The sequence below is a fragment of the Notamacropus eugenii genome, chromosome 5 (genome assembly GCF_028372415.1).
Source record: "Notamacropus eugenii isolate mMacEug1 chromosome 5, mMacEug1.pri_v2, whole genome shotgun sequence".
Taxonomy (NCBI): Eukaryota; Metazoa; Chordata; class Mammalia; order Diprotodontia; family Macropodidae; genus Notamacropus; species Notamacropus eugenii.
In genome coordinates this window covers 334,975,478-335,080,231 of record NC_092876.1, presented here as the reverse complement: position 1 = coordinate 335,080,231, position 104,754 = coordinate 334,975,478, and the positions used below count along the sequence as shown (strand labels likewise).

Sequence of the window (104,754 nt, the reverse complement as noted above, 5' to 3'; positions counted from 1 at the left end):
GGTCTATAATTTTCTGCAGCCTCTTGCTGACTGATGAAGACATTGGTGGAATCTCATAGGGAGAAGTTGGTCCAGAGAGTACTCTGAACTTTGTGAGGGTAGCCTTATTTGAAAAACCCACTAAACAAATTGGAGAGTGCCCCCTAGAGGCATCTAGGTAGTACAGTGGATAAAATACTGGCCCCAGAATCAGAAAATCTCAAATTCAAATCTCACCTCAGATACTCAATAGCTGTGTGATGCTGGGAATGTTACTTAATCTCTACCTCAGTTTCCTGAACTCTAAAGTAAAGATCCTAAAACATCTGCCTCCCAGGAACACGGAAGATGTTTAATAAATCTTTGTTTCCTTCCCATTCTCGTTACTGCATCCCCACCCCACCACATCCCCTTCCCTGGGGTGGGGGTGGGGGGGTGCTACACTTATCAAATTTGCCAATGACACAAAACACACTGGATGACAAGACAGATTCAGAAAAGATCTTGACAGGATTGACCATCAGACCAAATAAAGTTAGATAAAATCAATAGGAAAGATGTAAAAATATTACATTTGGGTTCAAAAAACAACACATAGAAACAATGGCTTTTTTTTTTTAACAGACAATAGCAATAGGTAAGCGAAAAAAAGATCTGAAGTTTTATGGAACCCCAAACTCAATATGAATAAAAAAATGTGACCTGGCAGGTGAGAAAGATTATGCCATCTTGGGCAGCATCATTGCGAGAAAGGCATAGCACTGAAGAAGAAAAAGGTGATGGGTGGTCTCATGTATTCTACTCTGGTCCGACCACATCTGGAGGACTATGTATTTCTAAGTAACACATTTCAGAAGGATGTTAATAGGCTAAAAACTGTCCATGGAAAGGAACCAGGATCACAAGGATCCTTGAGTTCATGCCATATGAATGTCAAATGAAGAATGGATGAAGGAACTGAAGATGTTTAGGTTAGAAGAGAGAAAAGTTAGCAAAATTTTGACAGATATCTTAAAGTATAGAGGAAAAAGGAATTAGAGTTCTTCCACTTGGCTCCCAAAGGACAGAACTAGAAGCAATAAGTAGAAATTGCAAGGGTACTTAAGCCTGAAATTAGAAAAAATTACCTAACAATGAGAGTTGTCCAAAATTGGAACAGATAACCCCAGAAGGCCGTGGCTTCACTCACATGTGGCCTTTCAGTAAAGGCTGGACAATGTCTTGTTAGGCATGTTATAGAGGGAATCTTTTCAAAGGCATAGGTTAGTAGAGAGGATCCTTTTGGTTTTTCAGATACTGGTTAGACTAAATGGCCCCCAACGTTCCTTCCTTGTACGAAAATCTGTGTTTTTATAAAAACTCTGAAAAGCAGAACTTATTCTGGCAGTTGACTTGACCAGCTTCCAGCAAGTACTCTTGACCTGCTGGGTTCCATTCATTTCTATTAAGAGCTAGCATGTAAATGTCAATTTAAGGTTTGTAAAATACTTTACAAATATGATCTCACTATATCTTCACAATAGTCCTGAGAGGTAAGTGTTGTTATTATTCCTACTTTACAGACCAAGAAACTGAGGCAGATAGAGGTTTAACTAACTTGCCCAAGGTCATATAGCTGCTAGCCAGTGAATAAGATTGGATTTGAATTTGTCTTCCTGACTCCAGACCAAGCATTCTACTCACTGCATCACCTAGCTGCCAATATTAAATGTTAAATATTCATTGGTCTTTCCACTAAAGAAGATGAAATATAATTTTCAGTGGTAATAAATTACGTTTTATTGTCACAAGTATAATTAAAAATGAAGATATATATACAGAGAGAGAAAGAAAGAAAGAAAGAAAGAAAGAAAGAAAGAAAAAGAATAAGGCAAAGAAAAAAGATACAGAGAAAGAGAGAGGGGTATGGAAAGAAAATAACAAAACCTCATCATTACCCTCCCTCTATCCTTTCATGGAGTAATAATAGTTTCATGTTTTGGTTTTTCAGATAATTTTTGTTAAGTCAAAGAAAAATAAACACCACCAAAAAAATGTGCTGGCTACAATTTAACTTTTCTTTGATCGTTCAGTACGTTCATAAGCCTTGGTTGTCCCACTATAGAAGTATGAAAACACCGTTTAATAGAGATGTCTACAGGCAGAAAGACAGAAAACTGCTTACTGTAATCTGTATTTCTCAAGAGAAAATGACTCCATGAACAAGAAAACAATCATTTTTAAATGGGACAGGAATGTAAAGATTTTGAAAGTTTTCTCATCATTATAATTTCATAATCACTATTGTGCAAAGCTGAAAATTTTGATAGAAAACTCCAAGAATCAGATTTCTTCATTGTTCTTTCAAACACTGTCATAGTACAATCCAGAAAAAATACCCATAGCCTCTTGATTGACATTTGTGATGTTAACAAATATGAACAGAATTTAGAAGGAGTACTATGAAACTTCCCACAAATATTTCCTAAATAGGATCCCATGGGACCTTTTCTTTTAAATGTGTTTAAAGCTTCCTGACAGAAAAAAAAAGTGGTGATGCTAGACAGGTCTTTAGAACAACCCACAGCTTTGCTGTCCATCTCACCTAATTAATATAAATTCAGCAGATGTGGAGGATTTATAAATTCATTCTACAAGTATTTCTTTACTGAGTTCCTGTTATGTTCTAGTCCTTGTGCACTGAGGATTGTTATCGTTCAGTCATTTCAGTTGTGCCCAACTCTGTGTGACCCCATTTTAGGTTTTCTTGGCAGAGATAATGGAGTGATTTGCCATTTCCTTCTCCAGCTTATTTTACAGATGAGGAAACTGAGGCAAACAGGGTTAAGTGATTTGCCCAAGGTCACATAGCTCGTGACTGAGGCTGGATTTGAGATGAGATCTTCCTGACTCTAGTCCAATGCTTTATCCACTGAGCCACCCAACTGACCACGTTGATACAAACAAAAAGTGAAACAATCTTTACTCTCAAGAAACTTAGATTCTTCATGGGTAAAAATGCATAAAAGATAAATTAAAAATATTCCCACATAAACCAAGACATTTCAGGGAGGGAGAAAAGCACTAGCAACTAAGAAGATGAGGAAATGCCTTGTGGAGGAGATGGTACTTGACTGTACTTGATGGTACTTGAAAGAAGCTAGGGACTCTAGAGTTGGAGGTGAACAGGAAATGCACTCTAGGCATGGGAAACAGCCTTCAGCTTTTGGTCTTATCCTTATTTATTTATTTACTTATCCACTTATTTATTTATTTCATTATATTATTTGTTTTAAATTGTTTTTAAAAATCTTAAGTTCCAAATTCTCTCCCTCCCTCTCACTCCTCCCACACTCATTGAGAAGGCAAACAATGTGATATCAATTATACATGTGAAATCATGCAAAACGTATTTCTGTATTAAACATGTTGCTAAAAAGAAAAAGAAAAATTATATTTCAATTTGCACTCAGAGTTCATCAGCTCTTTCTCATCTGAGATCTTTTTCATCATGAGTCCTTTGGAATTATCTTGGACCATTAGATCAGAGTAGCTAAGTCATTCACATTATTACAGTATTACTATTATTATGTACAAGGATCTCCTGATTCTCTTCACTTCACTGTTTATCAATTCATTATGTCTTCCCTATATATGAAACTATCCCCCTCATTTTTTCTTACAGCACAATACTATTCCATCATGATCATATACCATGACTTGTTCAGCCACTCCTTAGTTGATGACCATCCCATCAATTTCCAATTCTTTATCACCACAAAAATAGATGCTATATTAAATATTTGTGTATATTAGGTCTTTTCCTTTTAGGATCATGGGACTTTAGGGTAACAAGGGAACTTAGAGCTTATCTAGTCCAAATAACGTTCATTTTATCGATGAGAAAAGTGATGAAATGACTGACAGATCTTGTACTCGGGCTTTTTCCATTCTGCTCTGGTTCATGTGGCTGTACACATTTTTAAAAAAGAAAGTACAACTAAGCCTCTGGCCCCCCCTTTCCCATACAATATTTAGAAGTATTCAATAGAAAAATAAGCAGCCCACTTCCACTACCCTCCAGTATTGGTAGATATCTTTCTAGAAGAATAACAGCTAGGGTGTGCTAGAATCAGCTCCAATAGACTAGAGAACCAATATATACATATATACAAACATACATACATACATACATACATACATACATATATATATATATATATATATATTAGTAGAAGTAATTTACACCTCAGAGTTGATAGACGCTATGATCAGGATGTGGCTTAAGAATAAGACACCACTGGGAGCCAAGATGGCGTAGTAGAAAGACGCACATACACATAGCTCCAAACCCACAACCCATAGAACATCTGTATAAAGTAACTCACGGCGAATGCTGGAGCAGTGAGGCCACAGAACAGTGGAGCCAAGGAGATTTCTGTTCCAGAGGGACCTGCAAACCTCTCACAAAAGGTCCATAGCACTGCAGATGCAGAGCCCAGCCCAGCCCTGCTGCGGCCGCGTCACCAAGAGGAACACATACGAGCAGGCTTCAGGGACAGGAGCTCCAGCAGCCGCGCAGGTCCCTCCACCCACAGGTGACAGGGGTCGGTGAGAGGGTCTCTTTGGCGGGTTGAGAGGGGAGTGGGGTGCCCCCATAACTCAGGCCCCCTTGGGAGGCAGAAGCTGAGGCAACAGCAGACCAGGGCTCCCCAAGCAGGCAGGAGCCTGGATCCATTGTTGAAGGTCTGTGCATAAACCCCCTGAGGGAACTGAGCCTGAGAGGCAGCCCTGCCCCGACCTGAGCACCTGAACTTAATCTCACACTGAATAGCAGCCCTGCCCCTGACGAAGCCCAGAGGCTGGGGAGCAGCATTTGAATCTCAGACCCCAAGCGCTGGCTGGCTGGGAGGATCAGGAGGTGAGGTGGGTGTGAGGAGAATATTCAGAGGTCAAGTCACTGGCTGGGAAAATGCCCAGAAAAGGGAAAAGAAATAAGACTATAGAAGGTTACTTTCTTGGTGAACAGGCATTTCCTCCCTTCCTTTCTGATGAGGAAGAACAATGCTTACCATCAGGCAAAGACACAGAAATCAAGGCTTCTGTGTCCCAGCCCACCCAATGGGCTCAGGCCATGGAAGAGCTCAAAAAGAATTTTGAAAATCAAGTTAGAGAGGTGGAGGAAAAGCTGGGAAGAGAAATGAGAGACATGAAGTCAAAGCATGAACAGCAGGTCAGCACCCTGCTAAAGGAGACCCAAAAAAAATGCTGAAGAAAATAACACCTTGAAAAATAGGCTAACTCAATTGGCAAAAGAGGTGCAAAAAGCCAATGAGGAGAAGAATGCTTTCAAAAGCAGAATTAGCCAAATGGAAAAGGGGATTCAAAAGCTCACTGAAGAAAATAGTTCTTTCAAAATTAGAATGGAACAGATGGAGGCTAATGACTTTATGAGAAAGCAAGAAATCACAAAACAAAACCAAAAGAATGGAAAAATGGAAGATAATGTGAAATATCTCATTGGAAAAACAACTGACCTGGAAAATAGATCCAGGAGAGACAATTTAAAAATTATGGGACTACTTGAAAGCCATGATCAAAAAAAGAGCCTAGACATCATCTTTCATGAAATTATCAAGGAAAACTCCCCTGAGATTCTAGAACCAGAGGGCAAAATAAATATTCAAGGAATCCACAGAATACCACTTGAAAGAGATCCAAAAAGAGAAACTCCTAGGAACATTGTGGCCAAATTCCAGAGTTCCCAGGTCAAGGAGAAAATATTGCAAGCAGCTAGAAAGAAACAATTCAAGTATTGTGGAAATACAATCAGGATAACACAAGATCTAGCAGCTTCTACAGTAAGGGATCGAAGGGCATGGAATAGGATATTCCAGAAGTCAAAGGAACTAGGACTAAAACCAAGAATCACCTACCCAGCAAAACTGAGTATAATACTTCAGGGGAAAAAATGGTCTTTCAATGAAATAGAGGATTTTCAAGCATTCTTGATGAAAAGACCAGAGCTGAAAAGAAAATTTGACTTTCAAACACAAGAATGAAGAGAAGCATGAAAAGGTGAACAGCAAAGAGAAGTCATAAGGGACTTACTAAAGTTGAACTGTTTACATTCCTACATGGAAAGACAATATTTGTAACTCTTGAAACTTTTCAGTATCTGGGTACTGGGTGGGATTACACATATACACATGCACACACACACACACACACACACACACACACACACACATAGAGACAGAGTGCACAGAGTGAATTGAAGAGGATGGGATCATATCTTAAAAAAATGAAATTAAGGGGTGAGAGAGAAATATATTGGGAGGAGAAAGGGAGAAATGGAATGGGGCAAATTATCTCTCATAAAAGAGGCAAGCAAAAGACTTATTAGTGGAGGGATAAAGAGGGGAGGTGAGAGAAAAACATGAAGTTTACTCTCATCACATTCCACTAAAGGAAAGAATAAAATGCACACTCATTTTGGTATGAAAACCTATTTTACAATACAGGAAAGTGGGGGATAAGGGGATAAGCAGGGTGGGGGGGATGATGTAAGGGAGGGCATGGGGAGGAGGGAGCAATTTGAGGTCGACACTCATGGGGAGGGACAGGATCAAAAGAGAATAGAAGTAATGGGGGACAGGATAGGATGGAGGGAAATATAGTTAGTCTTATACAACACAACTATTATGGAAGTCATTTGCAAAACTACACAGGTTTGGCCTATATTGAATTGCTTGCCTTCCAAAGGCAAGGGGTGGGGAGGGAGGGAGGTAAAGAAGTTGGAACTCAAAGTGTTAGGATCAACTGTTGAGTAATGTTCTTGCCACTAGGAAATAAGAAATACAGGTAAAGGGGTATAGAAAGTTATCTGGCCCTACAGGACAAAAGAGAAGATGGAGACAAGGGCAGAGAGGGATGATAGAAGAGAGAGCAGATGGGTCATAGGGGCAATTAGAATGCTTGGTGTTTGGGGGGGGGAGGGGATAAAAGGGGAGAAAATTTGTAACCCAAAATTTTGTTAAAATGAATGTTAAAAGTTAAATAAATAAATTTTAAAAAATAAAAAAAAAAAAGAATAAAACACCACTTAAATAAGACATAAGAAAGTGATGGAGAAAATAATAATAATGATGTAGATTAAATTCAAAAGTATGTTATTGTTGCTTAGTCATTTCAGGCTTATGCAACTCTCCATGACTCTATTTGGGGTTTTCTTGGAGTGGTTTGCCTTCTTCTTCAGTTCATTTTACAGATGAGGCAAATAGAGTTAAGTGACTTACCCAGGGTCACACAGCTAGAAAGTGTCTGAGGTTGGATTTGAACTCTCCAGAGCTCTATCCATTATGCCACCTAGCTTCCTTAAGTATGTTATACATGTATTTTATTTTTGGAGAGTCAGTTGTTACACTTTTGCCAGCATATCCCTGGTTACAGCCACTCTGCAGCTATGTCTGGTATTTTAAGCAACTAAGTCAGGGCACAGATCAGTGAATAAGAAGACAGCAGAAATTATTGAATTCAAGCAGAGGTCAAATGTCATTTATAAATTGGCAAAAAATATTCACTTAGAGCAGCTAGGTGGAGAAGTAGATGGAGCACTGGGCTTGGAGTTAAGAAGACTCACCTTCCTGAGTTTAAATCCAGATCAGACACTTACTAGCTGTGTCACCCTGGGTAAATCACTTAACCCTGTTTGTCTCTGTTTCCTCATCTATAAAATCAACTGGAGAAGGAAATGGCAAACCACTCTAGTATCTCTGCCAAGAAAACCCCAAATGGGGTCATGAAGAGTCAGACATGGCTGAAAAACTGAATATGCGTTTAACTTCTTAGCCTCCCTACCAGCAACATCTTTCCATAAGAAGGCAGTTCTCTGAACAAACTTTAGTAGTCTTTTGCCTCAAAACCTTTTCAGAAAGTTATTGTTAGTTCTGTAGAAAGAGGGAGAGAAAGGTTGAGTTAACATTTTCAAGGCATCAGCTAAGAGCTTTGCCTTCATCTGCCTCCAGGGCAGTATCAGAGAGAATCAGAAGATCTGAGAGAATCTCCTTTTGGATTATGTTTCTGAACTTAATAAAAAGCTGTAAAGATCCCTGGGTTTCTTTTCTGTTGACAATACTCGGGACACATGGAGATGTTGGCCACTCTGGAAAAGATCATAAATCTAGAGCCAGGAGAAGCTTTGGAGGCTACTTAGTATACCTTCTTCATTTCATAGATAAGGAAGCTGAGTCCACTAGGATAAGGGACTTCTTCAAAGTCACACAAGTAAGTCTCACAGAAGTAAGATTTCAACTTGGGTCCTTTGATTCCAAAGACAGTGCTTTCCCTGCTGTATCACATTGGGAAAAACCTTTGGAATCATGGTATAAAGCAGGAGGAAGTGGGGAAGGAGGTCGGGGGGGGGGGGGGTAGGGCAAAGAACACATATATAAAAATCCTACCTTTATATCTATCTCATTTTGTATCCATAGTCATTTAACTTCTTCATGCCTTGGCTTCCTCATCTATAAAATGGGAATAATAATTATTTTGCATATATTTTATATCATTGTACAGCATAAATATATGTATATGTGTTACTTGTTCTAAGAAAATATAAGCTTCTTGAGGATAGGGATTATTTTACTTTTTGTCTTTGCAACACAGAGGTGGCACAAACCCCTAGACCTTTGCTAGAGAAATCAGTTAAGAAGCAAAACACACACCAAAACGTAACCCTTCACTGATGCTGTGTGAATTGTGTGATCTGTGTAAGTCTGATGGTTTGGAAATGCTGGAAGGAAAGCACACTCCCTAGGGACTCTGAGCCACACAGCGTATGTCACTTTCTAGACAGAAAAAACTTCATAGGTACCTCTGAAACAGGAAAGATAGTTTTCCTGATAGCTGGGGGACCATAAATTTAGGGCTGAAAGAAACTTTAGAGGCCATAGAATCCAAACCCTTTACTGTACAGATGAAGAAACTGAGTCATCACTAGAGAAATTGTGACTTAACTAGTCACATGCTTGGCAAATGTCTGAGGTGGGGTCTGAACTCAGATATTCCTGACTCCAAGGCCAACATTCTGTCCCCTAAACCACCTAGTTACCCAATATAATCCAATTCTGCTCTTTGATCAAGGTAAATAAAAGCTATCCTTTATTTAATGTCTTGTTACCCTGGATGCTTGCAAGGGAGGGGTCCCTTTAGGAAGAGCAAAACCAGCAAGAAACTAATATCTCTAGAATTTTCCCTGGGGCACAAGGTAGAGAGACTGTATGTGAGAGGTCCTCCAAAATTGTATCCATGTCCTTATGTGAGGACTGGGGAATATCCTGACACCATTTTTGCATTAATATCAATCCTTCCTGCTTTGTAGGATAGTGGTAAAGGTCACATGAGATAATATATTACGGGATTTGGAAAATTAAAGATAATGTGAAAACATGATACTATTATTATTTCCTTTATCAAGATGGAGATGGAAACATGAGATAGTGGATAGAGAGCTGACCTCAGAAGACCTGGGTTCAAGTTCTGCCTCCAACACATACTATGTGACTTGAAGCAAGTTATTCAACCTCTCTGTGCCCTAAGCAACTCTCTAAAATTATATGTTGCCAAACAGATGCTGATCTGTGCTGATAGAGAAAAGTTCCCAATGGAGAGTTTACCAAAAAAAATTACAGGTCTTGTCTCCAACAAAAACAAATCTTCAGATGATATACTCAGAGAACTAGTTCATCCTATGTAGAAATAGCAAACATGGACATTCTGTCTTTCTCTTTTGTACTGTATGATAAACAGCCTTCATGGGTTCTTGTGCCCAGATGGTACCCAGAGTGGGTGGTAATATATTGGAAGTCTCTGTTGCTTTCTGTCCTAGGTGGAGCCAGTCTTATTCAGCAGCTGCTGACCTAGAGTTTCTATCCAGAATAGTAATGAGAGGGCATCCAAGCCAGGACAGGTTTTTACCACATAACCAAATATTTGGGCTTATTTTGCTTCAGGGGAGTGCCAGCCCCTATCCTAGTCTGACTGTGACCCAAAATGTCCTGTCCTAAGAAACCTCCAAGGGGAGTTGAAGGTCAGTTGCAGAGTATGAGAAAAAGGGAGGGGGAAAAAGAGAGGAAGACAGAGACAGAGAGACAGACAGAGACAGAGAGAGAGACAGAGAGAGAGACAGAGAGAGAGAGAGAGAAAATAGAAAGGCTGACTGTACATTCTCAGAAAAAGCCAAAGTCCAGGGTCCCTGGATTTTCTCTTGAAAGCAGCTTAAAACTCTTCCTGCAACATTTGCTGTTCAGTCATTTTAGTCATATCTGACTCTGTGACTCTGCTTGGGGTTTTCTTGGTAAAGATACTGGATACTCTCCAGCTCATTTTACAGATGAAGAAACTGAGGCAAACAGAGTTAAGCGTCTTGCCCAGGGTCACATAGCTAGTATCTGAGGCCAGCTTTGAACTCTATGGGTCTTCCCAACTCCAGCCCCAGTGCTCTATCCACTGCACCACCTAATTGACCCTCTTGCAACATGAAATTTAGAAATTCTAGATCCATCCCTTACCAAGTCTCACAAGACACTGATGAGGTCTGAGATCTTTGCTCTGTGGGGAGAAATTTGGATAGCTTTGTACTTAATATGTCCAGTGAGTCAGTCAACAAGCATTTAAGAATGAGAATCTTTACCTGCCTCCAAGATGGGAGGGGATCTAAAACGATTCTTCCTGTTGGACAATCTATAGTTCTAAAAAGAAGTCCTCAAAAATTTATAAAATCATAGTCCTTAGGGCCAGAAGGAGATTTAAAAATCATCTAGTCCCATCTCCCAAAGTTATAGGGGCACTTTGTTTAACTCTGTCACTTGTAGCATTAAGTGCAGTACTCTATATACAGTAGGCCTTTCATAAATAGTGTGGAGTTGTTGGACTTCCCTCATCCTTGTCTATGAGATATCATGGAATCATAGGATCACTGGTTTAGAGGCCATCTAATTCAGCCCCATCATTGTCCAGATGAGAAAAATGAGTCCCAAGGAAGTGTAGTGCTTTGATCAGAAGCAGAATTATACTAGTGAGAAATGGCAGAGCTGTGCCCAGACCCCCCTGATCTATTGTTTTTACCTCTTGGGTTGTCCAATTCATAAAAAAACAAAACCAAAAACAAACAAACAAAAAAACTGGAGCAAAAACATCAGGCAACAAAACTTCTAAACCACTAAATGAAACTCAAAAGATGCAGGAGCTTGTTGTACTGGCCAGGGGAGGCAGAAATTATATTCCCAGGTATAGAACAAACCCAGTGAGGTTCTGCTTAGTGAATTAGGTAGGAAAAGAAAATTGCTATGCATTCGGGGAAAAATGAGACCATTTCATTGACCATCTTTGCAAATAGAAAATCCCACTGTAGACTAAGAAAAGACTCTTACCTGGAGGTTAGAGTCAGCTAGGTGGCACAGCGCAAAGAGCACTGGGCTTAGAATCAGGAAGACTCATCTCTCTGAGTTCAAATCTGGCTTCAGACATTTACTGGCTGTGTGACCCTGGGTAAGTCACTTAACTCTGTTTGCCTCAGTTTCCTCACCTGTAAAATGATCTGGAAATGGCAAACTATTCCAGTATCTTTGCCAAGAAAACCCCAAATGGGGTCACAAAAAGTTGGACAAGACTGAAAAATGACTGAACAAGGAGGTTAGTGTGTAGCCTATCCTAAGGTACCAAGGGAGAGGGCATCCCCTTGCTTGTGTATATCTTGTCTGTGCCTAAATACTTACATACTGTCTCCCTGCATTGGAATGTGAGCTCCTTGAAGGCAGAGCCTGATTTTTCCTTTCTATCCCAACAATTAGCATAGTATCTCACATAGAATAATACCTTAATAAAAGCTTGTTCACTGACTGACCTCCACATCCCTGAATTCCTCCTTGTGCCTGCAGCCCCCTTCTTCTTGGGACTGCACATGATGCTAAAATGTAAAACAAGGTAATTCCATCTTCCTGAAACTGCAGGTAGACAGCTGAATTTGCGTTGCCACAAACCACAGCCTTCCTATTACTTGGCACTCTTTCTGCTTCCCACCACTTCCATTTAACATTTTTTTTTAATGTTGCATGAATTGTCCTTAAGTCTGGACTAGCTATTGCTAGTAAACAAGTGAGCACGGGATATAGACACAGGGAAAAACCAGGGGAGTTTGATTAAAAGAGATTTGTAGGAAGGCCCACACCTTTTGTTAATGAGGCACTGGTTCTCAAGGGTTGTGATGCTCTCTGGCTCTGAAAAGTGTATATATACTCCGAGGTGAGGTTTTACTTTGGGACTTACTCACTGGAAGTGTTTGTTTGGTCAGAGGAGACTCTGGGCAGCCACTAAGGAACCCACCCCCACTCTGAAAACCCACATATTGGCTCTTCTCTTTCTGGTAACTATGTATGTATGGTTAGACAGTTATCTGTCTGTTGATCTGTGAAGTGTGTATTGTTTACTGTCAGACAGTTGGAAGCCCTGTCTGTTGATTTTGATTTCTCTGTTATTTTCTCTGAAGTTCAGGGTGCTGATTTTTTCCCCTGAACTAAGTGAATGATATATGTGCTTGATTAAAGTGATTGTTGACCCTTCAAAAGTTGCCTTTCCTTTTAGAAAAGTAGATCAAAGAACCTGTGATAGCAGACCATCCTGAGTATGTCAGGTGCTTGTTTTTACACATGTATTTGATAATTCTGCAGATGACGTGTGTGTGTGTGTGTGTGTGTGTGTGTGTGTGTGTGTGTGTGGAGAGAAAGAGAGAAGGGAGAGAATAATAGGGAAGAGGGAGAGAATAATATGCTTCTGGTCATAGCAGGTACAACACTTATGCTGGAAAAATAATAATAGCTAATAATAGTTAACCATTATACACCACTTTCTATGTGCTAAATACTGTGTTAGGTGTGTTACAAATATCATCTCATTTGATCCTTACAACAACCCTGGGAGGTAAGTGCTAGTACTATTCCCATTTTTTCAGATGTGCAAATTAAGGCAAACAGATGTGACTTGCCCAGGGTCACACAGCTAGTAAGTGTCTGAGGTCAGATTTGAACTCAGAGGAAAAGAAGATACTGCTTAAAAAGAAGAAAAAAAAAGTTCTTATTAGCATAGCCATTCATATTAGACCAATGAAAACATTACTTTTTTTTTTAATCAGTTGGTCAGTCAATAAGCATTTGTTAAGTACTGATTACATGCTTTAGCAGATAGGTAGAAAGAAGGGGACAATTTCCTAGAAGTCCTCTTGACTCTGTACAATGATTAGAGGGAATGGAGATACAGTACTGAAGTTGATGTTTTGCTTTCAGCTGTCCCTGCAACAGGTGCTGAGACATCCTAGATCAAAAATGACAACTACAGAACAAAATCAAATTAGTTATGGCACCTCTACAGATCACTTCTAGCTCTTAAAAACCACTTCTTGCAACAAAAATAAAAATAAGAACAAAATAAAATCAACAACCCCCCCTCCCTCGCCAGAGTTCTATGAAAATTCTGTTATCAGACATTCTAACACACAGTTACTCTGAACATATGGGTATATAGATATGAAGGCTTCCCTGGGTGGAATGGGTAATGAGAACATTAGACTTGGATGACTATGAAAGAAAGAATGAGGTTACTGCCTCACTTAAATCCAATTGCACAAGTCAAGACATCACCCCATGATGTCATTGGTCTTCTTAGAAAATGAAAGATGAACAATACCAGCTTGTGCACAGTCTGCTCCAATTGCTTTCCATCTCAGAGGGCAGAAGCTCTGTCTTTGTTGGCAGGAAGTCAGTCTGAGGTGGAGAATTTGGAGGGACTGGGTGCTCTGGAGTAGGTAAGCTTTTCATTTGCTTCATGACATGTTCTTACCGTATAAGCTGACCTCTTCCTTAGTGGCATTAAGGGCAAACTTCAAGGACTGCAACACGCATAATGAGAGGCAGTCAGTGTAATGGGAAACATGCTTTATTTGTACAACCTAGGCTGTTCTGAGCACTCTTGGGGGGCTTTGCTGGGGCATGCCCAGATCTCCTAACATGGGGGGCCTCTTGGTCCCCTACTAAATGGGTGGGTATATGTAGTCTCCTTTGATTGGCTGCATAGCCGGAAAGGTTGTGTTTTTAAAACTGGTGAGACTGAGACAAGCCATCCTCTTTCTACCACTGACTCAGACTTCAAGCTCCTTCCTACTTTGTCCAGAGGATGAAGATCCTAGTTCACCCATATACCAACCCAGTAGCATGAACTGAACCAATGAGAAGGGAAGGACATTGAGCCCCTGTTTTTTTTCTCTTGCCCCACTTGGAGAAATGGGCCTGGGGGAGGGGGCTGTCTGTAGCCATTTGTCCTCAGTTTCTTCATTTCATGTGCTGGTTGTCGTCCCCACTTGATTCAGGAGTTTGAGCCATATTGACAAAATTATAGGCAACATGATGCAGCCAGCCTGGTAGGGAAGCCCAGAGACCCTCACACAAGGAAGGTTTTGAACTTGGAACTGTGTTGTTGTGGTTTGTCCTTGAACCTAATCCCCTTCTCTCCAGAGACTGAGGTGATGCAAGGGGTTTGGGGGAGGGGAAGGGGATTATGCCTCCCACAGGTTGGCTGGGGGAGGTGGGGTAAATTTATATATTTCTGGTCATATCTTCAAGTGAATATTTACTTGTAAAAGCGAATCTGACTGTTAAAGGTAAAATGAAACATGAATGCAAGGGACTTCCCCTACATTTGGGGGATTACCATTGGTTGGGGTTGTAGCCATTTGATAGTCATTTCCCTCTCATTTCCCCTAAAGGGTATAAGAGAATCTTGAGGATGGGGTAAAATATAACATATAATACATAATAATATTATACATAATATTATATATTATGTATCATGGATATGTAATATACTATATATTATAACAATACATAATAATAAAAGGTAACCTGGCCTTCAAGTGGTAGGGGCCAGGATAGTCAGTATTACCTTGAAATTCAGAAGTTCTGGGTTACCTGAGACAACAGAAATACAGGAAATAAAAACAAATATTGCACCCAGGGACATCAACAAAAGAAAAACAGAAAGGTAATTAAGAGATTTCTTTCTAAAAGTCCAAAAGAAAAACAGGTAGGGTATAAGAGGAAGTCAAATAGAAGAAGAAATGGTGGAAAAACAGGTCTGAAACAGGATAGACTAAAGCTCACAACACCCTGCGTACAGGTAAATCAGTGTTTGCATATGGATCAGGGGAATTAAATTGCAGAAATGTGATGGTACATCAAAGAGAAGAAAGAAAATGCCAGGCTGGTATGAGCCTGTCTTTCTTTGGCACCTCAGTATTCTGTCGGAGAATATGCTACCCTACAACTGGAATAATTAGGGCAGAACAGATTCTGCCCCCTTACAGAGGTGGCAAAGCCAGGCTTCAAATTTCAGGTTCTCTGCTTCCTAAGGAAGGGTGTTTCCCATCATACCATGCTCTCCATTAACAGATAGGGATTTAGAGGTGGAAGTGACTTCAGAAGCTAGCTAATACAACCCCTTCATTTTACTTTTTAAAGTTTATTTTACCTTTTTCAACTAACCAGCATTTATTCCCTTTTCCCTGCCCCAACACAATTGAGAAAAAAGTAAAAATAAAAAATGAAGTCTTCACAACAAATCTGTAAACTTGAAACAAATTCCCACAGAGACTATGTCCAAAAATGCAAGTCCTCTCTGCCAAGAGGTCCTTTGGAATCCTGGTCAGTCATTGCCCTGATAGAGTTCTGAAGTTTTTCAAAGTTGCTTTTCTTTCTAGTATTGTTGTTATTGCATGAACCGCCCTCCTGGTTCTGCTCTCTTCTCTCTGTATCAGATCATATGGATCTTCGTAGTTTTCTCTGAAACTGTCCATTTCATTATTTTTTGTGACACAATAATATTCCATTATATTCACATATCAGAATTTCTTTATGATATAAACAGGTACCCCTTAGTTTCCATTTTGTTGCTACTACAGAAAGACCAATTGTTAATATTTTTATACGTATTCAACCCCTTCATTTTACAGATGAGTGAACTAAAGCTTTAAGTGATTTACTCAAGGTCTTTTATAGATCTCCAACTTCAAATGTAGCATTCTTTCTACCCAGAAGGAGCAGACTTTCATGGCACTTGTATGCACTTGGACTTCTGTACACATCTGCTGCTTTTCTTTTATTCCTTTCCTCACCTGGCTCTCCAGGAATAAGCATTCCTTTCCACTTTTTCTACCCAAGCCTGCTATGTTAGGCACTATACTAGAGCCTGCACCTTACTGAAAATGGGCAGACTGAATGGGAGTGTGGAGTGAGAAGGGGTGTGGAGCAGGGCAGGGATGAAAAGGTTTAGAATGAGTATTAGACAACAAAGAAGAGCAAACAAACAAATTGCTGAATCTGATTTGATCCAAAGGGCAGGAGGCAGTTAAGAAGCTATTACAGAATTAAGAGCGTCATTGTCAGACTGATACTATACTGTCTCCCAGCTGTCCATCCAAGAACCTACAAAGAATTGGGACTCTCCTTTTCCTTGGTTTCTTCTCATCCCAGTCCCATTAATTCTCATTCCTTTCTTTCTGCTCCCCTTAAGCCTGTCCTCCAGGGCTGTGACAGACCCTAAGTCTTCCAGAAAATGGACTTATTAGTGTGTGCCTATATATGTGTGTCTATGTGTGCAAAGAGAGGAGGGGAAGGGATGAGTGAGAGGGTTGAGTAACTATTGAGCAACAAGGAAGGACAAACATAGTTAGGTCACTAATTCTGCTAAAAGTTCCTGTCTCTCTGTAACAGGGCCAGGAGAACAGCTAAGAGGCCATCCCAGAACCTAAGTGATAGACACCTTACCACTCCCTTGCTGCAAAACCCAGAATCAACGAGGAAATGCAACTCACCTTCCCTACCTTATTATCCTTTGGTTTACTAGGTAAGTGACCAGTGGCTAGATACTAATTTAGAGAAAGAATGCCAGCAATGTGAGGGGTGGAGCAGGAGGAATTGGTTTTGCATTAACTGATCTCTTATAGGCAGTAGACAAACAAGGTGTTCCAGCAGGGCCCAGATACACTCTAACATACCAGCAGTACTCATGACACGGTAAGGCTTCCTGGGATCTACAGATCAGTTTCTGGGAAACCTTCATTGCCCACAGCCACCATTGTTGTTACATTTCCTTCCTCCATTTACTGCTTTCTTCCTTTCCACAAAAGTGGTTTTTGCTCAGGGAAGAAAAGGTAGTCATATCTAGTAACCTGGTCTCCTGACAGACCACAGTCCCTCTTCCAGAACCTTTCCAGATTGGCCAGAACTATAAAGATTGTGCCTCGCTTGCCCTGATGGTACTTCTATTGTGGTCAGATAGACTGTTTGCCTTCCTTCCTCCTGTCCCCTGAAGCATCCTACTCACATCAGGGAGCTCCAGTGGGCTGCTTCCCAGTCAGGGTAAAAATCAACTGTTTTTTCCCCTTTGACTTCTCTGGTCAGTTTTAAAAGTTTCCAGCCTAGAACATGTGGCCCTGGGATTATGGTTGTGATGGGTAAGGAAAGTAAAAAAAAGTTACAAGTTTCAATTCTATTCCTCAGTTCCTAAGCTGCTCCTCCCTCCCCTCATGCAGAAGGGCTTAGTCCAAGAGGACAAGTTCCAATCAGAAACCTACCTTTTTGCCCCGAAAGATAAGGTTGAACATGTTGTTCTTTAATTTAAGATTAGGAGAAGAATTTTATTTAAAGAGACCAATTGCAAGATTTGTATTTTTAAAGTATAATTTGTTCATTAAAAAAAAGTTTAGTTAAGTTTTAGTTTCTATAGGTTGTCTGAGAAATACAGTGCTGCCCTTTATTATTGCTTTGGCTTTGGAGTCAGGGGCCCTGGGATCACACTCGGACTCTGACACTTAGTGACCTATGGCTGAGCAAATCATTTAACATGCCTGGACCCTCATTTTTAAAACGAGGTGCTTGGACTTTGAAGAGTCAGACTATTGCCCAAGCACCAAATCTGGCCTGCTGCCTGCCTGCTTTTGTACAACCTGGAAGTTAAGAATTTTTTTAAATTTTATGTTACTTTCAATTCAGGGAACAAAACAGGCATTTTCATAACATGTTACAATTTAAAAAAAGATGATTGCACATGAAACTGCAAATCTGCCATGTACAATTTGCTATTCCCTCCAAAAATTCAACAAAGTTATCATGTAAATTTTTTTCTTCCCTCCCCACACCCTAGCCTTGCCCTAGAGATGGCTACCATTAGATGCAAATATATACATATATGTAAAATTATACATACTGCTATTTATAATTTCTTTCTCTGGATGCAGATAGCATCTTTCTTCATTTGTGTTTTGTAGTTAATTTGGGTATTTATAATAGTCAAAATGATTTAGTTGCTCAGTCATTCTTAAAACAATATCGCTGTTACTATATACAGTGTTCTTTTGGATCTGCTCACTTCACTCCGCATCATTTTGAACAAGTTTTTCCATGCCTTTCTAAGATCATTGAGTTCATTATTTCCTATAGCACAGTTACATTCCATCACAATCGTACTCCACAACTTGTTCAGCAATTCCCCAATGGATGGCGATTCTTGAAATTTCCAGTTCTTCACCACAAAGAGAGCTGCCATAAACATCCCTTTGTCACATTCAGTTATAATCAATATTTGTGAATTCCCCTCCATTATTTTTACTCATTTCTTTCTTTTTAAATTTACTTTGGTTTTAAAGTATTTATTTAAAATATTTTGCCACAATCTGCTGACTCCTCAATCAGACGGTCTCTGAGGTCCTTTTCAGCTCTTGTTTCCTTGAGGGAAACCCATGTTTTCTCTCTAGTTTAGTCTAGTTACTTCTTTAGGGAGAGTTTGACATGTTCCTTGTAAGTAACATATTAATAATAATACCCTAACAAAATGTGCTACAAATTTGCACATTAGCTCCATTCATTCTCTTGAGTAACTTTGTCATAAACACCTAATAGATGTTACATTGGAGTTAGCTTTTGGAGGTTTTTTTGGGGGGGTGGGGGGCAGGAGGAAAATGAGGAGGCAAAGGAACCCTCAGCATTTCCCACTATATAAGTTTCCTCTGAAGCCACCAACAAGCATTTTGGAAGTGACTGTAGCTGAATTCTGAGCCCTGACTTTACCAAAGGAATCTGAAGGCAGCAGACCTCTACTCAGCACAAAAGAGAGAGTGGTCTCTGATTTAAATGGACAGTGAGGGCAGAATGGAGCTCTTGATCATTTGTGCTCTATTTTATGGGCAGATGGAGGATTGAGACGGGTGAGAGAAGGAAGGAAGAGATCAAATAAACAAAAATGCAGACTAATGTTTCTTAATGGCCTTAGGAAGATGTAGAGTAATATGCAACTTGGGGTATAGGCTATATTGGCTTATTTGCCAGTCATAAATAACAAGGGGTGCTTTGGCCCAAGATCTAATGTAGGGAGGCATGCTTCCTTCTTGACTGGAGGGTGGCATTATTTATGCTCCCCATAGTTACAAGTGTCCCCATACTTTGCCTCACTGGTACTTCTGTGTGGCACAGTGACATCTTAATCCTAAGATCCTGCCACCAAGGTGCTCCTCTTCCGGGCCCACCTTCCCTTTCTCTGAAACACCTCAGAGTCAAGGAGCAAACCACCCCCTCTCTGAACAGTAACTACTCTGCCTGTGTCTAGGCTGTCTTCTGAATTACTGCCCCTTTAACCACCTCTTCCCCCAGGCTCATTTACAACCATTATTGCTCCTTACCCCCATGAAAATGCCTAGCTATATCTCAGTCAGTCTCCATACCCCTATGCCTTATACTTTACCTTCCTGTGCTCTCTATTCATACTTTTGCTTCTGTCCAGCAACCCTGCAAAACTACTTCTAAAAATTCTGCCCTGTAAAGTCCAACTCAAATGCTACTTCATCCCTGATTTCCAAGTCAGAAGTGATCACTCTGTCCTTTGACTTTCCATACACCTATACCCTACTTGTAGGGAAGAGATTCTTTTTTTTTTTTTTTTTGGCATCATGTCATAGGTCAGTGAGACAACAAGTATTTTAAATTTTTTATTTATTTTTTAAATTTAATTTTTATTTTCAGCTCTAAATTTTCTTCTTTCTACACCCTTCCCCCCTCCGTGAGATGGAAAGAAATATAATACCATTACACACATGAAGTCATGCAAAATATACTTCCACATTGGTCATATTCCCCAAAATAAGCAAGAAAAATAAACAATGGAAACAAAATCCTCACTCTAAGTCCATCAGTTCTCAATTTGGAATTGGATAATATTTTCCATTATGAGTCCTTTGAAATTGTGGTGGATCATTGGATTGATCAGAGTTACCAACTCTTCTGCAATTATCTTTACAATATTACTGTTACCATATGCATTGTTCTCCTGGACATCTGGTTGCTCATTTTACTTTGTATCAGTTCATATAAATCTTCCCAGATTTTTCTGAAACCATCTCTTTCATCATTTCTTACAGCTCAATAGTATTCTATCATATTCATATACTTTAACTTTCAAAAAGCATGAATTAAGCTTTACACAGTTCCTACCTTCAAGGAGTTTACATTCTTTGGGCGAAGATAATATGTAAATCTCTAGGCATCAACACATGCAGAGCAGATGAGGGTAATCTGAAAGGGAAAGATATTAGCAACTAAGTGGGTGGGTAGGGAGGCACCTGAGAAGGGTCAGGAAAGGTAAGATCTTATATTAGACAAGGAGTGGAACTTTGGGGAAAAAAAGCAATATTGACAATGACGGGCTAGGATCCTCCTTCCCTTAAAGTCTTCCTTTTCATAGAGGTAATCCTTTATTTTCAAATTCTTTGACAGTAGAAAGACATCTTCCTTGATTATCTCCAATTTATCCTGTATATATCTTGTTTGTATTTAATTTTTTGCACATTATTTCCCCCATTAGACCATGAGCTCTTTGAGGGCAGGGGTTGTCTTTTGCTTTTTTTTTTTAATCACAGTGCCTCACAAGTAGTAAGCAATTGATGAATGTTTGTTGACTGACTGATTGACTGACTTAGGTACTACCAAACTTGAAAATTTTTAAAATAGGAGGCTAGTGTGTCTATCGTCTCTGGACCACCTGATCGATAGACTTTAGAGCCATAAGGGATCTTACAGATTTTCTAATGTAAGTTTCTGGGGTTTATAAAAGGAAAAACTGAGGCTACTTGACTTACCCAAGGCTACACAGTTACTAAATGGAAGATTCAAATCCAGGTTCCAAATCCAGTTCTGCCTTTACTATACCACCTTGCCTCTCAATCTAGCTGGGTTCAAAGAAATATCACCAGGTAAAGGCAAGAAGTGAGTAGAACCAGGAGAACAGTATACCCAGTGACTACAATAATGAAAATAAAAACAAGACTTAAAAGAACTTAACTCTGATTAGCTATGATGAATAATCTTGGTTCTAGGAAAACAGACAATGAAATATACCTCTTTTCTCTCAGTAGAGATGAAAGATTATCAATGTGGAAGACAGTAAACACTATTAAAAGTGGTTATTGTGTGAACTGACTTTACTTAAGTGTTTTACCTTATTACAAGGAAATTTTCAGTGGGAAAGTGGATCATTTAAGGCTGAGGTTCTTAACTTGGGGTCCACAGACTATTTTTAGGGTTAAGAAGTCAGAAGTTGTAGTAATGGTTAAAGAGGACTTTAGTTAAGTATATCTCACAGTTGATCAGATAATTATATCTTTGTTTTATTGCTTGTTGCCCTATATTATAAATAGATAGAAAGATAGATTGATTATGTAGCTTAGCATAATATTGCATAGCAAGGCATGGCATGATTTGGTATGGTATGGCATAGTATGTACCACAAAGAGTAGAGCCAAAATATGGATATATGTTTTGCATGACTTCACATGAATAATGGGTATCATATTCCTTGCCTTCTCAATGGGTAGAGAGGTTAGAAGACGGGAGGGAGGGAGAGAGAGAATTTTGGAACTCAAAATTTTAAAATGAATGTAAAAAAGAAAAAAATTAAATGTAATCAAAAAAGAAAATAGAAAGACAAAAAATGAAGCTATTTGAATTTTTTTAAGAAAAAGAGTATAGTCAATTGTTTGTATTAGGCCTAGGAGATTAAGAAGTTTTATATATGTAGAGAACTGAACAAATGCTAATGGGAAAATAAATCTTACTGATGCAGTTTGAGGGGGTTCAGGGACCCCTCAAGGACCAAAGTACAGAAAGGGGTCATTTGGAAGGAATTCACGGACTCAAACATTCTTTAAGTCAAGTTGGCAAAGATTTACTGTAACGCTAAACTCCTTAGGAAAAGTAGTGGGTTATGTGGCAAGTATGCCAATTAGGTGATAACATACAACCTTGGTCACAGACCTTCTTCACTACTGGAAACCTGGGGTGGGGGAGATTCCTAAGGGGTATATTTTTGGTCTGTTATGTTTGTAGCAAGATACCTTTGAGAGTTGATGTCTATAGCTTGACCTCTAGATCATATATGATAACTGTGGGAATCAATACATGATAATCCTATTGGTACAAGATATTTATATGCCTTTACAAGGAAAATTCTATGGAGGTCAGCTTGTTCTTGTAATAGGGAAAGACAGTCTGTTGTACTGGGCCCCACTCTTGAGTTATTGCTAAGCATAGTGTCCTTGGGCTGAGGAGAAAACTGTCAGGAATAGTGTTTTGAGTCTAGGGAGAAATGTGATCTCAGAAGTGGGGTCCAAGCACAAGTACCCAAGCACCCCATCATTACCGTTTCTAAAAATAAACAATATTTAATAAATAAACAATCTGGGCACCTGGAGATGATTACTAGGAAGAGATGCTGCATTTTTAGTAATTAATGTGAAAATATCAGAACACATTCCTTGATTTCTACGGCATCAGGAAGGAGGAGTAAGGAAAATGAGCTTGTGACAGGTTGAGAAAGAGGAAAGCACTCCACCTAGAATATACTTCCCTAAAACCTGTATCAGTTGCCAATGATTGTTAAAGATAAAGAAATAATTTTAATCCATAGTTAAATCAAGGTAAATCAAGGACTTTGTTATGTCTTCTCTAGTAAAAAGTAAGGTTTGTTAAAAAACTAAGCAATACAAAAAGCAAACTAATGAAGAACAAACTAATATGGGAGAAGCTGTTTTCTCTTATTCTCCTTGGCTTCTCCAGCCCCAGTAGAAATGCTAATGATAAAAAGAAAAAAAAAGGGTGGGGGTGGGGGTGGGACACAGCAGTGCAGTGGAGAAGGGGAAATATCAGAAGAATAAACTATCTGTTCTGGATAATCAAAAGTTGATGGTAAAACAAATTCTCCTCTCATCCATCTTTTCCCAGGGCCAACAGGAGCACAGCTACTTATCTTATATGTGATTATAAAGCATCAAAATTGAAATTTAACTGCTGTGCTTCTAAAAATGACTACAACAGGAGAGAGCTCCGACTTGCCTTTTTCTGTTACCAGCAAAAATCTCTTTCAACAAAGATTATGGGTTCGTTTACTTTCTCCCTCTCTCCCTCTGGCTTCTTTCCAGTAGGGCTGTGCCTAGCTACTACAGAGCAACAAGTGAGATGGTGTGTCCAATCAGAAAAGGAACAGGAGAAGTGTAATAGGCTTAAAGAGGTCCTGGCCAGTACCACGAGCCCAAGTTTGACCTGTGTAAAGAAAATTTCCTACAAGGATTGTTTCAGGGCTATCTGGGTAAGTATTGGGGGGCAGGGTGGGAAGAGGGTATCTTCTTCCACTTCCATCTATTTCAATATTCTGGTATCTCCTTACTTGGCTCATCTAGGCAGTGAGGTGGTGTGCTGGACAAAATGCTGGGCTTAAAGTCAGGTAGACCTGAATTCCATCTTAACTCCGATACTTAGTACATGCTTGATCTACATAAATCAATTAGTATCTCTCAGCCTTAGCTTCCACATTTCTAAAATGAGAGGATCGGACTCAAAATCCTTGAGTTTTCAAAAAAATTTCAAATAGCTTCATTTTGTGTCTATCTCCTTTTTTGATTAGATTTAAATTTTTTTCTTTTTTAAATTTTTAAATTTCGAGTTCCAAAATTCTCTCTCTCCCTTTGGCTTTCTACTTTCTCCATCCATTGAGAAGACAAACATCCTTTTAGCTCTAAATCTATGATCCTATTATCTTTAGAATTTTCCTGGTACTCAATAATTCTAGAAAATTATGCTCTTCACAGGAAGCCTAGACAATACATTAAGAAAATTCAATACTGAGACAGAAAATGAAAAATTTACAGTAGAGAAAAATGAGGAGGATAAAAATATCCAGAAATAATGTGAAGACAGCCATGTTACTTTTAAATGTAAATGCATATAGCATTTCCTCTGCTGCCTTACTGTGACATGCAGGTCTCATTAAGGTTCTGAAAATGGAAGGCAAGCTTTGGCAGGGAATGTCAAGTTGGAAAGCCTTTGAGTGTGGATTTCAATGTGGAACTTTAAATCATTTCTGATGAAAGGACCAGAGAAACTTTGAAACACAAATATAGGTGTCCAGAGAAATCTAGAAAAGTAAGTTTATTTGAATGATTGGATGGAGCTATATGATGATGTACTAATGGTTTAATAGAGGTAAAAGAAACAAACATCCCTTCAGAACCCTAATGTCTTCCAAGAGAACTGTGGGAGTTAAATAAGAAAAATAAGACTTAATTGGATCTGTTCTGAGGTTGTAAGAGAAGAAAGAGGAGGTAGGGTAAAAGGAGGACTACATTAGTGTAGAAAGGAGGAAGAATGGGGTGGAACATGCTTTTCTACTGGTTGGGGTATGATAAAAAGAATATACAAACACTCATGAAAGGGTGAGGGAGTTGACATCAGATAAAGCTCACTTATTTTAAATGAATAAAAGAGAGTTGAACTCAGTTTGGTGTAGAAATACATCAGACTCAACAGGGAAATAGATGGGAATCAGAAAAAGGTTAAGAGGGAAAATAATACTGGGGAGTGAATGATCACTAGCAAAACATACTTTTTGATCTGAAAAGGGAGATTAGAAGAGAAGAAAAATGCCTATTAGATGATTGAGAAGTGACCAAACAAATTATAATATGTGAATAAAAGAAAAACCATTTTACCATAAAACATGGCAAAAGAGAGACTTTCAGAGAGTCTTAGGTAGCATGGCCAATTATACAAGAGTAGCAACAACGTAAAGAAAAACAACTTAGCAAGATTTAAGAATTCTAATCGATGCAACGGCCAACCATGTCTCCAGAGGACTTACGATTGAGCATGTTATTCACCTCATGACAGGCATAAGGTACAGAGACAAACATTTATGGACACAGCAACTGTGTGGATATGTTTTACTTGACTATACTTATTTGTTGCAAGAGTTCTGTTGCTTTTTCTCACTTGGTTTTTAATTGAGGGGAGGGGATTGAGGTAAAGTTAGAATAGCAATAGCGATGATTTTAAAAAGTCATTAAAATTTTAAAAAAAAATACACATTACAGACAAAAGTGGGAGAGTTTTGAAAGTATGTACCTCCACACAATTGCCACAATGATAAGAGTATAGCTCTAATTCTATTGCTCCCTTGTTCAATACACTTCTGTGGGTCCCTGTTACTCGTATGATCAAATATTTGGTTTGGCATTCAAAGCCTTCACAACCTGACTTCAAGCTACCTTTCCAACTTTATTATACTCCACTCCCCTTCATACCCTCTATAACCCAGCCAAATTAATCTTCTTGCTATTCTCATTCAAAAGACACCAGCCCCTGATGGCATATCATTGTACAGGCTGTCTCCAATGTCTGCAATGTACTTCTTCATTACCTTCATTGCTTAGAATCCCTAGTTTTCCTCAAAACTTAGTTCTAATGTCACTTCTAATAGGATGAGCTTTCCTGAAATTTCCAGTTGCCAATGCCTCCCCACCAAACATACCTATTATTTTCTCTGTACTTACATATGGTTCCCAGGTGGTGCGGCAGGTAAGCCTTCTGGACCTGGAGTCAAGAAGACCTGAGTTCAAATCTAGCCTCAAGCACTTCATAATGGTGTGACTCTGGGCAAGTCACTTAACCTCTGTTTCCTTTGCTCCATCTGTCCTCCTGTGAGAGGGATTGTTGTAATGATCAACTGAGATAATATTTATAAAGCAATTTGGAAACTTTAAAGCACCATATAAATCGTAGCAAGGAGAAGGAGATGTTGTTTCAACAGAATGTAAGTTCCACATGGGCAGAGAACACCACATTTTCATCTTTACGCCCCCAGCATCCAGTATAGTACCCAGCACATAAGCACATAGCAAGTGCTGACTGAGTTTTAAGGGCTATGTTGATTATAAGTGGAGAATATAAGAAAGGACCTTGCTGCTTAGAGTAAAAAGGATGACGATAATGTCTGAAGAGAGAGGTGGCTGATCTATTCAGATGTTCCCTGGCTTACTTCAAGAACTAGTCCAGCCCTGGAGTCTCGAGGACCTGAGTGCAAATGTGGCCTCAGACATTACATTTCCTAGCTGTGTGATGCAGGGCAAGTCACTTAACTCGACTGCCTCAAAAATAAACAAAGAAAAGAAAAGATCCAACTTATATTTTCCTTTCTGGAGGAGCCCTCAGCTACTAGTGTGTTTACCTGTGAGATTACCCTCCATCTACTCTGTATAAATCTTGTATATACTTGCTTATTTAGATGTTACACTATTCAATCATGAGGTCTTTGAGGGCATGAAGCATGTTTTTTGCCTTTCTTTGTATCCTCAGCCCTTAAAACATTGTGTGAAACATAGTTAAATGCTTAATAAATGCTTCTTGGCTGACTGTTGGAAGGAAGGAAGGAAGGAAGGAAGGAAGGAAGGAAGGAAGGAAGGAAGGAAGGAAGGAAGGAAGGAAGGAAGAAAAAAAGCATAAAATTTGTTACAAATAGATTGGTAAAGAGATTGCTTTTTTTAAAGCAATTAAAATGAAATAGAAACAAAATTATAATAATTAAACTTGGCCTCAAAGAAAAAATATAAGAAGGCAACTTCTTACTTTGCAAAGGTGAGAGACTATGAATATGAAATAGTTCATTTAGAATTTTGTCAATAAATAATTGAAATTTTTTTGATGTGTTGATTGGTTTTGGAAAAGTCTTTTTTCCCTTTTTTATTTGTTATAAGAAATATTTTTTCTGTGAAAGGGAGAGAATATATAGTAGGAATTATAGCAGAAATATAAGCAAAAATTATTCATAAAAAATAGGTTAATAAAGAATCTTTCCCTAGCTTTGCATTCTCCTCTAGTTATATTTAAAATTTTTTTATGTTTAGGCTTTATAACCATTTGAAATTTATTATGGAATATGGTGTAGGATGTTAATCTAAGACTAATTTCTGCCAGGCTGCTTTCCAGTTTCTCTAGCAGTTTTTTTGAGTAGGGAGGGAGGTCTTTATTTTAGTGAAAGGCATTTCCCATTGGTAAAGTTCATGTGACACTGGAATGAGTTACTAAGAAAGATTATAGAGAAAGGTCACCTTTTTTTTCCTTTTAATGAAAGAGAACCACCATTCACCTTATTTATGTGCTTTGTGTCCAAAGGCAGAGCCATGGACTAGATGATCTCATGAAGATTTCTCTAGTTCTGATTGTCTATCAAATACAAACCCTACATGCATTCTAACTCTTCTTTTTTCAGAGGTAAAGGATTTCTTTGTTTTGTTTTATTTTGGCTTATCTCTTGCAGAATAATGAAGCTGATGCCATTTGTGTAGATGGTGGCTTAGTCTATGAAGCAGCTCTGGCCCCCTTTGATCTGAAGCCCATCATAATTGAAGACTATGGCTCTGAAAAAGGTGAATCTATTGACTCATATGCCAGGAGATCTCATGACTCTTGGAATGTTTATAGAAAAAATCAAGACTGTTCAGAAATTGAGGTTAGCTTTTAGTACCGGGAGAGATCTTTAGTAAGGAAAGGAATGGGGTTTCTGCCAAAGAGCTCCTCCTAAACTGCTGGAAATGTCCTAGGTGACAGAGGTCCTGAAGCAACCGATATGCCTTACCCAATTTCTACCTCTTCATTCTTCTCAGAGGCACACTTTTAGTGATGGTGAATCCAGACAAATGACAGAAATGTAAAACACACACACACACACACACACACACACACACACACACACACACACACACACACATCCCACCCTTCCCTTAGCTAATTAATTCCCTTTGGCATTAAGCTGGTTGGGTTCCAAAGGACAATTTACTACTCTCCTCCTCAGGGTTCTAGGGCTAACCTTTGGAAGCTGGATTTTCTCATTTAAGTTTATTAAAGTCTCATGAAAAATTTCCCATATATAAATCTTTTGGGGAGCACCTTATCTGGTATTGGTTATAGGCAGATAATGCTATGGTTGAATTTCCATATGGCATAGTTACCTACCTATAATCAACACAAGGTAAGATGCTCCCACATGTAAAGTATACACAGGAGACCAGTGGTGACTCACTGTTGCCTTAGGATTAGAAGTCCTTTTTTTTAACTTTGCAGAATCCTTATGAAGTTCCCCTTAGCTATTACTTTCTACTGGACTCCAATAGTAGGCTCCCTTGTGGAGTACTCAAGCTAGCCATCCCTGGCGCACTTAGTTAGTCCTCCATGTGCCCTTCCAATCTCAATGCAGACTATGTCATCAGCTACTGCTTCTTCAGGGACATTGCCCCTTCAAACTCAACTGTTCCAACCTTTCAAAGTTTCCATGATCATCCTCTAGTCAATACAGAGGAGGTGATTGTGAAGGCAGAAGAGAGAACTGAATCCTCCCCTACTCTTCCAAGGGCGATTCCTTTACCATCCCTAGACTGTCTTGTTGGATTCTCTTGCTGGAATGCTGGATTCCAGACTGGTCTTGCTATAAATACACATAGTCTCAGAAATATGTCTGATTCTTTCAAGTAATTCCAATGCCTTTTCTGCATGGCATTCAGGATTCATTTAATGATCCCAGTACTTCATGTTCACCAAACAGATTAAGACCTTGTTGGCCCCTAACTGACAGCTTTGATTGATTGATTGAATCAATCAAAAATTATAAAATTTCTGTGTTTGTTTGTAATGGACCCTTTGCCCCCTTCAGAAAAGGAACAGAGGAAAAGACAAAAATCCACCAGGGATATCCTTCAGGAGGAAGCAATAAAAATGTTCTAGTCAGAAAATTTCCTGCAATAGACTACAGAGATTATGCAACTGCCAGTTATGAGACTTCATAAGTTTTTCATTTACCCAAGTGGAGCCTTTGACAAAATCCCTTGTATTCTAAAATCCAACAAACATGCATTAAATACCCACTATGTTCAGAGCATAGCAGTGGGTGCTGGGGAAACAAAGGTAACAACCCTTACATTTTGCTTTTGGGGAAAGGCAGAAGGGAGGAGAAGAGTGTAGAGCATGTACATGGATGAGTAAATAATATCTGCAGAGTTAATATAAAGTAATTTCATAGAATCATACTTTCAGAGCTGGAAGATGTCTTAGAGGTGATCTAGTCTAACCCTCTTATTTTACAGAAGGAGAAATTGAGGCCCAGAGAGTATAAGTGACAAGGTCTCAAGGAGCACTAACAATTGGGGGATTAGAAAATATCTTGTGTGTGAGATGACATATGAACTGAGCCTTGAGGAGCTGGAGATTCCAAGGGGCAGTACTGAGGGAAGGTGGCATCCCATGTGTGTAGGCCAGGCTTTGCAAAAGTATGTAGGCAAGCGGTAGAATGTCACTTATGGAGAATAAAATATGGGGCAGTTTGGCTGGAACATAGAGGCTGTGGCAGGGGAAGTGCCTAAGAACTAGTGTTTTTGTAGCATTTGCAAAGTGCTTTACAAATATTATCTCATTTGAGCCTCATAACTGCTCTGCATATTATATCTAATACAAGGGAAGTTGCTCCCATTGTAAAGTATGCATGTGAGACTAAAGGTGACTCACCACATGGGTGGTAGTGCTATTATCATCCTTGTGCTACCCTATTTTATAGATAAGAAAACTGAGACCAACAGAGGTTAAGTGATTTGCCTAGGGTCACACAGCTAGTAAGGGTCTGAGCCTGGATTTGAACTGATCTTCCTGACTCCAAGTATGAGCACCACTGTGCCACCTCCCTGCCTCTGTCATATGCAATCATCTGAAAATGTAATCTGGAGCCTGATTGTGAAGGTCCTTTTTAATGAGAATTAAGAACTCCTTCCTCAAAATTTTGCCACGCAAGTCAAGGGAGAGTTTTCTCCTCCTTCCTTCCTTTACTTATCAAGTAAAAGTGAAAATCCAAGACCCTTTGGCATCTTTCTATCCCTTGACTCTATTGCTCTGAGAATCATCCCTAATCCTCTACCTCTTACAGAAAGGCAAATTTACTCCTTTGCCGTGGCTGTTGTGAAGAAAGGAACTGATTTTCGACTCAGGGATCTCAGAGGCAAGAAGTCATGCCACACTGGCCTGGGCATGTCAGCTGGGTGGGTCACCCCCATTGGGAAACTTGTGGACCTTGGCGCGTTGGACTGGAACAATATCAATTATCCTATTGAGAATGGTAAGCAGGCAAGTGTACTAAAAGCACTGAATACAGTGAGTGGCTTCTGGTGGTCTGAAATTATGTTTAAAAAATGGTGGTTAATGATTAATATGCATATTAGTCATAATATGACTAATCATAATGAAATATAATAATAGATATACTATGACATAATATTGTATGACTGCACATGTACAATCTATATCACATTGATTGCCTTCTCAATAAGGGAGGAGGGATGGATAGAATTTGGAACTCAAAATTTTAAAAAACAAATATTTAAAATGTTTTTACATGTAATTGGGGAAAAATTAAATATCAAATAAATATATTTTAAGATGGTGTTTCACAAAGCCAGCAATCCTTACTTGCATTTGTGTGTAAGCTTTGGACACACAGTGAATAACACATGAATTTAGATGTTCAGGAAAAGAATTATCTAAACCAGAGACTCTGAACTTTTTTTGTATCCTGAACCCTTTGGCTGTTAGGTGAAAACCTGCAGACCTTTCCCAGGAGATTACTTTTAAATACATCAAATAAAACATGAACAATTACAAAGGAAAACTAATTAAATTGAGAAATAGTGATCAAATTATTTTTTACAACAAGTCTAAATAACCTTTGAATTTTAGACAGATGAGAACAAGCAGAACACATTTTAGCCATTTGAGAGGTAACCACTAAATCTGTCAGTGCGTAAGAGTTCTGTTTTATAAAAGATGAATCTTCTGAAGCTTTGGGTTTTTATTCAAATTCTTATTTCTTACCCGGAGTTTAATTCTTTCATGATTACCTGCATTCAGATACTCACACTGCACACACACACACGCGCACACACTCACAAGTGCATACACATACACATATGTTCATATCACACACATAGACACACAAACATATACTCATACCACACACCTATACTTATACCACACACATATACACACACAAATACATGGTATGCTCACACCATGCATGTATACATGCACAACACATATGCACACACTCATATACTCACACCACACATATATGCACTCACCACATATGTATACACATGCACAAATATACACACATATTCACATCACACATGTACATATATCCGCATGTATGCACATGCTAACATCACACATGAATACACATGCAAGTGTACTCACACGATGCACCTGCACACATATGGTCACGTGTACATGTGTGCACACACACCAACTCACATCATACATGTGCACATGCACAAATATATACTCACATCACAGACATCACACACACATACACACAGTCCTCAGCTTTCTGTTACCTGTTCTTTTCTCTGTGCAGCGGTAGCTGAGTTCTTCTCTGCCAGCTGTGTGCCCTGTGCTTTTTGGACAAATTCCCAGCTGTGTCACCTATGCATTGGAGCAGGGCCTGATGAGTGTGCCTGCTCAGACAGAGAACCTTACTTTGGCAACTCAGGAGCTCTCAAGTGAGTGGGATCATCTGCTTAATTGTGATTCAGATATCATCTGACTTGGGAACATTTTCTATCTCCTATAAATTTATTCTGGTGCCACTAAAAACTTTATCTTAGCTTCAACCATCCCCTCTTTCTTCCCCATTTTACCTGAGTAGGAAAACACAAAGTTGTCTGTGCTTCCCTTCTTTTCTTTTTTTTAAAAGACATATTATTTTCTGTTTCTGAATCACCATAGCTATCCCAAGAATCTCTTCCACAGAACTGTCCCATAGGACAAATAGTATTTTTTTAAAGGAAAAAAATCAGCACAACTGATTGGCACATTGAAAAAGTCTGAAAATATATGCAATGTGTAACACCTATGGAACTCTCACCTCCACCAAAGGGTACGTCGCGGGTATCCTCTCATCTCCATTCAAGTCTCCTTGATCTTTATAATTTGTTATATTGACTTTTGACTTTTTGTTGCTTCATTGTTCTGTCCAGTCACATTGTTGCTCTCATTGTGTGTATTATTTTCCTGACTCTGCTTACTTCTCTCTGTATCAGTGTATGTAGCTCTTTTCCGTGATTCTCTGTATCCATCACAGACATCATTTCTTACAGTCCAGTAATATGCTTATTAATAACACTTATATAGTTCCATGTGTTTAGCCACTCCCCAAATGATGGGTGCCTCCTTTTTTCTTCCCACAGCACTTAGGTCAAGAATTCATACCCCTCCATTTTAGAGGGAGGAGAACAGGCTTAGGAAAGTTGAGTTATTTGCTTTAGGTAACACAGGAATTAAGTAGTTTCTCTACCTTCCTTAGGGTGTGCTCCTTATATTTCTCCTCAGTCCTACCTCACAAATGAATTGGAAAAAATAAAGATTCTGGAGTAGAAAATAAGCTATGGTATCTGGGCATTGGCCTGAGAACATCCTTAGGAGACTGGAAAAGGGCTCCCCACCTAAAAAAGAGCCCCTGATATAGATCTCCCTCATGCTGGGCCTGGACACAGGAAGACCTAATTTTCAACCTAGCCCCAGATACTTAGTAGCTGTGTGACCTTGGGAAAGTCACTTAACCTCTGTCTGCCTCAGTTTCCTTGATTATAAAATGGGGATCATAATAGCACTTACCTCCCAGGTTGTTCTGAGGATCAAATGAGATAATATTTGTAAAGCACTTAATACAGTGCCTGATACATAGTAGGCACTTAATAAATGGGTATTCCCTCCCCTTCCCTTCATGTTAAGATTCTTAGATATACTGTTCTTTTTTCTAGATTTTTTTTTTGGTCTTAGTTTTTCAGTAATCAATGGAGAAGAGAGCTTACAGACTTCAAGCTCTGACTTTTGTTAGGTACTATGGGAATACAGAAGAAATAAAGAATCATAGCTTCTGTATTGAAATAGCTCAAAGTCCAGGTGCACAGGTAAGAGTAACACCCAAGAACAAACAGCCAGCTCTACAGTGCAGTATAATGATAGCTAGTGTTTCCATAGCACTTAGGATTGATTCTCTGCTCTTTGTGCTAATTTTGGTCGAACAGTCAACACTAAGAAAACACAGGTGTTGCACCAGCCAGCACATCACCATCCATATATGGAACCATCAGTTACAGCAAATGGAGAAGGTTCGGATGCTGTGGATAAATTCACTTACCTTGGTAGTAGACTTTCCAGGGATGCACACATTGATAATGAATTGACACCCACGTTGCCAGAGCTAGATCAGTGTTTGCCAGGCTCCAAAGGAAAGCATGGGAGAGAAGAGATATTAGACTGACTACCAAACTGAAGGCCTACAGAGCCATTGTGCTGACCGCATTGATGCATGCCTATGAGTCCTGGACAGTGATATACTAGGAAACTGAGTAGCTTCACTTGAATTGTCTTAGAAAGATGCTGAAGATCACCTAGCAGGATAGGCTACCAAACACTGAGGTCCTTTCTCAGGCTTAACTGCCAAGCATGCAAACTCTGTTTCAGACAGCAGAACTCTGATGAGCTGGCTATGTTATTCAAATACCAAATGTATGCTTGCCCAAAACACTATTTTATGGAGAACTCCCTCAAAGAAGGCACTCATATCAAGGTCAGAAGAAGTGACACCAGGACACTGTCAAGATCTCTCTGAAGAACTTTGGAATCAATTGTGTGACAAGGGAGACACTGGCACAGGACCATAGTGTACCCTCATCAGAGAAGGCAAAGTGCTCATGAGCAAAGCAGAATTGTAGTCACTCGAAAGAAGCAAGGTTTGTGCACATTTAGAGACATCTCCACTCCAAATGTTCATATGGACTATTTGTTTCCCAACCGTGGTAGAGCCTTCTGAGCTCATCAGTCTGATCATCCACAGTACAACACTGTGCCTTGACTCCAACACAAACATGTCTTTTTGATCCTCTTTAAGAACAAAGGACAGCAACCAAACAAGAGTTTACAAAGGGATTTTACATATGTTATCTCATTTAATACTGACCAGGGTCCCACATTGTCTCCTGGGCCATCTCCAGTCATCCTGATGAATGTCAGGCCACTGGACCCAGATGGCTCAGGAGAAGAAGGTGAGGTTGGTGACCTTGCTCAGTCCTCCCTCACTCAAATCAAAGTCAGCTGCAAGTCATGTCATCATCTTGATGTCATGGTCCTCTTTGAGAACGAAGGACAATCACAACAACAACTGACAAATCTATGAAGCAAATGCGATCATTTTATGGTTGAAGAAACTGAGGCTGAAAGAAGTTATGTGATTTGCCCAAGATCATGTAGCTAACTGTCTCTAGAGGGATCCAAACTCAGATCTTCCTAATTTCAAATCCGGATTTATCCACTGGATCACCTTACTTCCATATGACTAAGTACTATTGCATGCTACTGAATGCTTATTTGTGTGGTATAGCACTACAGTGTAATGGAAAGGCTCCTTGATTTAGAATCAGGAGACCAGCTCTGCATGTGACTTTATATGCATGACTTTGGGAATGTCACTTTACTCTTCAGGGCCTCAGTTTCCAAATGAGGAGGGCTGAATTAGATGGTATCTGAGGTTCCTACCAAATCACTATGACCACTACAGGAGATCAGATGCATTAGTGATGGCTGGATTCTAACCATTTTTATGCTTCCCCTTTTCTTAGGTGCCTGAAGGATGGTGCTGGGGATGTGAGTTTTATGGAACACACAACTCTTTTAGGTAACTACCAGAGTCTAGAAATCCATCTCACCTCCAGGCCTGGTCTTGAATATTGCTCAATCTCAATCTTTCTCATTCTGTTTCCAAAGCTTGTGATCTTTCTTACACCTTCCTGGGAAGGAAAAAGAAAAATATTCTTTGTGATGATCTTATATTTAGCCTAGACATCCTCCTCTGAGAATTATACTCATGCTTATAGCACTTTTTAGGGTAACATTCAAAACCATAGACTATGAGCTCCCATCCAATAATATGTTCCCATCCAAGAGATATATTAACTCAAAACTAAGACATTTAATTAAACTGAATATCAATATTAAGAATGTAGAAAAATTCTCTCCTCCCTCAAACGCAGGATACGCCTTTCCACAAATCCCCATGCCACTAGTGGGAGAAGAAATGCACACAAACAGCAAGGATCACATCCCCCCTGGAACAAGTCAAAAAGCCAAGTCAACAAATATTTAAGCGCTTAGTTTGTACCAGACACTGGGGATACAAATGCAAGCAGAAAGAAAGATAGGCCCTGTCTTTACATTCACACATTCTAGTGGAGGAAGATAATACATAAAAGGAAACTGAAAAAGCTGGGGATGGTAGGAAGACATACATGTTGTATCAGACACAGGAACATGGTAGAGAAAGTTCAGAAAGTAGTCAGGATTGCAGCTGAAAGAGAAATGAAGACATGGTTGGCCTCGATATCCCCTTTAAAATTAAGGTTCTGGGAGGAACTAGTCAATCAGAGGGAGAAGTCACAGGGGAGGCAGATGCTTCCAATATGAGAAATAGTGCAAGGGTAGATTAAGTTTCCAGGAGGAAGAGTTTTCTGTGCCATGATGGAGAATACCTTTCTACCTGCTGAGCTGTTGACTGATACTTACGCTAAGAGGCGATGCTATCCATCACCAACTCTTCCCCAGGATGGCTTTCTCCTTGGTGGACTGCTGTCTCCCGTAGTTTCTCTACTGAGCTGCTACTGCCATCTGCTGGGATTTTTACTGAATTGTACTTGTTTTTAATAGTTTTGCCTCCAGTAAATTTGGCCTGACGAGCTCTGGTCCGACCCAACTTTCCAGAAGGAGATCATGAGGCAATAAATGAGAGAAAACTGAAAGATGGACAACAGAAAGGATGGCTTTTTTCCTTGGAACTGTGCTCATTTGCTTTTCTTTTGTTTTTGATTTTCAGAGACACTCCCAACTGCGGCTGAAAGGGATGCATTTGAGTTACTCTGTGAGGATAACACCAGGAGGCCAGTGGATGAATACAGGAAATGTCACCTAGGCAAGGTCCCTGCTAATGCTGTTGTGGTTCGAAGAGTGAATAGCAAAGAGGATCTGATCTGGAATCTTCTTTCTGAAGCACAAGTATGGACCATCTTCTCTTTAATGCTCAGTTTTCCTTATTTGGACCCTGGGATTTTCCCCGTCTTCCTATATGCCCCTCTTCAGGCATATAGTGGAAACAATGCTGGTCCTGTGAACAGGAAGACCTGAGTTCAAATCCAACTTCAAACACTTCCCAGCTATGTGACAGTAGATGAGTCACTTAGCCTCTGTCTGTCTCAGATTCTTTAACTGTAAAATGGGAATAACAACAGCACCTGCTCCCCAGATGTTGTGAGGATCAAATGAAATAATGGGTGAAGCACTTACCATGGTACCTGGCACATAGTAGGTGTTTAATTAATGTTTTCCCCTTCTTTTAATACTTTTTCATTCTAGAAGATACTTCTTCCTATACCAACCTCCCCAACCAAAATATCTATGACTGCATAATAATCATATGCCACTTATATATAGCACTTTACAATTTATAGGACGCTTTCAGGTATACTACCTTCCATTGTCATTAAGGTAGTATGTTGTATTGGAAAACTTAGTGGACTGGAAGTTCTTGGTTTCAAATCCTGGTTTGGTATACCCAAGCCAGGTATAGGCTCATGAAATCCTCATCAGTGAGTCAGGTTGGGTTCAAATCCTGGTTTTGCTTCTAATGACCTTGGGCAATTCACCGCCACTCTGTGGACCTTGGAAATAATACCAGAACATATAAAATGCTTCAGTTCCTTGTAGCCTTGAAGTGCTCTGTAAATGTAAGTCATTCTTATCCTTTGATTCTCACAACAGCCCTGTGAGATTGGCAGGACTGGTATTATAACCAGTTTACAAATAATAAAACCAAGGTTTAGAGACAGTAAACAGAACTTACTGGGTCTTCAGATTTTGTCAGCAGACATTTATTAAGCGCCTAATATCTGCAATACATCTAGCTAGGGGCTGAGCAAAAGGACAAAAAGGAAATAGCTCCTTCCTTCAAGGAGTTTGTATTTGGTACAGGCAAAACAGTTGTGTGAAAGGTCTATCTGAATTAGTACAACTCAGATATATGCGACTGGAGGTCTGAGTGTCATTGACCATAACAGAAACAAATCAATAGCCTGTAAATTAGAAGGCAAAGCCAGCATGGGTGTGTGTGTTTGCGTGTGTGTATTTGTGAACAGAGACAAAACAAAATTTTTTTTTAAAAAAGCCAAGAATTGCACTCTTACCTTAAATACCATGCACAATAGCTGTTCAAACTTCATTCTATTCTACATATCCATGGAAAAAACTGTTCTTTATGGAGACTATATATCTCAATAACTCCCTCAGCCTCCCTTTCAGTATCAGATGGCATATAAGATATTGCAAAAGAACCAAAGTTTGACCAATTCAGTGATTCTCTCCAAAAGTGATGCCATCCACCATACTTTGGGGCCTCACTATTCCAGTACATACTCTATAGACCCTAACGCCCATGAAGGCTACCTCCTGCATTGCTGACTCATTGATCAGGATTTCATGAGCCTGTCCCTATCTGTCAGGTGCTAAACTATGCCATCAAGCACAGCGGTTTACAAACATTTTGGTCTCAGGACCTCTTTATATTCTTAAAAATTATGGATGATTCCATCCTGAAAGATATGTTTTCATGGGTTATATCTATCAATATTTACTGTATTAGAAATTAAAACATCAATTTTAAAATATTTGTTTATTAATTCATTTTAAAATAAGAAAACATTATGTGTTAACATAAATAACATTTTCAAGAAAAATATACTTTCCAAAACAAAAGAAAATGAGTGAGAAGAGTGGCCTTGTTTTACAAATCTCTTTAATGTCTGGCTTAATAGAAGACAGCTGAATTTTCATAGCTGCTCTGGATTCGATCTGTTGTGACATGTTGTTTTGGTTGAAATGAAGCATGTAAAAAAAATCCAGCCTCACCCAGATGTGTAGTTGGAAAAGGGAGGAATATTTAATAGGCAAATGACATTTTAGTATTATTTTGAAAGCAGTTTTGGCGTCACAGATCCCCTGAAAGAGTCTTAGGATCTGAGAAACTAGAAGTCCTTTTACAGAGAAAACCACCACAATCTCTCTATTTACTGTCACATCTATATTTCCCTCTATGTATCTATTTACTCAAAGATTCCTTTCCCCTTTTGATCTTTCTCCTTTGGCCCCAAGGATTCTCCTTTTGTGGTCTCATTTTCTTGTCCCTTTAAACACTGAGTTACACCCTCACTGGTCATCTGCTTTAACTCACGGTTCTCTTTTCCCTTGAATAGGAAAGGTTCGGCAAGGGCAAATCGGAGACATTTCAACTCTTTGGTTCCCATCATGGAAAGGATCTGCTGTTTAAAGACTCAACTAACAGGTTTCTGAGGCTCCCTCCTAGGATGGATCATGAGCAGTACCTGGGTTATGAGAACATGAAGGCTGTGAAAACTTTGACAATGTGTAAGCAATGACTCTAAGCCATGTCAGAGGGGGCTGGGCAGTCTGATGGAAACAGTCCCTAATAATTGTAGCTTTGTTGCAGGCATTGAGAGACATCTTAATACTTTGGGGCGTATAGTCCTTTGTGTCCCAAAACACTTACCTAAAATGAATGAAAGAATGTATAGAGAGAGAGAGAGAGAGAGCTCTAGTGAATGAATAGCCAGAGGAACTAACATCCAGAGATTTAAATTTAAGTTAAAACCTTTCCCACAGGTTTTCACAGACTCAGGATATTAGGATCCATGAGTTGTGCTTGAATGCTGACACCATCTTGTATTAACACTGTCATTTGTGTCCATGGTGAAAATCTGGGCTATATGATCCAGACAGTGAAATTTATTAGTACTGATGAATTACTAAGAGAGTAAAATTAAATATAAATCCCAGGGTTCATTGACTTAGACCTGAAAGGGACTTCAGAAGTTATCTCAGACAACCTCCCATTTTACATATGAGGAAACTGATGTCTAGGCAGTTTGAGTGACTTGCCCAAGGTTCTACATGTATTAAGTAGCAAAGTTAATATTTAAACCTAGGCCACAGGATCATAGATTCAGAGCTGGGAAGGTTCTTACATGTTATCTGCTTCAAGCCCTTCATTTTACAGATGAGGTGAGAGACAAACAGAGACAGAGAGAATCTGACCCAACCCTTTTGTTTTCTAGATTCGGACAAGGGGGTCCACAGAGTCTTTTCAGCAGGATGTTTTTCCACTGTCTGTCCCCCTGCCTAGAAAGCTCTGTCTTGTCATCTCTGTTTCTTCATTTCCCTGGCTTCCTTCAAGACTCATATGTTACATTCTGCAAGGAGACCTTTTCTGATCTCCCCAGACGCTTTCCTTTCCTTCTCAGGTTACCATCCATCTACACAAAGGTGTGCTGGAGACAGTCTAAACCAGCTCACAGGAGTTGATTGTTAAATTTGCAATGTGAGCATTAACATTGCAGCAAAGGCCACCAATCAGATCTTAATTCACTGTGTTGTTGATTGTCTAGACTTAAGAAAGGGATAGAGAAAATGTTAAGAATAAAATGACAAAATATTGACAATGCATATTAAGCTTATTTTGAACTTCATACTTTTTTTGAGAGTTAGTTGTTAAACACTTAGCAGTACACTCCTGTCTGTATATATCTTGTATATACCTAGTCATTTATATACTTTCCTCTCCATTAGAATTGAATTCCTCCAGGGTTGGAACTATTTTTCCCTTTTTTTTATGTCCCCAGTGATGAGTAGTGCCTGGCACACAGTAGGTGCAAAATAAATGTCTGTTAACTGACAAATGGGGACAAGTGGAAAGAAATTAGTTCTGGATGTAAAGTACTCAGGATGTCTGATTGTTAAAGGAAATGAAACAGCTCCTATTATTGGATAGCAACTTCTGTCTAAAGCTGGCAAGTCTCAAAATAAGTATTAGTGCAGCCTCTCCGCTTCTTACTGCTTTACGGAATAAACAAAAAACCAAACTCCGACCTCTTCTCTTTGCTTCTCTCCTAGCTAAGACCTCTCCCTTGATATCCAACAATGTGAGGTGGTGCGCAGTGAGCAAAGATGAAGAGTCCAAATGCTTTGAGTGGAGTGCGGTCAGTGGTTTAGCCATTAAATGTGTTGTGGTAGAAACCACAGAAGAGTGCATTGACAAGATTATGGTACGGAGCCGCCGTGTTGGTGTTGCAACACCATTCTTGGGTTCTTAAGGACAAAGGACTTGGATCACAATTCTAGTTCTGCTACTTTCTTGGTGGGATGGTACAAGAGAGGGAGTGCTGTATTTGGAGTCAGAGGACTTGGCTTAGAATCCTGACTCTGCCTCTCACCACTTGTGTGGACTTCAGCAAGTCACTTAATGTTTCTGGAACTCAGTTTCCTCATCTATAAACTAAAGGGTTTAAACCTGATGACCTTAAAGCTCTAACTCAATGGTCACATGATCTTCAATTGACTATGTAGCTCTATGCTTGCCTATCACTCTGGGCCCCTCTACAGGTATCTTGTGAGTCTATCCTCTCCAAAACACCGGTCCCAAACAACTACCACTGTTTCCTTTTACCGGTCAGTTGCCATACTTCTTAGTTCTCAACAAAGGAACTTGGGGGAAAGGAATAAGCATTTATTAAATGCCTCCTATGTGCCAGGAACTCTGCTATTTTAGAAACATCTCATTTGATCTTCACAACAACCCTGCAAGGTAGGGCTATTATGATCCCTATTTTACAGCTGAGGAAGCTGAGGCAGACAGTGGTTAAGTGACTTGGTCAGGGTCACCCAGCTTGGAAGTGGCTGAGGCCTCAAATAAGTTGACTCCAGGTCCAGTGCTCTACCCATTGTGCAACTTGTCTCAAAGACATCTAATTAAATTACAATGTAATAGCAATAACTATATTCTTCCCATAAACCTGGAACTCACTTTCTCACAACTTAAAGCAGTTATTGTGAAGAATGGATCTGCATAGGAATGCTTTGCAAATGTGTGAATATGTGTAAAAAAGTATATGGACAGTAGTCATGATGATTATTATTTTTCTACATCTGTATTCCATGTGGCTGATCCTCTGAAACTGTGGCAGAAAACTTCATCCTGGGCCTTCATTTGCCAGCGTAGCCTCCTTGTACACAGTGAAGCTGTTCTAGCAGAGGGCTGCAAGGAAGATGGGACAGGAAACAACCCAGTTGCTTTGCTAATGATCAAATGATATGGTATTTGTAGTGCTTTGCACAGGGACCAGCACATGGTATGCACTTAATAAATGCTTATTCCATCCGTTCATCCCTCTAACTATTTGCTTTGCCATTGTAGAAAGGGGAAGCTGATGCCATGAGCTTGGATGGAGGATTGGTCTATATTGCTGGTAAATGTGGTCTGGAGGTTGTCCTGGCAGAGAATTACAGTAAGTTGAATGAGATCTTCCTTTAGTAACTGAGTCCATTTGGTTCATGGAAAAATGATATTCCACACATAGATTTTATTGGGCTGTTTAAGCGGGTTTGAAATGGAGGGATGGCAGGGATAACAGAATGGTCAAAAATCATGAGAAGCATAAGTAATCTGAAGGTCAGAGGTCATCAAAACATTTCTTTCATCATACCGAGGAGCAAGTTTCAGCTCTTCTCTCTACCTCTGCCCATTCTCCACGGAAAGAGGGTCTAACAAGAAATAGAATGGCCACAAAGAGGAAAAGAGATAGAAAAAAGAGAAACAAAGAGGCTGGGTTATCCATAAGCTGCATAATCAGATAATAACTAAATGAACATTGTTTGAATTAAATCAGATTCTTTCACTTTATGCTAAACTGTGGAAATCAAAGGAGTATGATGTTAAACAGTTATTATTAAAGACGCCTGATACTCAGCTCAGTAAATGCTAATGAATGATGACATCTCCTTTATCCTTGCACTTGCAGAGACTAAGGATTCCAATCATGGGCGAGGGCCTCTTTGCTCCACTAAACCACTAGAAGGTGGGTCTGTATTGGTAACTCAGATGGTGGAAGGAAATTTCTAATCCTTGAGGGGAAAAAAAAGCTGTTAAGAAATCCAATTTAATGAATCTGTAGAAAGCCAAACTCACTTATAAAAATGGATAAGGGGCATTAGGTGACTTTCTGTGGCTGTCAGTCTCTAGATATGGCATAGCACAGGTAAGAAACTATGCATTATTAAGGTAGGTTAAACTCGAACCCATGAATAGTCTTTTAGGAACTGAATCTCCATCATCATGAAACCAACTAGCCCAGATGAAATAGCAATATCTAGCTGTAAAGACATATGAACTATTCTGAGTGTGGGTAGAAAGGGAAGAATATAGAATGCAAACTTCTTTAGTGCAGGAGCCATTTTCATTTTAGTTGTAGATCTCCCTGCCTAGTACAGTGCTCCAAGAGTCTACTAGCACATTTGTAGTTACTTAATCATTTCTCACTCATGCTCAACTCTTTGTGACCCTTTTGGGGGTTTTCTTGGCAGAGATATTATAGTGGGTTGCCATTTCCTTCTCCAGCTCATTTTACAGATGAGGAAACCAAGGCCAGAGTTAAGTGATTTGCCCAAGGTCACACAACTAATATATTTATAAGACCAGATCTGAACTCAGGAAGATAAGTGTTCTTGACTTCAACCCTGACACTCTATCCACTGTGCCACCTTCCTATCACATAGTAGGTGCTTTAAAATGCATGTTGAAGAAGTAGCACAGTGTAGTGAATAGAGAGCCAGTTTTGGAGTCAGGACAACCAGATACAAGTTCAATGTCTGACACATAAGGACATCTCAGTGTCTAGGAAACTCTGAGATGCAAAGTCACAGAAGAGCTGCTGCACATCTCTATTAGCAGGGGGAGTTTTCTCATTGAAAAGTTCCCTACAAAGATGACATCATGGGTCAGAACTAAAAATGACTAAATAAATGAATGGTGTGTATTGAAGGAAAGGATACAAGTTTCCCTATGCTTATACTATTGTGAACAATAACAAAATCTGACTGTGTTGCAATACTTTGCAGCATAAAAACCCATTTACTTTAGTTATAGTTTTTTTAAACTTCTCTGAAACACTCAAAGCTATTCCTTGGAGAAGGCTCCTGAGGGGAGAAGGTTATTCTTCCCTCTAGCATCTTACAACACTCATTTATTAGAGCAACAAATAAGGGATTTTTGAGAATCCCAGAATCTCAGGTAGAAGGGTTCTTGGAGTTCATCTGGTCCATACCCCTTTCCTAAATATGAATCACTTCTAGATCTAGTCTCATTTCACAGATAAGGATATGGAGGCACAAAAAGGTCACATGATTTTCTTGAGGTCATATAATGAATTAACAGTAGAATCAGCATGATTCTTAGATCTCTTAGTTATCTGCATCATGCTAGCCCATCAATGATCAATAGAACAATTTTTAAAAGTGTTTGTTAAGCAAATATTATGTTCTAGGTCCTAAGGCTACAAAGACAAAAATGAAACTGTATTTGTCCTCAAGAGGCTTATATTCTACTGGGGGAGAAAAATGCACATAAATGAGTATATTAAAAATACATGGATTCGATCAGCGTTTTCATTGATATAGGGAAATTCCCACAGGAGGAAACTCCCCCTACCAATGTAAGCTGGAACCTTCTATGCAACTTAGTCTTAGAGGGTTGCCCAGGGTACTCAAAAGTTAAGTAATTTTCTCAGGGTCATACATATAGTTCATATGTGTCAAAGGTAGCATTTGAACCAGGTCTTCCTGGGTCCTCAGCTAGCTCTCTATCTACTATACCACAGCTGCCTCTAGTAGAAAACAGATAAAAAATAAATACAAGATAATTTGAGAGAAGGTACTGTCGGATGGGGGAATCAGAAAAGGCCTTATTTAGAAAGCTATGCATGAACTAAGTGCTGAAGGAAACTGGGGACTCTAAGAAACAAAAATGAAGATGGAGAGCATGTCAGGCACCGACAGAAACGTGGGAGGTGGAATGTCATATGTATAGAATAGTAAGAAGCCATTTTGGCTGGGCTGTACAGTGCATAAAGGGAAATATTGCATAGTAAGTTGCCAGGCCTAGAGGCCTGAGGGCTTCCCGAGTCTTACCTTACCTATCGCAGGTCTTCGGCTGGCCAAACCGGATAAACGTATGAGAGAAGAGACTTTCCAGAGTCGAACAAGGGTTAGGCTTTATTCAGGGTCTTGGTTACATGTGCAGGGGGAACTCTTCCTTAGGAGAGAGGGAAATCTCCCAAGGAGGCAAAGATCTTACAGTAAGAGAATGAAAGCAGAAGTGGAAGTGGGGAGAGAGGGGAGAGGGAAGAGCGAAGAGAGGAGAGAAGGAAGAGGGGCCTTCTGTCCTGTAAGGGCTCCTCAGCGCTAAGAGTGCCTTCAGGCTTTCCTGACCCTACTTAAGCTCTCCGGCCACATAGTTTGCACCTGAATACCGTGCCTGTTAGATAACAATAGGTGTGCTCAGATCTGGGCCAATCTCGAGGGCGGGGATGCTCTCTCCCAGCACTTTTCTCACGGGAAGAGGCGGAAATGCACGAGATAGCTCGGTCTCACACCTCAATTCCCTGCTGTTCCCTGGGAGGCCTCATGAGAACTCTAAGGTTTAGAAGTTCTCACCTTTACCCGCCCGAGACTGTCCACATGGAACTGAGCTTACACCCCCAACAGTAAGTCTAGAAGGGTAGATTGGAATTAAGTTATAAAGGTCCTCAAATTCAAAACTACATTTATTAAGCACTTAATAGATTAAGCTAGGTGGCTCAGTGGATAGAATGCTGAACCTGGAGTCAGGAAGACCTGAGTTCAAATTTGACCTCAGACACTTACCAGCTGTGTAATCTTGAGCAAGTCACATAACCTCTGTTTGCCTCAGTTTCCTCATTTGTAAAATAAGGATAATATTAGCATCTACTTTGCAGGGTTGTTGTGAGGATCAAATGAGATAATAATTGTAAGGCACTTAACCCAGTACCTGGTTCATAGTAGGTGCTATATAAATGTAATGCAATACCTATAAGTGGCCTTAATATTAAAGATCATATTATTTTTAAAAATTAGAAAAGAATCAGATCATATGTCTCTCACAGCTATAGGTAAGAGATGTACTCTTAACTAAATGAGAGATAGAGGCAATTACAAGACTAGAAACTGAAAAGAAAACACCTACTATGTGCCAAGCAATGAACTAAGCACTGTGCATACAAAGAAAGGGAAGATACAATTACTGCTCTAGAAAATATGCAAACAATTATGTACAAACAAGGTAGAGATAAATTGGAAATAATTAACAGAGGGAAGACACTAGAATTGCAGGGGAATAGAGAAAGACATCCTGGAGAAAGTGGGATTTTAGCTGGTATTTGAAGGAAGGTAAAGAGAAGGCAGAGATGAGGGAGGAGAGCATTTTAGGTATGGGGAGAGTCGATGAAAATGACCAGAGTCTGGAAATGGAGTATCTTGTTTGGCGCTCTTGTTTGGAGTCACTGGATCTCAGAGTATGTTGGGAGGCGGGGGAGGGATATAAGGTGTAAGAAGACTGGAAAATAATGGAGAGAGAGGCAGGTTATGAAGGGCTTTGAACACCAAACGGAAGGTTTTTATATTTGATCCTGAAAATAATGACAGTTTATTGAGTAGGGGAATGACATGGTCAGAATAGTGTGTATTTAACTTTGGAGGTATAAAGGTCCCTGAAGCTTATTAAGTAGTGGTGTGAGAAGACTTATGCTTTAGGAAAATTACTTTGTCAACTGTATGGAAAATGGATTAGGGGCAGCTAGGTGGTGCAGTGGATAGAGCAACTGGTCCTAGAGTCAGAAGGACCCAAGTTCAATTCTAGCCTCAGACACTTACCAGCTGTGTGACCCTGGGAAAGTCACTTAACCCCAACTGCCTCCAAAAAAAATGGATCAAAGAAGGGGAGAGACTTGAATGGGAGACTACTGGGATATTCCAAGCAAGAAAGAGGTAAATAGCACTAGAATATTAGATCTAAAAGGGATGTTTGAGATCATCAAGCTCAGTTTCTTTATTTTAGCAATTCTATAGCAACTCCAAATACCTCCAAAACTGTTTGAAAACTCTCAGGTGCTTTAGTGACACACGTACCCATAGTGAGTGCCATCTACTGCTAGAGTAAGTCTGCACACATCGTGGAGCTCAGTTGTAGCTCAGTAAAGAGTCTGTTAGCAAAGATCTAGAGCAGGAGAAAACTTAAGCATGTAGTAATTTAAGAAGAAAAATAGAGGATAACTTTTGTTCCATGTGTTTAAAAAAGTGAAAGCCACAAAATAAGATTTTGAAAGCCTAAATTGAGCAGCAGTATATGTTGGTCCTTCATTCTCAAAGAGGGCCATGACATCAAGATGATGACATGACTACAGTTGATTTTGATTTGAGTGAGGGAGAGCTGATAATATAGGGAGGAAAGGCCTGCCTAAAGGACAATCTGTTGATTATCTGAGCAAGAATCACCTACAACTTACTCAACAAGTAGCCATTTATTTCTTGCTGGAATTCCATGGAGGGGGAACTAACTACCTCTCAGGGTAGTCTGTTCCATCTATATATGCTTCTAACTACAGGGAAGTGTTTCCTTACACTGAGCTTAAGAGCTGTGTGACCTTGGGCAGATAAGTTGAACTCTGTGATCCTCAATTTCTTCATCTGAAAAGGGAGACAGTGAAACTCTAAAGGGAGGGAAGAGTTGGGGGAGACTTTCTTGCCTTCTCCCAGGGTAAAGAGAAGACTTGGGTGGGCAGAAGCCAGCTGTACCTGATGAAATGCCTAAATCAAATCCTCCTGTCCCTGCATTAACATAGGCTTTTCTATATGTCTCAAAAGGCTATTATGCTGTGGCAGTTGTCAGGAAGTCAGATGCTGATCTCAAGTGGGGCTCACTGCAAGGCAAAAAGTCCTGTCACACAGCAATTAACCGAGAGGCTGGTTGGAACATTCCTATGGGCCTGATACACAATCAAACTAACTCCTGTGAATTTGGTAAGACTGTTATCTGAGAGAAATAAGAACAGGGCTTTCCAGGGGTCAGAATAGGAGTGGGGTAGACTATATAAGCTTCAATAAAGTCATATTGCTCCCATGAACACAAGACATTTTTATATAGGTGAAATCAGGTTAAAACGAACACAAAGAGCCTCTTACTGAAGAGGGAAAATAAATCACCAAAGAACCTGGCTGATGGTGAGAGTTTGTAAGCTGCCTTTCTATATATAGGAGACTCAAGTCTATTTTTTTTTCTAAAAACCATCAGCTGATAGTTATTTTCCTTTCCCTGAAATGGGAATCTTAATTGCCCATAGACTTTGTGAAGGTTCTTTATGAACTTCAAATTTATTTCAGATTCTGATATTATGACCATATGCCTCTACCTCATTTAAGCAATTGTGAAGATTAAAACAGAAGTTTGTAACATCTGGGAGGGGTAGGGGATGATCAGGCAAGTTCCAGATCAATTTGATGAGTTCTCCATTTAACCAGATGAGATTGACCTTTGGTGACAGCAGAAGGGGCATCTTCCCACAGAGCATAGGTGGGCTCACTGATACTTTGTGGAGAGGATGCAGGTAACACAAAATGATGAGTTGATTCAGAGCAGATTTCCCTTTTGAGGAGGGAAACCCCTTACTTTTTTTCCTGTTATGTCTTTTAAATTTTTTCTCTTTTTTTCTCGTTCCCTATGTTTTGAAATTTCTGCAATCAGAAGGCAGGCCTGAGCTTTAGGAACTATACTGTGTCTCTTCACTCCACAACAAACACACTACATCCCTCTAACCTAGAGGTTCTTAACCTATTTTTCTGTTTTTTCTTCATCAGTTTGGTGAAGCCTACAGAGGGAACCTTTATCAGAATAATTTTTTAATGCATCAAATAAAAGCATATATTATTACAAAGGAAACCAAAGTTTAATGAAAATAAATTCCCATTCAAATTCACAGATTTCCAAAGGGCCCATGGACCCTAGGTTAAGAATCCCTAATCTAGAAGGTCCAATCCCCAATTCTTGAAATTTTGGGAACCCTTAATTTGAGAAGTCTTGAAATGGAGTTTACTTAGGAAACATCTCCCAAAGTTGATGCTGTGCAAGAAATCTCTTTTCTCTAGTTAGAAACTTAGAATCCAGGATAATGCTGCTTGGGTCATTTAATCTCAGAGGAAGACACAAACAGGGGCAAGCATAAGGGTAGGAAAAGTGAGGGAAGATGGCCTGCAGAAAGGTTTGAACTGAATTTTGAAGAAAGTCTTGCAAGTTAGGAATTAGAGAGAGGAAGGGGAGCATTCCAGGTATGGGGGATAGCCAGTACAAAAGCAGAGTCTGGAGATGGATTCTTCAAATTGTCATTAAGTGCTTGGGGCCTTGGAGTAAAGAAACTGCACATGGAGAGTCTCTGGTCTATAATCTCAGTCTATAATCTGTGTATAATCTCAGACTATGAGAGAGAGATAAGGGGAGAGAGAGAGAGAGAGAGAGAGATATGAGAGAGAGAGAGATGAGAGAGAGAACAAGTTGGTCCTTAGCTTATTTTATAGAGCAGGACCAAAGACATCTCCTTCCAAACCTTTCCATTCCTGAGTCTTGGGCAAACTGTCATCTAGAGATGCCTGTATCATCTCTGCTAGGCATCAGTGGGCATGCCTACACTCCATAGGGAATGGTCCCTCAGTTGCCTCTAAACCAAGGCTCATGCCCTATAATCTAATCAGGTAGCTCTGGGGTAAACTCACCAAAGTGGTCAAGGAATATTCTGATCACCCCTTTTATATTTGTAAAGGGCAGTACTCCTATATTGATTCTGGTTGAACAACTGTCTTTGCTCTGTGCAGATAAATACTTCAGTGAATCCTGTGCTCCTGGTGCTGGTGTTAATTCTAGCCTCTGTGCCTTATGTGTTGGCAATCCAGAGACAGGGGGTTTGAACAAGTGTGCTGCCAACAGCAAAGAGAAATATTTTGGCTACACAGGGGCTTTCAGGTAAGTGTGACAGAGAAAATCAGTGTTCAGATGAAGAGTTATTTATTTTCCTTCCTTGAAAGCAGTTCATTTTACTAGGTTAATAGACAGACAGCTATAACTTCCTCCTAAGAAATGAGTGATAAAGAGTTGTCTGAAGAAAAGGGATGGGCTTCCTCTATTCTATATGATCTAGACTCAGCAGGATGGAATACTACTGGTTGCTAGCCCTCTGCTTAAGGCCTAGTACTGTGATTTCATTAGAATAGGGAACTCCTGGGTGAGGAAACTCCTTCTGCAAATGCAGCTCAACAGCTTCTAGTGTTAAAGAGTTTTCTGGAAAAGATGTGTCAAACTTGAAGCATGTAACCATATGCATTTAGAACCAGATTTAGATGTAATAGGGAAATGCTTAATAAAACAAAAACAATAAAACATTGATAATGTCAACTTGTGGTTTTTAAAGTCTATATGTACTAGCAAGGATCCATTTCCACCTAAATTTGAAGCCATTGTTCTAGAGCACTGAGAATTCAAGTGACTTTGCCTAAGATGACACTGCCAGTATGAGTCAGGAATCTTCTTGTAGCTGAGGCCAACTTCCTACCCACTATACTACACTGCCTCTGCTAAATCAAATCCCATTCATATCACCATCACCACCAGCTTCCATCTCTTATCTTCTTGGCACATTTTCAATAATTGGCTCATTTTTCTTAGCTCATTTTTTTGAATGTCAGGAAGTCTGCACTACAAAGTAGGAGAATCAGTATCAACCTCTTAATCTTATCTGTCCCTCAGAAGGCTGATATAGCTTTGAATAGAAGCTTTTATTTTCCTGCTGAAAGGGACGGGATTTTTTAACATTGAAGGATCACAGATTTAAAGATAGAAGGAAAATTAAAAGGTATGTAGTTCAACTCTTTTGTTTTACAGATGAGGAAACTGAGGTTAAGAAGGGGTAAATGACTTGCCCAAGGTCACACAATTAGCTATCAAATATTTGAAGTAAAATTTGAATCATGTCTTCCTAACTCCAAGTCCAAGGCTCTATTGACAATACTTATTGCCTCCCAATTGAAGCCCACTAACCCACAGGAAAAATTCATTAAACCTCACATATAAGTAATAAGCAAACACATTCAGTGTTGTTTCTGAAAGAGAAGTATTAAACATTCTAGCCATCAGCCTTTAAAATTAGGAACAGAAAACGTTCATAGAAAATTATGTGCCTTTATTGCAATTAATAGAATAAATAATGAAAATAACTTCAGTTCAATGTGATGATCAGTTGAGAAACAGGCATGGGAAGAGAGATGGAAAGAGTAAAATTCATGGAGAGATAGACAGAGATATTGAGACAAAGAAACTATAGGATAGAGAGAATAAGAGGAAAAACAAAAATTAAGCACTCAGATAGAGCCACAAACAAGATTTCATAGAATAACATTTCATTTTTGGCTTTTAGAATACTCTTTCTTAACCCAAAGAACTGGAAGCTATCAAAACAGAACCAACACTAAAACCTTTACAAAGAATATAATTTTATTTTATTTGACTAATCAGTATCTCCCACTATTTTGGGGTCATGTTTTTGAGTTCTGGCTCCCACACTGCATATGTATGAAGATGTCATTGAGTAAATATTTCAAATGGACAGAAAGGCAGAAAACAGTTCCTAATGTAATTTGCAATTGTCAGAAGAAGAAAAATGAAAACTCTGTCTCAGGATCATTTTTAAGCAAACCAAGAATATAATAATAGAAGCAGGAATGATGACATTTCATCCCTCATAGGAACAGAAATCCTGATGGATGTCTAAGAATTAAGTTATCTTTTTCTCTCAAACTCTATCACACTGAATAAACCAACCAAACAATATGCCTTTAGCCTCCCAGTTAACATCAGTGATATTAAGTAATGTAAACAGAATTTAAGAGGAAGAGAAAGTTGGATTGCATTTGGGAAATTGTGCAGAATTTTTTATAATCCCTGCCCCCCCCCCAAAAAAAACCTTCTTGAAGCAAAATCCCACATTTTTATGGTATCAGAGCTCTCCAGGGCACACTCTGTGACTTTGAGTGATGGAATTCCATCATGTCCAAGGGATCCAAATTGTAGATCATTCAAAGGACAATGGAGAAAAAATAAAATAAGCTAGAGTGTATTATGAATGATGAATGGTATACAAGAAGAGGTACAAAAGATACCATCCAGGAGACATATGGATGGAAGAGGAGGTGGACCAGTCAAATACAAGGGTGAAGAATAATGGGTGACCTGATGATATCAATTCTCCATGTAATGTTAAGAAAGCAAGAGGAAGCTCTTCAGACCAGAGTCCCTGGTGAAGAATTTATAGAAGAACCATGGACAAGCGTTGCATAGGATAGGATAGCAACTTATACTTAAATTGCTCTCTACAGTTTGGAGGGAGCACTCAAAGTGAATGAAATTAATCACACATACACTGAAGTATTGAAGTATATCATTAGTAATACATTTTGAATATTTTTTAAGATTTCAATATAAAAAAACAAATAGGAGCCCCAAGGTTTTATTTAAGTAAAAGTTTCTAACAGAGCAAAAATTTTAGAAATAGTTTCTTAACCCAAAAAACGTAATGGAAACTTTTCCTTTATTATTTTTATTTTTGATGACAGTCTTGGACTGTAAGTTATTATTATTGCCGGGAAGATGAAAAGCATTACATATGTAAAGTGGTTCCCTTAAATGAAAGATATAGGACACTAAAACGAATTGCCTTCAAGGAAAGAAAATAAACCTCATCCTAACACTGATTTTCTCTCTCTTTTACTTGATCTTCTCTTCTCCTCTCTTCCCTTCACTTCCCTTCTCCTCCCATCCCTTTCTTCTCTCCTCTTCTTTTTCTGTAGGTGTCTGGCTGAGAATAAAGGGGATGTTGCCTTTGTGAAACACAGCACTGTCCTGGAGAATACAGATGGTATGTCATTGGCCATGTTTTTATCTGGCCCCTAGAATCAAATTATCCAGGGTATACTCACCTCTGTGGAAGTCAATTAAGCATGAGGAAGTTTCATGAGCTCTTCATCTCTATGGCTCCAGGCACCAACATTTTTCCCTGCAGGGGCCAATATTAGGCCTTTCATATGTATAAGCAAGATAAAAAGTACAAAAGGTGAGGTATTTTTATTATTACCCAGATAAAGGCTTAGATGACATGGTCAACAAATTTACAGATCTGATATCTGGAGTATCTTGCAAGGTTCTGGGCACCATCATTTAGGAAAAATATTGATAAACAGCTGGAGAACATCTAGAGATCAACCAAGATAGTCAAACCAAGTCAAGTCTAGCCAACAAATATTTATTAAGTGTTTAATATGTGATAGACAATGTATTAAGCATGGGATACATAGAAAGACATAAAAAAACCCCAAACCCCAAAGTCATAGTCCATGATATCAAGGAGCTCATGATATAATGAGGGAAACACCATACAAACAACTATGTATAAAGAACATATGAACAAAACCAATTGGAGGTAGTTTCCAAGAGCCTTGAGTCATTTCCTATGACGTTTGGTTCAAGATGGTTATGTTCAGCCTAGGGAAGAGCAGACTCAGAGAAAATATAACTGTCTTCAAGAACTTTTAGGGCTCTCATGTGGAATAGCAAAGGGATGGATTTACTCTGCTTGACCCCAAACTGGGAATAATGGGTAGAAATTGCAAGTAAGTCAATTTAGTTTGATATACAGAAGAAGTTCCTAATAATTTCTACTTTGAGAGATGGTGGATTCTCTCTCAACTTGGAGATCTTCTAGGAGAAACTCCGTGTGTCAGGTATGGGATAGGAGGAATCCTTCTGAGATATGTGTTAAACTATGGGTTGGTCTACCAACTCTCAAAGTTTGTGATTCCATGAGTCTTTACATAAAACGTCTACAATTCTATTCAACAAGCATTTATTAAATACCTACTGTATACAGAGCACTTTCCCAGGTATTAAGGATTACAGTGGGATATAGTGAAAAAGGGACTGGAGACAGAGGATTTGAATTCAAATCCTGGCTCTGCTACTTTCTCATACACTTATCCTCTATACTTATATTACTAAGCAAATGGCTTAATTTCTCACTTATAAAATGAATGGGTTGGATTAGATCATCTTTAAGAACACTTCCAGTTTAAATACTATAATTCTAGGACATGTAAAGTTTGGATAAGAAATCGTCCCTACTCTCATGGAGCTTGTACTCTAGAAGAGTGTTAAGACATATATGAGCCAGACATGGTAGTGCATCCCTGTAATCTTAGCTACCAGGGAGGTTGAAAGTGGTGGATATCTTGGGCTTGAGAGTTCTTAACTGAAGTAGGCTATGTAGATTGGGTGTCACTGCTAGGTTTGACATCCATATGGTAAGCCCTTGGGAGTGCGAGTCACAATGTTGTCTAAGAAAGGACAAACTAGCTCAGGTAAGAAACATAGTGGGTCAAACATCTGTGCTGATTATAAGTGGGATTTGGCCCATGAGTAGCCACTTCCAGTCTAGGAAAGATAGGGAGATGCTATCTTAAAGACAGATAGACAGATAGACAGACAGATAGACAGATGGAAACAAACACTTATTGCCTTCTATGCACCAGACACTCAGATAAGTGCCTTAAAAATATCTCATTTAATTCTCCCAATCCTGTGAAGTAGGTTACCTATTATTCCCCATTTTACAGATGAGGAAATTCAAGCAAGAAGAGGTTAAGTGACTTGCCTAGGGTTATTATACAGCTAGTAAATATATGAGGCTAAGTTTGAACTCAGGTCTTCCTGTCTCCAGGCTCAAGGCTTTATCTACTCTGCCACCTAGTCATTTCTAGAGGTATATGCAAATGATTGTGAAAGAGAGAATTAACACAATCATGAGCATCGATGCACTCTCCATTCACTCACATAAAATAATATGGTCATAGAGTTAGAGTTTAAGTAGACCTTCAAGGGCATTGATTCTGGCCTCTTCATTTTAAAGAGGAGGAAACTGAGGCCCAGAAAGGTTAAGTGGATTGCCTAGAATCACACAGCTAGTAAGCATCTAAAGCAGGATTTGAATTCAGGTCTTTAGGACTCAAGCCACTATACCACCTTGCCTCTCAAACACAGAATCTCAGCATCGGAAGGGACTAAGAGACCATCCAATTCAACCCATATCTGAACAAGCATCCTTTATACAACACTCAACAAAGTATCACCCAGCAACTACTGGCAGACCCCCAGCAATGAAGAATTCTCCATCTTTTGAGGCAGTGCATTCTAATCTAATTATTTTTAAGTTGATTTATTTTAATTTTCAATATTCATTTCTATAAGTTTTAAATTTTCTCCTCCTCCCTTTCCTTCTCCCTCCCCAAGACAACATGCAATCTGATATAGGCTCTACATATACATTCCTACCAAACTACTCTTCTAATTATTAGGAAGCTTTTTCTGATATAAAGCCTAAATTGACCTCCCTGCAATTTCTAGCCGTTATTCCTAGTGCTGACCTCCAGGGTCCAGCAGAACAGTTCCACACAATTCCTCTTCCACATGTGGTCCCTGAAAGAACATCACTCCCACCAAGTTCTCTCTTCTTCTACTGAACATTATGGCTTTACTTTCTTCTTTCCATGGCCCAGTGAGTTCATGGCCTACGGACACAAATCAAACCATGTCTAATGTCCCCTTAAAGGAACTAGGAATATCTGTGGTTAAGCCAGGCCATACATACATCCTAACTCAGAAGAGCAGAGGAGTTTCAGGTGGTAACATTCATATGGGGGTGGTTAGGGGTGGGAGAGGAAAGAAGGGGAAGAGTTGTAGCATATTAGAAGAAAGAAGGAAAAGAAATGGGTGGGTAATAGGAAGAACAGTGAACAGCTGCAATTCTGTTCGTAGTTCCCAGTGATCTAGATAAGCTGTGAGTTACTGAGATGCCACCTTGACTGTGACAAACTCAACTGAGACCAGGAACCTCATATGGGGGTTGAAGAAGTGGGAGGATGGATGACTTACTAGTGGTGACTTGTCTAATGAGAGAGTTGGAGCAGATCACTTCTGAGGATGTTTCCTTCTAGCTCTCAGTCCATGACTTGTGACCTACACCTACACATGGCACAAACGTATGGATTTTTATGACCCAGTAGGTCCTATGCATGGATACTGACTATCCCTTGTGCCATCCCTGTAGAATCCCCACTAAACCGAGAAAAAGAAGAGATTTTTGCTAATTATGAACTCCATTCTCTCTACAGGCCAGAACCAAGAGAGCTGGGCCCAAAATTTAAAGAGTGAGGACTTTGAACTATTGTGCTTAGATGGCAAACGGAGACCTGTGACAGAGGCTAAAGACTGTCACCTGGCTCAGGTGCCCAACCATGCTGTGGTCTCACGGCCAGATAAGGCAGCGTTTGTTCGCCATGTGCTGCTCAACCAGCAGGTCTGTGGAACTTAGGGCATCAATAATAACAACACTACTTATATAGTACTTCAGAGTTTGCAAAATGCTTTACAAAAATTATCTCATGTTATCCTCAAAGCAACTCTGGAAGGTAGGTTCAATTATTGTTCTCATTTATTTCCATTTTATTTTTATTGATTCTTTCATTTTATTATTCCCATTTTATAGAGGAGGAAACTGAGGCAGAGATTTATGTGGAAATCCGTATGTAACTATATAACTAGCTTCCTATATATAGCTCACATTTTTGTAGTGCTTTGATGTATGCAGCGCACTTTAGAAATATTATCTAATTTTATCTTTACAACAACCCTGGGAGATAGGTGCTATTATAATCCTCACTTGACAGATTAGGAAACTGAGGCAAACAGAGGATATGACCCAGGGTCATACAGGTAGTTAAGTTTCTGAGGCCAGATTTGAATTCAGGTCTTCCTAACTCCAGGTCCAGGGCTCTATCCACTGCACCACCTAGCTGCTTAAATTCAGGTTCAATTAAATTCAGCAAATATTTACCAGGTACCTTCTCTGTGGCAGGCATAATACTCATTCCTAAGGATAGAAAGATTTTAGCACTTACTTTAAGGTACTTTCACTCTGTTAGGTGGAAGAGATACAACATGTACACAAATGAGTGAAAGGTACTTTGTGGAGGGAGAGAGTATTAAGCAGAGTTTGGGAGGGTTTGGGGAAGACTTCATGGAAGAGACGACACCAGAAGTGAACCCTGAAGGAGGATAAAGAGTTAAAAAGGCAAAATGAAGATGGGCATACCGTCTAAACATAGGGGACAGCTTCAGTGACTACACTGAGGAGGAAGATGAAATGTTAAGTTTGGGGAACAGGAATCTGGTTTGGATGAAATGAAGAGGATGTAAAGGGGAAAATAATGAAACAAGACTAGAAAGGTACATTGATTGGAACAAGGTTGTAGAGGGCTCTAATGCCACACTAAGATGCTTGTATTTTATTGTCGGGACGATAGGGAGTCACTAAAGGTCATTGAGAAAAATAACACGGCCAGCCTCTAGCTTAGGAAAACCATGTTGGCAGCTGTGAAGAGGATGGATTGGAGAGGGGAGAAGCTTGAAACAAGGAGGCTATTACAATAGTTCAGGTGAGAAGTAGGTGATGAGGGCTGGAAATAGAATGAAAGCTATATTAGTAGAGAGAAGGGGGCAAATTTGAGAGATGTTGAAAAAGTACAATGTAGAGAGCTTAGCAACTGATCAGATATGGGATGGAGAGACAGTGAGTGAGAAGAAAGAATCTGGCATAATGGATAGAGCATGGGCCCTGGAGTTAGGGGAACCTGAGTTCAAATCTGGTCTCAGACACCTAGGCAAGTCATTTAATCCCAGTTGCCTCCCAAAAAAAAAGTTAAAGACATGGGCAAGTTGGAGGATAACAGTACCTTTGACAAGAACAGGATATTTTGGAGGATGGCTAGGTTTATGGGGGAAAATGATCACCATCAGACAATTGCTGATGAAAATCTGGAGTTTACAAGTTAGAAGATATAGATTTAGCAGCCACCTGCAAAGAAATAAGCCCATTGGGCAGATGAGATAACCAAGTGAGATGGATCATATCCAAAAAAGGTGATAGAAAAGCAATAGACAGATACAGCAAAGACGAGAGACCAGTATCACAGAAGGCAAGGAAGGGGAGAGTAATTAGGAGAAGGGCATCCTCAACGATGTCAAGTGCTTCAGAGAAATTAAGAAGGATGAGAAATAATAATTGGGTTTAAAAAGTAAGAGATTGCCAGTAGGCAGACAAGGGTGTGGTTACAAGGAGCTGAGAAATCCCTGGGTTGTGAGAAAGGAAATTCAGTGAATACATACTCTTCGAGGTATTTAGCAATAAAAGAAAGTAGAGATATAAAATGGTAGCTTGAGAAGCTGGCAAGGTTGAATGAAGGTTTTCTGTTTCTTTTTAAGGGTGGGAAAACCTGAGAGTGTACATAGGTAGCAGAGAAAGAGCTGCTATGGAAGGAGAGATTGGACACAATAAAAAGACAGTAGGAATGGTCAAAGGGACAAACTCTTTCAGAAAACAGGAAGAGAAGGGATAAAGAACACAAGTGGAAGAGCTTAATTTCTCCCGTGAAAAAGGCCACCTTTTCCTCAGAGACTGAAGCAAAAGGGGAAAGAATCAGTGAAAATGTGAAAGGATTTTGAGGTACAGAATAAGAGAAAGGAGGAAATTTAAGACCTTTAACCTCAATTTGTTCAGAATGAGGCAAGGACTTCTGTGAAGAGACTGGGGTTGAGGGAATCATTGGAAGTCTGAGATAAGAGCTGAGGGCTTGAAATATCCCCTGAAGGGAAGATGTTAAGAGGGGAAGAAGAAAAGGATTGCTGCATAGTCATGAGAACCAGCAAGGTGGCACAGTGGATAGAACACCAGGCCTAGAGTCAGAAAGACCCAAGTTCAAATCTGACCTCACACACACCCTGAGCAGGTCACTTAACTATGTTTGCCTCAATTTTCTCATCTGTAATAGCAAACCACTCCAGTATCTCTGCCAAGAAAACCCCAAAGGGGGTCATGAAGAGCTAATCAAGACTTAAATCACTGAGCAACAATAACAAAAATGAGAATTCATGTAAAGCCAGATAATATCAGTTTGTGGGGGACCCAGTTGACAGAGGTAGCAAAGGCAGATAGTGGGAGTCACTCAAAACTGAGGATTGGTAGAACAAGAATGATGAATGAACTTGAAAGAAGGGAATCAGTGGTAGAAGGCAGTGTACAGTTGAAATAACTAGCTAGAGCCAAAACTGTGAAGAGAGGAAAGTGAGATGAGAGAAGAAGGGATGGAATGAGAGAACAAGGAGGGTTGGAAAGAATAGAGGATATTGCTTGAAGCCAAAGGATGTGTTTATGAAGAGTGAGACAGAGGAAGAAAAGGAAAGAGAATCAGCCAACAAGCATTTATTAAGTGCCTAATGTGTGCCAGGCTTGTTTATGTTTGTTCTTCATTCTCAAAGAGGCCCATGACATCAAGATGATGACATGACTTGCAGTTGACTTTGATTTAAGTGAGGGCAGGCTATGCAAGGTCACCAACCTCACCTTCTTCTCCTGAGCCATCTGGGTCCAGAGGCCTGACATTCATCAGGATAACCGAAGATGGCCCAGGATGCAATGGAAGACCCTGGCCCTTTCAGGCTTAGGTCTTATCATGATCTTACTTTGAGTGAGGCACACCCGTTCAATGAATAGGCTTCTTTAAGTTACTCAAGGGATGGTCCCTTTAATCAAAAAAAAAAAAAATCAAATTGGGAGGGGAAGACCCTCAGGGTTCCTTGGTGAAAGAAAAATAATTACTATTTAGTTATTACATCTGCTCTGTGCTAGGTAGGTGGGGACTTGTCCACGTATAAGGCTTGATCTTTGAGCAAGAAATGTAGCCAGTAAACCCAGAGGGAAAGAAAGGTAGTTTTTGGCCATGGAATTTACCTTCCCCTGGGCAGAACACCAGAGGAGAGGGAGAGGGGGAGGGGAGGGGAGGAGAGGAGCTGCTACTCACTCAGGGTTTGTGTTTGTACTTCATTCTTGAAGAGAATCATGACATCAAGATGATGACATGACTTGCAGTTGACTTTGATTTGAATGAAGGAGGGCTGTGCAAGGTCACCACCTCACCTTCTTCTCCTGAGCCATCTGGGTCCAGTAGTCAGACACTGGAGATACAAAGACAAAAATAAAAGAGTTCCTGACCTCAAGGAGCTTATGTTTCATCAGAGGAACCAACACATATAAACATTTTGATTTTCAGTTGTTTACAGTCATGTCCAACTCTTGTGACCCCATTTGGGGTTTTCTTGTCAAAGATACTGGAATGTTTTGCCATTTCCTTCTCCAGTTCACTTTACAGATGAGAAAACTAAGGCAAACAGGGTTAACTGACTTGCCCTGGGTCACACAGCTAGCAAACATCTGAGGCCAGATTTGAACTCAGGAAGATGAATCTTCCAGACTTCAGGTCCAGTGCTCTACCTGATGTACCACCTAGCTGCCTGTATAAACATAAGCATATAAAAAATAAATACTAAGTAAATGAGAGGGGAAAGCGTTAGCAGTGGAAGAGATCATGGAATGTATCATTTAGAAAGTGGAGTTTGAGTTGATCTTTGAAAGAAACTACACAGAATGGATGAGGACAGCTTGGGCAAAGGCAGAGAGATGAAAGAGAAAGTGCTGTGTATAAGGAACATTGAAAAGGCCCTTTGGGCTGATTTGTAGAGAACATAAACAGAAGGATATTAACAAGGCTGGAAAGACAGGATTGGACCTAGGTTGTTATGGACTTTAAATGTGGAACAGCATGTATTTGATCCTAGAGATAGTATGGAAACATTATTGTTTAATGAGCAGGAGGGTGATGTGGTCAGATTTGGGCTTTAGGAATATAATTTTGAAAGCCATATGAACAAGATACTATGATTACAAAGAGGAATTTCAGAATGCAAGATCATGGAAAAGGTATAACTTGAAGTAATTGTGAGGTCTAAGATATGGCCATCCCTATTAGTGACTGAGGTAGAGTGAATACATAGGCCAGGAGAAGGTGCATTATGACCTGGAAGGCTTGGGTATTCCAGGAGGCAAACATAAATACTGAAGTTGCTTTGTATGAATGCAGGAGCTGGGGCAGAGAGGAAGACTGAATGAGGTTCTGAATTCCTTGGGAAAGGAGAGAGACAGTGACTTGGGGACTAGTACATGAAAACAAGGATCTAGACAGGATGATACAGATGAATGGATTCAACCTCAAAGGAAGAGGTGTTACTGAATGAGAGAATGATGGTAGCAGAGAAAAGGTCTAGAAGAAGCAATAATTAACAAGGAGTGGGCCACTTCCTTTGGCCCAGCTCAGAGAGTGGTATAGCATGAGAAGAAACAACTGACTCAGGAGAGAGAAACTAAAGATGATATGTCATTGGGGGAAAGTCAGGTTGCTATGAGTGGGTGAGATCTAGTATGAAGGAGGGTTTATTAGTGATTGAGCAAGGTTCCAAAGGAGACAATGATAGGAAAAGAAATGGAAGGACTAGGGAGAAGTAGAGCTAAACTGGATGAGAATATTGGGAGAGTAGGAAGATGAAGATGAGGAAAGGATTTTCCCTTTTGCAAAGGGTGACTAAATAATGGCTATAATAGCTAAAAGTAATACCATTTAGGAAGATAATGTGACCACTAATCCCAAGTAGAACATATTTATTAAGCCTAAGCTGGGTGCTGTACTATTACCATCTTTATGCTGGTGATTTCTGGTTCTCCTCCTGCCTGTCTGGTCACTCTTTCTTAGTTTCTTTTGTTGGATCTTTATCCATATCATGACCTCTACCCACAGGTGTCTCTCAGGGTTCTGTCTTGGGTTGCCTTGACTTCTCTTTCTATATTACTTCATTTGGTGATCTCATCAGCTCCTATGGATTTAATTAATTACCATCTTTATGCTGATGACTCTGTCAACTGAACCAGAATCGGCCTCTAACCTGGAGGTGGCTAAAGCTGAAACAGAGCAAGCTAGAGGCAGGAGAGTCAGGACACAAACAGAAGTTTAATTAATTTCAGAGTGATGAAGATGACATTTGCAAATGGAAGCTTACCTCCTAAGAAGGAGGGTTTAAAGCTGCTACGGTTGGGGCCACTTATATAACATGAAAGGAGTAGGCCCACAAGATAATAATTCTTAGATTTTGGGATAGTTCTCAGAGTTGGCATTTCTTGGGACAATACAGGTGTTCTTGGATCCCATGGGAACAGTAGTTGTTTTACATCTTGGGGGTCATGACCACCCTGCGGGGCACAGAACCAGAGTTCTGTGATGGGAACAGGAGTGCAATACCTGTCAGTGACAAGGAACAGAGATTGTGAACATGTGATAGATGGCCCTGGGAAATAAGGGGAGCTAAATTCTTTAGTGAACATCTGGTGCTGGTCCAATCAATACACTTTGCAAAGGGTGAGACTGTTCCAGGGCACAAGGGGTTATTGTTATGCCAAATGCAGGGCCCAGCCTGCTTGTTGGGTTTTAGCTCTGGAAAACAATGTATCTTCAAAATAATTTGACATTTTCCCTTTTTGGTCAAAGTAAGGGGGTCTGAAAAAATCCCTATTCTTATGGCCAATAAAGGAAAGTCGGGCATGTACCATGAGATATTGTTCAGGCGTTAGTTCCTGGAGCGGACCTATCGAGAAAATGTGTCCCAGGTAATTTTTTGAAAAGAAAGGGGGCCAAGAAAATCAGAGTGAGAAAATGCCAACATATGCTTGAATCAGGGCTTTGGTGGTTGGGTACATAACAAAAGGGAAGAGGAAAAAGAACTAGGACAGTAGCTTCAGCTTCTTATCTGGAATCTGGAACACCTGTCTCATCTGGATGTCAGCTATTTTCATTCAGGATCAGGAGCTTTCATCCAATGATCCAGGTTTAAACAATGTAATAAAATTTTTCTTACAATTTCCATAATTGCATAATTACAATAAGTCAGGTACAGATCAAATTACTTAGAGGGCTTACAATGGACCAATTCTGAGAAAGGAGATTTACTTGTCACCAAAGTAACCAAGAAAATTAAATATTAACATCAAGTTCTGTTTAACAGAGAAGCACAAGCTAACTGAACACTCAGCCTGTGAGGGCACCAACATTTGCTATCTCTATCCTTATCACTTGTAAATTTGTGTGGTTCTAGTGCTTTTTCTTGGGAACTTTTCCAGAAAGGAAATAGCACAATGGGGAAAGTGTCAGGAGAATCCTACCTAGACCATGCCCCAGATTGTCCCCACAACCTCTCCCAGGCACAAACATCCACCTCAGAGTTCAGTTCAAATGCCACTTTCTACACCAAGACCTTCCTATTCCTTCATTATCAGTTCTCTTCTTACATTGTGTTTCTTTAATTAATTAATTATTTTGTGCATTCACTGTTTCCAGCCAGTAAAATAAAAGCTTCTTGAGGGCAAAGACCTTTTTATTTTTGTCTTTGTATCCCTCGTGCCAAGCATTCATTCGTTCAATAAATATTTTTCAAACTGAACTCTGAAAGTAGCATATTAGAGGCATAGGGGGACAATTTGTACAAAAGCATAGAGATGGAAGATACAATATCAAGTATGTACAACAACAAATAAACCTCTTTGAATGGGAGGGATCCAAGAATTGGAAGGGGAGGGGTCCAAAATGAAAATAATTCTAGAAATATAGATTGGAACCAGATTGTGAAGGACTTTTGGTGCCAAAAAGGACATTGCATCATATCCTAGGGGCAATAGGGAGCCATTGAAGCTTCAAGAACAGAGGAGTGACATGGTCTGACTTGTACTTTAAGAATGTCAATTTGGCAGCTGGGTAGAGAGTATAGACTAGAGGGAGGAAAATTAAAAGGCAATTTCAGTTGTCCCGATGAAAGTAGGTATGGGCCTGAATTAGTGTGGTAGTCATGTGAATGGAGAGGAGAAAAATGGAAGAGATGTAATGAAAGTAAATACTACAAGTTTTGGCAATTGGTTAGATTAAGGGGAAAGGAGGAAAATGAGTAGTCTGACTATGAAAGGAAGAAGAGATTAGGGTTGTCTCTTGAGGAGATGGCAGAGTCAAAGGAAGGTTGTTAAAGGACCAGGAAGACTTGAGCACGTTTGTGGATAGCAGAGAATAAGCCAATGGATAAAGAGAGGTCAAAGATGAGAGAGAATCAGGCAATAAGCATCCAGGGCAGATGGGAGGGGATGAATTCAAGAGTGCCAGTGGAAGATTTGGCTTTGTTAAGTGGAAAAGGTCTGCATCTTCCTTCCCCTTCCTTCTCCAACACACTCATGATTCTGCCACGACTCAGGGAGAGCAGGAGTGATAAAGGTGATGAAAGGCTGAGGAATGGTTATTCTTTTCAGGTACTAATGGAAAGCAGTATATGGTGCCACTGATGGAATAGGTAGACCCTTCAAAAATGGAATCCAAGAGAAGGTCTCCAATTTCAGTCTCTGAGAGGTCTAGGGGGCCTGGAACCCTCATGCTGCTGGGCCACAGGTTGATAGAGAGGAATGAGTTCCAGGGAAGGATGTTTATGTCAGCAGTTCTTCCCTTTTCTTCAGCAGTAGCCCCTATTTTAAAAAAATTATACATACACATATTATGTATATATATACACACACACACACACACATCATGTATATAATATAATATATGTGTGTATATTGTCATTACATCATCTTTATTTCCTAGTATATCCCTCTCCCTCTCTTGCCTAGCAAGCCATTCCATGTAACAAAGAACAAAAAAGAGAGAAAAATAGTTTACCTTGAATCTGATGGTATTCATTATATAGCACATCAATAGTGCCCCACCTCAGCAAAAAAAAAGAGGGAGACATTCCTTCATTTCCTAGTTTTTCTAGGACCAATCTTCTTACAGCCACCACTTTCTAAATGAATGAGACTGGGATCAGTTAACAGGTTATGATCCCAATCATATAGACTTCTCCCTACTTAAACCTGAAAGCAAAGACTGTAGCGGTAAGTTAATACTACTTCAATGCCACAGGTCTCTACGTAGAGAAAGAGAAATAAGCAAGCTTTCTGACTGAAAAACAGAGGGGAACTGAATCTCCATCACTCTCTTTGTTTGAGCCAGTTAGAAAACTCTGAAAAATTCACTCATGGGCTCTCTCTAACCATTAGGACCCTCCCCAATAAAAATGAGGTCAATGGGACTATCTCTTTGGTAGAAGCTGTGATGAATTTGGCAATCCTTTCTGATCTGCCTTTTAATCAGATAGTTAATTTGGCAGACAGCATTTTGGTAGCACGGAAAAAGTTATGACCCCTGCATTCAGAGATCTTTCATTCTTTAAACTATTACTATTATTATTATAAATTATTATTATTAGATTTCTTCTTTGAACTACTACTACTACTACTACTACTACACTACCACTATTACTACTACTACTATAAAGAAGAATTTGAAATGATTATTTCTCTCATATTAATAACCAATTATTGAATTAGGCTAAGGCTTTTCCCCTTTCTACTTCCTTATTCAGAAATCAGCCCTTTGGCATGTTATTCAAACAGTATCTGAAGAACATTGTTGATAATGAATTGAATTAACTTTTCCTCAAACTAGTTCAAACCCCACCCAACTGGGGAAGCCCATTGTGTTCTACTCAGGCTTGGGTAGATCTTTTTTCCAGATTACCTCCCCTTAAATCCCCCCCAACACGTACACAGGCTGGGGTGGTCTGGGTAGAGATAATTAAGAGCAACATAATCGTAGATCTCCTAGATTAAGTTCACTTCTCATTATAATATGATTAATTACTCAGAAATTATGTCAAACTTCTTTTATGTCACAAATCCAAGGATAGCTTTTATAGTCAGAGTATTAAATGCATCAATCTACCTAATAATCAATTATTCACTGAGTTTTTATTAAATATCTACTACAAGGTGCTATGCTATGCACTGAGCATACAAATATGAAAAATTCTTGACCTTAAGGAGGTTACATTTTAATGGAGGGAATACAAACAAAAACATATAAAGCACAACTATAGAGCTAATAAATACAAATATATAGGAAGTCGTTAAAAACAAGACAGTTTGGATGGGCACACACCAGCTATTGAGGGTTAGGAAAGGTGTCATGCAGAAGAATGTGCTAAGTTACAACATAAAATAGGATTCCATGAGGCAGAAGTAAGGAGGGAGTATATTCTAGGCATGTGGGATAGTTTAAATGAGATGATCTGAGAATCATTCTAAAAAGCCTCTCTGCACTAAACAAATCTTCCCCATGAGAATGCCCCAATCATATTCTGCCATTCAGTCCCTTTGGAAGAAAAGTATTTTGTCTCTAGGAGGGCCCTGTTAAACTGACTCTAGGTGGGGTAACAATGTGGATTGGCTGTCAGAGAAAGGATGGAGACAAAGAACAGGTAAGCTCGAATGGAGAGATGCTGTTACTAAAATTAGAAAAATTTAAGGCAGGTAGGGCTGGCTGGGTGAAGAGCTGTTTAGTAAGAGTTATAAATAAATAAATTATAAACCACATGAGAACCCAGCACACCTGGGAGTGGGGAAGGAAGCAACCAGGTAGGGGTGATGAGGACAGAAAACTATGACGAGATAAAGGGAGGCACCAAAGATAAACTTCACTGACTCAGAAGTTTCCCCTAAGGCTAATCCCATGGTGCTCACCCATATGTTTGCCCATTTGATACAGGACCTCTTTGGGACCAATGGGACAGAATGGCAGATGTTTCAGATGTTTCAATCCAGAAACAAGGACCTCCTGTTTACAGACAACACTGAATGCTTGTCAGACGTTCCAGACAAAAGAACCTATGAGAAATATTTGGGACCAGAGCATATCAAGGTCATTGAGTCTCTGAGAAAATGCTCAGATGCTTCAAGTAAGTAGAATGAAACCTCAAAGGGGAAATCAGGAATGTACAAACAAATGAATCTTGAAGCAACGCAGAAGTCATTAAGTAAAAAAAATGTGGTTTGAGAATTTAGTTGAGCCCAACAGTGTACAGGAGTGGTGGAGACAAACAGGTGGAAATTTACTTAAATATGTACTTGGGGAATAGCTGATGATGACCAGGGATTGCCTGGCCCTCCTCATGTCCTCTGCTTATTCTTGAGTTTGCTACTGACCCCTTGCTTCTGAGTCCACCCAGGTAGTCCTTTAGTTGGATTTGTACTGGAAGAACTGCTGTAGAGGAAAAGGAGAGGAGAGAGAAATGGGTTACAGCTCCCCAGCTCTAAGGATGGGTTTCTTTTATTCATTCCCCACTCCTGTTGCAAATTCCTATATCCACATCACTGGTCTTGTTGGCAGTTCATCCCCACACTTATTTATTTGCTCATACCCCAATGCAGATGATTCATCCTGCTCTTCACCCAAGACCTCCAAACTTCCAGCTCCTACAAGAAAATGAAAACCTGAAATACAGATTTCAGAGTTTTTCCTCTGAAATGTAAATAACTTATTTTAGAACATTATGTAAAGATCTTCATTACTGCTTCTGTAGGATTCTTTCCCTGGTAAAGAAGTGAAAAAAAGAGAAGAGGGACTTAAGTTAAAGTCTTTTTCTTCACTTTCTCTTTTCTCTATCACTATCACCAAAAGGGAAGAAAATAACCCTTAGGAAACTTCACAGGGGCTGTATGTTCATGTGTTATTAATAGTAAGATAGGGAAAAAGAGAAACCTTAATTTGGAAGCAGCAAGTGTTGACAACTGAAAGGAAAGCAGGGAGACCAATTTGGGGTGCCTCAGATGAAAAGATGTTAGCACAGAAGTGTTCCCAGTTTTAATTGGGTGGGAGTTGAGTGGGAGGGTACCCTGAGTTTTATCTTGATATGAGATGCCAATATGTTACTCCTAAAATACCCCCACATCTGCACCCACCTCATCCCCCTTCCACATTTGTCTTAGGTCAAGCCCTCACCCAACTAGAGCCTCTACCCCAAGCTAAAAAAGTCAATGCCAGTGACTTGGAACTAGAAGAATCTTAGTACAACTGGCCAGCAAGAAAGAGCCAGGGGACAAGGGAGAGTCTCAGATCCCATTGAAGGAGGAAATTATTCTTGATACTTTAAGTTGGAACTTTCTGTAGAACCACTCTTTCATGGTTCCACAAAGTATTAAGTACAACAGAAATATACTTCAGTATTTAGGCTGACCTCCAAAGTTATCAGTCATCAGTAAAACTTGACTTCTTTGAGTGAATTCTAATGCTTTCTCTTAGTTGATTATCTCCAATTTATACTGCAGATAGCTTATTTATACAAAGTTGTTTGCATGTTGTCATCCCCATTTGAAAGGGCAGGGGCTGTCTTTTGCCTTTCTTTATACCCCAGGTGCTCAGCACAGTACCTGGCACACAAAAAGCACATAATAAATGCTTACTGACTGACTAAATGTATTCTGAATTCTAGACAGTTGACTTATGAACTTCTGGACACAGCCTATTTGCAAGCTGAAGCCTATCTGTGTGAGACAGGTCTTTTCCCTGAAAGAAGTTTGTGGACTAGTGGAGGAGGCCATATATCAGAAACAATTATGGGGCATAAAAGACAGTACACAGTAAAATGCTAAATTAGGTAATACAGAAAATAATGGCAAGAGGGGTTTCTCTTCTCTGATGCATCTTTAGTCTTACTGATGTATCCCAGCAGTAAACCTAGATTATAAACCACCATCACTTGTCTCTGTGAAGACCAAAGGCATCAAGCAGATGGAAATTTACGTTGGTCCCTTATATGTAAATATCAATACCTTATTATCTTGCACCACTTTTTTTTGTTCCATCCTTTCAGTCTTGTCTGACTCTTCATGACTCCATTTGGCCTTTTCTTGGAAAAGATACTGGCGTGGTTTGCCATTTCCTTCTCCAGCTCATTTTATGAATGAAGAGCTGAGGCAAACATGGTTAAGTAACTTACCCAGGGTCACACAGCTAGTAAGTGTTGGAGGCTGGATTTGAATTCAGGGAAGAGGAGTCTTCCTGATTCCAAGCCCAGTGCTCTATCCACTTGTACCCACCTAGATATCCTTCTTGCACCACTACAGCTATAAATCTTCAACTTGAAGTGTACCCACCATACTGGGGCTTCCTCTGTGTCTCCTGATATTTTATGAATGCCATCCATGAGGTATCCCTCAGTCACATTACATAGCAGGTTCATCTCCTTTTCTGGTCATATATTTCTCTGATGACATCCTTTATGTTGCTTTATGTATTGTCTCTCTCATTTGATTATGAATTCCTTGAGAGAAGAAACTGTCTCTATTTTCTATTTCTCCAATGCTTAGTACATTGTAAGTGCTTAATAAAGCCCTTTTCATTCATTCATTCATTCATTCATTCATTCATTCATTCATTCACTCATTCATTCATTCATTCTCCTGCAGGCAGCTAGGTGGTGCAGTGGATAGAGCAGGAGTCAGGAGGACCTGAGTTCAAATCTCACCTCAGACACTTGACACTCATTATCTGTGTGACCTTGGGCTAGTCACTTAAGCCCAATTGCCTCATCCTGGGTCATCTCCAGTCATCCTGATGAATATATAAACTGATATAAACTGGTCACAGCATTCGGATGGCTCTGGAGGAGAAGTGAGGTTGATGACCTGCACAGCCCTCCCTCACTCAAAACAAAGTCAAGTGCAAGCCATGTCATTATTTCTCTGATGTCATGGTCTTCTTTGGCAATGAAGGACAAACACACACATTCTCCTGTACATCTTAATTGTTGTACATACTTATACATAAAATGTAATATGTTGTAGCCTACTAGTGTACACCAAGTACCTCCCCATTATTTTTTGACTGACTCTTGACTTTAATTCTATGGAGACTTCTAGGGCATTCAAATAGTTTTATATAAATAATGTTCTGCCCGTTTCTGCTCCACAGATCTCCTATCTATCTGCAAGTTCATTAATCCTTAGAAACCTAGGAAAGTGAACAATTTTCCAGATGGGCTACAACCCAGAATACCCCACTGCCAATGAGATGGAGGCTCTCACTTCTTGTTAACAGATGATTCCAGAGAAGTCTGGGCTAACTTCATGAAGCTTCAAGCTTACCTGCTGTCACTTCAGCAAGAAATAAAGTAGATGAATGTCATTGACTGTGTGTGTGTGTGTGTCTCTTCATCTTTTACAGAGTTCTTCCATTTCTAAGATTTTCCCTCATCTAGACCACATTCTTAAATACCATAATCCCCAAACTGAATTATATATTCCTGTACAGCTGGGTCCTTCTTCACAATTCTATACATTTTATTCTTTATCATCCCTTACAGTGGAAGTTACAGTACCCCAATCAAATCACCTAAGTGAAACTTAAATGAGAGTTTCCTGAGAGACAGTGGTGAGAGGTATCCAACTCATAGTACAGGTCAAATGACCTAGCAAAACTCTCAAATGTTCCCCAAACTTGACTAAAACAAAACTGGAAAATGTTTAATGAAATAAATAAAAATATAATACAACAGAGGTAATGTGACTTTATAGTTTCCTAAATCCATTTCAATTTAAGTATGATATGGTGTAGGTGGATTTTGGTAGTTTGGACTTTGGTTCAAGCCTATGACTATTAGTACAAGGAACTCCCAGTGGGGAAATGTTTTTTTTTAACAATTCAGTTTCCTTTATCTGTACAGTGATAGTAATAATACTTATACCACTTATTTTTTCAGAATGATTCCAAGAAAACCCTTTATAGTAAATCACTATATAAATGTGTCAAATTCTTTGAGGTGCTCATTAACAAAAATGTGGGAATGATTAGTGTATTAAAATTTGCTTATACATGGATGTCTGTCTAGTACAATGCCTGGCATATATTAGTGTGACATTTAAAAAGTTCGAGAGACGATTTCTGAGTAATTATTTTATTAATAATGCTAGCATTTTATTAATAAAAGAGGTCAGTGGCATTCTCCAGTGCCAAAGACAGTCATGACATGTGCCCTTGGAAAAGTAGATGTTCTAAGGGATGGTAATCAGTTCTGACTGCTTAACAATTAATGAGAGAATGAATATTAAAATGAGAAGTGGGCTCACTCTCATGAGGGGTTGAGAGAGTGACATCATGTCACTCTTGGCAAAGAGACTGTCTCTACAGACCACCACCAACTTCAGGCAACCTAGACAAAGGATCTACCTACACCCAAACTTGCCTGAGCAGGACATAATGGGCAGGAATTCAATTTAGATAAGATTTCTTATAAGGTTGGGTGGGATCTGACCAAGATTGAGGAGAAAGTTCAGTTTTCAGAGAATGAGCTTTTGAAATGAGGACTTTAGGAAAAGGGGAAACCCTGGATCTTCCCAAATCATTAGTTATTAATGCACATTTGTTCTCTGAAATAGAGTAAACCTTCCTTCTTGCAACCTAATTTAGACTATTACTAATTAATTTAGCAAAGGTAAACTATGGCCTGGGTCTCATTAATATAAAGTCACCAGTTTGATTACTGAGATTTTGATGTATACTATGTTTACTATTACTTATTGGGTTTGAGTATGCAAGCCTTTGGATAGTCTGGAAATCCTTATCCCAACCCCCAATTCTCACTGAAATAAGCCAGGTCAGGAGACCAAAACAAAGGGGGAACCAGTAGTTCATTCACTCTGAACCCACAGAACCTCCCAGAGAACTAATTGTGACTGAGTCCAGCAGCAATCTATGGATAAGAGGGAGGGTAGATTAAAGAAAGCAGTGGTTAGAAACAAAATAGATTCTTGAGGAGGAGACAAGGTAAAAAAGGGAAAGATAAGTATAAGAGAATAGAATGGAGGGAAATATACAGTTAGCAATCATAACGGCGAATGTGAATTCATAAAACAAAATCTCAAACTGTACTACAAAGCTATAATCATTAAAATAATTTGGTGCTGGATAAGAATAATTGATCAATGGAATGGATTAGGGACACTGATGTGAAGTAGTAACAAAGACACTTAAAGAGGGTGATGTGGGGGAAAACAACTGAGATCAACCATAGGAAATAAACTGATTCTGGAAGGGACATAATCGTTCTCAGGATATGTCAAAGAACTGATAGAGGTCACCCCATCAAACTGTCATTACAGATGAGGAAAATGGAACCCACAGGGTAAAGTGGGTTTATAAAAGTGACTCTGGAAGAGACAGGATTTGAACTCAGGCCTCCTAACTCTAGGCTTGCAGTATTTCCAGAGCACATAAAAAAAGTAGTTGATTTTTTTGGGAAAGACTTTGCTGAAGATCTTATCATTTTGTTGTTCCCTTGGCTTTTCTAGGTAAACTATCATATCTTCTACAAACATCTTAACCTTTATACCAATGTTTATCCCTTTTGTAAAATTTTGTTTGTTAAAGCTAGCATTTATAGAACCATGTTTAATAATCATAGTTAATTTAGTTTGAACTGGACTTATTCCCTCCCTCCCCTCTCCCCCACCACACCCCACCCCAGATAGGAGGTAAGATGTATGAACAGAGACATTTTTATTCACTGATAAGCCCATTAAGTGCAGTCACTAACACCAGAAGAATTCTATCAACTCTTGTATTTATCTTATTTTATCCATATATAAGGTGTCCCAATTCGCTGCACCAAGCTGTTTTCCCCCAACATCAATCCCTTTGTCTTCTTTTTAAAGCCATTAAAGCTTAAAACTGAGACTTTTGGGACAACCTGTATCAGTGCATTCAATGGTGACTGGAGTCTGTTTATTGCAGATTGATACAATCTACCAGTACTGCTGTACGCTGAATTAATGAACAGGCAAATAAGGCTGTCAGTATCACAAACTTCTCCCTTACTTTTTGTAGACCAGGCTACTCCTCCCCTTTCAGGTATGACTTTCTCTTTAGCCACTTACTCAACTCCTTCCCCTCTGGAGGAATGACTTTCCTTTCAAAAGGAAAGAGGATGACAGATTCTTCCTTCAATCCAGCCTAGCCAGTTAGCTAGCCTTAGCTCTTTTTGACTCATTTGCCTAGAGAATCCGGGGTAAATCTTTTATCTTTTTCTTGGAAAGAAAACAAAATAAAACATGGTAAAGAGCAACTTACTGGATTTAAGTCAAAGACCATTACAATTCCTTTCCAGTCAAGGATTCTAAACAACAATGCTCTTTACATCACCATCCTTATTTTTCTCAATTTTCAAGGAAAACTAACAATAACAATTTGGTACAGCAATATAGTACCTTAAAGGTTTAGAAAGAACTTTCTCCACAAAATTACTCACTATATATGGGTTTCCAACTAAACCTGGGACATTTTGCATGCTGTTGGACATAATGGTGGGAACCACAGCTCCTTTGATGGAGAGAATGCAGAGGTAAATCTGCGTGGCATTTTAAGGAGCAAAGGGTGCCAGAGATTCTTGAGAGAGATACACTCAGTTCTGGAGACAAGGAAAAAATACATGAACTGAGAGCACCCCAAGGAATAGAAAGGAAAAAATCTTTAGAAGCAACAGATATATAAAGGGATGTTAGCTCCCTGACATGTCCAGCTTCCCTCTCTAGAGATGCTGGAGAAGGAATTTCCTCTTGCATGAGACTGGGCCCTCTCTCTTGATTCAAATCGAAATCTTACCTTGTCCCCATCAGAACAGCTTGTTCATTTGTGTATCCTCCATATTCTAATGTGTAGAATGTCTCCAATTTTTGTTTGCTGTTTGCTTGGAAAAACAGATTTACAATTCTCACTATTTGTGATGGGCTTCTGAGTATTGGAGGGAAAGGGCTAAGCTAGTGAGTATAAAAAAAGAGTTGTCCCATCCCCACCCCCTAATCTGCTTAAGAGAAACCAGGAAAGCAGTTTTTTGCTCTGAACCTACTGTAACCTTAGACCAGCAGTATGGGGGTACAGATGGGTATAAATCTAGCCCAATATCCCTCTAAAAGATAGGTGAGAAGAGAAGCTCCCAGTCATGACTGTTCTCTGTTCTCTTCCAGGCAGAAATCATAATCTCCCTTGGACAGAAGGGTCTCAGAATCCAGAGATATCTATTGATTACCCCTTTTTCCTGGATACTCTTTCTTCCCATAACACTAGTCTCTCCTGGTTCTCCTTTCAGACCACTCCTTCTTAAGTTTCCTTTGCTGAGCTTATTCATATTCCTTAAGGTTTTAAGACCCTGTCTTCTGCTCTATTTTCTCTCTCAGTAACCTCATGAGCTCCCATGGGTTTAATTATCATCCCTTCGCTGATGACTTAGATAGCCCGCCTGTCTCTTCCTTAATTTCCAGCTCTGCCACACCAAGTGCCTATTGCACATTTCAAACTGGATGCCCCATAGACATCTCAAATCCAACATCCCTCAAGCCCACTGCTACTTCAGTTTTCCCTATTTCCGTCAAAGGCACCACCATTTTTTGCAGGTCATAGCTTTGTAACTTTAGTGTTACTCTTGATTTCTCTCCTTCACCCTACATATTCAATCAGTTGTCAAAGTTTTGCATTTCTACCTCTACCACCTCGAACTCTTATCTCCAGTTATCTGGCTCTCACTTTAGTTCAGGTTCTCATCACTGCTAGCACAGATTACTGCACCTGTCTCCTAATTAGTCTCCCTGCTTTATACCACCCCCACCCACTCCCTATCCCAGTCCACCCTCCACTATCTGGTGAACATGATTTTCCTTAAGTATAGGACTGATCATCTCACCCTTCTACTCAATACACTCCTATGGTCACTTATTGTCTCTAGGAAAAAATATAAACCCTTCCGTTTTAAAGAACCAGCTCAAAAGGTCCTAACCTATAGACTCCATCTACATTATCTCTACAGAATCCATATACGTGATTTCTCATCTCCAAGCCTTTGGACTGGGTGTTCCTCATGCCTAAAATGCACTCCCTTCTCCTCTGCACTATAATTTCTCTCATCTCAAAATGTAGTTCAAGCACCATCTTCTATGCTACTCATCTCAACTTCTAGTGCCTTCCCTTTCAAACTAGTTTGTATTTAACTATATACTTTTTTGTATTTATTCAATTTACATGTATGCTGCATATTTTAACATGCATATCTGTTGTCTCCTCATTAGAATTCAAGTTATTGAGAACAGGGAATTTCAGTCTTTGCATTTGTATCCCCAGAACTGAGTATAGGCACATAGTAGGCATTTATTAAATGTCTTCTTGTTGGAGTTTCTAGTATTTCTTCCTGTTTTCTACTTAACTATTTGTATATAAGATGCCTCCAAAGTCTTAGTACTTAAAACTGCATTAAGACTTTGGGGACAACCTGTATATTTGCATTTATTCACTTTCTAATACATATAAATACAAATGCATATTCAAGTATAAATGCAAGTTTACATGTATATGTGCAAGTATAAAAGTATATACACAAGTGTTTATATAGAGCATATGTGTATATATGTGCGAATGTGAACGTACACACGCACATACGTATATACACACATTTGCGTGTCCATATATCTGTGGGTAGCTGGATAGCACAGTGGATAGAAGGGCCGGGCCTGGAGTACCAGAAGACTCATCTTCCTGAGTTCAAATCCTGCCTCAGACACCTACTAGTTGTGTGACCCTGGGCAAGTCACTTAACCTGTTTGCCTTATCCTTAAAACAAGCTGAAGAAAGAAATGGCAAGAACTCCTCAAATAGGGTCACGAACGAGTCAGACATAACTGAAACGACTGAACAAAAATGCACGTGCGTGTACGTGTGTGAGAGAGAGACCTCACGCCGGGGTTTGGTGGGCACGCGGCAGGCACTCTTTAACGCATCTTGGTGGCCTCGGCTACCCCTGCACGGCGCTGCTCAGGGCGCGCTTCCAATGAATGAGATTGCTGCCAAGGCCCCGATAATGGGGAGACCCCTGCGCCCCCTCCGACCAGCTGGGCAGTGTCAGGGCCCAAGATCTCCTTCCGAAGACTCCTGGGATAAGGAACCTCCAGGAGTCCAGGCTCTACCAACACAGCTCCGCATAGCGCTCTGGGAGGCTGCCGGCTCTCGGGCGTCCTAGCCCAACAAGGGCACGGGACTCTTGCAGGGATTGGTTGAAGCAGGTGATTATTTCTCCTAAGCCAAGCCTTCCGGCCACGTGCCTGCGGCCCAAGCCCATCAAAAGCCCGGACAAATGAGCCCGAGGTGGGCGGGACAGTGGCTTCCGGGAGCCGCAGGGTCCTGTGCGCGAAGGGCGCCTGCGCTGTAGGCTGTTCCTGTCCGACGTCCCTCCCCCGCCTAGGCAGCGGCGCCGGAGCTACAGCAGCGGCCATGGCCACGGCGGGGTTGTGGAGGATTTGCTCTCGGCGGTTGCTCGGAGCGGCACGGAGGGTGCCGGCCGCGGGCCGTCTCCGCTGGCGCTCCAGCACGACCGGAGCCGTGGTCGCCCCGCCGGCGGTGGAGAAACGGCCCCGGGCAGCGGAGGTCGCCTGGCAAGAAGACCCAGAAACAGAAGATGTCAACCTCTATGAGAAGGTGAGGGGGCGGGGCTAGGGAGCCGGAAGAGGCCGAGGGGGCGGTACTTACCCTTTCCACCTCCCCCTAGGCCTTGCCGGTGGCCGCTGTCCTATCTGTCCAACGGCGGAAGTCCCTCCTCCTCCAGGGGCTCTAATTTCTTAAAATACAAGAACCGGTCTCGTCAATTGATGCAAGAATTCAAAAAACAACTTTTACGATTTTCCTACCCTATACCACCACGTCTCTCTGTGCAAATGTGCTTTTTAAATCCATATAATTTCAAGCAGATGCTATCTTGCTTTCCAATAAAAATGTTGGTGCTGTCTCTATTTTCTTTGCCTTACGGTTAAAAACCGTGTGCCCTGCGGCGGCTGTCGCAGCTGGATCCTTAGAGAAGGGTGGGGGCTTTCTAACTGTCCGCCCTCCCAACGCAGAACCCGGACTCCCACGGCTTTGACGAAGACCCCTTCATAGACGAATGGAACATGAGGGTCGTGTTCTTCCTCGGCCTCTCGGTGGCCGTGGTCCTAGGCTCCACCTTTGTGGCCTACCTCCCTGACTACAAGTGAGTATGGAGGGGGCTGGGGGCAGGGGGAGTCCGCGCCAGCTGCCAGCCCCGCGCCCCCGGCCCCCAGCCCCGCGCCCCCGGCCGCCTTCCCCGCGCCCCCGGCCCCCAGCCCCGCGCCCCCGGCCCCACGCCCCCGTGCCCTCGGCCGCCAGCCCCGCGCCCCCGGCCCCCAGCCCGGCGCCCCCGGCCGCCAGCCCCGCGCCCCTGGCCGCCTCTGACGGGGCTGGTGATGAGCATGGCTTCTGCCTGGGGAGGCCGGCGCTGGTACAAGCGGCCCTCACCCTCCTCCTCCTCCCTGTCCTCTTCCACAGGATGAAGGAGTGGGCCCGGAGAGAGGCCGAGCGACAGGTGAAGCTGAGGGAGGCCCAGGGCCTGCCCCTTATGACCTCCAACTATTTTGACCCCAGCAAGATTATTTTGCCAGATGATGAAGAGTAAAGGAAACCCGGCTGTGAATAAAGTGATTCTAATTCTGTTGGTACATGTGTATTGAATGTTGGAAGGGGATAGGAGAATCGCTGTCCTTCCTCTCCTACTTGCTCTGTCCCTGTTCATTTAACGTTGTAGAGGCTCCTTTTCTCATCTCTAAAATTAGGCTAGATGGCTTCTGAAAGTCACTTCTGTTTCTGAGATCTAAGGTTTATTTTTTTTCTTATCTTTGTTTTTTAACTAGACCTGTGATTTCATTAAGCATATAGGAAGCTTCCAGTCAGGTGCTTCTACTTATACACATTGGCACCTTCCCTGCAACTTATTGCCTTAAATTAAATGTTATGTATTTTTTTAATATCAAGCATTAATTATTTTTCCCCCATCTTCTCCCTACCCACTGGAAAAGAAGAACCCTTGTAACAAATATGTGGTAGTCAAGCAAAATAAATTCCCATAGTGGCCATGTCAAAAAATGTATCTCTGCACATGTAGTCCACCTCTGTGAGGAGATGGATAGCATTTCATCATCATTTCATTGATCAAAGAGGGGCATCTAGAGATTAAGAGACTTGCCCAAGACCCTGTAGCTAGTATGTGGCAGAAACAGGATTTGCCTCCTGAGTCCTCAGACTGCTCTGCCATCTATCTTCAAGATCCATTCATTCCCTGTCATCTGTGATGGTGTCATCCTCCTGGGAAATAATTGCAGCAATGGAGGAATGGAATTCAGAGAGGAAGGCCACACTTGTGCCTTCTGATAGCAGCAAGAGATAATGGGAGAATCACAGGAGTTCAGAGATGTTCCCCCATCCTCAAATTCTGTTATAGCGGGTACTGTAACAATACAGAGAAAGCTGAATTTATTAAGCTCAGGGATGTAGGCTTTGATGAAATTCCTTGATTCACAGAATCTCAGAATTGGAAGGAACATTAAAGTTTAAGCAGTCCAACTCCTGCAAAGTCCTCAACAGGTTATCTTGAATTACAGTGTAAGATTACTTGAGAAGTGTAAGAGAAACCTAGCCAGCAAGCCTTCTATTTGAAACCTGGCTTTAGGAGTGCCCATTTTTGTTCAAAGTTCCAAGTTTAAGTAGACATGCTGATTGGGGGACAAGTGGGGGGGGGGGGGGAGACACCATAGGTGTGACATAGGTCCTATGGCATGGTTGATATGACTACATAGTTAAGAAAATAAATATCTGTGCAAGCAAAGATACCGAAGGGTTATGTTGTCCACAAGTAAAGATGGCTAAAAGATGAAATACAGTACGTGATCCAGCTAAATACTTCTTTTAAGATATTTTCTCAACAGTATGAGCCATCTAAATAAAAGGCATATATCATAGTAGTGTGAAGGGAAATACGATTTTATAATAATTGATATATGTCATGAATACATCAATAGATTATTCAGAATTGCCTCTCTCATGAGTCAGACTTCTAATGCAAGTGATAAATCAAACCTTTGACAATGCTCATGATCACTGGCATCCTTGTGTCTGTATATGTGAAATGAAGCGAATTAAAGACTGTAGACCCTGTTCCTGTTAACAGAACTCTGGTCCTGTGACCCAGCAAGGACTGGAGTAATGTTGCTCCCACAGGACTCCAGAATTGTTGTACTGTCTTCCATTTGTGAGTTTGTCGTGGGAAACTACTCAAGCTTGGGGAAAACCTTGTTTGTAGTCCACCTTCCCCTCTCCCTTCTGTCTTCCCTTCAGCAAAGTGGAATCCTGATTAGGAGAATTTCCTATTTGCAAATCTGTTCCTCATAATGAAACAGCTACCTGTTTACTGGCACTGTCTCTGGCCTGCTGTTTCTCAGGTTAGAGACTGGCTCAGTAAAATTCCATTAGCAGTAGAATCAAGATGAGAGTTCAAATCTACCTCTTAACAGTTTGGCCATATATCATTGGGCAAGTCACTTAACCTCTCAAGGCCCCAGGCAGGTCTCAAGACTACAAGTTTCAAAACTGTTTCCTCACCTGGAATTGTGCCTAATTAAAACATGTCTGGACAAAACCAAAAAAGAATGGCTAGAGCAGAGGATGGTGGAAATACAATAAAAGGATAATTTTAAAAAATATAAATGCCTTAGATATACATTAGTACTTCTCCTTGACAAAATTTCATCTTCATCAATCATTACTTACCCTGACTGATTTTTCTTTCCAGGACCAAGGGGATATCAGTTTTCATTCATCCTGAACCTTTTCTTAGGGTTAGAAACTTTCCAGGGCATTCCCTGTTCCCAGTGGCTCTCTGATGCGACATCAGAGAAACTAATTTGTAAAGCTATGTTTAAAATAATGCTAGAAACTCAAAGTGTAGGGGAAAAGGAAGAAAACCCTTGTGACCCAATAGGGTTGGAAAGACCAAAAAGGGATCAAGAAAAAAGTTAGTGTGTAAGAACTTTTAGAGTTGACTTTTGGAACTGTGGATGGACCTAGAAGAGATGTGACAAAAGGTGTTCATTTACAGAGTGGTAGCTACAGAATCTGTGGACAAGCACTGTATCACAATATTGCCTATAGCAGCATATGAGCAGAATCCAGATGGGTGGTATTCTGAGGAGGGCAGAGTAAAAAGCTGATGGTTATTGGGACAATATACATACATATACAAAAATGGAAAGTAAAAACAACTTTTTTAAAAGAGAAATATGAATCTAAGGCTACATATCCCCTTTCCTTTATAACTTGCTGATTTCTTCCTCTTCATAGTGAATGACAGTTCTGAAACTGCTAAGACTATTCCCTCCAGTTAATCACAAAGCTGGACTTGAAATTGATGAACCTATTGTCTCTCCAAAAACTGGGTTTGCCTAACCACTCCAGCCTCTCCTTGTCACCGGAAGCTAGAATGTTGTAATGTAGGGCAAGTCCAAATCTTAAAAGTATCTCCCTAATAAAATATGAGTGACCAGGCCTCATAGCTATAGAGATGGATATTTTGTTTTGTTTTAGATATTTAACATCTGTTTGTTTCTTTGCAGTTATCCCTTTCTGCCTTATTTTCATTGACCTAAGGTGGGGAGAGTAAAAAGAGCCTATCAGGGTGGCATCATAATTTGGGTGATCTTAAGTCACTTAAAGGACAGCTAGATAGAGCACTGGGCCTGGAGTCAAGACTCCTCCTCTTGAGTTTAAATCTGGCCTCAGACATTTACTAGCTATGTGACCCTGGGCAAGTCACTTTAGCCTTGTTTGCCTCCATTTCCTTATCTGTAAAATGAGCTGGAGAAGAAAATGGCAAAGCACTCTAATATCTTTGCCAAGAAAACCCCAAATGAAGTTAGGAAGAGTTGGATGCAACTGAAAAACGACTGAACAAAAAAAAAAAATCACTTAATATCTGGATCTTAGTTTCTTCACAAATAGAATGAGTCATCATCACCACCACCACCACCACCACCACCATCATCATCATCACTACCATTTATACAGAGCTTTAAGATTTGCAAAGTGCTTTGCCTATTTTACCTTACCTCTAGGGTCCCTTTTAGCTTGGAAATCTAGGATAGTCTCACGGACAAGAGACCTCATCTTTCACATTGGAGAGAACTCAAACCACGACTCCCCACAGGTAGGTAATTAGCATGAGCTTTTGGAAGTACCAGTTAATGTCTATATTTGTGTAAGGGCCCAAAGTTACCAAGGTACAGGCCTAGAGACGGGGCATGTTGTGAAAGGGTCAGAGGAAGCCCTGGAGTTTCAGTTACCTTTTTATGCAGTGTGCTGACTTGCTACCTGGGGGACCCAGGCGACCTAGGCCGGCAGATGTGGGCAGCACGGGCCAGAACTCAGTGCTCGACTCCGGACATCTTATCGACTTTCACGTAAAGCTAGTACACAATTGTGTTTGTCCTTCGTTCTGGAAGAGGACTACAGAACACAATGTGAGATGTCGGTCCGTTACCTGGTTTCCGCTAAACTGCTCTCCAGTTTTTCCAACAGTTTTTGTGAAATAGTGAGCCACTGTCCCAAAAGTTTGGAGCGTTGGGTTTATCAAACACTAGATTACGAGGGTCGTTTTTTACTGCATAAAGCCTGGGGCCAAAGTGGTTCGCGGGAGGGGAAGAGATTAAAAAAACAAAACCTACAACTCCCAGAAGGCTCCTTTCAGGAAATACACTTGCTCCACTACCGCCTTCGGGAAGGAGGCCCGGAAGACTACGGTTCCCATGATGCTCCGCGCGCCCCACGACGGCGTAGAGCTTCGAGGGCCACGTCTTTCTGTCGCGGCCGCGCTGCTCAAGGATGGTCTCGGCGGAAGCTGAGCAGATGGGGGTCGGAGGTGGTACCTTCCAGCCGTATTTGGACTCTCTGCGCCAGGAGCTGCAGCAAAGAGACCCGACGATGCTTTCCGTGCTGGTGGCGGTGCTCGTCGTTCTGGTGACCCTGGGTGAGAGGCGGCCGAGATGGGGGGAGGGGCACGCGTTGGGATGCTTGCGGGGCTCGAGGGAGCCTGCTGGGGATCTGTAGGGGGCTGCCTGGTTATGAGAACCCCCGAATTCCTCTCGGTGGGCCCCGCATCCACGTGGTACCTTCCTGTCGTCCGTCATTTCCCGAGTAGCCCAGGAACTCGCCCTTTTTCTGGCCCCCCTACACCTTCTGCTCCAAGATAAGGGGTCCCCTGGGTAGGTCCCCTGCCTTCACTCAGCACTTTTCATCCTTCACGGTCCCGCTGCCCCCTCCCACCCCGGGCCGCGAGGTGTCCGTGATGTCACCCATCTGGATGGTCCCTCCCCTGAAGCAGATCTCTGTCCCTCCAGTGCCGGGGCTGGACACTCAGCAGGAGCTCGGCACAACAGCCTGGGGGGCTTTCGCAGCCTCCCCTGACCCCAAGGGGGTGCCAGCGGACTCTTCTTCGGGGTTGTACCCTGGCCATTTCCATTGGCTGTATTTCCGTCCTGCGGTCCTTGCCCCCTGTTATCTGAAGATCCTTGTCTGTTACCTGTTGAAGCCTGTTCCCACCCACTGCAGGCCCCCCATTGCCTTCCTGACCCCCCCTGCTGCGGGGCCCCCCAGTGCCCTCTTGCTCCCCCTGCTGTGGGCCCCCCCATTGCCCTGCTGCGGGGCACCCCAGTGCCCTCCTGCCCATACCCGCTGCGGACCCCACCTTGCCCTGCGGCCCCCCCATCGCCCTCCTGCACCCACCTGCTGTGGGCCCCCCCATTGCCCTGCTGCGGGGCCCCCCCATTGCCCTCCTGTCGCCCCCTGCTGTGGCCCCCCCCCCCAGTGCCCTCCTGTCCGCACCCACTGCGGACCCCCCCAGTGCCCTCCTGTCCCCGCCTGCTGCGGGTCCCCCCAATACCCTCCTGCCCCCACCCGTTGTGGGCCCCCCCCCCATTGCCTGATATTCTTTTATCAGTTCTTAAGAGATTGTTCTGTATAATGACCTGCTGCAAACTGGTCAGAATAGTATGATATGGTTTTACAGATTTTTAAATAGTGACTTTTGTTTCTGAAAGAAATGTGGTGGCGCTAACGGGGGCCTCGGAGTTTCCTGGAGACAGTCTGGCCCCTTCCCTCCTGCCTCTGCCCGTGGGGAGTGTGTACATAGTGACTGTACATAGTAGGAGTGGGCCAGGGTGCCAAGAGATGCGAGCACTGAACAGAGGGGCTTGGTTGATTATACAGGTGACAGGGAGCTGTTGGAGTGCTCAGTGCCGGGGGCAGACACTGATCATGTCGCTTTGACAGCCCTGTGCAGGACGGATTGAAGTGGGGATAAACTTGGGGCAGGGACCCCATTTAGTGGGCTATTTATATAGTCCAGCAAGAGGTCCGAGAGTGAGAGGAAGAGCCCTGAGGCTGGAGATGTTATGGAGGGAGGGGCAGGGGAGTTTTGTGCCTGAGTGACCCAAGGGTGGTTGTGTCCTTGACTGTAACAGGGAATTTGGAAAGGGTGTGTATTTGAGGGGGAGGGATAGTGAATTCTGTTTTGGACTTGTGGAGTTCGAGTTGTCTTCAGGACATTTAGTTTGAAATGTCCAGATGCAACAGGAACTCTGCACTGAATTTAGAGCAGGATAGATTGGTTTAGGAATCATGCTAGGGCTAATATTTGATCCTGTGGAAGCTGATGAGATAACCAAGTCAGGGAGCATTGAGAGAAAAGGGCCAGAGATGGAGCCTAGGGGGCCATCCGCAGTGAGTGGGTGTGACATGAAAATGCCCAGACTCAGGACCAGAATTTAAGACTGTCCCAAAGAACCAGGCATTTCGTTTTGTCAGTTGACATACCCAGTTCTTTTTAGGAATTGTTTCATTCTGGTTTCACAATAGACGTAGTTGATCAAGATACCTTTATTATATATTACCCCATTGCTTCAAAAAATTTTTCTGCTTGGTGTTCGTTAATAATAGTAATTTATATATCAATAAATAATTAGTACTAGTATTTATATAGTGCTATATTTGCAAATGCTTTACAGATTTTGACTCATTTGGTCCTTACAACCATCCTGTGGGGTAGGTACTATCGTTATCTCTGTTTTATCTGTGAGGAAACTGAGGTACAGAGAAGTTAAGCAACTTGCCCAGGGTCGCACAGCTTATGACCGTCTGAAACAGGATTCAAACTCAGGTTTTTCTCACTGGAAGGCCCCACTGAGCTGCCTAGTATAGTGAAATGTACTGCCGATAAGGTGTAAGAAGACTTGTTCTAGTCCTGGCTGGTTTTTCAGTAAAATGAGACATTTGGACCAGGGGATCGCTAAGGTATTTTCTGTCACTGAAATTGGGTGATTCTGTCATCTTAACTATTTTCTCTTTGCTTTCACAGTATGCTGGAAACTCATTCGGAGCAAAAGGAGCAGTCGAAGGGCTGTACTTCTGGTTGGACTTTGTGACTCTGGGAAGACGCTTCTTTTTGTCAGGGTAAATGCTTTTACTGTCATGTAATAGAGTTGTGGGACAAATGTGAGAGATGTGCAGTACTCCTCTGAGTCATTGGTTGCTTTGTGGAAATTTGTAAATTAATTTGTAAATTATGATAAATCTGTAGATATTTGTGGAAGAAAGGAATCTTGGAAAGCATGTAAGCTGCCAGCTTACTTCAATTTTCATGTGATTATCACAACTGATTGAAAGGTTTTTAACTTATTATACATTAGAAAATATGCTTAGCACTTCCCTTTGCTCCTTTCACCCAATTACTGAAAATGCAGGGACCGTTAAAGAGGCAGAAGCAGCAGAAATATTGTAGTAACAGTGTTTGAAAGCTATGAGAACAGCATAGTGAGAATTGGTAAGGCTATTCTTTGAAATGAGCTACTTCATTGTTAATCTTACAGAATTAGGGTAAAATCTTTCCTTTTCCTTTTCCTTTGCTTTTGAAAGTAGAAATCACTAAAAAATAGTGAAAAATTGAAAAATCAATAAATTCAAGTCATTAATACTAATTTCTTTTGAAATATAATTTTGTTTCTCATGTGAATTGGAAGCTTTGTGTCAAGTTGTTTTGAGGGTATAGAAATCAAAAAAATGTCTTATTCTGAGTGGCCCCTAGCAGGGTTGATAATTTGAAAAGAAGAATAATTTTGATACTTTATTTTTTGCATTAGTCACTTTGTTGGACTTAGCCTCTTGGAGGGCCAAAAGAATTTCATGCTTAGGTAGCCTGAGAATTAATTTAATTTTATCTCCTGTCTTGTTTTACAGCTGTTAACAGGACTTTACAGAAATACCCAAACATCTATTACTGATAGCTCTGCTGTGTACCGAGTTAACAATGACAGGGTAAGAATTCATCAGTCTAGAATACCCATACTGGAAGTCCTCCTCTTACAAATGGGTTTCAGTTATCAGTCAGTTGTTTATAACTTAGAATACATTTTTCTGTAAAAACTATTTTAAAGAGTGGTTAGCTTCCCAACCTGACTCACCGAACCAATTTTATTCATTCAAAAGCCATACTTCATTTTAAAAGCCAAGCTTCATTTGAAAATACAAGAATATTTTATTCTTGCTTTTTGTGTTTATTTCATACTCATTTCTAGGAGTGGGAGACCTCCTTTTCAGCTCGAACCCTCCTTTATGACATTGAAAACAATTAAGCAAGAACATCCCCTGCCAGGACCACATCTTACAGCATCTATGACATTCTGCCCTATCAGTCCATCTCTTTGCCCTCTCAGTTTCTCAGATTTGTTGATTGTGACCTTTTTGTGTACCCTGTTGTAGTCACTCTCTATGTTGTTCTTTTGGGTTTGTTGACTTTGCTGTGCATCAGTTCATAAAAATCTTCCATGTTTTACTGAATTCCTTATATTTTTACTGCAGGATGATATTCCATTGCATTCACTTACTGTCATTTTTCAGTCAGTCTCCAGTTGCTGGGCACCCAGTTTTGTTTTGTTTTCCCTACTTTTTTGATATTGCAGAAAGTGCTGCTTGAATATTTTGGACTATATTGGGCCTTTGTTTCTGTCTTTGACTTCCTCTGTGAATGCCTAATAATGAGTGCACTGCTGGAAAAGGGATGGACTGTTTGGTCACTTTTCTCTAACAATTCCAAATTGATATACAAAGTTGTGGGATCCATGCTGTTAGTACACGCAGTGGAATATTATTTAGTGATTAATTTTGTTAGTATCTTGAATGTATTTTTTGCATATCTTTGTAGTTTAGGTCTGAAAATCAACTGGTTTTTTTTCCGCCTTTTTTGTTAATCTTTGTGAGTACTGCAGTATGGACTAGTTTTCTCAAGTGGAATGCCATTACCTGTCCTCCCTTCCACCCTATACCACCTGCCTCCCCAGTCCAGATCTTTCCATCTTGCCAGACCTATGTAAAGCCTTTCTTGACCTAGTCCTTACTGATCTCTCTTCTGAACTCCTCCAGCACTTACACTAAGCAGTTGGCACTTGATTATTTTCTTTTACATGATATATTTATTCTTGTCTCTCCTGAACTAGATCGTGAACTTCTTGAGGAGAGAACATGATCTTTTAAAATTGTGCTTGGGGCCTACTACAGTATTGACCTGATACTTACCTGCTGATTGATTCCACACATTTTTTTTGGTCTTTTGCCCACATATTATAAGTACCTAAAATAACAGTACTAATTTATGAAAATAAGTTATTTCTAAAATAGCATATTGGTAACCTGTCCTGACTCAGTTTTTAGTAAATAAATTTATTCTTTTCTGAATATGAAATTCCCATAATAATGTCTTTGTTGAGGTATTAATTTTATTATTGTTGTCAATTTCTAGGGTAATAGTTTGACTTTGATTGATCTCCCTGGTCATGAGAGTTTGAGGCTTCAATTCCTAGAGCGGTTTAAGGCGTCAGCCAGGTAAGTAATAGAGACATAATATTGATACTTCTGTAGAAAGTACACACATTGACACTACTTACGTGATTTTCATTGAATGCTTTCCTGATGGTTCGGTGTTTAGTATTTGTTATTTAAATGTTTCCATGAAAATATGTCAATGAAGGTCAAATTTTTTAAAAAATCTTGAAGTAGAATCTAAGAACTGGGAAAGATTTCAGGAGCTTTTCAAATCCAGTGCTGTCTCCAAGTTGTTATACAGCTAAATCATTCAGTACTGATATCTGAACTATGCCTCAGAAAGATAGAAAAAAAAACTCATATGTTCAAAATTATCATATCTTTTATTGGAGTGGCCAGGACCTGGAAACTGAGGGAATATTCATTTATGTGGGGATTTGTTTTACTTGACTGTGCATATTTATTACAAGAGTTTTTTTCTTCTTTTTTCTAATGAGCAGGAGGCAGGAGAGTAGACAGAAGGAGATAGAATAGATTTTTGTTAATTGAAAAAATTAAATTAAAAAACTGGTACCTTGAGCATAGGAGAAAAAAATGTCATGATTTGAGTAATACGTTCTAATATTAATGACCCTTTAGAAATCCTATTCTAAAATTCTGTTGCTTCATTTTAAAAACCTTTGAAAACTCTTATCTAGAATCCATGGCAAAAATAAAGAAGTGAAATTATAAATTGAAGTCGGTTAGTAATTACACATTTATTAGGCACCTACTATGTGTCAGGCACTGTGCTAAGCTCTGGGGATACAAAAAAGAATCAAAAGACAGTCCCTGCCCTCAAGGAGTTCACACTTTAATGGGGAAAGTTATTGGGTTTTATTTCCCTCCTCTGTGAAAATGTCCAGGTGTCTGTTCTATTGCTACTACCTCTTGAAACACTGCATAGTGAGGGAAAGTGGCATTGGAACGGCAGTGAGCAGAGTGAGGGGGTCTGTGTTGTCAGATATGGCTAGTGTGTTTATTTCCCTCAAGTGTGTTTCAAGGGGAATCTACGGCAAGGAGTAAGGGGATGGCTGTTGCAGGATCGTTAACAATTCAGTGTGTTTTAAGAACTGTTGTTCTGTGAGGAAGGCAGTCACAGCTAAAAGCTGTTTCCCCAGCGTGTTACTGTTATTGTTTAAACAGAGCCGGGTTTATTTTACAAGCTAGAAGGTAGTTAGAGTTGGAAAATAGGCAAACCGTTAACAAGCTCCCTGGATTTAATTCATTCACTATGCATCTTACTCTGGGTAAAATATTACAGAAACCAATTGACTAATTCTCATTCTCAGGAAGAAATGAAGCATAAGTCATTTCAGTGAAGGAAGCTTGGTAGTGCAAGCTCCTCATTTTACAGAAGAAGACTCCTCTCAATTCTTTCTAAGAAATATCGTTTACATTTTTATTGCTGTCTTTTGTTTTTATATTAGTTTCATTTCTATAAATATCCCTTTTTTCTTCCTTACCCAGAGAACTATCCCTTATAACAAAGAGTAAAGTAGGAGGAAAAAAAACATTCATCAAAGCTACCTCAGACACCCCTATAACCCAACAGCATATACAATATTCCACACCCCTAATTCCCCACCTTGGCACAGAAAGGGGCTGAGGTCTCTGTCACCCTCTCCCAGGGCTAAGCACCATCATTTTCATTGCACAGTGGTTGGCTCCTTTTTGTTGTTCTTTCCTCTGATGTTGTAATTCTTGTGTTTTGCATCAGTTCATAGAAGTCCTCCTGTGCTTTTCTGTACCTTTAAAAGAAAAGTCTTTTCCAAATCCAGTACTCTTTCCCATCCACATTGCCATAAACATTTCTTTAGCTGGCATCCATCAATCTTACATTAAGCCCAGTTGCTCTGCCTTTTCCTGAGCAGATCTGGTGCTGCCTCCCTTCGGCACTGTGCTCACATATCTCCCTCTGCCTGTGATGCAGTCTCCTATATTTACCAATGGAAATTTTCCATTCTTCAAAGCCCATTTTTCAAAAGCTGCTACCTCTTCTACAAAGCTTTTCCTGATTACCCCAACCAGAAATGATTTCTCCTTTCTCTGAACTCCAGGAACATCTAATTGCGGTGCCATTTATAGGGTTCCTACCTTATTTCTTTTGCTGTTGAATGTGTCTTAAATCCCCTTATAAAGTTACCCAAGGAGATATCATCTCTCACATGGCACATCACATACATAGTACTCTGGAAAGGAAATTAAAACCAGACTTGGAGTCAGAGGATCCAAGTTAGAATCCCACCTCATCTACTTACTTCCTGTGTGACTTTGGGCAAGTCATTCACCTCTCTGCACCTCTATTTTCTCATCTTCAAAATGAAGAGGTTATCCAAAACATGTTCTCTGGGTCCTTTCCAGCTCTAAGTCTGTGATTCTGTGATTGTGTGGTAGGCAGTGGTAAACATTTGAAAGTGTGAACAGAAGAAGGACCTTGATCCAAGAGGTACTTTGGAAAACTGATTCCTGTGGTTTGTGCAGGACAGACCTGGGAGAAAGGGAGCTGAGACTGAAGGCAGGAAGATTACTGTAATAGTCCTGGGAAAGTACTGAAGGCGTGAACAAGGATTATGACAGTGTAAATGGAAAGGAAAGGGTGAGTGTCAATTGATTTGTGAAGGAAGAATTGATAGGACTTGGACATCGAAGGGAGGCAGGGGGAGGACTAAAAGATTGAGTTTTTGAACTTGGATAACTTAGAGCATATTGATTTTATTAAAAGAAATGCACAAGGCTCATAGGTCCTGCCCATTCTTCTTTTCATTAATTAAAAGTATGAACTCTTGCGTTCTTTTTTTTAATCTTAAAAAAATTTTTTTCAATGAAAAAGAATTTATTTTCTTTCTACATCTTTCTTCTCCCTCAAAAGAAGAAAAACAAAACTCTTGGAACAAATATGCACATTCAGGTGGAACTTACACACTGGCCATGAGCTTATGTATTCTTTAGGAGAACATATCAGAAAGTCCATTCTTAAGTGGGCATCAGAATTTAATTTTAGATATGTTGAATTTGAGGACTCTGTAGGATATCTGAGTAGGGAGTGAGCATTGAGGGTTGAGGTAAAGATAATTTGGTGTTATTTGTACAAAGATGATCATGAGAGAATGAGAGCTCTGAGCAAAATAGGATCAGGATAGAGAATAGGTCTGAGGCCTGAGCATTGGGGAAAGCTTGTACTTAGGGACATTAGGAAGAGGGGCCATCCAGGATCATGAGAAATGTTTGCCAGTGAAGTAGAAGGTCAGTCAGCAGGATGCATGGTATGAAGCCAAGAAGAGAGGTGTGCTCTGAAAAAGCCATTTCATTTGGTTTCTCCCCCTTAAGAGAATGCCATCCACTTTCTTCTCCTTGTTTCTTAGCCATGTCCCATGAGGGCCCAGGCCAATATCATATATTTTATTTTCTCTCAGCTTCTAGCACCTGGAAGGGTTGGGAGGGGGGAGGCCTTCAGCTACTGTTTACTGAATTTTCCTTAATAAATTCACGGCTTGGTGATGAGACAGACGGTTCAGATGAAGTGAAGAGTAGCGGCGTCTGGTTTTCCATCTTGACTTTGAGTGAAATATTAGCCTTTTAAGATATTCCTTATCTTATTTCAATCTCTGCTCAATTTTTTTTTTTTGCTTAAAAAAGGAGAGGATGATGTGAATGACTTATACTGGGGGCATTCATTTTGGATGTTTAACACTCATGAAGTTATTATTTAAATGAAAGAGGGTATGAAATCATCTATAAGACTTAAGTTGGGTAGAGAAAACTTCCTGTGTAACCTCTCATACTGTGCTTTCATATTTACCTGTGGATTACAGGAGTCTCAATGACTGAAAAAGGATGATTGTGGAGTAGAACCTGCAGATTCTCTGATGGAAGTGCTGAGCCTGATTCTGATCTTTGTTCCCCTGCAGTGTTGCCTTGTTTTACTGGTTCATGCCTGGAACGCTGACCTAAAAGAATCACCGATGATCTAGTTCAGAACTCATAGTTCATTGTGACAGTTCACTCTGTTTTGTTTTTTCATTTTATTCAGAGCAATTGTGTTTGTTGTGGATAGCGCAACATTCCAGCGGGAAGTGAAAGATGTAGCTGAATTTCTGTATCAGGTCCTTATTGACAGCATGGTATTGAAGAATGCGCCATCCTTATTGATAGCCTGCAATAAGCAAGGTAATTGTCATGTTGGTAAGATCAACTCATCCCATCTTCAGATGTCATACCCTATTGACATAACCATTCTCATTCTTTAACATTTTTATACATTTTGACAATGTATCCTGAATGGTGCAATAGCCTATCAAACTTAGTGATTAGGAGGAGCATTTAATAATGACATTAGAAGAAATAGAAACTGAATAACTGTTAATTCAGGAATTTTGAGCCCTGATTTTTGCTCCATGACTATCTCATTTTATGATGTTGCTCTGCCTCAAATGGTCTTATTAGCATCTTTTAAAGACTAAGAAAGGAAAATGCCTGTAGATCATTTCTGTTTTAATAAGGTACTTCCAAGTTGCTAAATTATTTTCACTTTAAAATTGTGCCCCCCTTGTCTAGCATAGTAATTTGACTTAAAACTACTTGTGGATAAAGATATGGTTGGTCTGTGGTAGATAAGTGAAGAAGATAAAGGTTATCCTTTTTTAAAAGAAAAAAAACCTGTAAAAACTGTTCAAACATGAAAGTTCCTTTGATTAGGAAGTCTTATTACTAATATCATTCCTGGTTTAAACCAATGATAAATCTTCATCTTTCTAGATCTCACAATGGCAAAATCTGCCAAGTTAATTCAGCAGCAACTGGAAAAAGAACTGTGAGTATGAATCTTAGGCTTTTGAATATAACCATGTCATTAAAAAAATTGGGTGTCTGAAATTATGAGGACTTTTAGATCATTGAGTTATACATACGTGTGTGTGTGTGTGTGTATATAGTGTGTGTGTGTCCATGTGTATTTACACACATATCTATACATCTATCTATATACACATACATATATACATATATACACATGTATCTGTGTGTATATAAATAAAGGTAGCTTTAAGGTTTACATAGTGCTTTTTCCAAAACAATCCATTGAAGAGGTAGCACATTGTTATCCTCATTTTACAGATAGAGAAATTGAGGCATAGAAAAGGAAGTTGACTTTGCCATTGTTTCTCAGCTAGTTGCTTAGATATCAGAACCTCTGCCTGTATTGATGGAGGGAATTTGCTGATTTAAAATGCTGTGTAATATATAGCCATAGGATTGAACGTTTTGATCTGATTAAAAATAGTTATGGAAATTTTAAGCAACTGTCGAGTATGCATGGGGATGAAACTACCAATTGAATCACTGTTAGCAGTAGAGAGGTGTGATTTTTAAAAATTTTAAAGCATTAGAAACTTTTCCCCAAAATAAAGAAATTTTTGGAAAGATAGAAAAATATGCTGTACTCTTTAGAACCCTTAACAGATCTGAAACCATCATTTGGGACACAAAATAGTTTGTGCATAATTCTTTGCTTATTAAATTATATTTAATATATTAAATTTAGGTATTATTTATTCATTATAAGTAACTGTGACCATGAGAAAGTCACTTAATCCCTTTGCCCAAGGCAGCTCTCATTGTAACTATAAATTAATAAATGAGTTGCTGATCCACATTGTGAGAGCATGTTTCCAAACCAGGAGCTCCACACACATGAAATCAAAGACCTAATTTTAAAAAAATATTGTTACTACTCCCTATACCAACATAGATTACATTCTTTCTAAGACTGATCATCTTCAAGAATTGCTATAGGTGAAAAATTCATCAGCCTGCAGCCAACCTACATTTACTAGTTATGTGACTATGGACCAGGAATTGAACAGAGATCTTGGATTCCAAATTCACTCTACCTTACTGCCTCCAGTCTTGAAACCCAGTTTAACTTTTATTTATATAAATTAGTGTGAAACTTGATTCTGAAAATAAAGCAGTTCCTTTACTGAGCAGTTATTTACTTCTTTTTAGGATTGCAGGGGGTAGCCTTTCTCACTGACTTAGATTGTATTAGTGCATGAATTCCTATGAAGCACTGTGAACCAAAGAAGTCATTACCAGGTACCCAACTTTCTAGTGCTGAAATTGTACTTACCTAGGTTGGACTTTGAGGAAAGGAGCAGCATATCTGTGGACCTCTACTTAAAGCCTTAATCACCCCAAGTTGCAGTCCATTGGAATACCCTTCAGGAACACAAGATCTCTTCTGGATCACAGTGACGCATCAGAGTAGGACTTTAGTTGAAGATTAGAGATTTAATTGATTAAATGAACAATCTATATGTCCAACTGTAATTAGCTATGTAGAGAAATCTGCAAAATTTATTAGTCTGAAGATGTTTTTACCAATTTGCAAATATTACAACATTTTCTGGGCTACCTCCTGGTACTGGCATTCATAGGTTGAGTTCCGTAGAGGGTAGCTACTACCATCATGTTCAGGGTGCATTGTGAGTCCCACTCCTAAAACTCTGTCTCCTGATTGCCTTTCTACCACATCCCATCCCCAGTGTGCTTCAGTCTATGATCGTTTCTCTTCCTCGCTGCCCAAAGTCATACTTGAAGCTGTTTCCCACCCACACACCCCCAATTTTGTCAGTGGCTCTCTCTGGCTCTCTGCTACTACTGATGAGTGGCAGATGCCGTAGCCTATGCGAACAGGGAGTACAGATAAACCCTCTCCCTTCCCCCTGCATCCTCTACCAAGAGGACGGTGGTTATACTCTACACAGCTGCTTTAATGTCCTCTTGGGCTGTCAGGCTTAGTCACCAAGAGCATGGCCAATTTTTGGCCAATTTGTCCATGATCAGTTGCTTTTCTGATTCTACCAAGGACTTTACTTTCATACCTTGTAGATAGATAACAAGGTATAGATACATTTCTGCACTTAGTTTGACATATCAACACTGTAACTTCTGTTATCTTCACCTTATTTTGTGTGATTACATTGTCTAGAGTGAGGTGGGAAAAGGACCCAATTCTCTCCCCCCAATCCTCACTACCTTTCCCCTCAACACCAAATAAAATTTTCCTTAACCTTTGTTAAACTTCGTGACAGTGATGCCTTAGTACATAAGAGGACTGCCTGTGCTGTAAACTTTGCATTCCTTCTCTTTAAACCAAATTTTTTTTACCATATTTCTGTCTTACTGCTTTTAGTCTCTAAGATGGAGATTCTGTCCTATTTTACTTGGGTTTTTAAGGGAAACACTTTCAAGAATGGCTACAGAAATAATTAATTGGGTGCTACTACACCCATCAGACTTAACCTCCAGAGGCCAAGTCCTAGGATAGTTAATCCATTCAGTTTTGGAACTCCTGCTCTGGGGCTGATGTGTCTTCATGGATGAGTGAATGAGAGCAAACTCACATAGACAGCCCCAGACCAACCTCTTCTTTACAAGCCCATCTAGTCAGAGTTTCAATCTATCTTCTTGCCAACTGCCTTGCCCCCTGCATCCAGTTACACCCTCTCCTCCACCCACAGAAACACACACTGTTACTCTGGCAATCATCATCAAACCAAGGGCTCATCATCACATGATTGCTCTGTGGCGTCATTCACAGTCCCTGTGACTTCTGAGAGCAAAATATTCTTCCCTGGCCACTACTCTCCTCTACATGTTGCTTCCTCCAGTTTTCATTTAAATCCTTGAGAGAGGGCACTGTCTTGTTTTTGTATTTGTGTCCCCAGCATTTAGACTGGTCTTGCTGCCACCAGACTCTCCCTGTACTAGGCCATCCTCCATTCAGCTGTCAAAGTGATCTTCCTAAAGGCCATGTCAGACCATGTCACCTCTATACTCAGGAAACTTCAGTAACTCTCAGTCACCTCCAACATCAGATATAAAATACTGTGGTGTTTAAAACTCTTCATAACCTGTTTCTTCTCCCCATCTTTTCAGTCTTCTTATACCTTATACCAGGGGTGGGAAACCTGTGACCTTGAGGCCACATTTGGTCCTCTAGGTCCTCAAATGAGCCCCTTTAACTGAACCCAAACTTCACAAAACAAATCCTGTTAATAAAAGGATTTATTCTGTAAAATTTGGACTCAGACAGAAGGCCACATCCAGGGACCTAGAGGACCACACATGGCCTCAAGGCTGCAGGTTTCCCTGCCTTATATCATCTCCTTCTTCTCATCCCCAGTCCTAGTGTGCTCTGCAATCCAGTTTCACTGGCTATCCCCATGCCTGGAATGCTCTCCCTCTTCATCTTTGCCTCCTGGCTTTCTTTAAGACCCTACTAAAATCCTCCCTTCTATAGGAAGCCTTTTGCAATCTCCCTGAATTCTTGTGCCTTCCTTCTGACTTTTCAGTTTATCCACTTTATAGCTTGTTTGTGCATAGTTGTTTGCATGTTGTCTTCCCCATTAGATAGTGAGGTCCTTGAGGGCAAGGACTATCTCTTGCCTTTCTTTATAAGCCCAGTGCTTATCCACAGTATCCATAGGGCCTAGCATACAACAGGTGCTGAATAAATGTTTGTTGACTGACCAGTTGGCACATAGTGTTAATAAATACTTTCATTCATTCATTGATGAAGGTTTTTTGTAGACCTTGTTCAGTGTTCCAGTACTTTAATTGAAAGCAAATCACGTTGGAAAAAAAAAGTGACAAGCTTTATGTCTCCAACTTCAGAGGAACAATTTGGAGTAATACTTATCCATAGCCAGTAGATGGCACTAAGATGCTTTAAATTGGGACTTTCCTAATAATCTAATTAAAAATAATGATTGAAGAGATAATGAAAATGAAGAATTTTAGCATCATAGAAGTAGAGTTAAAAGGAACCTCAGTGTTTCTCTGGTGTTAGCCAGAGTAAGTGTAAAAAATATATTCATAATATTTTAAGAAAACTGTTCTAAAATTCTAATCTTTGTGAAAGAAAAAGGTTACTAAAGAAGGGATGTTCTTTAGAATACCTAATGGCAAGGGCAGGACTAGGGCTGCAAATGTAGACAAGTAATTACACCTTTTTGTGCCTCAGTTTCTCCATTTGTAAAGTGGGGCAGTAACCACCCTTATTACTTCACAGTGTTGTGGTAAGGTGAGAGAGAGGTGTGAAAATTCTAGGGGGTAAAAGGCAAATACAGTAATAACATGTAATGAATTCTTCTTAAGATTTGCATCTGTATCCTAGTTCAATATTAGGAAAAGCAGTTAAATTATAGTTGACAAAATTATACTTTTGTTAAAAACAGTTTTAAAGTGAAATTTCATCATAGTATAATGTATACAAAGTGTAAGTGCTGTGAGAGACTTCTGAAATATTCTAGTTTTCTAAGGATTTTCAGTACCTGCAGAAATTTGGACTATGGACCCCTTCCTGCCTTTTCTAATTTACGTCTTTTCTTGGTCTGACAGTAATACCTTACGAGTTACGCGCACCGCTGCCCCCAGCACACTGGAGAGCTCAGGAACTGTTGTCACTCAGCTTGGAAAGAAGGGCAAAGAATTTGAATTCTCTCAATTGCCGATGAAGGTGGAATTTGTGGAGTGTAGTGCCAAGGGAGCTCTGGGGGATGATGGCTCTGCTGACATCCAGGACTTTGAGAAGTGGCTGGCTCGGGTGGCCTGAAGAGCAGAGCTGGGGCAGAACTGAAGACTTCTGCCATTGGCAACATGTGCATAGGGGTGGGTTAGCAGTGAGTTGATAAGGGGTGAAAAATATAATTGGAAATGCTTTCTTACTGTGGAAAGAAATTATTGTGAGGATATTAAGGGTAAGTGTACTGTAACCAGCTTGGGGTTTTTAAAAAGCCTTCCAGCTTCTTTTTTTAGATAATTCAGCTTTTCTTTATTGTTCCATTGTGAAGTACAATGGTTTTCATTTCTGTCTTGGATCCGTAACAGTGAGTGTAAAGTTTATCTTATCCTCAGGAAAGATAAAGGACTTTGCTATCTCCAGCAGACTCTAAGTAGAGAAGTTCATTACCATAAGCATTTTTGTTTCAAAAAGAGTGTTCATCCTTCCTGATTTGGGGTTTTCTGGTGGTTTTTAAGTAGTCTCAACTATATATGCTCATGGTCCCCAGTGTTTCATGGCTTAAGACAGTATGATTCTTGGACTAGCCAAATTCATGGTGACAGAACATCTCGGAGCCTCTTTCGTGGGATACTTGATTATGATATGTCCTCCTCTGCCCCCTTAATTTTATGAAACTAAGTGATGAACAAATAGCAGAAAGATCTCTGCAAACTCAGCAGTGTTAAAGAATATCTCTTTTTGTAATGAAATTCCTGGCTTCTTAAATTTGTGAGTTTTATAAGTAATACATTTTTGGTAAAGTCTTTTTGATTCCTCTATTATATTTGTTAGGTTTCACGGCAACAGATTGCCCCCTGCCCCTGCCACATAAATGCCTTGAGTCTCAAAAGGTACTGAGTGAGACTGTGCCATCCTTACAACCCCATCAGCACTACTGGAAAAACGCCTCAGTACATACGCCATACTTGTGGGTCAGTGGTACCATCTTTGCATATGAAAGATCACCATTATTTTTAGGAAGGAATGAAATCTGAAATTGGCAAGAACTTTTCTAATGTCTCATGTCAGGACTCTGTTATGAAAGCCTCTCTACTGTTAGTATTTAGTCTTATGGACTACCTTTGCTAGCAGAAGTGGTAGCTTAGGGAAACAGAAATATGAGGAAAAGTGAAAAGAAATTTAATGTGACCATATATGCCTTTATAGTTTCCTTGTTTAATGTTTGTGTGTGTGTCACAAATTAAAAAGCCACTGTTACCTAGCATGGAGCCTTGAACAGAGGATGTGCTCAGTACATATTTAAGCAGTGACTTCAACCTGTTAAATGGCCTGTTTTCTCAGTCTATTTTCCTTCTCCCCAAATTTCCCATTTAATTTCATTTTGTTGGTTGATTTATTTATTTTCTTAAATTATGTGTTAAGCCAGTATTTCACCCCATTAGCAAAAGCAATAGAATGTCACAACAAAGACGGTTTAAAGCAGGCAAGAGAAACTTGTTTTTATTTATAACACAAACTAATTTACAGTGAGGAGAGAGAAAATCTACAGTGAGTATATACTGCCATTAGGAATGTATCATTTGGGGGACTTTATCTACAAAGATGTTGAAAGCATTTTATAAATAGTAGCAAAAAAAACTTCATATTTTTTTCAGTGGAGGAAGCAAACTATATTAATTGAATGAGTTACAGAATTATCTCCATAGGATTGAACAGTCAGACTTTTAGTATGCTGTTAAAATATGTTGTATCTTTGACTTACCTGTTTGGGAACAGCCTGTGGCTGTGGTGTTTGGTCCTTGGGACCCTTGAAATAATTTTTCATAAAGTAAAAGCAAAGAATTCAAATGTTTCTTTGGTGTTTCAATTTTTGTGTGACTGAAATACAAATGTCGTTTTTATTTTTGTGCACTTTAGAGCCTTCAATTAAAATGTTTCTCACCAGTGGGATGCAGGTTTCTTACACCATTGACTGACCCTTCCCCCTGCATAAAAAAGCATCCCTTGAGTATACAGAGGATCTATTTATGGGCACTGTGCAGATCCACTTCTATGTTGTTCATGATACAGGGAATAGATACTGAGGAGATGCCCACTGCTCTTAGACCTTGTAAGCTCTGTCTGTTTCTAGAATGGAAGGTTCCAGCTGATCCAGAAGACATTTGGCAAACTGCAAATCATTTGGTACTATGGACCTCATCCTTTAGCTCCTCTTCAAACTTCTTGTCAAAGGGTTCCTATGACTTTCTGCCTTTCCCATTAACCCTTTTGCTAAGGATCTAACAATCTGTTGGCTATTTTCATTAGCCAGACAGACCAACAATTTCTATGACTGTAGTGATGCCCACTCGTTAGTGAGTGGGAGAAATTCCTGGGGTCTGTGATTTAGTTTCATAGCCGTTGAACTCTATGTAAATTCTTTTTAGATAATCATGGGGCTCAAAATCTCACACATCTCACCCACTATAATTTTGTTACTGACACATGAGTGACTTGTGCCCTTTTGTTTCACTTTACATAATTTGGTTTAAGCAGTAATATGCTTTCCATAGAACTCAAGGTCAGTCAGTACAGAGTGGTAAGGGCTAAATTGTTTTTGTGAAGGTTATGTGCACAGTACCTAGTAATCTTCAGAACAGGAAATGCTGCACTTTCCCCAATGTTCCCAACCATGGTTGTCAGCACTCAATTTTGGGTAACATGAATATTATGTGTTTCAATTTAGACAAATTTTGTCTTGTTCTGCCCTCAATAAAGACAGAGAACAGATGGCTTCTTGTAATCAGGGAACAAGATTGAACTGCTTGTCTTCATTTTTCTCTAGACTAAATTCACATCCATTTAAAAAAAAAAAGTTCCAAACAAATGGAACAGATTACTCAATGTAATTCTCACTCAGTTCTGAATGTTTTACTTCTTTTAACAGTCTGGGTAGGATACTACTGAATACATTACTTAGTATTCAACCCTTCCTTCACATCCATTTAGCCCCCTGGTGGCTACACTTGACTTCTTCACAACTCCTTACACTCTATGGCCAACGGCATCTATAATGCCCACACCACCAGCCTTGGTTCCCTTTGCCTACCTCTTTATGCTGATGTTCCCTGTTCCTTTTTGTACCAGCCCCTAATCCTAGCTAGAGCTGCTGGGACTGCAGAATACTGCCATAGGATGATGCAGAACCGAAGGCCGAACCTACAACATAGACCAAACTCTCAGCTTCTCTCAACAAATGCTTTATCCATTTGGCAGTTATTATAAGTCCCTCAATTGAAGTGTTTCTTACCATTGGGAAGTAGGTCTTTTACATAACTTGTCTAGTCAGTCCCACCTCCTGTGTGTCTTTACAAGGAGCCATTTCCAGAGGCACAGATGATCAAGACACTGGGCCCATCATTAATGAGAGGACAGATACTAGCAAGATCCATTTTTGTCTCCTCAGGCCCCTAATCCCAAAGTAAAGCTGCTTTACTCTCAGATGATGATATATCTGAATTTATAGAGGTCATGAAACCATAGATACAGATTTCCTCAGCTCTAGAGGAGATCCTATCTCTGAAGTTAACCTCTAAGTGTATACCAGAGAGAGAGAACATTTGTTAAGCTTGTAATGTGTGTCAATCACTAGGCATGATGTAGAGATGGTGGGGAAGCATCAGGTAGTGTTAGCCCTGGCCAAGATAAGAGAAAGCCCACCTTATTGAAGCTAAGACACACAGGGGCATAATCAGAGGTTCTAGATTCTAGATGAAGTGCCTACTATATACCAGACACTGTGCTAAGGGCACAATATGGTCTCATTTGATCTTCACAACAACCCTGGAAGGTAGGTGCTATTATCTCCATTTTACAGTTGAGGAAACTGAGGCAAACAGAGGTTAAGTGACTTGCCCATGGTCACACAGCCTGTAAGTGTCTGTGGTTAGATTTGAACCCAGGTCTTCCTAACTCCAGGCCCAGTGCTCTGTGTGCTTCATGACAATGATGAGATACCATGTAAAAGGCATTTGTAAATCCTAAAGTGCTATATAAATGCTAGCTGCTATTGTCTCCCCGAGTAGATTATTAAAATCCTAAGACTGTAAAATGGAAAATACAAAAGCACCTACCTTCCAGGGCTGTTGTGAGGATCAGATGTTCTATGTGCATAATTCCTAACTTTTACAAAGAAAGGAGTCATATTTTCTCCTTTCTTCTGTGGGGCCAGACTTGTTTATTGTAATTACACAGTGTTCAAGTTTTATCTTTTTATTACTCTTTTCATTTCTGTTGGAGTTATTGTATATTTTTTCCTTATTCTGCTTACTTCACTTTGCATCAGCCCATATATCTTCCCATGATTCTCTGTATTCTTAATCATCATTTTGTGTGCTACAATAATATTTACATTTATGTACCTCAGTCTGTTTCTTCAGTCCCCACTTGATGGGCATTTGCTTTGTCACTTTACTACTAAAAAAAAAGGATATTAATATTTTGGTGTTTAGGAGATGCAGGCACAGCTAGGTGGTGCAGTGGATGGAGCACTGGGCCTGAAGTCAGGAAGACTCGTCTTCCTGAATTCAAATCTGTCCTCAGACACTAGGGCAAGTCACTTAACCCAGCTGCCTTAGTTTCTTCTTCTGGAAAATGAGCTGGAGAAGGAAATGACCAATCACTCCTCTAAATTTGCGAAGAAAACCTCAAATGGGGTCACAAAGAGTCAGACGCAACTAAAAGTAATTGAATAAAAACGCCAAAAGAATGAAACATTTCTATGTATCTTTGCTCTCCTCAATCTACATGTTTAATAGTGGTATCTGAGTCAAAGGGCACCGACATTTTGGTCATTTTCTTAGTATAATTCTAAATTGCTTTCCAGAATGTTTGGACCAGTTCATAACTCCACCAACAATGTACTATTGTACCTTGTCTTCCTGCAGCCCTTCCAACATTAACTCCTCCTGTTTTCCGTCTCATTTTTGCCTGTTTGCTGGATGTGAGTCAAAACTTGTGAGCTGTTCTGATTTTCATTTTCTTAGTAATGTAGGGCTATCATTCCTATGATTGTTTAGTTTTTAATTCTTCTGAAAACTGTTCATATCCTGCGGCTGCTTTTCCAATAGGGAATGACCCTTGGTCTTAAATTCCTGTGTTAGTGCAACTTACAGCTTTGACAGATTGCCCGTGTGAGTCACTGAGAGGTTAAGTAATTTGCCTACGGTCACATAGCCAGTATGTGTCAGAGGCTGGACCTCAACCTGGATCATCATGACCCGAGACCAACTCTCTATCTACTATGCAACATTTATGCTTTTATTAAGACTAGTGATATTAGTGTGCTAATACTATGATCAATTCTAAGCTCCTGTTAGCCAGTTTGGTATCTGTCACATTATTGATTCATATTTGTTGTAATAACTCAACAAAATTATAACCTAATCAGGATCCTTCCCCAGTGCCTCACTATGGTGTGAAGGTAACGGGGACCCTTGGTTCTTGGAGGCCGTGCTAGGGGTGCATGTTGCCTACAGGATAATGTCCAGGATGCTTAGTCTAACCTTCAGAGCACTCTACAAATCTGCCTCTAACAACCCTTCCAGCCTTGTTTTCTACTGTTCCTCCATACAAATGTTCTGCTCTAAGTCTGCCTTTGTATAGAGGAATAGTAGAAGGTGTCTTCCCTGCTGCTGTTCACTTGTTTCAGTCACATTCAACTCTTTGTGACCCTCATTTGGGGGCTTCTTGGCAAAGATACTGGAGTGGTTTGCCATCTCTTTCTACTGTTCCTTGATACAAATGCTCTGCTCTAAGTCTGCCTTTGTATAGAGGAATAGTAGAAGGTGTCTTCTCTGCAGTTGTTCAGTTGTTTCAGTCACATTCAACTCTTTGTGACCCTCATTTGGGGGCTTCTTGGCAAAGATACTGGAGTGGTTTGCCACTCTTTCTCCAGCTCATTTTACTGATGAGGAAACTGAGGCAAACAGAATTAAGTGACTTGCCCAAGGTTACACAGCTGGTAAGTATCTGAGGTCAAATTTGAACTCAGGTCCTCCTGACTCCAGGTCCGGTGCTCTATCCACTATGCCACCTAGCTGTCAGTAGCTATATAACCCTGGACAAATCACTTAATCTTTTGGTGACCTAAGCAACTATAAGATTAGAAGCTGCAGACAAATCTCTGATCTGCATTAGTGGAGGGAGAATAAAGAGTGGAAATATCATGTCAGTTAAATCACAGGTCCTCCTCACCTTAAAAGAAAGAATAAACCAAAAAACCAGGAGGATGTTATCAGTTTGGGCAAAGCTGCTGGCAAACCCTGCTATGCTATGTTCACATAATGGAAGGATGTGCTCTAGATGATGAATTAGGTGGATTCAAGGATGTGCTGGTAAATGTTTTTAAAATGTGCTAACACAATTTTAAGTTTAATTTGAATTATTAATGTTTTCTCTAGCACTTTGTTAAGTTTAGAAATTAACATAACAATAAATCAATCCCTAATTTTTAGTGTTTGCCAATTTCCAATGTAGAAATGCTCACACTAAAAATTTAACATTTGGCTCTTGGGAGCTGGCTGGAGCAGGCTTCCACACTGCTCCAATTTCAGGGAAATTGTTGTATTCAACATTTTTACCAATAACTTCAGCAAAAAAGCACCTAATATATTGTCTGGTACATAATAAGCACTATATGAATGTTAGTTATTATTACTAGAGGTTTTTAACCTTTGTTATGTCATGGATCCCTTTGCATTCATAACTGGTTGACCCTTGACCCAGAGAGTGATGATTAATGGATTGATGTAAATCTAGAGAGACAGCTCTAGCTCAATGCCAAGGGAAATTGTTGTGTTCAACATTTTTATCAATAACTTAAGCAAAAAGCACAGATGATATTCTTCTGAAATTTGCTAATGACAGGAATCTAAGAGGAACAGATAAATTGAATGGCAGAATATGGATCTGAAGAGATCTTGAGAGTCTGAAAATGATGGGCTATATCTAAGCTTTCTCAGTAAGCAGAGAGGGGCAGTGTGAGCTTGGGGGATCAGGGTACTCCCCAAAGAACCAAAACTTCTCCCCCCCCCAATTGGCTGCTTGTTTTGAGCCATGACACCAGGGATTGCTGACCTAGAAGAGCCAGTACTTTATCTTTCTGCTCCTCTGGGGCAGACCCAATTTCAGCAACCTTCCTAAAAGAGTCCTGCATTGGGAGTCAGGAGAAATAGGTTCTCTTCCCTTCTCTAAAGAGAAAATGTAACTGCCCTTTTTTTTCTCTTCTGTAAAATGGGGTAATCAAGCAAGCAAGCTACTCACCTCCTGTCAGAGAGATGATGGACTCAGGGTGGGTGGGCTCTATGGATCCTAATAAAGAACTCTAGATCAGATCTCTAAGGTGCCAGCTCTAATATGAACATTGGAGAATTTTTCCCCCTAAGCAGACTTCTTAGATTTCAAATAGGAAGAAGCAACTGGTTTTAACTAGCATTTAATAAGAATCATTAGCTAAAATAAGAAGCTACCAAATGGCCCATTTCTTGGTGGTGGTAGCAGTTTCCTCATTGTTATAATCCAGTTTCTATCTCCTCAGGGTGATATAACAGTAACAACTAATAGGTATTAATGATATCCACCACCACCACCACCCCCCATTCCCACCAATAAATCTCTTGTCCCAACCTCAGTTTGTACTGTTTACCCCAGGTGCAAAAATTCGTGATTATGGCTCGGTCTACACCAGTCACCCCAGTAGCTGTGGTTTGACTGCTCTATCTTGGCTGTGCATCCCCATTTAACACCTTAGGTCACTCTTCCTCCCTCTCTCCATCCTGCTCCAAGTAGGAAGAAGTGGGAAAATGTATGATTCATGCAAACTATTGGAGGCAAAATCTGATTACTGGCTTCTTATTACCTCTAGGCCATGAGGGAGGGGAGGAGGAGGGCTCTAGTGACCCAGATCACCAAATTGCTCTTCTCCACAGTTCTTCTCAGCTAGCTTTCTCCTGCCCCCTCCTCCCTCTCTCTTTTCCTCCCACTTTTTCTTTCCTTCCTCCTCCCTTCCATTTCCTTTCTGTCTCCCTCCCTCTCCCTCTTCCATACAGACTCACTAAGATAATTGTTGCCAAATTATTGAATTTTATGTTTGCCAGAATGACACAGCAGATGATGTTACTAAGCTATCTTACAGACACAGAATCAGGTTGGAAGGGAGCTCAGACTCTCTTAATCTAACTTGTTTTGGGTAGTATCGACCTACATAGAATCAAAGAATCCCAAAGTTGTAAAGGAATCTCTACGACCAGCTAGTTCCAACTGTACCTGAGCAGGAATCCCCTGAACCAAGGTCCAGATGGTCATCTTGAAGACCTCTAGTGAGGAGGGAAACATTACCTCCTAAAGCAGCCCTGTATTATGAGCCTGTGGATCATGATGCACCTCTATGCCTGACAGAAGACTCTATGGTCTTAGAGGGTCCCTGATCTTTTTGTGTGTGATTTCCTCTTTCCTTCTACCAATTTAGTCCTGATGTCACCAGAAATATCTGAGCACACAAAGTGTACTCAGTAGATCAAAGAAAAATATGAAAGCTGGCTTGTGTGGATTAAAAGACTGAGACAGGAGACAAAATCCCTTGAGAATAAGAACGAGTCCTAAGAAAATAAAGGAAGATCATAGGAAAAGACATCAAGTCTTTGGGGAAAAGTCCAGACCTGAAGAAAAATTTTTAAAAAAAGAATTAAACAAAGGAGAAGAAAGTGTGAGAGCGGAGAGCAAGCCCTTAGGTAAGAGACTAAGGTCTCTAGGGGGGGTCTCAGTATTCTGGAAATATTAACTAAAAATAGGGCTAGAGAGTGAGAGGCACTGGGGAGTCGTGCAAGGGAGAATAAATGAGAGACATGAAAACCTTTTCACTCTCCTGGGAGACAAAGGGCAAAAAATAGAGAAATTCTAAGGAGTAGAAAGAATTGAAGATGGCAGCTTAGACGTATGTAGAAGAAAGACCCTGTGCTTGAACACTGAAGACTTGTAGAGACTAGGAGAAAAGAAAGACTGAGACAAGTGAGGCCAAAGGAGCAGGGCTGGCAC

At 40.2% G+C, this 104,754-nt stretch overlaps 2 protein-coding genes and 1 long non-coding RNA gene across 3 annotated transcripts; 2 read left to right on the top strand and 1 right to left on the bottom strand.

The window, feature by feature from the left end:
• The first annotated feature begins 13,746 nt into the window (after window positions 1-13,746).
• On the top strand, window positions 13,747-97,534 carry LOC140506439 (lactotransferrin-like). Its single transcript, XM_072613618.1, is given in 28 exon segments — window positions 13,747-13,816; window positions 16,776-16,908; window positions 23,528-23,694; window positions 27,697-27,805; window positions 30,346-30,534; window positions 31,828-31,972; window positions 35,093-35,148; window positions 36,340-36,518; window positions 38,768-38,939; window positions 40,482-40,633; window positions 41,782-41,872; window positions 42,386-42,442; window positions 47,301-47,456; window positions 49,299-49,446; window positions 52,323-52,390; window positions 55,695-55,879; window positions 56,962-56,984; window positions 62,075-62,087; window positions 66,174-66,330; window positions 67,617-67,622; window positions 81,029-81,057; window positions 81,060-81,270; window positions 83,656-83,750; window positions 84,534-84,611; window positions 86,092-86,174; window positions 90,187-90,323; window positions 90,912-90,966; window positions 95,559-97,534. Coding segments are annotated over 27 exon segments (3,018 nt in total). The 5' UTR covers window positions 13,747-13,816; window positions 16,776-16,865; the 3' UTR covers window positions 95,773-97,534.
• Window positions 65,247-71,847, bottom strand: LOC140506440 (uncharacterized). The gene is made up of 2 exons (XR_011967933.1): window positions 66,793-71,847; window positions 65,247-66,635 (listed from the first exon to the last, which is right to left on the bottom strand). It is a non-coding gene; the product is annotated as an uncharacterized lncRNA (long non-coding RNA).
• Window positions 74,693-76,915, top strand: NDUFB11 (NADH:ubiquinone oxidoreductase subunit B11). Its single transcript, XM_072613616.1, has 3 exons — window positions 74,693-75,884; window positions 76,301-76,431; window positions 76,746-76,915. Exons 1-3 carry the CDS (start codon window positions 75,681-75,683, stop codon window positions 76,870-76,872), a joined length of 462 nt encoding a protein of 153 aa, XP_072469717.1. The 5' UTR covers window positions 74,693-75,680; the 3' UTR covers window positions 76,873-76,915.
• Window positions 97,535-104,754: the final 7,220 nt, after the last annotated feature.

What these genes read in the sequence shown, in the direction of transcription:
- NDUFB11 (XM_072613616.1), top strand. Translation starts at nt 75,681, where the DNA reads ATGGCCACGGCGGGGTTGTGGAGGATTTGCTCTCGGCGGTTGCTCGGA. An exon ending in ATGTCAACCTCTATGAGAAG is followed by an intron (nt 75,885 to 76,300) that starts GTGAGGGGGCGG and finishes CTCCCAACGCAG; the next exon opens with AACCCGGACTCCCACGGCTT. An exon ending in GCCTACCTCCCTGACTACAA is followed by an intron (nt 76,432 to 76,745) that starts GTGAGTATGGAG and finishes CCTCTTCCACAG; the next exon opens with GATGAAGGAGTGGGCCCGGA.